At 37.4% G+C, this 132,900-nt stretch overlaps 2 protein-coding genes across 2 annotated transcripts in view; one reads left to right on the top strand and one right to left on the bottom strand.

Annotated features, from left to right (window-relative positions):
• The window catches only part of Sps1 (inactive selenide, water dikinase), a 90,773-nt gene extending 89,880 nt beyond the window's left edge, over positions 1–893 (top strand). Inside the window, exon 7 of the mRNA XM_090389852.1 lies at positions 288–893. Coding sequence (XP_090245978.1) covers positions 288–472 — 185 coding nt within the window. The 3' untranslated portion in view covers positions 473–893. The remainder of the gene's footprint in view (positions 1–287) is intronic.
• Positions 894–12,497: 11,604 nt separating this feature from the next.
• LOC150090393 (5-aminolevulinate synthase, erythroid-specific, mitochondrial-like) lies at positions 12,498–104,393 on the bottom strand. The gene is made up of 11 exons (XM_090369099.1): positions 104,223–104,393; positions 82,727–82,882; positions 66,038–66,163; positions 56,590–56,803; positions 44,102–44,286; positions 37,773–37,952; positions 32,408–32,572; positions 26,796–26,935; positions 22,021–22,149; positions 21,686–21,910; positions 12,498–12,696 (listed from the first exon to the last, which is right to left on the bottom strand). Exons 2-11 carry the CDS (start codon positions 82,860–82,862, stop codon positions 12,589–12,591), a joined length of 1,608 nt encoding a protein of 535 aa, XP_090225225.1. The 5' UTR covers positions 82,863–82,882; positions 104,223–104,393; the 3' UTR covers positions 12,498–12,588.
• Between the last annotated feature and the right edge of the window lie 28,507 nt (positions 104,394–132,900).

Below are 132,900 nucleotides of genomic sequence, written 5' to 3'. Positions count from 1 at the left end.
GAGAGAGAGAGAGAGAGAGAGAGAGAGAGAGAGAGAGAGAGAGAGAGAAATATATATATATATATGTACCTAGAACATTTGCAGTGAAAAGAAAATAATAAATTTTTATTTTTGTTGTATTGAAGAAGTAAAAATTTTCTGTTATTTACAACTTTTCTTAGGTTTAGTACCTGGGCTTGCTACCAGATGTAAATTCTATTAAAATTTCAATCATAGAATTCAAGTTTTATGGGGGGGTGTAGATTTCTGTTAGTGAAAAGATTATCAGCCTCCTTTTTTCCTTTCAGGTGGTTTGTTGATTTGTTTACCTCGAGAGCAAGCAGCTGCATACTGTAAAGACATTGAAAAGCAAGAAGGTTATCAGGCTTGGATAATCGGAATTGTTGAAAAGGGCAACCGCACAGCACGAATTATTGACAAGCCAAGAGTTATTGAAGTTCCATCAAAAGACAAAGATGGTGAGCTGTGGTAGTCATTTGCAAAGCATCTCATTCCAAATAGAGGGATTCCATTCCAAAATAAAGCTGATGCAATCCACTCCAAGCATTATCACCCACCTCTTCTGATATGTGCATATTCATTTTGTTATTTGGTTTTACACTTGGCAGTGTCTTGGAGCATCTGCTTTTCATAGCCTTTAGGTTTTGAATGATATTTCATTTTCCAGAATTACACGACAAAACCAATTTGAGCAATGGGTTTGTCATAAGTTTTTTTGGAAATTGAGATAGAGAAAGAAGGCAAGTTAGAAGACAGTAGGTAAACCTTTGATTCATGACTCTTTCTCGAAGCATCCTTCGAGGATTCGAGAAAGATGATGCCTTTCAAGTGTATATTACTTTCTTCTCTTGTCATTTGGTGTTGGATAAAAATAAAAAGTAATGTTCTCTGAATGTTTTATTGAAGCTTGTAACCCATGCATTCTACAGTTACATCTAATATATATCTTCATCATACAATAGAAATAGATACTAAACCAAATGCAATAATCTATATATATTAAGCATCTTAGCAAGTAGAGGTCAATGTTGAAAAAAAGTTGCGAGTTAGGGTTAAATTTGAGTGTATGCAATTCTGCCCAGGCATGATAGGAGGGAGTATATGATGAGAACCTTGTCAATCAGTTTGGCCCTGGAGAGATTGTGCAAGGCTTGTGGGGTAGGTAGAATTTTTCTCAGCATGGTCTGGGCTTGTTAACAGGAGAGATTGTTTCTACAGGGTGGGATACACTTAAATAGAAAGGGTGCAAGAATATTTGCTGATGCTATCGAGGCAATGTTAGGTGGGTCAGAAAACTATTAGCTTGGGGGAGGATTCACAGACTAATAGATTAATGGTAGGCAGAGGTGCAAGTGATTCTTGCACTGCTTCTATTGGAATGAGCAGCAGCCTGGAAAGCAAGGTACTGGGGATTTCAAAGGCTGCTGGGAGTCAATCATGGAACAAGTAAATACATGGGTTGTGTTAGGGTAACTAAGAGTAAGAATATGTGCATGTATGCCAATGCTAGGAGTGCTGGTCAAGACGTCAGCAGTGCAGAATTGAATAAGCAGTGCAGAATTGAATTTGGGGAGTACAATGTGTACAGAAAGGATAGACAGGACAGGAAGGGAGAATGGGTTATGCTGTTAGCTAAAAAACAAAATCTAAGGAATTGCATTCAATTGACATTGGTGGACAATGCAATGTTGAGTCAATGTGGTGTGACATAAGCAAAAATGAGAGTAGGTGTGTGTTATAGGCCTAATGAATCTGACGAGTATAATGAGAAATTGTGCAGAGAAATAGTGGGCCAGTAAATCAGAATGTCTTATAATGAAGTATTTTAACTTTCCAGATATTGACTGGAACTTGTGGAGGTTGGTCACTCGCACACTAGCAAGACTTTTGTGGATTTATTGGATGACTCTTTTCTACAGCAACATATTCGAGAGGCAACTAGGAGTAATACTCTTGATCTGATAATCAGCAGTGATTATTCATGCATTAAGAATCTGCAGATAAAGGAACCACTGGTGATAGTGATCGCAATGTACCGATGTGGGATTTACTTAAAGATTTACTTAACTACCATTGGGGTAAGGGGAAGGGTTTTTGCTTTCGTAAAGGTGACTACAGTGGTCTCAGAGAGTTTAAATTCTATACAGTGAGATCATCTGATGAATTTACCAATGGTGAATTCAAAATGGGAAGCCTTCAGGGACTTAACCTTGGAGAACACTAGGCTTTTCATACCAACTAAGAAATACTGTTCAAGGTTTAGGCCTAAGTGGATATCAGATGAATTATTGTGGCTCGTGGCAGAGAAGCAAAATGCATGGGATGCAAGCACAGATGCCTGTGGCAGATATAAGCTAATCTGTAATCAAGTCGCAAAGGAGGTTTGGCAGATTATGAGAAATCTTTGGCAAAGGATGCAAAGAAAAAAATCAAAGAATTCTTTACTTATGTAAACTAGAAGGAACGGGATGAATCAGATTGGTCTACTTAACATAGATGGTTTGACTATTGACCCTGGTCAGGTAGCTGATAAACTGATTGAGTATTTTGCATCTACATTCACACATGAGTTATTCAAGGAGGGGATGCCAGAAGTTTATCAAACTCTAACAGGGAGCTGAGTGATTTTGTAATAACTGAGAGCAAAGTGGAGGAGAAATTGTTGAAGTTGAACATAAGGAAGACACCTGAGTTGAGTGGGACCTACAAGTTATATTGAGTTGAGTTTGCTGGAGGCAAACTCAACTCAATATATATTGAGTTGAGTTTGCCAAACTCAATATATATTGAGTTTGGCAAACTCAACATATTCAATATATATTGAGCAAACTCAATATATATTGAGTTTGCTGGAGGCAGCAAAGGAAGTAAGCAAACCATTAGCCATAATTATGAGAGCTTCCTTGGAATTGGAGATGTCATTAAGGGCAAGTTGCTACAATGGATAAAAGGATGGCTGAGTGTGAGAAACAGAGTGGTTATCAATGGACGCTGGACTAATGTCATTAGTGGATTTCCCCAGGGTTTGGTGTTGGGCCCTTTTTTGTTTTTGGTAATCATCAATGATATTGGTGGTGTATCAGGGTTAATGTCTGAGCTTACAGACAATACGAAGGTTGGCAGGTTTGTTAATGACAGTAATGATAGTATGCTACTGCAACAGGATCTGGAAAAGTTGAGCAGATGGGCTGAGAGGTGGCAACTGAAGTTTAACATTGACAAATATAAAGTAGTCAGTCCTCGTATAACCTGTGTTTACACTACACGAATTCAATCATACATGATTTATAAATAGGGGAATGATATCGTGTATAACACAAACCGAATTTGCTTATGCACGATTCGCCTGTGTTTACAAGAAATGGCAGTCGAATGCAGAATCACCCCTACTGAACGCAACACGATAGGAATGAAGAGAAGATTCTGAAAATGTATTTTTTTATATCAGGAAAAGGAAGGGGAATTATTTATATCTGAAGGGGAATCGCATTTCACCATAATAACGTAAAAACCCACACAATTCCAGCTATGAGTATTATCGAAAATGCAATTAGATCGAGTTTACTACCCATTTATAACAGATTCCACTAGCAGGAATGCAACTGGAAATTGTTATTGTTTTATGGTAGTAACCCCCAGAAATGTGCTTTAGTAAAATGTGAGCTAGTGAGGTGTCAATAGTGTATCTCTGCCTTTACGGTGTTTATTCAGTTGCTTCAGGTGCGCAGCTTTATGTGCATCAAACGTGCCTCTTCATTTTGTAATTGTGCTTTATTCCCTAAAAATGAGTAAAATACTTAAAAGGTGTGAAAAGGAATTTTCTGGTGAAGACACTACAGATTCAGAGAGAAAAAGAAAAATCAATATGGATAGATAGAGGCGGACTGGATCAAAAATTCTTACCCGGGAAATTTGTAGTGGCCTCATACTAGCGTTTATGGCCAAAATCACACTGGCCTCCGGCCCAGGGTTTCCCCGGTGAGGCTTTTGGCCAGTCCGCCTTTGTTGATAGAGAAAAAATATGAAATTGTGAAACACTTTGAGCAAAGTGAAAGACCATGTGATATTGCACATGCTACAGGCCTAAATGAGGCAACGCCGAGAATTAGAAAGAATGCAGAGAAAATAAAAACTTTCATAGCAGGAACAACTCAAAGTAATAAAATCTATTAGATCAAGACACACGAAAAATTGGAAGAGATGGAACCACTGTCATCTGTTTGGATAGAAAACCAAACAAAGAACAAGCTTGCTTATGATAGAAGCAAAAGCACTACCAATATTTTATTACGTAATATTTGTAATAAAATACATAAGTATTTTATTACAACTATTAATGTAATAAAATACATATTTTATTACGTGCTATACGGGGATTGGCTGTACTGCATATGGGTAGCAGTAACCCCAGAATAACACATCAACTGGGTGGTACTACTCTTATGGTTATGGAGAATGAAAAGGATCTGAGGGAAATTATGCAGTCAGATATGAAGTTTTCTGAGCAGTGCAAAAAGGTTGTAAGAGTAGCTGGTTGTTTTGTCAATGATATACAGAAATTTTGCTAGCAGGGATAAAGAGGTGATTGTCCCCTTGTATAAGGCAATGGTCAGGCCACACCTTGAGTACTGTATACAGGTCTGCAGGAATCATTTTAGGAAAGATATAGAGCTGCTGGAATGAGTACAGAGAAGGGCAACAAGATTGGTGAGGGGAACAAATTGTTGGTGTTACCAAGAAAGACTGAAGTTCTGCAAATTGCAGCTTCTGGAGACTAGGCACCTGCAAGGTGATCTAATTGAGGTGTATAAGGTCTTGAATGGATTGAGAAAACTCAGTGCTAATGCTATTCTTCCTCTTGCTCAGATTACTCACCTGAGGGGGCATAAATTCAAATTGAGGAAAGACAATTGTAGAATAGGTGTGCAAAATTTTGCCTTTAGCCAGCAGGTGGTTGATAGTTGGAACAGCCTTCCATCTTTTGTAGATGAGGTCAGCAACTTATTTAAGTTCAAGGCAAAACTAGACAAAAACATTTGGAGTGAATGGATGGGTGAAATGGAAAAGGTTTTTTTTTTTTTTTTTTGCTGATGCTATATAAGCTTGCTTTTTTGCATCATATTCCCTACTAAGACTAACCACTACAAATGGTTGAGGATATACTTATTGGTCGTTATTCAAGGTTATTTTTTGAATGTTGCTATTAACAAAAGCTACTTAATGGTGGCTAATTGAATCCTTTATTAAGAGTGACATCTTTTTGTTTCCAAAAAATAATTTGTATTTAAATATAGCTGTGCTTACTTTTGCACATTAGAATAAGCAGAAACCATGAAAAGATCTATCTCTACAAAAAATCTATTTAAAGATTGGGGGAAATTTTTGTTGTCCAAACTTTATTTGTTAAACAACTTTTAAATAATATACTATTTTTGGATGTTGTTATTGGGTGGTCAATATACTTGAGAATAATACTTCTCGAATGTCCAGGAAAAAAGAAAAAGTAATTGACAGCTCCAGGTCAGCAGTTGAATGCTTGTATATATCGCACAATTCAGTAATGCTTAGAAAAACTGTCTCCTTACAATGTGCACTCCTCTAATTATACTGTAGGATTCAACAAAGATGAGTCTTGTGGGTACTAACTATGGTCCTGCAGAAAAGACCTGAGTTTGAATGCTGTTGAAGACAAGAATTTTTACTGGTCTTTTTCACAATGTGGTTGAGTTAGTTGGTCTCGGGCAAGAGTAGCATGGGTTCCTGTCCCAGAAACTCGGGGGTTTTTCATCCAGCAAGCAGAAAATTAACCACAGGAACACAGTCAATTTTCAGACAATATACACTGAGCACCATGGCCTTAGTTGCCAATGCTCCTAAAACTCAACAATGTCAAGAAAGGTTATTTAATTCAGTATCATTTCATATTGGTGATCTTCGCTTTTAACACTTCAGTAGTCATGTGACCTTTCATGACAACATTAATCGCATGGATGCCTATTGGCATCCAGTTAAAAAAAAAAAAATGATTTTTGTGCTTGTGTGTGAATTTCTTTTCCAAAAATACCTATTGTGAGATTATAAAATGTGATGTGCAGTTTATAAGTTTCTGGGAGAAACAGTACTGCCTTAAATGATTTTTTTTGTCATCTGATACTCAACATTGATAGGAATTATGTTAGTTTTCCACTAAAGCTGAACAAGGAATAAAGATGGCTTCTGGCACAGCCTATGCCAGAAACTAACATCTTTATTGCATCACATGGGTGACTGCCAATCAAATGGTAATTGAAGGATTAAGGCTGAAGTCTATACTATTTACAATTCTTTGGATAACATGCCTAACAAAATACCTATGTTGGTTGTGCATTTAGTTTGAAATCATAAGTTGATAGATTTTGGAGATGAACTCTGAAATTAGAGATACCAAATAACAAGTATCATGTTTCCACAGACTGATAATTTCATAAATATGAAATTTCCATTCTACATCTGATAGCTAATTTAGCTCATAATTCAAGATTGCAATTAATGTGAACATTGTGATGTAAACTGAATGCAACTCTGAAGATTGAGAAAATAATTAAACAGAATAAATTTAAATGTCTTATCAGTGGATAGTTAAGGCATCCAAAGATGTAAGGGCAGCTAACATGGTTGTGAATTATTTCTGTTACAAACTGCAGTTGGTTTTGAATTTAGTTACACATAGACATCATGCCGCAGTTTGCTTGTTAAACATTTCTAAAATTTTTTTTTTTTCCTCAAAATTATAAAAAAGGTCACTTCTGATTATATGTTAGACACTATTTGTAATTAATGGGTGTCGAAATGTTGAAACTAAATGGAAATGTATAATTTGCATTGACAGAATACTGACTATATGTTTAATCTTATTTTTGTTGTCAGATGCATTGTGGTTGTTAATGTTTTTCACTTCAAGCGCTATCTGTGCTGTTATCAAAAATGTACACTGAAATGAACTACCTGCATTGCGTCATTAGTGCTATAGACACAGAAGCAGTTTAGAAATTGCTCCCGTCCAAGAACTTCTGTTATTCGTGGATAAAGTAAAGTACTGCAGTCTAGTCATAGAAATATTTTTCTCAGCTTTTAAAAGGTGCCTCTGCATCCTTTAAGAAGGAAGAATGCTCCTTTTAACTGTAAAAGGGGAAAGGCATAAAACAACATTTCAAGAATTAACTATGTTGGTCATTTTGGTAACATGCATCATTGATTAGAATGGAAAGACATTGGTCACATTCTGTCGTTATCCAGATGATACAGAAAAAAAAAAAAAAAAAAAACTGTTGCACGTGCTTCTAAAATATTAATGTGCATCAAAGAAAAATGAAATTGAAAAATGGAATTAGCCACGTCAAAAAATTCCATCAGTATCTGTGGCAGAATTCAACAAATCAAACCATTAATTTCTATTTTTCATTCTGATGAGCAAATGGCAGTTATGGTTGCATATAGACTGTAATGCTGGACAATAACCATGAGTTAAAAATTCAAGATGTTCAGGCCAGCTGAAAAATATTGCAATGTTGATGCTTTACAAAGTCTTCCCATTTGAGAAATGAGAATTTCCACACAGATGAAAATAACTGTGTGCATCTGACAATGTAAGTAAAACTTGTTTATATGTTTTATCTGCTATAAGCTCTTCTACCCTTGGCTATAATGGGTACTGGTTAATAGTTTATGTAATTCTGGCACAATTCTACCATGCTTCAGTGGACCACAAAATTCAATAAGCAGTGTAGTGCTTAAAGACATCAGCCTAGATAAAGGTCAAGGTCTGTTTGTTTCAATTGCGGTCTCCAGGGTTTCCCCTATATGCCACTGTAGCATCTGAAAAAGTCAAGGCTGGCAGGTGTGTAAGTATGTCTTGCTATGTTGAGTGCCAGCATCTTGTGACTTTGCAGCCATGGGATACGTGGTCCCCTGACTCCCAACCTTGGCCATGAGGAGGTGCACCAGGGTACACTTTATAGCTGAGGCTCTTACTGGGGCTATAAGGCAAGCTCGGGAGCCCCAAGGTGTTTAGGGAAAGGAAATGGGGATTGGAAGATTGGATAGAAGATAAGGGAAAGAGAGACCTCCCCTGAAATTGAAATGTTTACAATAGTTTATAGAGAGAAATAAAAATAAATAAACCAATTTAAAAATATATATAAATATAAATGCCTAGCTAAAGGGCATATCCTGCAAGGGGAGCTGACAGATTAGTAGTAGAGGCACATGATGCAAGAAGCAAGCTTATAAGCCAAAAAAAAATCCTTCCCATTTCACTGATCCACTCATTCCAAATGTTTGTCTAGTTCTGCCTTGAATTTATTTAAGCTATCAACTTCCACAGCAACAGATGGAAGTTTTTGTTCCAGCAATCAACTACCTGCTGGCTAAAGGCAAACTTCCACACATCTATTCTACAATTGTCATTCCTCAGTTTGAATCTATGCCTCCCTCAGGTTTGTAATCTGAGCAAGAGGAAGAATCCCATCAGCATTGAGCCTGCTCAATCCATTCAAGGCCTTATACACCTCAGTCAGATTGCCTAGTCTCCAGAAGCTGCAATTTGTAGTACTTAAACCTTTCTTCATAAGAGCACCTCTTTGTTCCCTTCACCAGTCTTGTTGCCCTTCTCTGTACTCTTTCTAGCAACTCTACATCCTTCCTAAAATGAGGCTTCCAGACCTGTATGCAGTACTCAAGGTGTGGCCTGACCTTATATAAGGGGATAATCACCTCCTTATCCCTGCTCGCAAAATTCCTGTATGTTATTGACAAGACCACAACTTCATATCTGACTGCACAATTACCCCCAGATCTCTTTCATTCTCCACTACCCTGAGTGTAACACTGCATAGTTGGTACATTTCTCTGGGGTCACTACTACCCATATGCAATACTTTGAATTTGTCAATGTTAAACTTCACTTCTCAGCCCATCTACCCAACCTTTGCAGATCCTGTTGCAGCAGCATACTGTCATTAGTGTTATGAACAACCCTACCAACCTTTTTATAATCTCTGCAAACTTTGACGTTAAGCTTGATATACCTTCATCAATATCATTGATAATATACAAAACAGCAATGGGCCTGACACCGAACTTTGAGGGACACCACTAATGACGTTAGTCCACGAAGAGCAGTGTCCATTGTTACCACTCTGTCTTCTCTCGCTCAACCATTCTTTTATTCATTGTAGCAGCTTAATGCTATACTGCTCCAATTTGTACAGTAGTCTTCCATGTGCAACACTGAAAAGCTTTCCTGAAATCCAAGTATATGATATAAAATTTTTTTTGCATCCAGTTCCTTTGTGACCATATCACAGTATCCAATTAAAGTGGTCAGACAAGACTTCCCCTTGACAAACCCATGGCTCTGTCTGAATTATTACTGCTGTCTTGTCTAGATGATTCTGCAATGCTTCTTTAACCAGTGACTCCATTATTTTCCCTGGAACAGAAGTCAAACTAACGGGTCTGTAATTACTGGTCACCCTTTGTGAATTGGGGATACATTTGCACATCTCCAGTCCGTGGGAACTTTCCTCGAGTCCAAGGATGCTCTCATAATTATGGATAATGGTTTGCTTATTTCCTTTAATATAACGGGATAGATCCCACTACCCCAGGTGCCTTTCTTATGTTTAACTTCAACAATTTCTCCTTCACTTTGTTCTGTTATTACAAAATCATTTAACTCCCTGTTAGAGTTTGATAAACATCTGGCACTCTCCTACTTGGATAACTCGTGTGAATGTAGATGCAAAATATTTAGTTTGGCAGCTATCTGAGAATGATCATATACAGTCAAACTATTGATATCAAGTGGACCAATCTGATTCGTCCCCTTCCTTTTAGAGTTTATATAAGTAGTCTTTGCTGTTTTTCTTTGTATTCTCTGCCAAAGATTTCTCGTAATCTGCCTTTGCTTGCCTAACCTCCTTTGTGACTTGATTACAGAGTAACGGGTATCTACCATAGGCTTCTGTGTCGCCTGACAATTTATGTGCATCACATGCATTTGTCTTCTCTGCCCGGAGTCTCAATAGTTCATCTGACATCAGGCACACTATAGCCCCAGTAGCATGCACGCTCACCCCCCCTACCCACCTGACATCCATTTGGGCCTAAGCTTAGAACGGTATTTCTTAGTTGGAATAAAAAGCCTAGTAGCTTCCAAAATTACTTCCTTCAATGCTTCCCATTTAGAATTTGCTGTTGGTAACATCATCAGTTGGTCCCACTGTACAGAATCTAAAAAATCTTTACCCCTGATGGTAGTTACATCTTTAAGTAAATCCTACATCAGTACACTGATCACTGCCACCTAGTGGTTCCTTTATCTGTAAATTCTTAATGCATGAATAATCACTGCTGATATTCAGATCGAGTTACTCCCTCTTATTGCCTCTCTAACATGCTGCTGTAGGAAACAATCATCCAATAAATCCACAAAAGTCTTGGTAGTGTGCGAGTGACCAACCCACAAGTTCCAGTGTATATCTGAGAAGTTAAAATCTCCCATTATAAGACACACTGATTTACTGGCCCACTCTATTTCTCTGTATAATTGTTCACTGTACTCATCAGAGGCATTAGGCCTATGAAAAACTCCTACCTTCATTTTTGCTTTCTAGTGCTTGTTTCACACCAAAATGACTCAACATTGTACTGTCCATCTATGTCAACTGGATGCACTTCCTTAGATTTTGTGTTTCTTAACTAACAGCATAACGCCTCCTCCCTTCCTATCCTTTCTGTACACATTGTACTCCCCAAATTCCAATTCTGCATCCCTTATATCTGAATGGCACCATGTCTCTCTGATATCCCAACATCTGCCTTAGATGTCTTAACCAGCACTTCAAATATACCAAGATTACCCAAGGATGAAAAAGTTCTGAGACTATTCATTTGAATGTAAATGAGCTCCCAGCACTTCGGCATAATGCAAATAGAATTCACACTGGTGGTAATCCCAGAATCATCCTTAGATGGCTACACCTTGATATTTCTATACAAAAGAATGGTAAATAACCAGATTGAAAAAAGTCACAAGATATTTCTATCAGCTAAATATCACTCGCTGCGAACCATTAAGATGGAGCATGTAGTTCTAAGGAACAGTTCCATTTCTGCCCACAGACAAGAAATGGGGAATGAGTACACTGCACTGTTATGTGGGATTGAATAACTGCACCAAAAACTTTAGTTCAGATGAGAATCCTATTGCTGTGGTACACTTACCAACACCCAATTTCCAGGTCTCCTACAGATGTGATAAGTTTTATATTTCTTTCAAGCCAGATAAGTATATCCATCAGAAATTTTTGCTTCCTGTTATCCAATCTTTGTGGTGGATCTCTTAATGATATGGCTTGCTCTGATGCACTGTACACTGCAAATAAGCAATACTTTCTGGCAGATCTGTAGTGAATTTCAAATTCTTAGTTTATTGTGGATTGTGTTTATTTTTCTATTACTATGTACACCATTTGAGAATTTCTCATATTGTGCAATTATACTTCCCAACTGGGTTAACACAATTGCAAAGACCAGGGTACCTACCCATCCACCCGGCCAACAAGCCCTGAAACTGAACTGCACTGCACTGTATGGGTGGTGGTATCCTCCAAGAATAAGTAACAATAGTCTTCTCCATTGGTGAAGCATTACTTATTCAAGGTAGTGCAATATCATGGTAACTCATGAAGGTAGTCACAATATGAGATACAATTAAATCAGTCTTTTTCACTACTGTTGGTGTTCATTACTAAGAACAAAATATTGTGTATATACACTGGTTGTTCTGTAATGAAGCTTTTAACATAGTTTCTGCAGGTTATATTTCTTCATGCAGAATTTTCCGTATCTTTCAACCAGTTCTAGCAGTGTCACGAGGGCTCATGGTAGTCCTGTACTTCCTCTACCGATCTCCAAGGTACTGCATGTCCCAGTACCCTGGAGATCAGAATAGGATGGTTTAAGTACTGCAATAACTAATTCTATTTCACCTTTTGGTCATCACCTTTAAATCATTACTATGCCTAATCCTCTCCTTCACCACAAACTAGCAGAATCAGCAAATATTTTAGCACCTGTTTTAAGGTACTATACAAAGCTCATAGGATGCAGCATTTTATCTGCTGCTAAAATATATATATTTTTGTGTTTTATGTAAATGATTTGTTTGTTTCCATTCACAATCATTGCCATCATATTCTGCTTCCAGGATATTCTGGAAGCAGCACAACCATAACCAATGGTAAAAATCCTAAAACTATTGTAATGATCAACTTAAAAACTTTGTAAATACAAGTGTTTTTTTTTTTGTTGTGTCACTGTTTTAGATGGTATATGTGTATTTCAGAGTAAAGGATTAGAGAGTAGTGCTTAAAAGAAAATGATTTATTTCAAAATTAATAATCTGGCTAATATAGATTAGTCAGTTATTAATAACTAAATAGATATATCCCCTGCACATAGAGTTCTGATGAAAAAAATATATAACGGTTACTCAGTAAATAGCATTCTCAGTTAATCAACTATTACAACCAAAAGCATTTAGATTTAGTGAACAGCAACTAGTTGTGGACAACCTTCTTGAAATCCACATGGAGGCCGAACTCTTGATTCTAGGTGGGTAAAATGAAGAGGGCGTTTACAAAATTCACATTCCTGTAAAAAAAAAAAAAAAAAAAAATTCACTCTTCATTTCTATTATCACTTAATACAAAGATATAAACCTATACACCTTCTAGGAAATTAATATGCAAACAGGTCACAATGATTTTTCATTTTTCAAAAATATGAAAATCACAAGAATTGACCATAAATTTTTGCTACTTGGCTGGAAATGTGCATGAATTAGTTCTGCAGCTGATGTTTTCACTTCATTCATGTATTAGAATAAATACACATTTTTAAGAAATGTTTATAAAGCATAAATTCTGTGGTATGATTCACTGTGTATAGTGTGTGTTTCTCTAATTTTGTTAGTGAATGGAAAGGCAGCAACAAGACATGGAAGTAGTGGTAAAGAATCACCATAATGCATGTTTTGTATATATTTTTTTTAGGAAATATAAAATACAAATTTGTTTTAACACAGAAAGGAATATTCTTCACTTTAAGACCATTGATATTATGGCTGCACAAAAGGTGCTCTTTGTTTGACCCTTCATTTCAAACCTAAACGAAACAAAACTCAATGTGTAACATCTTGTAGATTTTTTTTTTTTTTAATAAAAATTAGATTTTTAGCCATTCAAATTTACATAATATTGCACTTTTATCCTTTTCATTGCTGGAAATTTTTATGCTTGTTTTCTATTAGTATTAGTAGAGGCAAACAATGCAAGGTAATTTGTCTAATCCTCTAAATTTATTCCTACTATCCACTTCACAATACCAGATGGAAGTTTCTTCCAACAATCAATTAATTACACTAATGGCTGAAAGCAAATTTTTGCACATCTATCCTGCAATCATCTGTTTTCAACATAAATTTATGTACCCTTATGTATGTTGTCCAAAAGTTGGAGCTAGGTTACCATCATGTAGTTTACTCAATTCATTTAAAGCATTACACCATCCCTCAATTTCCAGCTCTTACCTCACTGTTAGGAAAGTTGCAAAGAGAGGAAGTCAAAGAGCTCCAACTGATTAGTGGAGACAACAGATGAATTTGACACAATGAGGTAGAGAGATTTTAAGCCAGAGAAGATCAAAGAGGATATTCCAAATTGCCAAGTCTCTGACAGGGAATATCAGAACAGACATATGCACAAGTACCACCTTTGAGGCGAAAGGAATCATACAGCGAATAATTTGGGCATCTGAGATGAGCAGTAGTTGAATCAACTGATAACTGAGATTCTGTCAGAAAAAGTACATGGGGTTTGGCAGACGGCAAGTGGAAATGGACATCGTTGAAATTAGAATTGAGACCACGTATATTTGTGAAATTAATTCAGAAGTGCTTGGGAGGTTTAGATCTTTTTGCAGATAAGCTTGCTCTATTAGTTGGAAAATTCATGGTGTATTCAATAGTAAGAAAAAGTGGGTGGAACATGCTGTTTGAAGTAATGAAATTTTTGGATATGGCATACACGTGATAAGAATATACCCAGGTTTTTGACATAACGTGGCCTCGACAATGCTCCCGGCATACACACTACTCGGACTCCCTCCAGTCGCTATCAGGCAGAGTAGGGGTAGCAAGATTATACATTAGCTGATCTGGAAGCCTCCTAGAGAGTTACAATAGGTTCAGTCCAGTGTACTAACTAGCAGCTGGCCTGCGAACACCGTTTTAGAGCTGTACCCTCGAAATGTAAGGAATATTGGATCTCGCCACGACATTCATCATAACCTCAAAAGTCATCAATTATACTGCATGATGGAAGAGATAGGGAAGGTTGACCGGAACTTAGCTCTAGAGACTAAACATGGGTTCCACCACTTCAAGCCTCCAATAAGCAAAGTGGTGGTATTGCACTGGTTGATGAGTCATCTGCCACCTAATATTGCCTGGTAACGGGTACCATTCTTCCGTGTGGTGGGCACCACATCTCAACCCCTGCTTACATTGGTTCACACCTTGGTGGTTATCCACAGTGTGCTTGCGCATGGGGGTTATATCCAGGATTACAAGCAGAGGATTTGGCTGTCACAGACCGTTCGGACATCACTGAAATTGGGTCCACCTGAATATCAGTTCCATTAGTGTTTTAGACTCCTAGATAGCAAGCACAGTCAACTCCAATGATTAGACTAATTGGAAACAAACTTCCTACTGTTAATTAAAATATAATTCATGAGTTAATATTAATATTAATTCGTGAACGTGGTATTGCTTGTGAAGAGTATACTTGAGGAGAGTAATAAATATACAATTGTAATTAAACTGAACACATAACCTAAGACTTAACTGTTCTATAGTTATAATCTTAGTTGATAAGGAGATAACTACAGTTAGTCCCCAACTTATGTAAATTTTTTTGGCAAAATCATAAAGATACTTTCTGTATCATTTTTAAAAGAGTAAAGTTGAATGAAGGAACATGTGTTTTTATTTTTGTTCCCATACAAACTATGTTTGATAATAACCTGCAGTGTAACTAGAATTTAGGTAAATAACTAGAGTTAACATTTCATTTTCTGCTTTAAAAATTTGGAAATATTCAACATGTTTGAGACAGGTGAACAATGTTGAAGCACCAGAAAAACCCCCACAACATTCAGTCAAAGTCAATGTTGAAGTCTAAGTGCTTCAGAGAAACCCCCACAATGTTCAAACCATGTGGACTGTATCCCATTGGCTATTTCTTTGGAGAATTACGCTCTAGCCCTTCATCTCATCTCTACACTCCTTTCTTTCTGGACTGTAGAGAGTCAGTTCAGTTTTGTTTGAGAGTGAAGTGGGAGCAAAGTTATGTATGTTATTGTGGTGAAGTTGAAATTCACGTTGTCCTACCATTTTCAATGACTTCGCTTCAAACTATCATCATATAGTGCATGCTTCATTGGCACGTCGTAAGGTGTGACAGCATCTCTTGCAACTTAACCCTGTGAAGTTGTTTAGAGAAAATTTCATTTTGACCGTTATGGTGCCGCCTAATAGAATAAGTGACAGTAGTACTAGTAAATCTCCCCCTCCCTCTCTCTCTCTGTCTGTTGGTAACTCAGAAATTTTTTTTGGCCAGTGAAGCTTAAGCCTCAGGCTTCCTTGAAACATACGGCTAATAATAATAATAATAATAATAAGTATCTCATGATATTTAGATTTATTAGTGTTAACAGTGAACACAATAATAAAGGACAAAGACAATATGTGATGGGATCGGCACCAATGAAGTCAACTATAATAACCAAGGCTAGAACAGGCCTAATAAGTGAGATGGAAAAATTACTCATTGTGTGGATGGCAGACCAGATCAAAAAATATCTTCTTGAGCCTCCACCTCATCAAAGCAAAGGCTCATTCTATTTTTGAGGATCTTAAGAAAAACAATGATATTGAAACCACCTTTGTTGTAAGTCGTATGCAATGATTGCAAGAATTTAATAGCACTGTGCTGTTATATGTGTTTTATTTGTAAATAATTAAATTCAAATAATCTTTGTAATGTTCTGCTGACTGATTCTACAGTGGGACCAGAGTAGTGTATCAGTTTACTTATGTTTGTTTGTTTGTTATTTGTTATTAAAATTTGTTATTAAACTATTATTAAGTTGTTATTTGTTATTATGTTTGTTTGTTATTAAAAAAAAAAACCCACTTCCACAGAGGGGTGAAGTGGGTTTTTTTTTTTGGCTGATGCTGCATAAGCTTGCTTTCTTGCATCAAATGCCTCTACTAATGCTAATGCTAATTTGGTTTTTAGGAGCATTAGCAACAAAGGCCATATTGCTCGAGGATATGCGGTGGTCATTCCCTGACCTTTCCGCATCCTCCATATTTGGTCCCTTAGCTTGTACCCCAATTCAGTTTACTGTAGCAAGTAGTAACCCCTGTTTAAGAATCTGCTGGATAATATCTGTATTTCTGAGTCTAAAGCAGATTCTATCATTGAATATTTATAAGTATTGAGAAACTGATTAAAGATCAGTTCCTCAATGATTAAAAGATTTGTTGGTTTTTGATAGAGGTTAAATTAGATTTTATTCGTGTCCTGAGTAAGTGTGAAATTTAGAAAATTTAATGACTTAGCATCCATATTTTCTCTTTCCAATGGAAAATTGAGTCTAGGATGAATATTATTAAACGAATGTAAAATGTTCTACTATCAGTAATAACCAGAACATCATCTAAATACCTCCCGCAGTACGTGATACAGGGTAGAAAAGGAGTCAAATATATATGCGCAATTGTTGAAAGATAGACCTCTGATACTGTCACTTAGACTCAATCACATTGGCAAACCAAAAATTTGTTTATATTCTTTGTCTTGAAAGGTGATATAGTTGGCATCAACTAAAAGTTTAAGCGAAAAATTTCTTTAATAGGAAGGTTCTTATAATTAATTGGTATAGATTTATTATTTAACATATCCCAAAGAATATCTAATGTGTATTCAACATTTACATTCGTATATAAAGAAGTAACATCCAGTGAGAATAAATTATCATTATTGCTGAGCCTCCAGTCCTTAAAGTTATTCAATAATGTATCGTAGTTTTTTATCCCAAATTGTATCGCCTGTCTAAAGGACTTTATAATGTTATAAAAGTGTGGCTAAGGATGAAAATGCTGAGTTTCTGTAAGAAACAATGGGCCAAAATAGGAAATCTGGTTTTGTGCAGTTTTACCTGACCGAAAAGTGCAGGAATGTTGTTTGTTCTGGCCTTCAATTCCTTTAACTGAGACATGGTAATGTAGTAATTTTTTTCAATACACGGTTAACGTTTTATTGTACTGAATGACCAAATTGGTAAACAGTACCGTGTCTACCTCATGATAAGTAGAGGAATGAATCTGAAATAATTCAATCTAACTTTACTTATATAATCAGTTTTATCGAGTATTACAATGACAACTGTATCTATATATGATAGTGTATACAAGGAAAGATTTGTAACCTGTTGATATGCAGGTACATTTACATGTTGGGCGGGGGGTGTTCGAGCACTAGCTAAAGCATTCTGATTATGGGGTAGTGTGTTGTTCACCTGTGTGTGGGGGTCAGCAATGCACTTGGCCAAAACATCGCGAGCATGTGTTTGAACTCTTATGAACCTGTCTTGATACCCACGATAATGTATTCAATTTGTTAGTGTGTCGGATAGTGTGTTATTGATATCAATGTAGAACATATTGAGCACCATAGCTCTGCTACATACTATCAATTTCTTATGTGCCACTCTGACTACTTCACCACTGTCCCCAGATAAAAAGTTTTTAATTGTTAGGGTATATAACTTTTTTTTTTTCATTCTTCTGAGGATATGTGGTTTTTGTAATTTTGGCATATCAGGATATAGTAGCAATATTTTATTAGTCATTCCTGAGTTATGTAAAAATCGGCTTACGTAAGAAGTCCTGGAATGTATGTCTTACGTATGTTGGGAATAGATTGTATATTTATTTTTCACTTCTATTAATCGCATGTAAAGAAAAATCATTTAATTAAAAAAAAAAAAAAAATATATATATATATATATATATATATATAATGCTTGCATCATTAATTAACTTGGTAACAATTTAACAGGGAACTATATGGAGGAAGGCCTTTCTATTAAATCCAATTGTTCATCACACTAAAGAAATGCATATAGTTTCCAGGTTGCTAGAATGTTATGATGGCATTATGAAAAAGAAAAATGGAGACAAAGTTTTGAACTGCAGAATCTAACGGAAACTAATAAATGGTACTATAATGGAGAAATGTTACACCATATTTCTTCTTGGTGATACTGAATGAATTACAGCACTGTTAGCCAAATTCACATGGAAGCAAAAATTTCTCATGCACACATTTTTCTCTAAATGGAACCACGACCAGCATTTTTGTTCTTTTATGACCACTGAAGTAGTCATAAAAGAACAAAAATGCTTCTTACAGTTATTAAGTCACTTAGACTCATCCCATTGGCAAATCAAAAATTTGTTTATATACTTTGTCTCAAAAGGTGATATAGTTGGCTTCAACTAAAAGGTTAATTAAGTGAAAAATTACTTTTATAGGAAGCTTCTTATAATTAATTGGTATAGAATTATTATTTAACATATCCTAAAGAATATCTAATGTGTATTCAACATTTACATTCATATAAAAGGGAGTAACTTCCAGTTAGAATAACAATTATTGAATACAGCTAGGCCTCGCATAACGCGATATTCAGTTAATGCTATTTGAAAAATGATACCACTTTACACAATGCAAATTTCCAGTTAACGCGATCTTTTTTTTTATGCGATAGTTGAAAAAGATTTGAATTGCACGTTAAGCTTACCGCGAGGCGTACGGTCAATAAACAAAAGTTTGCCTGCTGCCCACCTCGGTGTGTTCCATCAACCATCAGAAGAAGACGTGTTTGTCTCCTGCTAATAAAGTCAATGCAGACTTGCATTTAAAAATTCAAATTTTTAAGTGAGCCAGATGAAAATGTTACTGCGAAGGAGATAACGGTAAAAGAATTAGATGAAATCTTTCGTATCGCATAGAACCTCAAACAAAAGGTTTGATGTTCTCTGCAATATTTATTTTGCCAGGGCCCAGAGAAGATTATTGTTGGCTATTGGAAATTGACTGATGAAAAGAGAAAGTCAACACTGTTCAAATATTTCCGCAACAGTAATTTCTTCATTGTGTATTTTATGTCAGAGGTTCCCAAAGTTTCTCGGTTCACGGTGCTTTTAATGTTTCAGTAATTTTTTCAAGGCGCACCCAGACCAAAAGAAATTCCTAACAGTTTCATTTAGTAGTTAGGTCCAAACAACTTAATAAGAAATGCTGAAACTGTGAACTACCTAGAGCTAGTAGTTCACGCAGTGTCCGACAGATGTCGAGTATCGCTGTGTTTCCCTCGAAAATTTAAAATATTCCGCGGCGCACAGTTTAAGAACCGCTGTTTTATGCAATAAACATTTTAATTCCATAATTATTTTCATTATCTTTTATATTTTAAATAACTCTAAAAAGTTATTTAAAAGGCATTTTTAAAATTCTTTATGGACATTCCAGAAGGTCAAGGACCAATTATAATTTTTCCTATTGGTTATGATATTCGATTAACGTGTTTCCTTTTTACGCGATGTGCTTGCGGGACGAATTAATTGAGGCCCGCCTCTATATGTATGGTGACAGAGTGGTCAAGAACAGGAGTGCAACATGCTCTTTAAGTAGATCAGGGTTTCAGCCCCTGACTGGTAGATATGATCAATCTGCCAAACCACACTGGACCAGCATGGCATATTATTAGCAGCCAAAAAAAAACTTCCCACTCCAAATGTTTGTCTGGTTCAGCCTTAAATTTATTTAAGCTATCAACTTCCACAACAGATGGAAGTGTGTTCCAGCAATCAACTACCTGCTGACTAAAAACAAACTTCTGCACATCTGTTCTGCAACTGTCCTTCCTCGATTTGAATCTATGCCCCCTAAGGTTCTTAATCTGAGCAAGCAGAAGTATCCCATCAGCATTGAGCCTGCTCAAACCATTCAAGGCCTTGTACACTTCAATCAGATCACCTCACAGGTGCCTAGTCTCCAGATGCTGCAACTTGCAGAATTTAAGCCTCTCTTGGTAAGAGCACCCCATTATTCCACTCACCAAACTTGTTCCCCTTCTCTGTACTCATTCTAGCAACTCTACATCCTTCCTAAAATGAGGCCTGCAGACCTGTATGCAGTACTCAAGGTGTGGCCCGACCATTGCCTTATACAAAGGGATAATCACCTCCTTGTCTCTGCTAGCAAAATTCCTATATATCATTGATGACAAAACTCCATGACCAGCTCTGGCAGCCCGTCCGCACTGCTCAGAGAACTTCATATCTGACTGAACAATTACCCCCAGGTCTTTTTCATTCTCCACCTCCCTGAGTGTAGTACCACACAGTTGGTACATTTCTCTTGAGTTACTACTACCCATATGCAGTACCTTGCATTTGTCAATGTTAAACTTCAGTTGCCACTTCTCAGCCCATCTGCATAACTTTTTTTAGATTTTGTTGCAGTAGCATACTGTCTTTACTGTCCTTAACAACCCTGTCAACCTTTGTATCATCTGCAAACTTGGACATTAAGCCTGATATACCTTCACTGATAAATACACAAAACCACAATGGGCCCAGCACCGAACCCTGGGGAACACCACTAGTAACATTAGTCCACACAGAGTAGTGTCCATCTATTACCACTCTCTGCCATCTCCCACTCAACCATCCCTTTATCCATTGTAGAAACTTGCCCTTAATGCCATACCACTCCAATTTGTACAGCAGTCTTCCATGTGCAACAGTATCAAAAGCTTTCCTGAAATCCAAGTATCCATAGTATATTAAATGAAAACAGAAAATGCTGTATGACCAATTAGAGAATATGGGAGGTCAAAGATAACAGGGGAGGATTTCATTGCATTTATCAAGTTCCCTCAGCATGATTTGTTGAGGAGGCTCTTTTCTACATCCTGCAGTGGGCAATGGCTCTAGATTCATTATTATTGGATACTGTATTGATAAATGAAAGCAAGGTCTGCCATCTCATTAGTTGCAAGTTATATTTACTTTACTGTGATAATATTTTAAGTCATAAAATATTCACTGAGGTAGTTTACTTCACTGAGTTCCACACAGACAAAAAGCCTAGTCCAGTGGTTGCTGTCTATTATTCCTGGAGTCAGTTAAATCAGCATTTAACGCATTAAAATATTTGCTAGAATTATGCCAGTTTGAATTTTAACATCTGTCTAATATTTTCTTCAATTTTATCTGCATAAATAAATGAAACAAAGAAAAACGTATTTGGAAAGTCAGTTGTATAGTGGATAATTTCACTCTAAGAATAGGCATTGATATTCATCAAACTGATGTTGCTGATTGCAGTGTATATCAAAAATATTCCAGAAAATATAGATTGTTTTAATTTATCAAAAACAATGTTAAAAAGCTGATATTTTATATCATGGAATCACAAGAGAGAAAGAAGATGACACAAACCTGTGAACATACTTCTTCCTTAAGAGTTAATCCCAAGAAGTGCCAAACATCTAGCAAATCTGCAACCAATTTATCAATCATATCTTTGGAATGAAACGGGGTTGGTGCAATTCTTAATTTCTCCTCTCCTCGTGGCACAGTGGGATAATTAATAGACTGGACATAATGGCTGTGCTTTTCAATCAGTTGGTCCGATACTTGTGAACAAAACCATGGATCACCTATCTGTAATCATACACAAATGATTATGAAACAAATAACAAAAGCACTAGAAAACTTCAAATATATCATTTAATTTTCTTAAAGAGAAAAAAAAAACAAAACAAAATACTTGCATGTACAGGAATGATGTGACTAGGGCAATGTACTACCGGCATCCCAACAGCCATTAGGGAATTCCTTAGATACCGAACTGCTTCCTGATGTTTTTCTCTTAACTGGAAACCTTCTTCTCCTTTTAGAATCTAAACCAAAAGAAGATGTTACCTGTAAGTAAATGGTTATTAGCAAAAAGCAAATTTTTTTTATAAATAATTATAAAGTGTTCTTTTAGTGTTCTGGTTTTTCAAATAAATTCTGCCCCACCCTCGAGTCCATACAAAAATATTACATGCTTACTAGAACATGTGGGTTGGTCACTTACAGACTAGAAGACTGTGGATTTATTGGATGACTCTTTTTCTACAGCAGCATGTTAGAGAGACAACCAGAGGAAGTAATACTATTGATTTGATCATAAGAAGTGATTATTCATGCATTAAGAATCTGCAGAAAAAGGAACCACTAGGTGGCAGTGATCACAATGTATCTTGATTGTAGTTACATCTTTACCTAAAGATGTAACTACTATTGAGGGTAAACGGAAGGGTTTTCACTTTCGTAAAGATGAATACAGTGGTCTCAGACAGGTTTAAATTCTATACAGTGGGACCAACTGATGATGTTACAATCAGAAATTCTAAATGGGAAGCATTCAAGGAATTAATATTAGAAGCTACTAGACTTTTCATACTCACTAAGAAATACTCTTCAGGGCTGCCACTTTTCTGGATGGCCAGAAAAGTGGCAGCTATGTTTTAATTTCAAGGCAGCAAACTTGGTGAATAGCAACACCAAAATAATTTATACACTCAGTGGGCTTGAATTAAAAACAGTAGAAAAAGATTTGGGAGTTGTAGTACAGGTGGATATGAAGCTTTCTGGGCAGTGTACCGAGAATAAAGGATAGAGGGTTCACCTAAAAAAAAGATGTTGAGCTTTCTGAAAGGGTCTAATGATGGGTAATCAGCTTGAAATCTGCATTTTCTTTTAGTTTATTTTAAAGATTTTATCTTTTATTAAGTTTTATCTACAACATATACTAGGTGGCTTCGCCCCTACTCGCCAACCCCCATGCATTTCTATGTAAAATGTAGAGGTATGATGGAGTAATGTAAATATAAATCTTTTATGCATAAAAGACATACCTGTCAAAACTCACTGATCGATATCTAATCAGGAAATGACCTATGTAATTATTTACTTGTGCATTTGTAGTGAAGTAATTGCCCCGCCCACTTGTACCACGTGATCTGCATCCCTCTTCTCCCATTGGCTACTCCACCACACCGCATTCTCAAGGTTGAATTTACCTGCGTTTACATAGGTCACTTAGGAAAAGGCCTTTTGCTTCAGGTTCCATAATGCATGAGGGATATTGTTCCATCTGAAAGAGCAGGACTAAAATATTTTCAAAATATACAAATAACCAAACTATATCGGGACGATGGGTCCCTTCATCAGCTGACATTAATATACAAAAAAGTTACAAAAAAAAAAAAAAAAAAAAAGCAAACTGTAGCCATTATCAACCCACTGCAACAGAGGTGTTGCAGGATGGAAGCCTCCTCAACAATTCATGTTGAGGGAAATGGACCATAATCTGCCACGCTGGTACAGTGCGGGTTGGCAGATCGACCGTATTTAGCAGTCAGGGGCTAGAACCCCGGTCTACTCAAGGAGCGTGTGCTACTGCACTCCCGCTCGGCTACGAAGGCCTACAAAAAAGTTACAACGGAACACGAAATGATGTCGGGCGTGGTTATGTATTAGACAGTGAAGCACATGCACGAGGTTGGTGAACATTATGGAGGCAGTTGCCTTGCAATGCGTGAACATTGGCATGCATTCCACATACGTCCTCTACATTGTCAACATCAAGTGTCTGATTCTGCCCAGTAACCCATTTGTGTTCCTTCCATTTAACGTTCACCAACCTTGTGCATGTGCCACTGTCAAATATATGCCCACACCCGGCGTCATTTGATGTTCCACTATAATGTTTTTTGTATATTAATATCAGCTGATGAAGGGACCCATCGTCCCCACATAGTAGAGCTACAATTGTAAATAGTTTAGTATTTTGTAAATATTTGTATGGTTTTGTTATTATTTGTATAGTAATAATATTATACTAACATTATAACACACTGATCAAAATCTAATTAGGAAATGACTGACGTAATTATTTACTTGCGCATTTTTAGTGATGTAATTTCCCCATCCTCTTCTTCTATTGGTTCGAATAAATATTGCTAGGAGGAAAACCTTTTTAATATATATATATATATATATATATATATATATATATATATATATTCAATGAGTAGTGATGGTAGGAAATCATAAGTTTTGTAACTTATCCTATTGTATATTATATTCATCTATGTGTTGTTCATAGATCTATCTCCGTATGTTTCTTAATATAATTCTCTTGCTATAAACTGCCCCATAAAAGTGCGTGTGTGTGTGTTGGAATTACATCTAATGACAATTAGATTTAAATATTAAATTTTTAAATAGCATAAATGAGGGTATTAGCTTTGACTCTCTTATTACAGTTCGCTGTCATATATGTAAACCACCATTTATTTAAAATTAAGTACATATATCCCCAGGGGCTCACATCTGGTGAGTATGGGTTTGGCACACCCAGGGTCCTGAGCTGGATATCATCATTCTTCTCTTTCTTGGTGATTTCCTTCTACTTCTCTCTCTCTCTCTCTCTCTCTCTCTCTCTCTCTCAGGGTAACTCAGGAATTTTTTTGTGGCTGGTGCAGCATAAGCCTCAGGCTTCATTGCACCATATAGCTAATAATTATATTCAAAATAAATTCCTGAGTTAACCAAGCAAAACTGGTAAAGAGATTACAGCGAGATTCCGAACACTATTTTTTTGCCGATCATATGCATTAATGAGTTCGACTTTATCTTTTAAAGTTAAATGCTTACGAGAAGACACTGTGCACTTCACACGACACTGAACCAAACTGAAACTGAAAAGACGAAAGGCTGACCAAATCCCCCCCCCCTGCACACACCGAATTCATCAGAAGTTTAACACGTGCCTTAAAATTCTTGAAAAAAGGGTTTAGAACCGCGATGTAAACCTTGATAAAATTCAGAGAATCGGAAAAAGAAAATAAACACACGATTGAGGCAATGCGTGGAAGAAAAGTTCCTAGGAAAAGGGCCGTGAGCTCGCCCGCTGTCCGTTATGGGGAGATCAAATTAAGTGCTAATCTAAACGAAACAGTGCAGATTGCCTGTCCGCGTCCGTTACAGAGAATGTCCGCTAGACAGAAGCTGAAAAACAGAAGTTAAAACCAATAGAGGTGAGTTGGGGAATTTGAAAATGTCCGTTATAGAGAGGTGTCCGTTAGGAGAAGTTTCACTTTATACACTGAAATTGTGAAAACACTGCAATGTAACCTTTCTGGTCGCCTTTTCATTTCTTACCTGTTCCTTTTTCGTCTCTTACCTGGTTATCACTACACGCCTTATCCATTTCATAGAATTCACTTCTGGTGTATACCGTACATTCAATATGATTAAACAAAACCTTCTTTACACTTTCTTCATAATATATATATAAAATACAATTAATCCAAATATAAAATAGAGGGATAAAAATTAATAAAAATATATATTAAAAATAAATAAGAAAAAAACAGTAGAAAAGCTAACATCAGTGGCAGCAGAACAGCACAATCCACTACATGTTGCTTATAATAAGCTAAAAGCTTTCGCTCTACTGGTTTGCCATGCTACTGGCAATTATTCTGGCAATATATATATATATATAGAGAGAGAGAGAGAATTATAGGTATACAAAAAATTATGCAAATTAGAAATAAAAATAGGAAACAGGTTAGTTAATACTGGAAGAAAAAAAAATATATGCCTTATGCTATTAACAAAAAAAGGCCCAAAAAAAAATTATAGTAATAAAATAACTAATAATTATAGCTAATCCATTTAATGGCACATTATGAAGGGCTAGCATCATTCAATACATCCAAATAATAATCAACAAAACCTATCTATCTGTTTCTGATTGCTACCTGCCAGTAACAGTAGGCCCTAATAATATGACAATAGGACAGAGTTAGAAAGGTGTAATAAAAAAATAACTTATCGAAATTTAGGCACATACATAGTGGCAGAATAATAGCTAGCCCAACAGATAGCAGATTGAACAAATGTGTACACAAATTATATATATGAGATGCGAGGAGGTGGGGGAGATAACAGAAGGTAAGAAATAAGCTGAGGCTAAAAAAGGCAACATGAAGGAAGAAATAGGATAGAAATAGTACCCCAATCCTCCTCTAATAATTCATAAGGCATAAAAATTTAGAATATGATAGCATATAGACATAAAAAGACAATCACAGCATATAGCAATGGTACTTCAACATACTGGGAGTGTAACTGCCTGATCGATGAGGTGCGGCCTGTATTTCAATAAGGCATAGAGAAATCACCGAATATGCAATGAATCGATAAAAACAAACTTATGGTAAAATATAGAAAACCTTCAAGCAAAAAGAAAACTAGAAATGAAAACATTAAATACCGGAAAACAAAAATAGACATAAATTTTTTATATATTATTTACCAATATCAATTAAGTCCAGTAATAAAATTATAGAGATGAAATCATATGAGAATAAGAAGAAAATATACCCAAAGATATGACAGAATTATATTGAGAGAGAAACCAAGCCTAGCATTTCTAAATATACTGTACTTTAAATTTCATTGAAAATATTGAAAACTGAATACACACTCTTATTGATGCTAATGCTGCTTTTAAAGTAGCAGGTCCTATGGCAGTTGTAAAAATAAATCCTGCTGCATAACTACGTATCATGTCCACAAGTGTTGCTGAACTTGCAATATAGCCACCTATGTTCCCAAAGGCTTTACCTATAAAATGAGGAAGACACAACTTACTCACATGTTCACTAGCATTTATGAAAAATTTCCAATATTTAAAGAAATCTTGCAATATAGCAAGAAAAATTATTTGGAAAAAAAAAAAAAAGTTTTTTCATAATCAAAAAAAAATAATAATAATAAAATTTGTAATATGTGGGAAAAAAATTATACCCATAAATGTGGGCAAAAAAGAAAGAGCAAGATTACAGGCTAAAGACTGATATATACTGTGTGACTAAGTATTTCATGTATTGGTTATAGGCTCAGCAATTGTAATTATAAATACAGCTGGCGAGCAACAATTGTAAAATATAGTCATTATGACCAGGGCTCAACAAACACAGTTGTCATAGTTGCTGTGGCAACTAGTTTTTTTACAGTTCAGTCAGCGATTGTTCAACTGAACTGCCACTTCTTTATGGTATGATCACTATGGTCTGCATTTTGCAAGGATTGATGTGACTTTCAAAGGTAAGACAGATTCTTAGTATGCTAAACTATCAACAGATTGAACCTCATTGGTCAAAGGAATGTGATGACAAATAACAGCCCAACCAATCCTATCTGGTTTTTGTTAGGACTGAAAAAATTAAAGGTTTTTTTTTTTTTTTTTTTTATGTAACCCCAAACACGAGAGGTATTAGAACCTATAGTACTTGGTACCGTGCTAGGGTTGGAGGTTGAGAAGACGAAAGAAGATATTTATTGACATTGGACTTAAACTCCTGTAGACTGTAATTTTCAGGAAATACGTATGAAGGAAGGTTGTTCCAGAAAATAGCAGTTGAATGAATAAACAAGGAAGATGAAAAGTTCGTTCTGAGTTTGAAGTTGGACAGTAAATGGATGTTGTTTGATGGCGGCACTTGTGTTCGGACTGTTTTGAAAGAGAGAGCGGGCATTATAGAACCCAATTCAAAAGAACAGCGCCCATGGAAATATCTGTAGAAGAGGCATGCAGCAGAAACAGTACGTCTATGAGACAGCGAGTGGAGAGACTCTGTTAGAGATGAATCATTAATTAACCTAACATCCCTCTTCTGAACAGAATCAAGAAGCCTGAGAGAGGTTTTGGGGGCACCACCCCAGATGGGGGAACAATATTCCATAGTAGGGCAAATTTGCGATTTGTACAGAGTGAACAGCTGTTTGGAAGAAAAGTAATGCCGAGAGCGAAAAAGAAAACCAAGTTTTTTAGATGCAGAGGAAGCAATTTTTTGTAATGTGCTTGTGCCAAGAGAGATTAGAGAGAGCGGGCATTATAGAACCCAATTCAAAAGAACAGCGCCCATGGAAATATCTGTAGAAGAGGCATGCAGCAGAAACAGTACGTCTATGAGACAGCGAGTGGAGAGACTCTGTTAGAGATGAATCATTAATTAACCTAACATCCCTCTTCTGAACAGAATCAAGAAGCCTGAGAGAGGTTTTGGGGGCACCACCCCAGATGGGGGAACAATATTCCATAGTAGGGCAAATTTGCGATTTGTACAGAGTGAACAGCTGTTTGGAAGAAAAGTAATGCCGAGAGCGAAAAAGAAAACCAAGTTTTTTAGATGCAGAGGAAGCAATTTTTTGTAATGTGCTTGTGCCAAGAGAGATTAGAAGTCAGGGTAATCCCCAAAAGAGATATATCATTTTGCCTAGAAATCGGAGTGTCACTAAAGATAAGCATAGGAGCAGAAGAATCCTTTTTTGCGAGATAAGACAAGACTGAGTTTTAGAAGGATTGAAATCAACTAAGTTGTCTTTGCCCCACTGGAGATCGGCATTTAAGGAATTGGTAGCAGATATTCGAGAAGTTGAAGCTGATTGAGCAGGGCAAGGTTTCTCAAAATGGAAAGTGGAATGCAATGTGCTATCATCGGCAAAACTATGGATAGGATTTCCAGTCAATGGAAGAAGGTCATTAATATACAAGAGGAAAAGAGTGGGGGAAAGGCACCTCCATATCCAGGTGGGAAGGAGCAGCAGTGTGTAGCACACCCTTCTTGATTAGACCGCGGTTCGAGCCCACAAGAGGAAAAGAGTGGGGGAAAGGCACCTCCATATCCAGGTGGGAAGGAGCAGCAGTGTGTAGCACACCCTTCTTGATTAGACCGCGGTTCGAGCCCACAAGAGGAAAAGAGTGGGGGAAAGGCACCTCCATATCCAGGTGGGAAGGAGCAGTAGTGTGTAGCACACCCTTCTTGATTAGACCGGGGTTCGAGCCCGTCACCACCAAATACGGAGGATGCGGAAAGGTCAGGGAATAACAGCCGCATATTCCCGGAGCAATATGGCCTTAGTTGCTAATGCTCCTAAAAAAAACCAAATAACAAATAACAGTGAGGGAAAGAACTGAACTTTGAGTGACACGAGCTTTAGTGAAGAAGTTAGAAGACAGAGAGACATCTACCATCACCCTCAGTGAGAGAAAACTGGATATCCAATTACAAAAGACAATTGGCAAACCATAAGATGGAAGCTAGTTTAGAAGACCTTTATGCCAAACACGCTCAAAAGCCTTTGAGATGTCAAGAGCAACTGCATATGTTTCACCGAACTTTTCCATTGAATTAATATATAAATGGGTAACATAAGCCAGAATATCACCAGTGGATCGACACTGATGAATCCATACTGGTGATCATTGATCAGACAGAAGGTTTCTAGGTAGTTTTAAGACTTGGTGGTTAATTGATTTCTCCATTACTTTAGAAAGAGTAGAAGTAATTGCAATGGGACGATAATTGGATGGGAGGGATTTGTCACCCTTTTTAGGAACTGGCTCGATTTGAGCAAATTTCCAAGCAGAAGGAAAAACACCTTTGGAATAAGAAAGTGAAAAAAAGGTGGCAAAGAACAGGAGTAATTTCAGGAGCACAGGTTTTGAGAACAAGTGGAGAAATAACATCGGGACCTGGAGCTTTCTTAGCATCAAGATTTGTCAAAATCCTTCTGACATTCTTTTGACGGAAAACCACAGGAGGCATTGAATGGAGTGTGTTGGGAATGGTGGGAGGTGTTTTACCAAGATCATTAATACATGAGTTGGAAGAAAAATGGGATGCTAGCAGGTCAGCTTTATCCTTGGCTGAAGTGACAATAGAACCATCTGGTTTGGACAGAGGTGGGAGCACAGATGGGCAAAAGTTGCGGCCAATAGCTTTGGCAAGAGACCAAAATGCTCGGCTACCATTAGGGGAAGAAGCAAGTTTTCTACTCTTAGCCTGTTCAAACTCTAGTTTGGACTGATTAGTAACTGCCTTACAATTGTTGCAAGATTTGGTGTAGGCAGAAAATGAAACCGAAGAATTAGAAATAAGCCAATTACAATATGCAACATTCTTCCCTTGAACAGCCTTAGCACATTTATTGGAAAACCAAGGTTTAGATAAAGAAGAGACTTTAAAGTGGAGTGTGGGATAAAGGATTCCATTCCTGCAAGAATAATTTCACTGACACGATCTGAGCAAACGTTGACATCAGAAGTTTTCAAACAGTAATCCGACCAAGGAAAAGAAATCTCACATGTGATACCATTTTGCATTCTTGTAATGCCAAACAATACGAGGTTGGGAATAGCCATGAGATAAAGGCTCCATTGGAGAAGAGACAATCACCAAGTTGTGATCTGAGGTACCTAAAGGACCTCTCACTTCAACCAGGTACTTAGAAGGGTCGTTTGTGAGAAAAAGATAAAGTGTGGTGGCTGTATGGTTAGGATTGTCCGGTATCCTTGTAGGTATTGTAGGTAAATGAACAATCTGTCCAAAGTCATTAGAAATTGCAAAAGCCTCAGCATCTCGACCAGCTGGGTCGGGGTGACTAGAAAACGAAAGTCAGCTGGAGTTGTGAACATTAAAATCACCAAGGAAAATTACCTCACTGTTAGGAAAGTTGGACTGGAGAAAGTCAAGTTGCAAAAGAGAGGATGTCAAAGAGCTCCAAGTAAGCAGTGGAGTTGGGAGAACGGTAGAGACAACAGATGAATTTGACACAATGAGGTAGAGAGATTTTGAGCCAGAGAAGATTGAAAAGAGGAGATTCCAAATTAACAAGTCTCTGACAGGGAATATCGGAACGGCCATATGCACAAGTATCACCTTTGAGGCGAAAGGAATCATACAGCGAATAATTTGGGCATCTGAGATGAGCAGTAGTTGAATCAACCGATAACTGAGATTCTGTCAGAAAAAGTACATGGGGTTTGGCAGACTGCAAGTGGAAATGGACATCACTGAGATTAGAATTGAGACCACGTATATTTGTGAAATTAATTAGGAAGTGTTTGGGAGGTTTGGATCTTTTCGCAGATAAGCTTACTCTATTAGTTTGACAATTCATGGTGTATTCAGTAGTAAGAAAAAGTGGGAGGGACATGCTGTATGAAGTAATAAAAGTTTTGGATATGGCGTACACATGGTAAGAATATACCCAGATCCTTGACATAACGTGGCTTCGAGAATGCTCCCCGCCTACACACTACTCGGACCCTCTCCAGTCACTATCTGGCAGAGTAGAGGTAGCACGATTATACACTAGCTGATCCGGAAGCCTCCTAGAGAGTTACCAATAGGTTCGGTTCAGTGTACTAACTAGCAGCCGGCCTGCAAACACTGTTTTAGAGCTGTACCCTCAAAATGTAAGGAAGATTGGATCTCGCCACGATGTTCGTCATAACCTCAAATGTCATCAATCATACTGCACGATGGAAGAGATGGGGTTGAACGGAACTTAGCTCTGGAGACAAAACATGGGTTCCACCACTTCAAGCCTCCAATAAGCAAAGTAGTGGTATTACACCGGTTGATGAGAGTCATCTACCACCTAGTACTGCCTGGTAACACAGAGGGGCAATATTCCTCCATGTGGTGTGGGTGCCACACCTCAACCCCTGCTTACGTTGGTTCACACCTGGGTGGTCACCCACCGTGTGCTTGTGCATGGAGGTTATACCCAGGATTACTAACAGTCCCACCATCGTGAAGGTGCAAGCAGAGGATTTGGCTGTCAGAGACCGTCCAGACTTTGCCGAAACTGGGTCCACTTGACTTGAGTGTCGTCTGAATATCAGTTCCATCAGTGTTTTAGACTCCCAGGTAGCAAAGTACAGCTTGTCTGGCATATCTGAGAGAATGTATGTGACAACCTCAAAGATCAACTTACACGGAGAATTACATATAGAGTCAGAAAGTTACATATAATTCACAATAAACATTTTTTTTTATTTAAGATGTATTAGCATAATGGAAAATAACCACATTTTAAAAGTTTTTGTTCTTTATAACTGAAGCATTATAACCTGTAGATCATATTAAACCTTAATAGTCTCCACAAGCTTACCTTAAAAATTATCATTTTGTTGCTTTTATTTTTCTTTATATAAAATTAGTTAAAAATCTAAAAGCAAGAAAACTTATGAAAATATAAAAGTAGGAATTACAGAGAACGATGCAACAAGTCCAAAATATTTACCTAATGTTCCAGATATAATATCCATCTTGTGCAGCACACCTTCTCTTTCTCCTATTCCTGCTCCATGTTTTCCATAAAGGCCTACAGCATGTACTTCATCAACAAATGTTATGGCACCATGTTCATGAGCAATATCGCACAGTTCTTCCAATGGACAAACTGCTCCTATAAGTGGAGAAAAAAATTAAAATCGAATTGAATAAAGCTGTATTCCCAATGCATGTAACTCATATAACATATGAGTGGTAAAAGTTGTGGGCTATAAATATTTCACCCAGCACTGAAATAAGAATTGCATGCATTTCTGCATTCAGTTAAACAGAGTATAGATTTCTTAAATTTTACAAGTATCCAGCAAATATCAATTTTTTTTTTTTATGAGAACCCCAAACATGAGAGGTATTATAACCTATAGTACTTAGTACCGTGCTTGGGTTGGAGGTTGAGAAGACGAAAGAAGATATTTGTTGATATTGGACTTGAACTTCTGTAGATTGTAATTTTCAGGAAATACGTATGAAGGAAGGTTGTTCCAGAAAACGGCAGTTGAATGAATAAATGAGGAAGATGAAAAGTTGGTTCTGTAGGTTTGAAGTTGGACAGTAAATGGATGTTGGCTGGTGGCGGCACGTGTTCGGACTGTTTTGAAAGAGAGAGCGGGAATTATAGAAGCCAATTCAGAAGAACAGTGCCCATGGAAGTATCTGTAGAAGAGGCATGCAGCAGAAACAGTGCGTCTATGAGAAAGCGAGTGGAGAGACTCTGTTAGAGATGAATCATTAATTAACCTAACTGCCCTCTTCTGAATGGAATCAAGAAGCCTGAGAGAGGTTTTGGGGGCACCACCCCAGATGTGGGAACAATATTCCATGGCAGGGCGGATTTGCGATTTATACAGAGTGAGCAGCTGTTTGGGAGAAAAGTAAAGGCGAGAGCGAAAGAGAAAACCAAGTTTTTTAGATGCAGAGGAAGCAATATTTGTAATGTGCTTGTGCCAAGAGAGATTAGAAGTCAGGGTAATCCCCAAAAGAGATATATCATTTTGCCTAGAAATCGGAGTGTCACTAAAGATAAGCATAGGAGCAGAAGAATCCTTTTTGCGAGATATAAGACAAGATTGAGTTTTAGAAGGGTTGAAATCAACTAAGTTGTCTTTGCCCCACTGGAGAATTACCTGAAGATTGGCATTTAAGGAATTGGCAGCAGATTTTCGAGAACTTGAAGCTGATTGAGCATGGCAAGGTTTCTCAAAATGGAAAGTGGAATGCAATGTGCTGTCATCGGCAAAACTATGGATAGGATTTCCAGTCAATGGAAGAAGGTCATTGATATACAAGAGGAAAAGAATGGGGGAAAGAACTGAACCTTGGGGGACACCGGCATTAGTGGAGAAGTTAGAAGACAGAGAGCCATATACCATCACCCTCAGTGAGCGATCAGAGAGAAAACTGGATAACCAATTACTAAAAACAGTTGGCAAACCATAAGATGGAAGCTTGTTTAGAAGACCTTTATGCCAAACACGATCAAAAGCCTTTGAGATGTCAACAGCAACTACTTGTGTTTCACCGAACCTTTCCATTGAATTAGTCCATAAATGGGTAACATAAGCCAGAATATCACCAGGGGATCAACACTGACGGAATCCATACTGGCGATCGTTGATCAGACAGAAGGTTTCTAGGTAGTTTTAAGACTTGGTGGTTAATTGATTTCTCCATTACTTTAGAAAGAGTAGAAGTAATTGCAATGGGACGATAATTGGATGGGAGGGATTTGTCACCCTTTTTAGGAACTGGCTGGATATGAGCAAATTTCCAAGCATAAGGAAAAACACCTTTGGAATAAGAAAGTGAAAAAAGGCGGCAAAGAATAGGAGTAAGTTCAGGAGCACAGGTTTTGAGAACAAGTGGAGAAATACCTTCAGGACCTGGAGCTTTCTTAGCATCAAGATTCATCAAAATCCTTCTGATATCCTTTTGACGTAAGACCACAGGAGGCATTGAATGGAGCGTGTTAGGAATGGTGGGAGGTGTTTTACCAAGATCATTAATACATGAGCTCGAAGAAAAATGGGATGCTAGCAGGTCAGCTTTATCCTTGGCTGAAGTGACAACAGAACCATCTGGTTTGGACAGAGGTGGGAGCAGAGATGGGCAAAAGTTGCGGCCAATAGCTTTGGAAAGAGACCAGAATGCTCGACTACCATTAGGGCAAGAAGCAAGTTTTCTACTCTTAGCCTGTTCAAACTCTAGTTTGGACTGATTAATAACTGCTTTACAATTGTTGCGAGCTTTGGTGTAGGCAGAAAATGAAACTGAAGAATTAGAAATAAGCCAATTACAATATGCAACATTCTTCCCTTGAACAGCCTTAGCACATTTATTGGAAAACCAAGGTTTAGATAAAGGACGAGACTTTAAAGTGGAGTGTGGGATAAAGGATTCCATTCCTGCAAGAATAATTTCACTAACACGATCTGAGCAAACGTTGACATCAGAAGTTTTCAAACAGTAATCCGACCAAGGAAAAGAAATCTCACATGTGATACCATTTTGCATTCTTGTAATGCCAAACAATACGAGGTTGGGAATAGCCATGAGATAAAGGCTCCATTGGAGAAGAGACAATCACCAAGTTGTGATCTGAGGTACCTAAAGGACCTCTCACTTCAACCAGGTACTTAGAAGGGTCGTTTGTGAGAAAAAGATAAAGTGTGGTGGCTGTATGATTAGGATTGTCTGGTATTCTTGTAGGTAAATGAACAATCTGTGCTAGGTCATTAGTAATTGCAAAAGCCTCAGCATCTCGACCTGCTGGGTCGGTGTGACTAGAAAACGGAAGCCAGCTGGAGTTGTGAACGTTAAAATCACCAAGGAAAATTACCTCACTGCTAGGAAAGTTGGACTGGAGAAAGTCAAGTTGCAAAGAGAGGAAGTCAAAGAGCTCCAAGTGATTAGTGGATTTGGGAGAACGGTAGACAACAGATGAATTTTACACAATGAGGTAGAGAGATTTTAAGCCAGAGAAGATCAAAGAGAGGAGATTCCAAATTGCCAAGTCTCTGACAGGGAATATCAGAACGGACATATGCATAATATGTCCGTTCTGATGTTTGAGTCGAAAGGAATCATACAGCAAATAATTTGGACATCTGAGATGAGCAGTAGTTGAATCTACTGATAACTGAGATTCAGTCAGAAAAAGTACATGGGGTTTGGAAGACTGCAAGTGGAAATGGACATCATTGAGATTAGAATTGAGACCACGTATATTTCTGAAATGAATTAGGAAGTCCTTGGGAGGTTTAGATCTTTTTGCAGATAAGCTTGCTCTATTATTTTGACAATTCATGGTGTATTCAATAGTAAGAAAAAGTGGGTGGGACATGCTGTATGAAGTAATGAAATTTTTGGATATGGCGTACATGTGGTAAGAATATACCCAGATCCTTGACATAACGTGGCTTCGAGAATGCTCCCTGCATACACACTACTCGGACTCCCTCCAGTCACTATCTGGCAGAGTAGAGGTAGCAAGATTATACACTAGCTGATCCGGAAGCTTCCTAGAGAGTTACCAATAGGTTCAGTCCGATGTACTAACTAGCGGCCGGCCTGCGAACACCGTTTTAGAGCTGTACCCTCGAAATGTAAGGAATATTGGATCTCGCCACGACATTCATCATAACTTCAAAAATCATCAATCATACTGCATGATGGAAGAGATAGGGAAGGGTTGGCCGGAACTTAGCTCTAGAGACTAAACATGGGTTCCACCACTTCAAGCCTCCAATAAGCAAAGTGGTGGTATTTCACCGGTTGATGAGAGTCATCTACCACCTAGTACTGCCTGGTAACATAGAGGGGCAGCGTTCCTCCATGTGGTGTGGGTGCCACACCTCGACCCCTGCTTACGTTGGTTCACACCTGGGTGATCACCCACCATGTACTTGTGCATGAAGGTTATACCCAGGATTACTAACAGTCCCACCATCGTGAAGGTGCAAGCAGAGGATTTGGCTGTCATAGACCGTCCGGACTTCGCCGAAATTGGGTCCACTTTGACTTGAGTGTCACCCGAATATCAGTTCCATCAGCGTTTTAGACTCCCAGGTAGCAAGAACAGCTTGTCTGGCATATCTGAGAGAATGTCTGTGATAACCTCAAGGACCAAATGGTACCCATAAAAATCCTTGTTAGTTTGTCCCTAGTGACAGAAAAGAAATGGAGATTAGAAACATGTCTACTTAAGAGGGATAAGGCAGTGCAAGGCTTTTGCTGAACCAGCCAACCAATAAAAAACAGAAAAAAGACACTCATGAAACAGCTGCCTGGGTGCCTAGCTATATTATGTGCCTTTCCAATGACTATAGGTCATTGAAGAGCCACTTTCAATGCACAAATCTGTTGGAAGAGCTTTTAAATAAAACCAAAAATAACCCAGTAAGAATTGCAGGGAACCTAACAAGTGATCCAGCATTAATTGTTAATCAATAATTAAAAATCTGAAATTTTTACTACCTTCTTAAATACAGACAAATTTTTACTCAGTATGGTTTTTGAAGTAATTTTTAGTTTCCTCATAGTAACCGAGTACAAGAAACTGTCAGGTTCCCTGCTAACAGAAAAGTCAGAGTGGCAGGGCACTGCTGATACTGCAATGTTTGGAGTTTCACAATGTAGTGCTTGTCTGTAGTACAAGGTTACTTACTTTTCCTCTCCCACTAGTTCTATAAATATGTGCAGTCTTACAAGAGTTGTTCTTGAAAGATTTGTTATTGTTTTCATGTAACCAAGAACATGAAACATAATATTCATTCGAGGTCTACTATCTTATGGGTAGCAACATGAGTAATTTTCAAATTTTGCACACTTCATATGCACCCGATTTGAAATAAATTTCAAAATAAATCCGAAAATAGAATCAACTAATAGTACAAACTATATATACTCATTGAGAATAGGCTTAACTTTATCCGGCAATTTTCCTGTTTGTATGATAGATAATTAAGAGATTTCTGGAATTTTTATTTAGAAATCAAAGAAAACATTTTTGCTGAAAGGTATTGGGAGTTTCAGCTGTGTGGACTGAGTAGATGAAGAGCATGAAATTGCTGAAATCATGTGGCATCTCAAAGACCACATTGTGGCTGGTTACAGATTAATTGAAAAAAAAAAAAAAAAAAAAAAAAAAAAAGATGGTAATATATTTTTACTTTAAATTTCACTCAACCATAACATTTTGAAAAAAAAAGTGACCTTGGTGAATGCAGATTTTTGCTTAACATGGAATTTCCAGAACAGCATCCCCTACATTAAGGAGAGATTACCTATGTTTAATTTAATGGTTTCTTTCTTATTACCTGTCATTGAATGAACTGTTTCAAATGCAACTATCTTTGGCAAACTAGGATCAACTGACTGTAACAATTTCTTCAAATGTTCAGGATCATTGTGACGGAAAACATGTTTGGTGGCTCCACTAGTACATATACCTTTAATCATAGAGGCATGGTTTCCTGAGTCTGAGAAGATCTGGCAATCTAGAGAAAAAAATAAAACTTAATATATTTTTAAACATTTAAAATACTAGCATGATAACAAAAAAGAATAAGGAAGGCATTTAAAATATCAAGTTATGAAATAAAATACAATACCCCGCATAGCACTGATAATTGGTACCAAAACTATTCCATGTGATGCTGATTGAGGTATAATTATAATGGGTTTTAATTGAATGCATACCAGAGAAACAGTCTATAAACAATTTGCACTTGATTTGAAATTAGCCAATTAAAAGGATTTGAAATTTAAAAAAAATATTGTAAACATTTTATTAATGAAAAGGTAACATCATGAGAGATGAGAAAAACCTTTAAAAAAGCAGTGTTTATTTAGGTATTTCAATAATGAAGTCTGGTGAAGTTGTCTTCTTTTTCTCGGCATACAAGTCTTTGTAGCATCGAATCCCATCTTGAAAATTTGCCATATCTTGATGCTACGTTCAATATTCCGATCTCCATTCCTAATTGCCTCACGGGCCATGTCAATCCCGCCGAAAAACTTTCTCCAGTTCTTCTGTTGAAAATTCTTTTGGTGGAACTTCAGTGTTATCCACTTCAGAATTGTTTTCCTCTTCTGCATATGCAGTTTGCTCATCAATTTCAAGGAGAGTTGCATCACTGCATCATCTAAGTCATTTGCATGTGAGTCAGTGCAGTCGTACATCGGCAGTGTCCAAAGTTTCAAATCCCAAGTCTTTTCCGACCTTCACAATATTATCATTATTATTATTAGCCATATGGTGCAAGGAAGCCTGAAGCTTATGCTGCACCAGCAAAAAAAAACTCCCGAGTTACCCTGAGAGAGGGAGAGAGGGAGAGAGAGAGAGAGAGAGAGAGAGAGAGAGAGAGTGTCAAAAGTAGAAAGGAATCATCAAGAAAGAGAAGAATGATTATATCCAGCTCAGGATCCTGGGTGTGCCAAGCCCATACTCACCAGATGAGAGCCCCCGGATTTATCTGAACTTGCAATTCAAAACCAGTGAAATCATTTACCAAATGGGGCAAAACATGCTACCAAACAGAACACATGTTGTTGGCAGCGATTTCTAGCCAAGATGCAGATATATTTTCGATTGTATTTAAAGGGTAAAAAATAAATTATGAAATGAAAAGTTTGAAACACTATTTTCAAATAGTTGCAGATAAGAAGTGCAGGCAGATATGAAGTTCTCTGAGCAGTGCAGACGGGCTGCAAGAGTAGCTCATGGTGTATTGTCAATGATATATAGGAATTTTTCTAGCAGGGATAAGGAGGTGATTATTCCCTTGTATAAGGCAATGGTCAGGCCACACCTAGAGTACTGTATACAGGGTCTGGAGGCCTCATTTCAAGAAGGATGTAGAGCTGCTGGAACGAGTACAGAGAAGGGCAACAAGATTAGTGAATGGAACAAAGGGGTGCTCTTACGAAGAAAGGCTTAAGTTTTGCAAATTACAGTGTCTGGAGACTAGGCACTGGCAAGGTGATCTGATAGAGGTGTATAAAGCCTTGAATGGTTTGAGCATGCTCAATGCTGATGGGATTCTTCCTCTCACTCAGAATAATCACCTGAGAGGGCATAAATTCAAATTGAGGAAAGACAGATGTAGGATAGACGTGCGGAAATTTGCCCTTAGCCAGCGGGTGGTTGGTTGGTGGAACAGACTTCCGCCCCTTGTCGTGGAAGTTGATAGCCTAAATAAGTTTAAGGCTCAGCTGGACAGGTATTTTGAACGAACAGAGGGGTGAAGTGGAAGTGGTTTTTTTTTTTTTTTTTTGGCTGATGCTGAATAAGCTTGCTTTCTTGCATCAAATGCCTCTACTAATGCTATCACATCACCTCGTCAGGATGGAATTAAGAATACTGAACACTGTTGCACATTGCTGCTGACTGCCCAAGGGGAGCTATTGGCACATGTGCATGTGAGACAACAGAGTTGGCATCGCAGCATATATGTACAGTACGTAGGCTATGACAATGGAGCATATATGTATAGTACCTGTCGAGGCTATTGAATGAGTATTAATATGTACAGTAAATTTTCTGACTTAAACTTGATTGAAAATCCTGTTATAGTGAAACCCATGCTGTTTGAAGCTGTGCTAAGCGAGGTATTGCTGTAATGTCTTGTAGAAAGACATTTTCACTTGTAGCAGGATAATTTTCTGGAATGTTTCACTATTTTTTTTTTTTTTTTTCTGAGGCAAATCACAAATATTCTTGGCAATTCAATAGACTGGGGCGACTGTATACCCAGCTTCTTGTTCATACAGTGATTCAACAGAACTTTCCTACTGCATACGATTCCCACAGATACACGTATTCTTGCTGTCTCCTAATCTCTTTCCTTCAGAAATGTGGACATTTGTTAGGAATAATGTTTCAATAATGAACCCAGAACCATTTTTGATTTCAGAGATGCTATAGCAAAGAATATTTTTAAGTTTCTTGTGAAACTTAACAAACATTTCAAATATCTTTCAGTAAAACTTTTGACTATATTTAGAGAGTGTTCTGTAAAATGAGAGACTGCCTTCAGAGGTTATTATTAGGTTATTTTGAGTTGAAAATGCTAAATGAATATCTCTCTCATTCAAGCATTACAGAGTCATAAGCATTGAAATTAATGACAGTATGAAAACTATGAGCATTTACAATCATGCAAGTGTGTAAATGAAAATATCAGGCATTCAGCAAAATATATAGAGAAGGGAGTAACTTTTGCATCATATCACAGCTGCTACTACTTATAGGAAAGTGCTAGAATTGTTCAAAAGTAACAAAATCTATTTGAAAATGTTCAAAACTAAGCAAGAATAATGAACAGTAGCTAACATAAATTGTTTCAAAAGGTGGTATTTAATTAAAAAATTAGTCTTATGCTATAACAAAAATTACTGTCAACTATTATTTAGCTACTGCAAACTATCAAACAAAACAATGGTAGAAATATAGGGATTAAGGTGGAATACTGCAAATCACGTGATGTGGATTATGGGGTAGAAAACTGAAACTGAGGCCAAAAGAGGGAATGTGTCTAGTAAATCTACAGGAAGTAATAAACAGATGCATCTAACTATTAGTATTAATTATGGGATCATCACAACTGAACCCTCGGTATCACAGGGTTGAGTTCTGGGACCACTCATATTCCTAAATGATAATGAAGTATTCAATATATGCTTGTCAAAATTTGCAGATGATATAAAGGTGGGGTAAGGGGAGAATGGCAGTGGAGTACAAGTGAGTGGAGAAGGAAAGCATCCATACAAATGGTTAGTGAAATGACAATTATGATTTAGTGCTACAAAATGTAGGATCTTGCACATGGTTTGTTTGTTTGTTATTTGGTTTTTAGGAGCATTAGCAACTAAGGCCATATTGCTCCGGGATATGCGGTGGTAATTCCCTGACCTATCCACATCCTCCATATTTGGTGGTGATGGGCTCAAACCCCGGTCTAATCAAGAAGCGTATGCTACGCACTGCTGCTCCTTCCCACCTGGCTATGGAGGCACCTATCACTGGAGCAATATGGCCTTAGTTGCTAATGCTCCTAAAAACCAAATAACAACAACAGCTAGTAAAAGCGAAACATTCAGCCATTGCATTAGATCTAGTAGCAAACAATGATTTTTTTTTTTTTTTTGGAATATAAATGATGGAAAGTAAAAATATTTGCTTTGAAATCCAGTGTGTTTTCTTATCTTCTTTTCTTATTTGATGTATTATATTGCTGGCTTTTGAATTTAAACATTTACCTTCATTTGGAAAATGTACTATTTAAAGTAGATGTATTTCCTTCTGTAATTGTAGATTGTAATGTAAATCAACATTTTGAAAGTAAAAAAAAAAAAAAAAAAGTTATTAAAACAATTTTGTTTTTGTTATTAAAATCATAGTTTGTTAATAAAAAATCATAACTGTGCTGAATTAATGTATTTAAATAATTTTAAATTGCTTAACAATCTTGTTAATAACCTATAACCTTAATTCCTTTTTTAACTTATTAAAACTATCAGCGTTTAATTTAACATGTAGTAAATTTGATAGTTTTATTTAAGAAATGAGAAAAATTGAAGTAAAGAGGAAAATGTTTAAAACACGTGTTATGTGAAAATATAAAAACCTAATTTATAAATTGTATTTTCTCAATTAATAAATACGTTTTTCTGTTTTTAGTAGAATAGCTCAGTTTTGCTTACCTAATTATTTATGTGAATTTTCAAAACAAACTTATGTACTCATTAATTAATACACTGGTACATCATAAGATGTGTCTGACCGGACGTGACCTTATAAAGGTTGGGAACCTCTGCTCTACTGTATTTAATTCAATATCTCCAAGTGTAAAAGTTAGTTTTGGATTGTTTTTCTGAAGTATAAAACCTTGCATTTTGCAGTACTAAAACTAATAATACTGAACTACTAAGTCAGTCATAATAGTTTATCAGGTTAGTTAAACAAAATTTTCCTATAAAAATTATTTCTATCTACATAATTCTGTGTTGCATCATTAATCACTGTCTCCACGATCTTCCCTACCACTGAAGTCAGACTGACTTGTCTAGAGTGTTTTCTGAACACCTTTTACTGCTTAGCAATACAAAGGGAATCACCCCTGAGTCCAATTAAGCCCTCAAAATTAACCTTAATATTTAAATGCATTTCCTCATTGTTTCCTTTAAAATAATCAGGTATATGCCATCTACTCAGAGGCCCTTACTTGCCTTCAAGGATAAAAATGTTCTCTTAGTAAAGGTCCTCTGTAATTTCCATATTACTGATTTTACAATGATCAGGTTCATTAGCACCTCTTTGTCCTCTTTTTTTTTTTACTATTTTAGCCAGTGATTTCTCATAGTTTCTGCCATTCTAACCACTTCTGCATTACCATTTCAGGATTAGTAATAACTATTATACAATTCAGTGCTCTTCATTTAGACTTTATTTGACTCTCTTCAATGTAATCACTAACAAATTCCTTATTCATCCATCTTGGCATCCACTGTCTTAATGGCATATATTTCATATGATATATGAATGGTATACATGAATGTGCTATTATAAAAATCGGTATACATGAATGCGCTGGTATATAAAATTCTGCTTCTTAACTCTGTGGATATAAATAAAAATAAATACTCCAGGATAGTCACAGAGTTATAGGTGTTCAAATTATAGAAATCATAAGATATTACTGTATTTTGTGATACCATGCAGATTCAAACATCTGCATTCTGATTTTCACTGTTAATTTGCATTAAACAAAAGCGTTTGGTTTGTTGATCTTATGCAATGCCAAAACTGTTGTGTTCAAACTTATCATTGTTCTAGTCCTTCATCCAGTGGTTTTAATTAACATAAAAAACGTATATCTTTAATATCCTCAGATTTATACTTACTGTAATTTTATTTCATTAATTGTACAATTAAACCTTCATCTAACCATCTTTATTTACAGTAAAAATGAACAGACAGTATCCATAAACAGATGTTTCACAATACTTATTTTCTTACTCATCCAACTGTATAAATTTTCACCTCTCTCTCTCTGTTTTTTTAACTACTTTTTTAACCTATATCACAACTAACAGCAAACAACGATACATGTACACGTAAGCTATGATTTGATTTCCATTATAAATGTACTTTTGTTTCACTGGCTCAATAAAAAAAATTATAACCTAGTTTAGCACAAAATTTAAGCTCATATTTTATCAATACTACTAAAATCACATATTTCCTACTTTTTAATTATACTTAAAATCCAGTTACAATATCAACAAATATCTTGAGATTACAAGGGTTTCTTCAATAAATATGAGTATAATAAAAATATAAAACGAATAATCTGTGCTGGTTAGACTACCTACTTTATTTACTGTATTTTATCCTAATCACTTATGTTAGTGAAATAACTGTAACAAACCTTTTCTAAAAATCTAAGATAATTGTATTACCTCAAATAGCAGAGATCCTATATTTTATCATAATAAATATATAACAAAAAAGTACCCAAATTAGATCTCCTATATGATAATCATGCAATTTTCCCAAACATTCAGAACAGTTAAGTCTAAAATTCAAGTTAAAGTTTTTTAATACTTTTTTTTTAACCCATAATGCTAACATTGTTATACTTACTTGGTAAAGTTTTTCCAAGTGTATAAAGTGTAGAATCATTTGCCACAAAGCAGGAAGAAAACAGAAGGGCAGAATCTTTTTGGTGAAGTGATGCTAGCTCTCTTTCTAATTCTTCATGATGGGTAGAAGTGCCAGAAATATTTCTGGTGCCCCCTGCACCTACTCCATAGCAATCCACAGCATCCCTATTAAATTGTAAAAATAAAAAATATAAAAAAGAAAATAAGTTATTGCAAGAAATATCTTATTTTTCTCCTTCTATTTTAAAAATATATATTTATAATAACCATTTTCTAACTAATTATAACATGAATTTAAATTTGCTCACAAGTCATCTGAAAGGTATAATCACAGTTTAAATTAAAAAAATAAGTTTTAATTTATATTTCATCCTATATATATATATATATATATATATATATATATATATATATATATATGCATGCATGCATGTACGAGGTGCTACCCAAAAATTCCCGAAATGTATTTATAAAATAAATTAGACTCGCCCTGGGTCTTATTCGCCACCATCACCTTCAAAGTAGTCCCAGTGCTTCTCCCATGATTTGAATATGTCCTTCGTCATAGTGGTCAGCACTGACTGTAATTCGGTTTGGATATCCTCTATGCTGTCAAATCTTCGACCCTTCGGTTCAATTTTAATTCTTGAAAAGAGGAAGACGTCGCAGTCTAATAAGGGGGGGGAACGATTGTCATGTTGTTGGATGCCAAAAACTGTGCCACAGTGAGAGATGTGTTGGCCGGCACGTTGTCATGATGAAGGATCCAGCTCTTTGTGCACCACTTCTCTGGATGTTTCCTCCTGATGGCTTTCCTTAACCACCTCAGGACGTCAGAGTAGAACTTTGCATTGACGGTCTGGCCAGGAGGGACGAATTCCTTATGGATAATCCTGTCGGTGTCCAAAAAACAGATCAGCATGGACTTCACATTGCTCTTCACTTGTCGGGCTTTCTTTGGTCGGGGCAAAGACAAGCTCTTCCACTGGGATGATTGTTCCTTGGTTTCTGGGTCATACCCATATACCCAACTCTCGTCACCAGTGAAGACCGTAGAAAGGAAGTTTTGATCACTCCTGGCCCGTACTTGACGGTTTCTGCTAACTTCCATGCAATGCTGCTTTTGGTCTTCACTCAGTAACCGTGGCACGAGCTTGGGCACAATCCTTCTCATGTTCAACTAGTCTGACAAAATCTGCTAACATGTGCCGTACGATAATCCTACAATGCCACAAATGTCATGGATGGTCCATCTGTGGTCTTCATGGATCGCCACCTAAACTTTTGTGACATTTTCTGGGGTGGTGCTCGATGATGGCTGCCCAGAGCGATCATTGTCATCAACCGACATTAGATTGTTTTTAAAACAGTTAAACCAGTAGTAGGTCTGCATGTGGCCTAAAGCATCGTCACCAAAAGTTTGCTTCAACTTTTTATGGGTTTCTGCTGCTGTATCATTAAAAAAGGAAACAAAACTTGATGCAAGCACATTGCTCTCTCACATCAGCCATTGCAAACTATGCGAAACACACTGCCAAAGAGCTGCACATAAATATTCAATGACTATCCAGCCCAATGCCACACTGATTCACAAAGGGGTTACCTAGCACCACAAGTCCATACTAGATGTAGTTCCTGTGCAACATTCAAATTTCGGGAACATTTGGATAGCACCTCATATGCATTGGCAAGAAAAACAGCCATAATCATAATCCTACAAATGCAGCATTATAGTTAAAAATTTGGGTTTAAAGTCATATGTTTCTTTGTACAACTTTTTCTGAAAAGAATACGGGTCCTAGTTTGATTTTATTTCAGAAAACAAAGACGATAAGAAACCAAAGGAAATATAATTAGATATGGAAGAGAAAAGAAAGGAAGAAATCTGATAAGATACATATTCTTTCCAGCAAAAGTTGTACAAAGAAAATCGATAATCTGAACTAATTGGGGCTGGGGGGTAGTTCAGACTTCTGATTTGTTCGAATTTTCGAACTTATCAAAAAATACTGTTCTTGAGACAAAAAAAAAAAAAAAAAAAAAAAAAGATTTAGTAAGTTTAGAAATCAAAACACTAAGTTGTACTTATTTTCATTCTTAGGTACAAATGGAACTTTTCAACCACCACAATAACACGTATGTAGAGGCCTCTAACGAAAATAATTGCTTATTTTTTACTACACCATTTTTGAACTTCGTTTCTGTGCTGCCAGATCTCTCACTCTTTTCAGCAAGAGTAGTTGGGTTGGATAGCATTCAGTTTATTGATCGTTTGTTGATTCAGCATTCAGTTTATTGATCGTTTGTTGATTCAGCATTCAGTTTGTTTGTCGATTTTCCCATATCATTTAATTTTGTTAACTGGTAAGGTAATAAAAGTCTAAATTTGTGCTTTATATATCTTTATTTTTATAATGAATAAAATGCTATATCGTACATATAATATTCCTCCGATTTTCGCTTATTAGAAATGCCATTTAATAGAATCAAAATTCAATTAGTGCAAACGTTTTTTTTTTTTTTTTTTTTGATTTGGTAGTTGTTGGCGCATCGGCTTCTGTGGCCATATTGCACCTCCCAAGGTTTTTGCAGTACTTTGATCCAAGCCCGAGGCGGGAATCGAACCCGCGACCTTTGGGTTGCCAGGCAGGTACTTTACCCACTTGGCTAGCCCGGTCGGCAGTGCAAACGTGATCACAAGACTTATTCCAAAGGTGTTTTTCCTTCTGCTTGGAAATTTGCTCATATCCAGCCAGTTCCTAAAAAGGGTGACAAATCCCTCCCATCCAATTATAATTCCATTGCAATTACTTCTACTTTTTCTAAAGTAACGGAGAAATCAATTAAACACCAACTCTTAAACTACCTTGAAACCTTCTGTCTGATCAACGATCACCGGTATGGATTTGGTCAGTGTCGATCCACTGGTGATATTCTGGCTTATGTTACCCATTTATGGACAAATTCAATGGAAAAGTTCAGTGAAACACAAGCAGTTGCTCTTGACATCTCAAAGGCTTTCAATTGTGTTTGACGTAAAGGTCTTCTAAACAAGCTTCCATCTTATGGTTTGCCAACTGTTTTTTGTAATTGGTTATCCAGTTTTCTCTCCAATTGCTCACTGAGGATGATGGTAGATGGCTCTCGGTTTTCTAACTTCTCCACTGATGCTTGTGTCCCCCAAGGTTCAGTTCTTTCCCCCACGCTTTTCCTCTTGTATATTAATGACCTTCTTCCATTGACTGGAAATCCTATCCACAGTTTTGCCGATGATAGCACATTGCATTCCGCTTTCCATTTTGAGAAACCTTGTCCGGCTCAATCAGTTTCAACTTCTCGAATATCCGCTACCAACTCCTTAAATGCCAATCTCCAGTGGGGCAAAGACAACTTAGTTGATTTCAATCCTTCTAAAACTCAGTCTCATCTTTTTTCTCGCAAAAAGGATTCTTCTGCTCCTATACTTATCTTTAGTGATACTCCGATTTATAGGCAAGATAATATATCTCTTTTGGGGATTACCCTGACTTCTAATCTCTCTTGGCACAAGCACATTACAAATATTGCTTCCTCTGCATCTAAAAAAAAAAAAAAAAAAAAAAACCTTTGTTTTCTCTTTTGCTCTCAGCGTTACTTTTCTTCCAAACAGCTGTTCACTCTGTACAAATCGCAAATCTGCCCTACCAATATTGTTCCCACATCTGGGGCAGTGTCCCCAAAACCTCTCTCAAGCTTCTAGATTCCATTCAGAAGACGGCAGTTAAGTTAATTAATGACTCATCTCTAACAGAGTCTCTCCACTCACTGTCCCATAAACGTACTGTTTCTGCTGCATTTAGAGATACTTCCATGGGCACTGTTCTTCTGAACTGGCTTCTATAATTACCGCACTCTTTCAAAACAGTTCAAACACGTGCCACCGCTAGCCAACGTCCATTTACTACCCAACTTCAAACTCGCAGAACCAACTTTTCATCTTCCTCGTTTATTCATTCAATTGCTGTTTTCTGGAACAACCTTCCTTCATACATATTTCCTGAAAATTACAGTCTACAGAAGTTCGAGTCTAATGTCAACAAATATCTTCTTTTGTCTTCTCAACTTCCAACCCAAGCACGGTACTAAGTACTATAGGTTCTCATTCCTCTGGTGTTTGGGGTTTACATAAAAAAAAAAAAAAAAAAAAAAAAAAAAACCACAATAACCAGTGTTTACTATAATTATTTTATGGCACCAAGCATGAAAAAATAAATAAATGCTGGCTCGTTCTGATTATTGATGTTCAAATTATTGACATTCGGATTTTCGGTGCTCTATTGTATTTTCTTTCTGACCCTATGAAGTGCTATTAATTTTTTAACATCAATAATGCTCTCAGTTAAAACATTTAAGGTCTCAAGAAGAAATAAACTTGAATATAAATATGACTTTAATTTTGAGTGATGGACAATAGAGTAATTCTAGGAATCATTTAGGGTGCATTTTTTTTTTTTTTTTTTTTTTTAATTTTTACTTCATAAGAATTTTTTCCTAGCTTTAAAAGGTAGAAATAGCATCCTTTACAACTCTGTGTTTAACCACTTATCATTGCATTCACACTCTCTTCAACTTTTTTTTTTTAAATTCAAAATGTCCCTGCTGAAACAGTAACCAGCATCTTTTATTTTTATGTGTGTGTTCAATATGATATCAATAAAAAATATTGAGAAATAAATTTTCAGTGGTAGAAAAATTACTAATTAATTTCAAGACTGACAGTATTATTATAATGTTAGCATTAGCATTAGTAGAGGCATTTGATGCAAGAAAGCAAGCTTATGCAGCATCAGCCAAAAAAAAAAAAAAAAAAAAAAAAACCACTTCCACTTCACCCCTCTGCTCGTTCAAAATACCTGTCCAGCTGAGCCTTAAACTTATTTAGGCTATCAACCTCCACCACAAGGGATGGAAGTCTGTTCCACCAACCAACCACGCGCTGGCTAAAGGCAAATTTCCGCACGTCTATCCTACATCTGTCTTTCCTCAATTTAAATTTATGCCCTCTCAGGTGATTTTTCTGAGCTAGAGGAAGAATCCCATCAGCATTGAGCATGCTTAAACCATTCAAGGCTTTATACACCTCTATCAGATCACCTCGCTGGTGCCTAGTCTCCAGACACTGTAATTTGCAAAACTTAAGCCTTTCTTCGTAAGAGCACCCCTTTGTTCCATTCACTAATCTTGTTGCCCTTCTCTGTACTCGTTCCAGCAGCTCTACATCCTTCTTGAAATGAGGCCTCCAGACCTGTATACAGTACTCTAGGTGTGGCCTGACCATCGCCTTATACAATGGAATAATCACCTCCTTATCCCTGCTGGAAAAATTCCTGTATATCATTGACAATACTCCATGAGCTACTCTTGCAGCCCGTCTGCACTGCTCAGAGAACTTCATATCTGCCTGCACAACCACCCCCAAGTCCCTTTCATTCTCTACCACTGTCAGTGTTGTACCACAGAGTCGATACGTTGCTCTGGGGTTGCTGTTTCCCATGTGTAGTACTTTACATTTGTCAATGTTAAACTTCATTTGCCACCTCTCAGCCCATCTGCTCAACCTTTCCAGATCCTGTTGCAGCAGCATAGTGTCAGTAGTGTCCTTGACAACCCTGCCAACCTATGTTAATACTACATTCATCATGTTTATAATACTCAAGATATATTTAATTTAATAAGACCTTTTTAAAAATTATATTAAGTGTATCTAAAGTGTGCAGGTTTTTAATTTGCATATAAATCAGTTTAAAAAAAAAAAAATCAATGCTATCCAAAAATATTGATGAAATATGAAAGATAGCACCAAAAAAAGGAGAGCTCATTTATAATGAGCTTTCTCACTTACATTGCTCTTTAGGGCTAGTCCCCCATAAAGCACTATAATCAAGGTTTATTATATTATAATGCTCTCTCAAGTATACAGTTGTTCTAAAGTAAGAACAACTATGTTAGTTAGCAACGTACTTTTCAGTTACAGCATTTCTTATTCATGTGGTGTTGGGTAGAGCCTCTTCTGTCAGTTGTGATTTTTTTAAAATCAGTTTCATATCCTGCTGTTATTAAAAAAAAAAAAAAAAAACAAGTTAGTTAAGGTACACAGTGCATTACATTGCAGGTGAATTCAATTTTTTTTTCTTTTTCTGTGACTAATAGAAGTGAAAAGTAAATATAGTTATTTCCTTATCAATTAATTATTAAGACTATATCTACAGAATACTTATTAAAAAAAAAAAAAAAAAAAACACTATAGTTTTATGTTCTGTAAACTCAGCTATGCAATTTAATTACAACTGTATAATATTTATTACTCCTCTCCTGTATACTCTTTTTTTAAGTCTCTTTTCTCTATATACAAATCTAATAAACACAAAGTATGCACAGAAATTAATAGATTAAATGTTTGATGCAATACTGCATCATACATTTAATCTATGAATTTCTTTTTTCTATACAAAATGTAAGGAAAAAAGAAACAATAATTGCCAGATTTCTATGTTTTATTTTAGAGAGAGAGAGAGAGAGAGAGAGAGAGAGAGAGAGAGAGAGAGAGACTAGTTTATTCATAAAAAAACTACATACATCACTGGGTGATTGTAGTATGGGTATCTTATGTTTTACAAAAACTATCATGAATCAATTTTATGAAAAGCTATTAGAAGTCAATAGGAATTAAAAATTAACTTTCTATCATATCTTTTTCTCATTTGTGCAGTGCACTTATGAGAAAAAGATAATGAGTACAGACCTCTTCTTAAGGTCTGTACCCATAGTTTCTGACTAATCATAATAATTTTAATAGCAACTGGTTGTGGTCCTGGTAGTGTATGAGGAATGATAAATAAGTATTTTACCCCACCTAGAAATATTTCATTTCGGGATTTTAAACTCGACTGGCAATTTCATCCTTCCCTAAGTAGCTTAAATAAAACCAAGCTTCCACTTCATTAATTATCTCCTCATTTGAAATCTGCAGCCCCATAATGGTTTCTTCATTTTAGGGAGGAGGAAGAAGTCTGAAGGTGAGAGATTGGGAGAATAAGCTGGGTGCTACAGATTTTCAAAGCCACATCTGAGTGCAAAGTTTGCTGTAAGCAGCTTTGTGAGCAGGAGCATTGTCGACTATGTGGCAGACTCCTCTGAAGAGTTCTGAATACCTTTAAGTGATAGCCTATCACTTTCCCCCAGAGATTTCTGTAGTATTCCCAGTGATGCTGTAGCCTTTTTGAAGCTAATCTGTAAGGATGATACCTTTAGAATCCCAGAAGACTGACAACATGACCTGGCTCAATGAATCTCTCGCCCTCAGACAACTGAACCTTGGCTTTTTTGGTGGTTGATAACATTTCCATTGTTTGCTGTGTACTCAGAATTTCATTCATCGTCACAATTCAGTCAAAAAAAATCATCAACATTGTCTTTACATAGCTCCAACAATTGTACGAACATTCTTTTTTATGGAACTATCGAGGAGGTGTTAACAATCTGAGAACCCATGGGGCTGACACCCCTTGGAAACCTGTTCATTATGGTACAGACCCATGGCTAATGTTAACTTCATTTGCTATAAAACTTATAGTCCCACATCTGTCTTCAGAGACTACCTGTTTCATTTTAGTCACAATGGCAGAATCTGTGGCTGAGACGGGACTTCTTTTTCTTGGGTAATTGCACACACTCTTTGCCCACACCTGAATTGTCTTTTCCAGTCTCATATGATGGGCAATCCTCCCCATATACAGCTTTGATCTCCTCATGGATTTATTTTTCTTCTTTGCCTTCCAAATGAGGAAATTTTATAACAGTTCAAACCTCAACCTTTTCCAGCATACCACCACCTCCTGCTATATTCATGGCTCTTGTTTAGTAACCAATAATCTAGAAAAACAAATAAATATATATTAACTTATGAAACTTAGTGGTGTGTGTATATGCACAACACCAAAAGCCTAACTGAAATATTTTTAAGTGATGGTATATACTTATTGACTGCCCCTCATATGTTGTTAGTGGTATGCATATTGCATGATGAAACCTGGAGGCCACCATAAAAACAATTTAAACCTTTGTTAACTGGATATTAGAATAACATAGAGAATACATCTGAACCAGTGAAAGAAATAGCTAAAATAAATTTTAATATGGTAAATAGGAGCTTTCAGGATAGCGTATCCCTTCATCAGCTAAGTACATACACACATGGAAATACAAACATAACGTGGTGCCTCCATAGCCAGGTGGGCAGGAGCAGCAGTGCATAGTGCACTGCTTCTTGATTAGACTGGGGTTCGAGCCCGTGACCACCAAATACGGAGGATGCGGAAAGGTCAGGGAATGACCACCCCATATCCCCAGAGCAATATGGCCTTAGTTGCTAATGCTCCTAAAAACCAAATAACAACAACAAACATAACATAATATAAAGCATTAGGAATGGAATAAATTAAAATAAACAGTGCATGTTCTGATAACTGAAAGGTGTGTGCACGTGAGAGTGTTTAATCACTTACTATATCGAATCAGGTGATTGTTGTTGGTACCCGGAGTGTATATGGGACTGCCAGCATTTGTCATGCTTTAAAACTACAGACTCCAAAATTGGGTGTAGTCTTGTACCTCTATTGTGGTTTAAAACGTTGTGACAGCTAGATATGTTTAGGGACTCTAACCACAGGCGTGATGAGATTGGTCAATCACCTCACAGTCGCAACTGGGATTGAAGTCATGTTGAGTTAACCAGAAATGCTCTACAATTGCAGAGTCACCTAGGCAGATGGACCTATCATGTTCTGCAAGGCAGTCCGGAGCTCTCCTCCACATAGCAGCTGCCAAAATTGTGGCAAGTGATCTGGTAAACAATACCGCTGCGTAAAAGAGGGGTGATGGATGTTTTTACCCTTGAGACCAGAGATCGCAAACCTCTACCAGGAAGTTGCAAGCACTTTATGCAGTACTCGAAAACCCTAGAAATGTGGTCTGAGGTGCCAAGGTAATATGGGATACAAGCAGTAGATACTTTCTGCTGTCGTGAGGAGGTGAGAACCTTGGGTGAGCTGCAAGTTCACAAGTGTGCGCTTGCAGTGCACACTTGTCCACAACATGGGCAGGATAGCCACAGTTGGTGAGGTCAGCTTTTACCTTAGAAACCTCAGTGCATCTGGCTTCCTCTGAGCTGGAATGACTCCAAGCTCGAGAGAGTAGCGCGCACATAGTGATGTTCAGGTGGCAAGGGGCATGCGTTGACCTGGAGTTCGTGAATTGACTGCAGCACATGGGTTTCTGGTATACTGAGGTTTCTAGATGTGACCCCACGTGCCTCACTAAGACATCCAGAAAAGAGAGGGTCTTGTTCAATTCCAATTCTAAAGTGAACTGGATGAAAAGGGATAGGGAGTTGAGGTATTGTAATAGCTGTGCATCCGGACCTCAGCGGATCAAAGGACGCCATGATCCTGTCTTCCAGAACTGTATATTTGATAAGGCAAAGGAACTCCTCACTGTTGGAGATGGTGTGGATTGTCTTTCCCACCATTGGTGTTAGGAGACAGGCGACGTGTTTTGACAGTTCGTAAGTTGGTCTTACAGTTCTGGAAGACAAGATCATGGAATCCTTTGACGTCTCCCTATTCACCTCCATACCAATCTAGCAGGCCATCATATGTGCCAGGCAGCTTTTGGAGAATGATCCCAATCTACCAGGCAGAACACATCTATCTACAGAAGATATCTGTGCCACCCTTAACCTGTGCTTATCGGGCAGTGTCGTCACATTTGGTGACTCTCTCTACAAACAAATACACAGAACAGCTGTGGGCACCCCCTTTCAGCTCCGTCATTTCCAAAATCGTGATGGAGGAGCGCATATTCCTGAACCCACCAGTCCCAATCACCATCTGGTGCAGGTATGTAGATGATATCTTCACCATCATCCCCCGAGGTTCGGATGCACAGCTATCACAATACTGCAACTCCCTATCCCTCTTCATCCAGTTTAAATTAGAATTGGAATCTAACAAGACCCTCTCTTTTCTGGATGTCTTAGTGAGGCATGTGGGCTCATGTCTAGAAACTTCAGTATACCGGAAACCCATGTGCTGCAGTCAATTCATGAACTCTAGGTCAGCGCATGCCCCTTGCCACCTGAACATCACTATGTGCAGGCTACTCTCTCGAGCTTGGAGTCATTTCAGCTCAGAGGAAGCCAGACGCACTGAGGTTTCTAAAGTAAAAGCTAACCTCACCAACTGTGACTATCCTGCCCATGTCTTGGACAAGTGCGCACTGTAAGTGCAAGAACTTGCAGCTCGACCAAGGCTCTCACCCCTCATGACAGCGAAACAGTATCTACTGTTTGTATCCTGCTGCCTCAGACCACATTTCTAGGATGTTACATGAATACCGCGTAAAGTGCTTGAAATTTCCAGGTAGAGGTTTGCAATCTATGGTCTCGAGAGTAAAAACACCCATTGACCCGCTTTTATACAGCGGTATTGTATACGGAATCACTTGCCACGATTGTGGCAAGTGCTATGTGTGGAGAGCTCCAGACATCTCCAGCACCGTCTCGCAAAACATAAGTCCATCCGTGTAGGTGACTCTGTGCACTCTGCAATCGCAGAGCATTTCTGGCAAACTCAACACGACCTTAATCCCAGCCATGACAGCGAGGTGATTGACCAATCTCGTCACTACTATCACTGCCTGCAGTTAGAGCCTGTAAACATATCTAGCTATCACAACGTTTTAAACCACAATAGAGGAACAAGACTACACCCAATTTTGGAGTCTAGCGTTAAAGAACGACAAACGCTGACAGTCAGCCCCTATATGTGCCGGGTACCAACAATAATCACCTGATTCGACATAGTAAGTGATTAAACACTCACGTGCACTCTCTTTCAGTTATCTGAACACGCACTGTGCACTGTTTATTTTAGTTTATTCCATTCCAAGTTTTATGTTATGTTTGCATTTCCATGTGTGTATGTACTTAGCTGATGAAGGGATACGCTATCCCGAAAGCTCCTATTTACCATATTAAAATTTATTTTAGCTACTGCTTTCACTGGTTCAGCCGTCTATGTTAAGTTATGGAATTCAGTGCCACAGGCCCATTCTCATTCATGAATATTCAGGGTGGCCCATTCTCATTCATGAATATTCTCTAGGCAGTGTAGACAGGCTGCTAGAACAGTTCATGGGGTTCTATCAATAATATATATGAACTCTTCCAGCAAGGACAAGGAGGTGATCTCACTGTATAAGATTAAGCCACACCTTGACTACGCTACACAGGTTTGGAAGCCTCATTTTAAGAAATATGTGGATCTCTTGGAACAGGTACTGAGAAGAGTAACCACTTTAGGCTAAAAACATAAAGAAATACTATTATTGCAAAAGATTTCTGTTCTGAAAATTGCAGCATTCGAAACTAGGCACTTGAAAAGAGACCTTATTGAGAGACTAAAGACTATAAATAGATTGAATAATAAACTTAATGATGTTGGTAACCTAACTTTTTCTCAAACCACACACAAAGGAGCATAAACTGGCTGGAAGACAGATGTGCAAAAATTGCTTTCAGTCAGAGTTAATTATTGGAACAAACTACCATCTGGTATTGTGGATATAGGTAATTTGAATAAATTTATGAATTTATTCTACCTCTTTTTATGAATTTGTCACATTTATGTAATATTATTGAAATGTATGCTGCTACATTATGAGCTGATAATAAAGCTTGTGTCTTTTTTTCTTGACACCACCCAAGCATGGTACTAAGTACTATAGGTACTAATACCTCTCGTGTTTGAGCTTCACATAAAAAAAAAAAAAAAAAAACCACCATTAAACTGATCAACAATCTCTGGGCTCCTGGGAATTTTTCAGTTAAAATTATCTACATTGCCAAGATACAAAAAGAAAATAAAAAATTAACATGCATCAAAATTGATTTTATTAAATGTAGCCTTTTGTGGACTTCTAATGCTTATAGTTTAATAAAACTATTAAAATGTAAGTTGGTAAATAATAAAACAATAAGTTGATAAAAGTCTAGCTTACACGAAAGTAATATTTATTATTATTAATATTGACAAATGATGTGAGGAAACAAATTTATACAGCATCAGGCAAAAAAAAAAAAAAAAAAAAAGCTACCCAGCTCACCTGTCCATCTCCCCTAAATAATATGCATAATTCTTCCTTAAATGGAAGAATTAAGCATATTGACTTACAATGCAGCATATGTTTCAATAATATTACATAAATGTGACAAATTCATAAAAAGAGGCAGCTCAAGCAAAACCAAAAAAGACAGCAGTTTTGTGCAATTTTACACATAAATCAAAAAGATTAGTAAATATATAATATTTCATGCTTCAGAACATTTCTTTAAAATACAGAAGTTTAAAAATTGCAATTCTAGGTACTCACTTTGCAGCCTGTGCCACAACTGGATGACGACTCATTCCTAAATAATCATTACTGCACCAAACCAGTACGTCGTGTAACTTTCCATTTCTATACTCCTGAGCATAAGGAAAATTTTGTGCCATTCGATTGACTCTCTTAAAAATGCGGTATGAATGATCTTTTTTTTTCTTTGCTATCTGATTCTCAAAAAATTCTTCGTAAGCAAAAGAATTTCCTGTTAAGTGTAAAAAATTTTATTCAGCATGATATTTTGGATAAATAATATGCAAATAAAAAATAATAAAACACATGGAAATAACAAAAATTAATTTAGCAGTATGAATTCAAATGAAAAAGAAAAATCAAGCAGAATAAAAAGAACACACTAAAACATTACTTCATTTTAGACCCCTTCAGGCCAGCTAAAAAGTTTGGCTTTTGCTTAGTAAATCTAGTTTGTTAACAAACTGAATAGGTATTTTCCATCTACATTCATGCATGAGGAGTTCTTTAGAGAAGGAATACCAAAAGTTTATCAAAGTCTAACAGGAAGCTAGATGACTTTGTGATAACTAAGAGGAAAGTGAAAGAGAAATTGTTCAACCTTAATGTGTTTGATTTGATTTTGGGTTTACTGGTTCAACAGCAACCTAGGCTATAATGCGCCAACCATGAACCTTAACGTAAAAAAACATTACTGGGGTGGATGGTACGTATCCAATTATATTAAAAGAGGCAGAAAAGGAAGTAAGCAAACCCTTAGCCATAATTATGAGAGCTTCCTTGAATGCAGGGGAGGTCCCCACAGACTGGAGATATGCAAATATATCCCGAATTCACAAAGGGGGGATCAAAAGGCGACATGAGTAATTACAGCCCTGTTAGCTTAACCTCTGTTTCAAAGAAAATAAGACAGTCTCTGGTTAAAGAAGTAATGCAGGACCATCTAGACAGGAATGCCGTTATACTGCAGTCACAGAATGGTTTTCTTAAGGGGCCATTAGTGTGACTAATATCAGTGGATACTATGATGCAGGAGCTGGATGCAAAAAATAATCCTGATATAATATACAGTAAACCCCTGCAATTCGCGGTTGCTGATTTAATATCAAATGAAACCTAAAAAAAATGTGAATTTTAAAGCGCCGTGAATATTTTCCGCCATAAAAAAAACATGGGCGTGACTAAAATCATCTTTCCCGGTCAAAACAGCAGTCAGTGGGTGGGGGGAGAGGGAATGACAAAATTGTGAGTGTGGATGTTTCTCGCTAATCCTTGTTCAGTATGCACTTGTCATGGAAGGTTTTGTCGTTTGCTTTTAATTTATATGCTTATAAATTGATATGCTTACAAAAGTGAAAAATCTACCGTTTTGCAGCGTGTTAGTGTAAACAGACTGAGTGTTAACAGAAGAAAGTGACTTTATTGTGGACAAGTTCTTTTCTAACCCCTACAAAAATATGGCTACGAATAACAAGGGAATTGTGAAAAGGTCAAAAAAGGTGATGACATTAGCAAGTAAAATTCAGTTATTAGACAAAATTACTAATGGTGAAAGTGTCTCATCAGTCACAAAACATTATAAAATCAATAAGTCAACGGTACGATCAATCAAGAAATTGGAAGAAAAAACCCGCCGTAGTGTCTGTGAAAATGCACTAATTGCTTCAAAAATTTGCTCTGTAACTCATGATGTTAAATTAGAAAAAATGGAAAATGCTTTAAATCTGTGGATAGAAGACTGAACTCAAAATAAAATTCCGTTAAGTTCACTCATCATTCATGAAAAGGCAAAACACCTTTATCAACACTTTAGCGAAACTGGTGATAGCACTGGCGGGATAAGTTTTTTATCTATAGCAAAGGTGCTGGATTGAAAGATTTGTTTGAAATTTCTAATAAATATTACATTTAATATTAAATTGTTTCTTATTTTCATTTTGATGCCTTATGCTTGTATTTCACTATGCTGTCTATGTACATAGTCATATTATGAAGGTACATATAATACATACATAGACAGAATTTTAGACTAGTTTTTCTTATATATTTCATACTTCGAAACGGAACCCCTTTATTACTATGGGAGCCATAACTCAGTATTCGTGTTTTCGGTCGCGGCATTTCTCAGGAATGTAACCCCTGCGAATAGCGGGGGTTTACTGTACTTGGATTTCAAGAAACCTTTTGACACTGTTGCACATAAAAGACTGCTGTACAAACTGGGTAGTGTGGTGTTAAGGGCAAGTTACTCTTTGAATAAAGGGATACTTGAGTGGGAGAAAATAAAGTGATTATTAATGGATACTGCTTTTCATGGACTAATGTTAATGGTGGAGTTTTCCAGGGTTCAGTGCTGGGCCCATTGCTATTTTCTATATTTATTAATGATATTGATGAAGGTATATCAGGCTTAATGTTTAAGTCTGCAGATGACACAATGGTTGGTAGAGTGGTTAATGAGAATTATCAGGGTAAGTGACTACAACAAGATCTTAAAAAAAATTAGGCAGACAGCTGAGAAATAGCAGTTGAAGTTTAATATCAACAAATGCAAGGTACTGCATATGAGCAGCAGTAATCCCAGGTTAATGGTACAAACTGTGTGATACTACACTCAGTGTAGGAAAATGAAAAAGATCTGGAAGTAATTGCACTAAGCAATGTAGACAGTCTGCTAGGACAGTTCATGGGGTTTTGTCAATGATATACAGGAACTTTGCTAGCAAGGATAAGGAGGTGATTATCCTACTGTACAAGGCAATCGTTAGGCCAAATCTTGAGTACTGCATACAGGTGTGGAGGCCTCATTATGGAAAGAATGTAGATTTGCAGGAACAGATGCAGAAGAGGGCAAGGAGATTGGTGAGTGGGAACAAAAGGGTGGTCTTACCAAGAAAGGCTGAAGTACTGCAAATTTTAGTGACTAGTCTAGGCACCTGTGAGGTCACCTGATCGAGGTGCTTAAGGCTTTGAATGATTGAGCAAGCTCAATCATTCAAGCTCAATGCTAGTCTTCCTCTTGCTCATACTACACACATAAATTCAAATTGAGGAAGGATGGCTGCAGGCTAGATGTGCAGAGGTTCACATCAGCTAGTTGATTGTTGGAACAAATTTTTATCTGTTGTTGTGGAAGTGGATAGTTTGAATAAATTCAAGGAAGAATTAGACAAATTATTAGAGAGAATAGAGAGACAATGTGGCTTTTTTTTTTTTTTTTTTTTTTTTTTGGCAGATGCTTTATAAGCTTGCTTTCTTGCACACATGCCACAACTACTACTAACAATAATAATAATCATCTCCTTCAGGATCATAGATTGGACTAACACCGAGCTGGATGATATCATGAGAAAGACAAGGACAATGATGACCAAGGGCTGCCGACACCCCCTGGAGAGACTGACAATAGCTTGGAAAGAGGGAAGAAGGGGCCCAATAGCTAGGATTACTTCCAGAAAAACACAGCAGGACTCTATCAGGCCATAAGGACGACAGACAAGCGGCACACTCCACTCAGACTAAGCAAGCAGTCCCCACCCTCCCAGACGGCACAAACAAAGCTAGAAAGATGGGCAAAGAAGACACTCCATGGTAGACACTACAATGACCTCCATCAATATCATACAGATAAAATGGCTTCCAATGCATGGCTTACAAGTGGGATGCTCTTCCCCAAGACTGAGGATTCATGCTCGCCATTCAAGACCAAGTAATCAACACCAGAAACTACAGAATATACATCGCCAGGGACCCTGTAGTGTTAGATGACACATGTCGACGACACCACCTGGCCTCAGAAACAATCCAACACATCACCACAGGATGCAAAGTGATTACCCAGACAGAGTACAAGTGTAGACAGTCCTGTAGACAGATAATACATCAGAAGCTAGTGAGGAAATATTAGTTGGTCAAAGAAAGTGTATTGTATTAAAAGTGTGAACTCCGGGCAGTACTAGTGACCATAACCCACAAGCTGTATTGGGACCGTGCCATAATAATGGACAAGACCTTGTCAACAAGAAGGAAAAGGCTACCTATCTGATTGATATAGCAGTTCCCAGCACTGGCAACCTCCAGAAAACCCATGAGGAAAAGATCAGGAAGAACACAAACCTAAGACAGAAGATCAAAGAGATGTGGTATATGCAACAAGTAACGATCATCCCAATCATCACATATCATCGGTATGGTGCCAAAGACCGTACATATAGTCTAGCAACGATCTCCCAGAGAATACCTACGAGGAACTCCAGAAAGTCACAATCCTGAACACCTGTAGGACAGTCAGAGAGTTCCTCAACCAACAGTAACACCAGACATAACAACCACTCTGTGTACTTGGTAGTAGTACCCGTCACAGGGTGGAAGCCTCCAATCAAGGAGAAATAATATAAGAGCAACAACAATAATAATATTATATTTCTTCACAATACATGTGTTAGTTTCAGGAACCAGTCCTTAAACTAAATTACAAAGTAATATTGCAATATTTGTATTTTATATATTTGGTACATGTAATATTACATATTTAGTATATGCTGATTATATTTGTTTTATAAATACAAATAAATTATTATAAAGGCACAATTTCAGTTTTTTCTCATTTGGACATTTTAGGCAGCAAGGAGTTTCTTTCAGTTTAACTCTACTTTCCTTGATCATTTCAGATAAAATATAAAAATAGTATAAATATATTATTTATTTCTTGCTATTTTGTGGAACAAAAAACTCATTTCCTGGAGGGAGAAAAAAAAAAAAAATTCTATGCAAACCCCTGCCAGTGACCAACTAAACTCAACCAAGTTCAAAAAATGCCCATAAAAGTGGTAGCTTTATACACATTTTTCAGTGTAACACATATTGCACCATTCTCCTCTACGTATATTAACCAGGTTATTTTAACATTTCTTTTGCAGTTTTAAAGCTTTACTTATGTAAACTCTAGAAGGAAGGGGATGAATCAGATTGGTCCACTTGATATCGATGGTTCAACTGTTGATGATCCTGCTCAGGTAGCTAACAAAGAATAAATATTTTGCATCTACATTCACACATGAGAAGTTATTCAGGGAGGTAAATGCCAGAGGTGTATTAAACTCTGGCAGTAAGCTAGATAATCTTGTAATAACTGAGAGTAAAGTGGAGGAGAAATTGTTGAAGATAAATAAGAAAGGCACCTGGAGTGGATGGAATCTATCCAATTATATTAAAGGAGCCAGCAAAAGAAGTAAGCAAACCCTTAGCCATAATTATGAGATCTTCCTGTGGCATTAGAGACAAACTGCTGCTATGGATAAAGGGATGGTTGAGTGGGAGAAGACAGAGAGTGATAATCAATGGACTAATGTTATTAGTGGAGTCCCCCAGGGTTCAGTGTTGAGTCCATTGTTGTTTTCTGTATTTATTAATGATATTGATGATGGTATATCAGACTTAACGTCCAAGTTTGCAGATGATACGGAGGTCGGCAGGATGTTAATGACACTAATGACAGTACGCTGCTGCAACAGGTTCTAGAAAAGTTGAGCAGATGGGCTGAGAAGTGGCAAATGAAGTTTAACATTGACAAATGTAAAGTACTACATATGGGAAGCAGTAACCCCAGAGTAACGTATCAACGCTGTAGTACTACACTGACAGTGGTAAAGAATGAAAAGGACCTGGGGGGTAACTGTGCAGGCAGATATGAAGTTTACTGAGCAGTGCAGATGGTCTGCAAGAGTAGCTCATTGTGTCTTGTCAATGATATACAGGATTTTTTCTAGCAGGGATAAGGAGGTGATTATCGCCTTGTATAAGGCAATGGTCAAGCCACACCTTGTGTACTGTGTGCAGGTCTGGAGGCCTCATTTTAAGAAGGATGTAGAGCTGTTTAAACGAGTACAGAGAAGGGCAACAAGATTAGTGAATGGAACAAAGGGTTTTTCTTACGAAGAAAGGCTTAAGTTTTGCAAATTACAGTGTCTGGAGACTAGGCACCTGTGAGGTGATCTGACTGAGGTGTAAAAAGCCTTGAATGGTTTGAGCATGCTCAATGCTGATGGGATTCTTCCTCTTGCTCAGAATAATCACCTGAGAGATCATAAATTCAAATTGAGGAAAGACAGTTGTAGGATAGATGTGCAGAAGTTTGCCTTTAGCCAGTGGGTGGCTGATTGCTCCATCTGTAGTTGTAGAAGTTGATAGCTTAAACAGATTCAAGGCAGAACTAGACAAACATTTGGAGTGAGTGGATGGGTGAAATGAGAAGGGGTGTGTTTTTTTTTTTTTTTTTTTTTGGCTGATGCTATATAAGGTTGCTTTCTTGCATCATCTGCCCTCGCTAATGCTAAATCATTTCATCAGTTTTCCCTTCAGAGTACTATTTTCTGAAATATAAATAGTTCGTAAATTTACTATTCACCTCATTTTACTTAATGATTAATTAATGTTATTAAATAATTTAGCATTAGTATTAGCAAATGACACAAAGCAACATTATACAGCATCAGCCAAAAAAAATATATATATTTATTGTTGTTTATTGTTTTTGTTCCAAATATGTACACTATATGACGAGAAGTATTCAGCCACCACTCTACAAATATTATGTACTGTGTCAGAAGTTATTGGTGTATGTGTATCAGCTCAGTCATACCAAGGTAAATCTCGCGCGCACGTGTGTGTGTGTGTGTGTGTGTGTGCGCGCGCAGCAACAGTATATTAAAAGCCAGCACGAGTCGTAGATCAAAGCTCACAGACTTTCAATGTGGGATGGTCATTGGACACGACATCAATAATTTTTCATATTTCTCAAATCACTTGGGGTGCACCTTTTGTAAAATTGACCTACTTTTGTTATATTTCTTGATGATTTCTATGATATTCATACAAAAGGTAATGCTTACAACCTTGTTTATCATTATAAACAAGATTAAATATTTAAGATTCCCTGACAAAAGCCCACATGAAAATTTCGCACAGAAAAAAACCCCACTGTCATAAATGCTCACAAGAAAAATACCCACACAGAAAATTGCTCACATTATTTTTAGTTTACAAAAAACGAATTATTTTTTATTTCAAAATGCAACAAAATGTTGAATTTATATATTTTATTACTACTTCTATAGGATTTATTTTAATATAACTTTTGATTTTAATATAAAATATCCATAAAATATTTGGATGTAAATGTTTCTAAAGGAAATTACAGGAAATAAAATGCTCTGGTTTTATTGCAAATAAATTATTTTTTTCTCTGTCTTACAAAGTGAACAGTCGACACTTTTTCGTTTTTTTATCAACAAACAACTAATTCGGACATATTTCAGTGATTTATTTATTTGTCAAGGATTTGAATAGAATTTTCATTACTATAAGTTAGCCAATCCCTGCAAGTATTTCAGTTTGTCTTCTACCTGTTCATATTCCTGCACAAAAGTGGCAACCAAGTCATGCAGTGCATCATATCTTCTCTTTTTCACCTCTAGACAGACCTGCCTGTGCATTAGCCAGTGTCAATCAGGGGCAAGCCAAGTCCCTCTTCAGTCCATCAAACAAAAACCACATGCTGGGATGACTATAGTGGAATAGGGAATTTGAAATCCTTTACAGCAGTTTGTAGTTTTAGGTGACTGTTCAAGAGCTGCATCATGATGATTCCATATTCTTATTGGAAAATGGGGATCTCTACCTTCTGCACCCTCAATTGTCATTGTTATGAAGACAAAAAAGATGGCCATATAGTACAACAACCAACCGAACATTGTCGTGATTCCTGTCCTCAAAAAGCAGAAGCCAATGTTGCCAGAAGCAAAATGAGGCAATACATAAGAGTAGTTAGTCTGCTCCTCACAATGTGATGGGGAATGTATTGTCAGAATTGAGTAACGATGTACTGGCCCATATGCCCAAACAATCATCGCTTGCAAGAAATCTCAATCATAGAAAAGACGATCATTTGCCTAATCCAACAACAATAAATTTTGACAGTCCTGAGAAGTACCGTCAACTGATACTTCATGATTCAGGTGTGGATGATCCAGACAGAATTCTGGTTTTATGTGATAAAACTCTTGGTTGAACTGAACAAAGATGCAATCTATGGAGATGGCACCTTTGATAAAGTTCCAAACATGTTTTACCAACTGTATACGCGGCATGCCAAGATGGGTAACTCATATCCGCCATGTATTTACATTTTGTTACAGAAAAATAACTTGGATACTTATAATAGAATGTTTGAAATCATGAAGTTGTTGGTTCCAAATCTAGTGTCTCAAAAAGGTTTTAGTGGATTTTGAGAAGGCTTGCATGAATGCAGTGAGGATTGTCTTTCCACATGCTGAGGTCAAAGGGTCCTATTTCCATCTGTGTCAGAGTCTCATCAGGAAACTCAGCAATGTTGGCTTGAAGACTAAATTTGAAACTGATATAAATATAAAACTCAAGCTGAAGTCTCTTGCTGCCTTAAACTTTGTCCCAGTCCATGATTTGAGAAGTGTCTTTGATGAACTTGCCACCACATTTCCAGATGAAGATAGCTATAATGAGGTGCTCACATACTTCTTTTCCATATGCATTGAGGGTTCAGCAGGTAGATATCCCCGGTTTCCAATAAGAATATGGAATCATCATGATGCAGCTCTTGAACAGTCGCCTAAAACTACAAACTTCTGTGAGGGATTTCACAATGCACTTAATTTCCTGCTCCACTGCAGTCATCCCAGCATGTAGTTTTTGTTTGATGGACTAAAGAGAGACCTGGCTTTCCACAGATTGACAGTGGCTAATGCACAGGCAGTTCGTCTAGAGGTAAAAAAGACAAAATATGATGCACTGCATGACTTTGATTGCCACTTTTTGCACAGGAATATGAGCAGGTAGAAAACAAACTGAAATACTTGCAGGGATTGGCTAACTTACAGTAATGCAAATTCTATTCAAATCCTTGACAAATAAATAAATCACTAAAATATGTCTGAATTAGTTGTTTGTTGATAAAAAACAAAAAAAAGTGTTGACTGTTCACTTTGTAAGACAGAGAAAAAATAATTTATTTTTATAAATAAAATAAAAGGCTTTAGTTGCAATAAAACCAGAGCACTTTATTTCCTGTAATTTCCCTTACAAACATTTATATCCAAATATTCTATTTTATATTAAAATCAAAATTTATATTAAAATACATCGTATAGAAGTAGAAATAAAATATATAAATTCAACATTTTATTGCATTTTGAAATATGAAATAATTAGTTTTTTGTAAACTAAAAATAAATTTACTAAAAAAAAAAAAGAAATAATGTGAACTAAAAATAAATTCCATGTGATCATTTTTCATGTGAGCATTTTTCCGTGTGAGCATTTATGATAGTGGGGGTTTTCTGTGGGGAATTTTCATGTGGGCTTTTTTCACGTGTGCATTTATCTCATCACCATTTAATAAATTGTTGTACTAATGAAATTGTGCTTGATTTACCTTCCTTAGTATCAGAAGAGATGCTGATAATATCTTGCTGCATTTCTGGGCTTGCAGCTTTCACTGCAGGTGCTACAGATGAAAGAAAAGGACACTGCTTGTTGTCCACAGTATCTTCCACTTTTGCTAAAAAAAAATTAAAAGCAATATTTAAAAAAACCTTACACTTGGAATTCTTATATAATATCCAAACTTCTCTCTTATAATACATGTCATATGAATTCTCAAATTAACTATCAATTTAATGCTTAAAGTTAATAAATATGTTAATTTTTAAAAAATTATGCATGAGCACTTTTAGTGACAAGTTACTCAAGTGCTCATGATATAAGTATTAACATTTAGAATACTATAATTATATTAACTTTTTCCAGAGTATGTATGTACATATATTTTTCATGTGTGAGCCTTGAGACATATGTTTCAGGGTCATTCCAAGTACATTTCATATAATGCCTTAAAAGTATGCTAAAAATCTTCCAGTAAGTGCTGCTATTTCTTGTCTGTGTTTCTAAGTAACTTTAGACACAGTTTATAATAGATGGCAGCAAAAAGTAGATTTTAAAATCAGAGGAGGAGGAGACTGCTGTTGTTGTTATTTGGTTTTTAGGTAGCATTAGCAACTAAGGCCATATTGCTCCGGGGATATGCGGTGGTCATTCCCTGACCTTTCCGCATCCTCCGTATTTGGTGGTCACGAGCTCGAACACCAGTCTAATCAAGAAGTGTGTGCTACGCACTGCTGCTCCTGCCCACCTGGTTACGGAGGCGCCAAGGAAACTGCACCTGTCAGCTACTGTTGTCTGATTGTAGCTTATAAAACCCAAAATTCTCTGTAATTTGGATCCAGATGTTAAAATTGAATCAAGTGACACATAAATAGATTTATAAGATAGGACTATATAAAAAAAAAAAAAATAGTTTATGAATTTTTATGATTCCTCTATTACTGTCATGTCTTGGGGTCTACTGTGTGTGTTTTTACATTATGTATTCTGTCCTAATTTTGAACAATAAAGAATATATATTCTCTTATTTATTCTGATTTGATCTTTGAAATAATTTCACACTGAATTTGTTAACCAAGTTAAAATAAGAAATAAATTAATATTTAAATGAGTTTACATATGAAATTTTCATTTTGAAGGATTTTAAAAATTTCACAAAGAAACTCACTCCATGGAGCTCACTACCAGTGAAAACACTCACTGCTCAGCCTTGTTCAAGAAACTCAATAAAGTAAGGGTTAAATACAGAACATACGTTGTTACAATATATATATAGGCAATGGTTTTGCCTATGGTTTTAAAAAAAAAGAAACAAAAAAAAAATGATGTAATGCATAAATAATGATATCAAATTGCAACAGTGCTATAAATTTTTTTAATACATACAAATAAATAGCACATTCATTTAATTCCATAAAAATTTTCAACAGTTCAACTAGAACAACAGCACTAATCTTTCATAAACTACATTTATGAGTGCTAACCACACATATGTTTAATTATACTATTCAGAACTGTATATTTATCAGAACAATATACTGTATATCCCATTTAACTGCTACAATGCAATATTTTAAGTAATTATTTCAGGCAAATTACTCTGCCTGAAATAATCATTACTCATGTTTTTAATATGATGATACTATTTTAGGACATTTAAATTATCAAAACTTCCAATTGCCCCCCCCCCCCTTTCCTGACACAAATCAGCTATTAATAAGTTTACATGAAATCTCTGGCTGTAGATGTATAAGGTGTGGCAATAAAGTTCCTGGATTTGTGCAATAAAAAGAATAACAAAGTGAAGGGGGCTCAAAAATGGCTTTATTTTTATTCAAAGTAATTACCATCTGACTGAATGCACTTAATACACTATTCTAAAAGTTTCTTCTTAAAAGAGTCAGTAAAGGCATCCAAAGAAATAACATTCAGTTTGGCAGTTATATTATTCTTTATGTTTTCAACATCCTGAAATCTTTCCTTTGAGGGCAGTTTCACTTTGGGAAAGAGGAAGAGGTCTGTTCGTGCTAAATCAGGAGAGTAGGGTGGATTGTTGATTTGTATAATGCCATGTTTACATTAGAAATGTCTCCACAACAAGTCCAGAATGGGCGAGGTACTATTGTAAAACAAGAAACAGCTGCCTTTCTCTTGAAATTGTGACTTCACCTGGGAAATGTGCTTCAATAGTCTGAAGCACGTGTACGTAGGATGCAACATTGACTCTCTCCCCTTAAGGTACACTTGTTAATCACACAGTTTGTTAAAAAACATGATTGGCATTTTGATCCTGGACTTTTGAAACTTTTTAGATCTTGGTGAGAATTTTGAAGTCCACTGCATGCTCTGACACTTCGTGTCTGGGTTGTGCTGAAACACCCAATGCACTAATCTCCAGTGACAATACAGTCAAAGACATTAAGACTGTCTTAACAAGTCTGGATGAATTCTTTTCATGACAACACTCATCATTGCTTCTACTCATCCATGAGGCTGTGTGGCACAAATTCTGCAGAGAACGTCCTTTCCCCTAAATCTTCATGTAAATTTTTTTTCAAATCATCCCCTTAATCATATCCAACTCATCAGCCATCATTCTGAGGATCAAGTGACAATCTCAATTTCCCAAACTTTTTCAACTCTGTCCTCATTTCGAGAGGTTGACGAATGCCCACTTCTTGGGTCATTGCAAACATCTTCTCATCTGTCTTTGAATCACTTGTAACAATCAAACACATTGATATGACTTAACATTTCATCACCATAAACAGTTTTTAAACATTTCTTATGTTTCTCTTTCAGATTTTCCCATTTTAAAACAAAATTTGATACCCATTTGTTCCTTCCTCCATTGCAAAATCATGACATGGATTGTTAATGATACTAACAAATACTTGCAACCTGTCAGTCTACTGGACAATCTCTGTACCACCAATGTGTTGGAGGAAGTTGGAACTACAACATACCAGTTTTGTTTATTTTCAAACTCATTGAACATGACTGCAACAGCACCAGTCCAGGAACTTTATTGTCACACCTCACATTATAAAGGAAAATGGTTTACCTTGTTGCTGTTTCTGCAATATCCTATTGGTTAATGGGTGTGGGTGAAGTAACATTCATATTAACAAGATAAGCATGAAAATGGACTTTTCAATTGAAGTATGGATATGGAAAACCTGTCTGTGAAAAAAGCAAAGTGATAAATATTGTGAAAAAAAAAAAAAAAACCCTCATATCATAGTAAAGAGAGATCTCATGAACAGAGATTAGTCTATAGAACAGTTCTTTGCTTTTGTCATCTTCTTTTGCAGCCTGATGAAAAATGTGATAACAGTATCACAAATTGGTTAGACAAGATTTCCCCTTAACAAACCAATAAGGAAAGCTATGTGGGCTACATAGGCTGCAAGTAGACACATTAGATGGAAAATAATTGAGGCTTATAAAGTTCTGAGTGGATATAATAAAAATAAAAAAAAAGGTGGAATATGTGGTTATAAATGATATCAGAACTATTGGCATATATTAATATTACAGTATTACAGGGAGGGGAGACATGACAGAAAGAGATTTATGATCAGGGCCTTATAAAATCAATTTTACCCTAACCTTGTGGTGTTAGAATTTTTCTTAGCATATCCAGTGCTTATTATCAGAAGGGATTGTTTTAATAGAGATGGGATAGACTTGAACAGAAGAGGTACAAGGATGATGTTATTGTGGCAGTGTTAAGGTGGAGGGAAGGAGGCAAAAAACTGTCAGTTTGGTGGGATACTCAGACTAATACTTTAATGGCAGCAATATGCAAAGGTTATATTGATTCTTGCACTGCTTCTCAAACAAATGGATATCCCCATCCATTTGTTTAGGGAAGCTACAAGGCTTGCTGGAGGTCCACATGGGAATAACAATTACCTGGGCTATATATGAATTTAAAAACACAAACAGGCACATATTTACTGGCTTATACACTAATGCCAGGAACATAGTAAATAAATTCGATGAGCTTAAAGTATTGGTTAAGTCATCAAATACTGACACTATAGGTACAACAGAAAAGTGTTGTCACAGTGATACTGGGGGATGCAGAATATATACACTGTGCTGCCACTTTATTAGGTACACCGCTGCTGTGCACACAAATGGTTTGTCCCACAACATTGCAATATGACAGAATATAATGCTTAAATCTCACATAATGCACATATCTCACTTTTAATAAAGCCTGTTACCTTCTACCATTGTTTGCCACATAATGGCCTATAGCTGCCATTGCGCCATAAAACATACAACAACAACATTGCAAGTCACATGACCAATGTTGTGGATATAAATGCAGCAGAACAATCTTTCTAGTATCAATTAAGAGTACAAACCATAGCAATAATGGAGTAAAGGAGTGATCTAACGGACTTCGAACGTGGCATGGTAGTAGGTGCAAGACGTATTGGACAAAGCATCTCTGAAACAGCAGTTCTTCTGAACTTTTCACACACCACAGTTTCAAGGGTGTATCGAGAATAGTGCAATGAATAGAAAACATCCTCTCAACGGCACTCCTGTGGAAGAAAATCACCTGTTGATGAGAGAGGTCAGAGGAGGAGGATGGCTAGAATTGTGCAAGCAAACAGACAGGCCACAATGTCGCACATCATGTCAGAATACAACCTTGGTGCGCAGAACAAAACATTGCAACGGACCCCTAGTCGCACTTTGTTGCGAATGGGCTACAACAGCCAACGGCCATATTGCGTACCTTTGTTATCAATGAAGAACAAGAGAGCACACCTCCTGTGGGCACAGCAACACCAGCACTGGACTATCAAGGATTGGAAAACAGTTGCTTGGTCTGATGAGTCGAAGTTCCTGGTGCATTATGTTGATGGAAGGCTCAGAATTTGGCAAAAACAACATGAATCCATGAACCCATCATGTCTGACAATTACTGTTCAAGGTGGTGTGGGGAATGTTTTCTTGGCACACGTTGGGTCCATTGATACCCATAGATTCATGTCTGAATGCCACATCGTACCTAAACATTGTTGCTGACCAAGTGCATCCGTTCATGTTGACAGTTTATCCTCAGTCAGATGGTTACTTCCAGCAGGATAATGTGCCGATGCACAAAGCCCGAATCACTATGGAATGGTTCCAGGAACATGACAATGACTTTTCTTTGCTGCAGTGGCCTGCTCAGTCTCCGGATTTCAATCCTATTGAACATCTTTGAGATGAGCTGGAAAGGGCTGTTCACTGCAGACCTACACCTCTGTCAAATCTCAAAGAACTGCGTGACACATTCATGTCTGCATGGTACTCCATTCCTGCACAACATTTCAGCATCTTGTTCAATCCATGCCTAGATGAATTAAGGCTGTTTTGAAGACTAAAGGAGGCTCAACATGCTACTAGGTAGGTGTACCTAATAAAGTGGCAGCACAGTGTATATGGCAATTATACTGTTTGTGCTTGTTGGTGTCTTTCGGCATGACAGTGTAGGGTGCGTTTGGTTAAGCAGCACATTACAACTGACAGACTCCAGTTAAGCTGAGTCACTTTGGTGTTTTCAACACTGGAAAAACAGAGATGGGGAGTAGGAGTTTGTTATAAGCCAAATGACTATGAAGAGTACAATCAATAGGTATATATACAAATAGAGTGGGCCAGCAAATCAGAATGTCTTATTATGGAGAATTTTAACTGTCTAGATATCAACTGGAATTCATGGGTTATAGCTCTCTCAGTAGCAGAACATTTCTTGATTTGTTCAGTGACTATTTTCTACACTAACATGCTGAAGAAGCAACAAGGGAAAGCAATATTTTATAGATAGAATCTTCAAGTAAAGGAACCTTTAGGTGGAGGTGATCATAAGGTACTGATATGGGATTTATTCAAAGAAATACCTATGACCAAGGGTAAAGGAAAGGGCTTTGTTTTTGCAAAGTGAAATCTTGTTCCAGATTCAGACCAAAATGGGTGTCAGATGAATTGACGAGTTTAGTAACAAAAAAAAAAAAAAAAAAAATGAATGAATGAATGTGAGGATTATAAGTTGTCAGGGGATACAGAATCCTACAAGAAGTAAAAACTAGTCTGTAGTCAAGATACTTGAGGGGGGGGGGGGGAGGCAGGCTAAAGCAGATTATGAGAAGTCTTTTTGTCACTTCTTTTAATATACAGCAACACTTCAAAAATCTGGAACTTTCTGATTATTTCTCTGAGGATAGTTGACTATACAAGGGCAGAGGGGAAAATAGGCTGATTAGACATCAAAAAAAAAAGTGCTACAGGTGCCAAATTTATGCATTCTGCATTCTGTTGCATTAATAATTTCCAAACACCAATTTATTCTGTTTTGTATATTTCCTGGATTGTATATCATTTGCTGACCAGGCGTCTTCAAGACGCCTGGTCAGCGTGAAGAGGAAAAGACCAAACCCTCCAGCAATGAGAGCACAACAATACAAACGGCCCTCAGTCTCCAGCAGCTTTCACTCTCCCTCTTACGGCAGCGAGAGGATCAGAGTGGAAGCAGAGGGTGCTAAGAATCTCTGGGTACGACCAGGCTGCCATGCACGGAAATTGAACTTGGCCTGTTATAACGTACGATCACTCATCGGTGAAGACAGGATATTAGAGCTGGAAAAGGAATTAGAAAATGTGAGTTGGAATATCATCGGTTTGGCTGAAACAAGAAGAAGAAATGAATCACTTATAAGTTTATCAAGTGGAAATCTGCTGTACACTAATGGAAACAATGAAAGGAGTGAAGGTGGAGTTGGGTTTCTGGTCCATAAAGATTTTAAAAACAACATTTTGGAATTCAAAAGTACATCACCAAGGGTGTCAAGACTAATATTCAAGATTTCTAAGAGGTACAAGCTAAAGGTTATAATGATTTATGCACCAACATCGAGCCATGATGATGAAGAGGTTGAAGAAATATACACCGAAATTGAGTCTTCTAGATGAGCAGAAAACCCACTACACTATTATTATGGGGGACTTCAATGCTAAAGTTGGAAAAAGGCAAAACAGCGCAGAAAGAGGAACTATAGGAAATTTTGGAATTGGTGAAAGAAATAAAAGAGGTGAAAGACTTGTGGAATTTGCAGAATCTCAAGGACTGTCAGTAATGAACACTTTTTTCAAGAAAAGGGTGAACAGAAAGTGGACATGGAAGAGTCCAAATGGATTAACAACTAATGAAATCGACTTCATCCTCACTAACAGAAGATATATTGTGAATGATGTTACCGTCCTGAATAAGGTAAATGTTGGAAGTGATCACAGAATGGTAAGATGTACACTTGATATAGATGTAGGAAAGGAAAGGAAAAAACTGACTCGAGTAAATAATACAAAGGTCTTTGAAATAACAGAGGAGGAGAAAAAGCAGTATGTACTGGAACTTAAGAACAAGTTTGAGCTTCTGCAGACTGCTCAGGACCAAGATATCGACGAGGAATATTACAACTTTCTGAAAGTGATAAAGCCCAAGAAACCTATAGGGAAACAGAAATCCAAAGAAGAAAAATTAGTCAAGAAACACTTGTCATGATGAACCAAAGACGACAAATGAAGAGCAAGAAAAACACTGACAGGGAGAAAATTGAGTATACTGAGTTATGCAAAGCCATTAGAAAGAGACTGAGAGAGGACATAAGAAGATTTAACACAAGAAAAGTAGAACAAGCATTAAGGGAAAACAAAGGATTTAAATCAGCAGCCATGAGCAGTAATACAGAAAGACAAATGATACTGAAACTGAAGAATAACGATGGTGTACTTATAAACAGCAGAGAAGGCATAATTCAAACAGCAGAAGACTACTATAGAGAATTATACAAGGAGCGAGGGAATGATACCAGCAGTGGGGAACATGGATTGCAAAGTAGCAACACATACGACATACCCGATATTCTTCCTGATGAGGTAGAACATGCATTGAAGAAAATGAAGAATCGGAAAGCCCCGGGGGAAGATGAAGTTACTGTAGAGTTGTTAAAATTGGGAGGAAGAGACATAACACAAAAACTGGCAAGGCTCTTCACAAAGTGCATTAGAAAAGGTGTGATGCCTAAGCAGTGGAATAATGCAATCATAGTTTTGCTGCATAAGAAAGGAGATAAATCAGAAATTGGAAATTATAGACCAATTAGCTTGTTATCCCATATCTACAAGTTGTTCACAAGGGTCATTACTAACAGATTAGAAAGAATACTTGATGAGAATCAACCGAAAGAGCAAGCTGGCTTTAGGACAGGATTCTCAACTATGGATCACCTTCACGTAATATCACAGCTAATGGAGAAAGCAAATGAATATAAAACACCATTATGCCTGGCATTTGTGGATTATGAAAAGGCATTTGACTCCATACAGCATAAGGCAATGTTTCGGGCACTGGAAAGACAAGGCATAGATACTCCATATATTATGATTTTGAAGAAAATATATGAGAGTGCTACATCCTTTATTAGACTAGACAAAAACAGTAGCAAATTTAAAATCGAGAAAGGAGTTCAACAAGGAGACACAATATCTCCGAAGCTGTTTACGGCTGCCCTTGAGGAAGCTTTCAGAAGATTAGACTGGTCGCAGAAAGGAGTCAATGTGAACGGAGAGTACCTAAACCATTTACGATTTGCAGATGACATTGTGGTCATAAGCCACGATCCCAAAGAATTAGCGGAAAATCTTAATCAGTTATGCACAGTTAGTAAGGATTTTGGACTAAAGATGAATATGGCTAAAACAAAAGTAATGATGAACAAGTATGCCACGGAAAGGGAAATAATGATTGAAGGAGCAGTAATTGAAAAGGTGGAGTCATATACTTATCTGGGACAAGTTATTAGCTGTAATAATGATAAATGGCTGGAAGTCAAGAGAAGAATAAATTTTGGATGGTTAGCATTCAGGAAATATAGTCACATACTGAAGAGCAATATCCCAGTTTGTCTGAAACGTAAAATAATGAACCAATGTATACTCCCCACCATGACTTATGGAAGTGAAACTTGGGCACTCACCAAAAGAATGGAAGAGAAGCTGAGAACTACACAGCGAAGAATGGAACGAATTATACTGGGAATCAGACTGTTAGATAAGAAGAGAAACACATGGATTAGGCAGCAAACTCAAGTAAAGGACATTCTTATCAAAACTAAAGAACTAAAATGGTCTTGGGCAGGACACATAGCTCGAAGACATGATGACAGATGGACTAAGAAAATAACAGAATGGTACCCAAGAGGAGCTAGAAGAAAACCTGGAAGACAAAGGCGGAGATGGATAGATGAAATTCATGAGTTTTTGAGTAGTAAATGGATGGCCAGTGCTCAAAACAGAAGGAACTGGAAAGTTGCTGGAGAGGCCTTCATCCTGCAGTGGATTGAAAATGGATGATGATGATGATGATGATATCATTTGCAACAATGCATTTGCAATATATAAAATCATTCATTTTGAAAGACATTCAATACTAGTTCACAGCATAGTAGTTACCAGTACAATAGTGTATATTTAGTTTTTTAGGCAAATCAATTGCTGAAATCATATTGCACTATTTATACCTCATATTAAAAAAAATTGGATGTTTGCAACATCCATACCAAAGGCAGCATTCAAACTTGTGACATTTATTTCTTAGGCAAATATATTATCCACTGGATCAATCTAGTACTACAGGTTAAGTGAAGTACAAGAGTGGTCCATTTTGGCTTAATGCTGGCAAGTATCATTCTGTAGAAATAATATGATCAAAGCTACTATATTATCTAATAAAAATAATGAATTACCCCTGAATTACTTTCATATAGCCTGAATACTTAGGCTATATAACCTTTGAAAAACCAGAATTTTCAAAAATCCAGAATGCACACATCCCTGAGAATAGCAGTTTCACTTTCCTTTCTATTATTATAAAATAATTTAAACTTCCAATCAGTATTCAAGAGACTTCTGCTAACTCCATCTCCAATTCACAAGGGTGGTTCAAAGGGTAAGAATGCATAACTACACACACCTAAGTTTGACCTCTATGCCAGAGAAAATAAGTCAATAGTTAAGGATACAAGATCATCTTAATAGGAGTGGAACCATAAATCAGCATGGAGCTGTTAAAGGGTGTGTCTGGACAATCTGACTGGCTACTCTAAAGTCATCACAAAGAAAAAAAAAAAGAAAAAAAAACAACCTTTCTTTGTAAATGACCTAATAAATGTAAAGACTAATTTTCACATCATGTACTACATTTTGGTAAATTTTTTCAATACCGTCTCACAAGTGTGACTGTTGTATAAATTGGAAGAGTGTGGCATTAGGGGCAAGTTACTAATATAGAGAGGCACCTCCGTAACCAGGTGGGAAGGAGCAGCAGTGCGTAGCACACGCTTCTTGATTAGACCGGGGTTCGAGCCCATCACCACCAAATACGGAGGATGCGGAAAAGGTCAGGGAATGACCACCGCATTCCCGGAGCAATATGGCCTTAGTTGTTAATGCTCCTAAAAACTAAATAGCTAACTAACTAACTACTAATATAGATAAAGGATGGTTAAGTCAATATCAATTTATTGTGAATAGTGAGTATAATGACACACCCAGCTGCATAAGTAAGTGCAGGTGTGAGTTGGGTTGAAGTACATAACAAACTAAGTGTTCCTAGAACAAGTCACAAGATGACATGCCCTGAAACAACCAAGAGAACAGGGGACTTAGATCATCAAAATTACAGCCATTAACATTATAAAGAATTAATATTATAATGATTATATTAACACTTATAATGTTATATACAAAACTAATACTAATATTACTAATAGCACTATAATGCCAACACAATCATATCAAAGATAAACAAAAGATGAGTACTGTCACAAACAATTTATAGGGAAAGTCAATGTCAAATAGAGAAAAACAACGTAGAAGAATAAAGTTGATATAGTAGATGTTTGATGTTTAAAATTATCATTTTAAACATCAACAAAGAGACTGTTTTTGGGAAACAGTGCAATGATTTTGTATGTTAAGACTAGATTACATAGTGCATTTCAACAATTCTTCTACATGTCAGTTTAAAATAATCCTGATCAGAAGCAAGGATAAATCGCTGTTTAAGGAATTAAGTTTTGAAATCAGATAGAGCAGAAAGTGTAACTTTAAAATAATAATCACAGAAGCCACATATATATGCATATATACTATTAAGAAAATATAGCACAAGGAGGATGCTGAGATGGATGAATATGGAGCTAGCCAGTACTGTAATGTACTGCATAACTGGTACCATTAACCCCAGAGTAACATACCAACTGGGTGGTATTATACTCAGGGTAGTGGAGAATGAAAAGGACCTGGGGGGTAATTGTGCAGTCAGATATGAAGTTTTCTGAGCATTGCAGATAATGCTCAGAAACTTCATAGTAGTTCATGGTGTCTTGTCAATGATATACAGGAATTTTGCTAGCAGGGATAAGGACGTGATTATCCCTTTGTATAAAGCAATGGTCAGGCCACACCTTGAGTACTGAATCTGGAGGCCTCATTTTAGGAAAATCTCGTTGCCCTTCTCTGTACTCAAAGGGCAACGAGATTGGTGAGCGGAACAAAGGGTTGCTTTTACCAAGAAAGGCTTAAGTTCTGCAAATGGCAGCATCTGGAGACTAGGCACCTGTGAGGTAAATTGATTGAGGCGTTTAAGGCATTGAATGGATTGAGCAAGCTCAATGTGGTTAGCATTCTTTCTCTTGCCCAGACTACACATAATGTTAGGGTGGGTTTTCAAAAAAGGCTGAAAAATGGAAGAGAACAAAAGCGCAGAGAGAGAGAGAGAGAGAGAGAGAGAGAGAGAGAGAGAGAACCACCTTGTGGAATGACATGATATAATCAATTTCCTCTTAAAGCCATTAACATCAACTATTCAAGTTTGAGGGTTGAGTAAATTAAAAAAAGAAACTGAGGATAACCACACAGAAATTGAGAAGAAATTGTTTAGAAGAGTAAGCAGAAAAGATGGGTAAACTGCATCAAAAGCAGAGCTAATATCGGTATAAATAATGTCTGTTTGACATTTGTCATTAAGCACTTTTAGGATGTAAGAGTTTGCGTAAAGAATGTTAGTTGAATGACTGAAGATACCGTGTGTGTGTGCGTGTGTGTGTGTGTGTTGGGAAGAGTTGATTAGATAAGAAAAATAATAAGCACTGTTCAAGGACTTTTAAAATGGTAGGGAAAATTGAGATGGGTGGATAAGAGTTTTGAGATTTTTACAACTTAGAAGGGAGAAAGAGTTTATAGTTGACCAATCAGAAGAAAAGAAATTGGCTGCCAATGAAGAATTTAACCCAAGGGGCTCACATCTGGTGAGTATGGGCTTGGCATACCCTGGGTTCTGAGCTGGATATCATCATTCTTCTCTTTCTTAGTGATTCCCTTCTACTTCTGACTCTTGTTCTTTTTCTTTCCCCCCCCTCTCTCAGGGTAATTCAGAAATTTTTTTTTTTTGGCTGGTGCAGCATAAGCCTCAGGCTTCCTTGCACCATATGGCTAATAATAATAATGAAAGGAGGTCTAGGATATACACACTTGTAATTTTGAGGATGAAAAACAGGATTCCATTAGTTCCATCTGTCCCTTTAATGCGGAGAGGGATTTTTCAAATTAAAAAAGTAATTTTAAAATTAAAATTACTTTTTTAATTTGATCCTTTGAAAATATGGATGAAGAAAATGGGATAGGTGTTTTCAAAGGAGAATTTGGCAGTGTGGGGAGGTAATATATTAAATCTGACAATATGATTAATCCAATAAACAAGTTGGAAATTTGATGGAAGAGTAAATTTTGTTTTTGGGTATATCAAGGTAAGAGCTTTTAACTTGTTTTTAATAGTCATTAATTAAGGATTTTTTTTCTTTGTTAAAGAAAAATACTTTGTCACAAGGCATCATGTAGTTTATTGAGTGTGAGGACCAGCAATAATATCCAAATTAAAAATGTATTAGTCCCAGAAAATTGTTGCCTTCAGTTTGCATGTAGAGATTCATGTATTTTTTGGTAAGAGAGGAGTCTACATGCTTTCATTGCAGTCATTTCCTTTGGGATGGTGAGGGGAAGGCTAATGTGATGAATTATTGTCTGTTACAGCCCAAAGAAGGATTTTCTTTTATTGCAACAATGTGCCAACAGTGATATCCACCTTCATTGCTTCAAAAAGTGTTACAATAGTGGGGCTTGATAGTGTACGTTGTCGAATCAATATATTTCATGAACAAAAAAATACAGCAACTTGAAATAAAAAAAGATTGTTCTTTATTTTAACAAATTTTTTAATTAAAAATTTAACAAAGTCACAAAAAAAGTTATATAATTAGGTGTGTTGGTGTACTCTAAACACCAACAGCGAGAGAACAGTTTTGAAACCCACAGTTCACATGCATCAAAAGCAGAGCTAATAATGCAAATTTTAACACAGTTAATAATGCAAATTGAAAGTGAAAATTATAATGAAGAAAAATTCACATGGTCATTACAACTGAACATTTCACCCTTTTGAAGTTGCAACATGCCATATTGCATCTTGGAAATGGTTTTTCATAATTTGAATTTCTTTCCTTGTTGTTCTTTAAATTTGATTAAGGCATTGTATAATTTTTAAGAACAGAACAGTACCAGCAATATTTTGTCAATCGTATGTGTATGTTGCTGTTATAATAAAGAAATCACATCTCATGCTAGAATGAGAGTGCTTGATTTTTCCTTATGACCACTGTTAAATTAATCTTTTAATATAAATATAAATACTGGTTGGGGTTGCCATGAGTTATTCTGACTATAGCAAACAGACTGATTGGAGTATTGCTCAATATCCTTAGGAACCTGGCTACTGCACTATCATTATAGATATTAGGGTAGTCCTTACAGGAAAGGTAAAAAAAAAAAAAAAAAAAAAAAAAAAGGGAAGAAAAAAACAAAACAAAACAGCAAATACATGCCTGCATGTAACAAATAAAAACATTTGAAGAATACACTTATCTACAATTCTGCTTTCAAAATTTCAGCTCAAATTACATTTGAATAATTTTTTTTTCTAATTTGAACTGTAACATTTTCTAATTCTAATTGTTCTGATCCTTTAGGAAAAGCACCAACAAAATTAGTATTTTACTCTACTTTTCTTTTGTTTTTTTACAAGGCCTGTAATAGGCTTAGAGAATGACTGACTCATAAATACACTATATAAAATTATATGAAATAAAGAACATTAGAACTGCAAGAAGAAGATACTGAAATAAAAATGCAAAATAACAAATAAAGTAATAATGAAGAAACAGACTGAGTAGAGACAGAGAAAGAAGCATGAGAAGGCTATATTTTGACCTCTGTACCCTGCAATCTATACTCAAAGCAGACAGTACATCAAACACTGAGAAACATATCTGGAAAGGAATAAACACGAAGTGAATAAACAATAACAAAGCATGGAGCCAGTAACTATAAATGAAAATTAAATAAAAACTGTGTATAAGCTTAAATAATCATAAGGCATGGAGCCAGTAACTATAAATGAAAATTAAATAAAAACTGTGTATAAGCTTAAATAATCATAAGGCATGGAGCCAGTAACTATAAATGAAAATTAAAGAAAAACTATGTATAAGCTTAAATAATCATACAATCAAGACCCATTTAAAAAAAAAAAAAAATACAGTTTAAAGAAAATAGTTTTTGATATCTTGGAAAAACAATGTGACACAAATATTGACCAATTAACATAAAAAAAAAAAAAAAAAAGAGCATGCTAAGCTTAAAATGAACTTTTGATTTCAAATCCTCATATGTAGACGTTATATATGGACAATTTTTTTATTTAGAAGTGAGATCTAGATAACTGGAGAAAGGAAGTAATGAATAGACTGTCTAAGGTATGCATGTTAAGAAGGAAGACAGGGAATCAGGAGTAATACTCTTGATTTGATTATCGGCAGTGATAAGTCATGCATCGAGAATTACAGATAAGAGAACCAATAGGTAGCAGCGATCATAGTGTATTGATGCAGGCTTTACTTAAAAGATGTAACTACTATCAAGGCTAAACAGAAGGGTTTGTTGCTTTTGTAAAGGTGACTACAGTAGTCTCAGACAGTTTTTTAAGACAGTGGGACCAAATGATGATGTTACCATCAGCAAATTCTAAATGGGAAGCATTCACGGAAATAATCATAGAATGCTACTAGGCTTTTCATCACACCAACTAAGAAATACTGTTCAAGGTTTAGACCTAAATGGATATCAGATGAACATAATGAGACTCATGATAGAGAATAAAAAGCATGAGACAAATAAATTATCAGATGACACAGAAGCCTATGTTAGATAAAAACTAGGTCTATAATAGAGTCACAAAGGAGGTTAGGCAAGCTAAGACAGATTATGAGAAATCCTTGGCAAAGGATGTAAAGAAAAATAGCAAACACTTCTTTATCAGATTAACTTCTTAGTCGCTCCTGGAACAGATACAGAGAAGGGCAATGAGATTGACAAGGGGAACGAATGAGTGCTGTTACAAAAAAAGGCTTCAGTTCTGCAAAATTGCAGCATATGGAGACTAGGCACCTATGAGGTAAATTGATTGATTGATGTGTTTAAGGCTTTGAATGCTGATAGCATTCTTCCTCTTGCTCAGACTACACATAAGCAATCATAAATTCAAATTGAGAAAGAATGGTTGCAGAATAGATGTGCAGAAGTTTGCCTTTAGCCAGCAGGTGGTAAATTGCTAGAACAAACTTCCATCTGTTGTTGTGGAACAGGATAGCTTGAATAAATTCAATGAAGAAATAGACAAACTACTGGAGGAGACGGATAGCTGAGATAGAAATATATATATATATATATATATATATATTTTTTTTTTTTTTTTTGGCTGATGTTGTATAAGCTTGCTTTCTTGCATCATTTGCCACTGCTAGTAATACTAAAATAGGCAGAAAAGATCTAGTGAAGTAAGTCTACAAGAAAAAGTGATAAAACAAGAAAAGCTAATAAAAAAAAGAATAAAAATAAATTATTGAGAAAACATTGTGAGAGGTGAAAAATATGAAACCAGCATACTCTTGAGCAGCAATTCCCCAAATGGTGTGCCATGAGTTGCTTCAAGTGGTGCTAAAAAGATTAAGAGAAAAGCCATTTGTTTCCATGGCAATCACTCTTTAGATTTTTTATAAATACAAAATTTATAGCATCTGTCAACTCCATGTGTTACTTGAGTGGCAAAATGTTGAAAGCCATTGAAACTCAATAGCAAAAGTAAGTAAAGTTTTTTTATTTATACCCTGAGATGGCCATATAGGATCAGAGTAGATTACAACTACAATTACTGTTAACAATATATATGTCTTTTAGTGGTAACAGAGTATCAAAGAGACTAGGGGAAAGACTGTGCTGCAACCATGCTGACCACTCTGCTACAGATGGGCTTGATGGTTGATGTTTACCAATGATGTTCACTTTGGGTAGTGAAGAAAGCACATAAAGAAAAAAAGAAAATAAAGAGAGATACAGTTTATATTTAATTCTTTACAAATTGCATAAATAATAAAAACTGTACTGGTTTATAAAATTTACAAATAATTCACATGACCAGCTAATTCAGAGTTAAAATCCTACTTACCAGGTACATCAACATCTGACATAGTGGACATGACACGAGACATAAAAGGACATTTATCAGCATACATTTTAATTAAGGATGCTCCATAATGGCGCACATAGGATGCTGGGAGGCGAGTCAAAAATGGGCAAGGCATTGTAGTAAATATCTTCAATGCTTAAAGAAAAGAAAAAGGGAAAAATAAGTATTTTTTCTTTGTATGAATGTACAAGCATGTACATACACGTAGCAGTGAACAAAATAAAAGCACAAGTACTGGATATATACATATACAGGATGATTGAGAATTGCATGTCATAAATTGTATGGTGGCTCCTAACAACAAAAGGAAAAAAAAAAAACTTAAGTTTTTTTTTTTTTTTTTTTTGAAAACAGCAGTTTTTAAGAAAAACAACATTACAAGTTTCATTTGTTATTTCCATTAGCAGAGAAATGGATGCAAACTGACATGATTAAAATGAAATACAGTAAATAACAAAGTATACTAATGACACAGTGAAATCATAAAATAAAATTCATTAAAAAAAACATGCAGTGCCCATTGATTTACATGGTGCTGTTTCACACATTTGGTCTATAAGATAATGGTGCAGACCTTAGCAAAAACTTACACTGTGTAATAATGCAATTACTATTCTCAACTGAATGCAGCATGGAAGGCATTTGCAAAGAGTTATGCAAATTAGAAAGAAATTGCACTATTTGAGGTGTTTCCTTAACCCTGTGTAAAGTGCAAGGGGCCGAAATGAACCTGAAATTAGCATTAGCATAGGCATATGATGCAAGAAAGCAAGCTTATGCAGCATCAGCCAAAAAAAAACCCCACGCCCATTTCACCCCACCATTCATTCCAAATACCTGTCCAGCTCAGCCTTAAATTTATTTAGGCTATCAACTTCCACAACAAAGGTTGGAAGCCTGTTCCACCAACCAACTACCTGCTGGTTACAGGCAAACTTCCACACATCTATCCTACAACTGTCTTTCTTCAATTTGAATTTATGCCATCTCAGTTTATTATTCTGAGCAAGAATCCCATCAGCATTGAGCAGGCTCAAACCATTCAAGGCTTTATACACCTCAATCAGATCACCTCACTGCTGCCTAGTCTCCAGACACTGTAATTTGCAAAATTTAAGCCTTTCTTTGTAAGAGTAACCCCTCTGTTCCATTCACTAATCTTGTTGCCCTTCCCTGTACTCGTTCCAACAGCTCTACATCCTTCTTAAAATGAGGCCTCCAGACCTGTATACAGTACTCAAGGTGTGGCCTGACCATTACCTTATACAAGGAGATAATCACCTCCTTATCCCTGCTAGAAAGATTCCCGTATATTACTGACAAGACGCTATGAGCTACTCTTGCAGACCGTCTGCACTGTCAGAAAACTTCATATCTGCCTGCACAATTACCCCCAGGTCCTTTTCGTTCTCTACCACTGTCAGTGTAGTACCACAGAGTTTATACGTCATTCTGGGGTTACTGGTTCCCATATGTAGTACTTTACATTTATCAATGTTAAACTTCATTTGTCACCTCTCAGCCCATCTACTCAACTTTTCTAGGTCCTGTTGCAGCAGCAGCGTACTGCCATTAGTGTCCTTAACAACCCTCCCAACCTTCGTATCATCTGCAAACTTGGACATTAAGCTTGATATACCATCATCAATATCATTTATAAATACAGACAACAACAATGGACCCAACACTGAACCCCGAGGGACTCCACTAATAACATTAGTCCATGATGAGCAGTGTCCATTGATTACCACTCTCTGTCTTCTCCCACTCCACCATCCCTTTATCCATAGCAGCAATTTGCCTCCAATGCCACACTGCTCCAATTTGTTCAGCAGTCTTCCATGTGCAACAGTATCAAAAGCCTTTCTAAGATCCAAATATATGATACCAAAGTTATTCCCTGCATCCAGTTCCTTTGTGACCAGTCATAGTATCCAATCAAATTGGTCAGGCAAGACTTTCCCTTAACAAAACCATGCTGTGTCCGAGCTATAACTGAAGTCTTGTGTAGATGATCCTGCAGTGCTTCTTTAACCAGTGCCTCCATTAATTTCCCTGGAACAGAAGTTAAACTAACAGGTCTATAATTACTTGTGTCGCCCTTTGATCCTCCTTTGTGAATTGGGATCACATTTGCACATCTCCAGTCCATGGGTACCTCCAATGAGTCCAAAGAAGCTCTCATAATTATGGCTAAGGGTTTGCTTACTTCCTTTGCTGCCTCCTTTAATATAACTGGATAGATCCCATCCAACCTGGGTGCCTTTTTTATGTTTATCTTCAACAATTTCTATGGTAATAACATTATTCTATGAAGAGCAGTGTCCATTGATTACCACTGTCTTCTCCCACTCAACCATTCCTTTATCCATAGAAGAAACTTGCCCTTAATGTCATACTGCTCCAATTTGTACAGCAGTCTTCCATGTGCAACAGTATCAAAAGCTTTCCTGAAATCCAAGTGTATGATATCAAAATTATTTTCTACATTCAGTTCCTTCATCTTAGCATCCAATCAAATTAGTCAAACAAAATTTCCTCTTAACAAACCCATGCTGTATCTAAACTATAACTGCAGTCTTGTCTAGATAGTCTTGTCACTGGAAAAAGAAGCATTGCATCCTGCAATGCTTCTTTTTCCAGTGACTCCATTATTCTCCTAAGAACAGAAGTTAAACTTACAGGTCTGTAATTACTCACATCACACTTTGATCCCCTTTGTGAATTGAGGATACATTTGCACATCTCCAGTCTGTGGGGACTGTCCCTGAATCTAAGGATGCTCTCATAATTATGGCTAAGGGTTTGTTTACTTTCTTTGCTGCCTCCTTTAATATAACTGGATATACCACATCCCCCCCCCAGGTGCCTTTCCTATGTTGAACTTCAACAGTTTCTCCTCCACTTTGCTCTCAGTTATTATTTAGCTCATAGCTAAAATCATTTAGCTCCCTGTTAATTTGATAAACTTTTGGCCTCCACTTCCCTACAGAATTCCTCATGTGTGAACGTAGATGCAAAATAGTCATTCAGTTTGTCAGCTACTTGAGCAGGATCGTCAGCAGTCGAACCATCAATATGAAGTGGACCAATCCGATTCATCCCCTTCCTTCTAGAGTTTACAGAAGTAAAGAAGTCTTTGCTGCTTTTCTTTGTTTCCTTTGCCAAAGATTTTTCATAATATGCCTTCACTTGCCTAACCTCCTTTGTGACTTGATTACAGACTAGCTTCTGTTTGCCCAATAATTTATATGTATCCCATGCATTTTTCTTCCCTGCCATTAGTCTCATTAGTTCATCTGACAACCATTTAGGCCTAAACTTTGAACAGTATTTCTTAGTTGGTATGAAAAGCCTAGTATCTTCCAAGGTTAATTCCTTGAATGCATGCTATTTAGAATTTGCTGTTGGTAACATCATCAGTTGGTCCCTGTATAGAATTTAAAAACTGTCTGAGACCACTGTAGTCACCTTTATGAAAGCAAAAACCCCTCCCTTTACCCCTGATGGTAGTTATATCTTTGAGTAAATCCCACATCAGTACACTGTGATCACTGTCACCTAGTGGTTCCTTTATCTGAAGATTCTCAATGCATGAATAATCACTGCTAATAATCAGATCAAGCATATTAGTCCCTCTGGTTGCCTTCAAACATGGATGGGAGGGTGGACAAACAAGCATACTGAAAGCAATAGACACTATACACATATGCAAATGAGGCTGAAAATCAAATAATATACCAAATCCTAAATATAAAACACCTGCCACAAAGTGAAACACCCTCACATCAAATCATTGCTACTAATGTTGTCTTGGTAAAAAATTTAAAGGTTAACTATGTTCCCACTGGTTGCCAAGTCAATTAACACTACTTCTGCTTATTTCAATACACTTTTTAGTGATCAAATCTTTTCCCAAAAGGATAGCTTTCATTCCAGTGAAACACAATCATGGCAAATGGCTCTAACAGCCATATAATTTTAAGAAAAAATCCATAAAATAATAATCCTAATTTGGGGCAGAAGTTATTTCCTACTGTTTCTGACTTTCCACAATGCATTAAACTAGGAAAGCAAGGTATCAAGGATTGCAAGCCTTGCTCCAGGTCATCATGGAACAAGTAAATACTCATGTTGTGCTCTCACAGAGGGGAAGGGGTTCAAAGAATGACACAAATAATGTAAAACCTGTTAGTTTAACTTCTGTTCCGGAGAAGATAATAGAGTCACTGGTTAAAGAAGTGAAGCAGGATACAAACCTGTTATAGAGAATACAAATTATGTAAATACAAAACAAGTAAAAACTAAAAGTAAAAACAAGTAAAAACTAAAAGTAAAAACAAGTAAAAACTAAAACTAATATGCTGTATTATTAGCCATATGGTGCAAGGAAGCCCAAGGCTTTTGCTGCACCAGCCAAAAAAAATTAGTCTCACAGAGAGATAGAGAGAGAGGGATAAAAGGGAATCACCAAGAAAGAGAAGAATAATCATATCCATCCATCAAGACCCTGGGTATGCCAAGCCCACACTCACCAGATGTGAGCCCCTGCGGTTAAATTTGTAGGGATATTGAAGACATGGTGTGACTCAGACATAAGTGATGCTGAATTTGAATATGGCGAGTACAATATACAGTTTACAATTTGAATACGATAAGTACAACGGAGACACAGTTCATGCACTTGTTTTGATCACACACCCGCCATACTACAAGTACACAAGACATTTAAGAAATTTTTTTTCACATATATTCAGGGTGCACAAATTAAGACTATTGAATGCTTACATTTAACCTGCTTTCACCTTCATTCATACACCGTCAAATGTAAAGTATTTTTTTTTACAAAGCCACATTCGGTCACTTGATCAAAGCATAGTTTATACATACGATCAATTCATTCATACAATAATTACACATTTTAGCCTGTTATAGATGGTTTTGGGAAGACAGATTTTTTTTTTTTTTTTTTTTTTTTTTCAGCTATACATGTATTCAGGAGTGCACACAGATAAACAGTTAACATTGAGGATAACAGTCTCAATCACTCCTGCATTCGCTCAGTTTCATTCATCACAGCACTCCGAATAAGAACACAAACTTTTTTTTTTTTTTTTTTTTTTTTCAGCAGGCTAAGTAACACAGATTCATAAACCATGCACTCATGCCTGCATAGGGTAGGACAGATGTTCCAACCCAAGCAGACCAACAATCACACACACAAAGCTCTCATGTTGTGCTCTCACAGAGGGGAAGGGGTTCAAAGAATGACACAAATAATGTAAAACCTGTTAGTTTAACTTCTGTTCCGGAGAAGATAATAGAGTCACTGGTTAAAGAAGTGAAGCAGGATCACCTAGACAAGGCTGCAGTAATAATTCAGACACAGCATGGGTTTGTTAAGGGGAAGTCTTGTTCTGACCAATTTAATTGGATACTATGATGTAGTCACAAAGGAACTGGATGCAAAAAATAATTTTGATATCATATACACGGATTTCAGGAAAGCTTTTGATACTGTTGCACATGGAAGACTGCTGTACAAATTGGAGCAGTATGGCATTAAGGGAAAGTTGCTGCATTAGCATTAGTAGAGGCATATGATGCAAGAAAGCAAGCTTATGCAGCATCAGCCAAAAAAAAAAAAAAAAAAAACCACCCCCATTTCACCTCTCCATTCATTCGAAATACCTGTCCAACCTGTCCAGCTGAGCCTTAAATTTATTTAGGCTATCAACTTCCACAACAAGGGATGGAAGTCTGTTCCACCAACCAACCAACTACCCGCTGGCTAAAGGCAAATTTCCGCACATCTATCCTACATCTGTCTTTCCTCAATTTGAATTTATGCCCTCTCAGGTGATTATTCTGAGCAAGAGGAAGAATCCCATCAGCATTGAGCATGCTCAAACCATTCAAGACTTTATACACCTCTATCAGATCACCTCGCTGGTGCCTAGTTTCCAGACGCTGTAATTTGCAAAGCTTAAGCCTTTCTTCGTAAGAGCACCCCTTTGTTCCATTTACTACTCTTGTTGCCCTTCTCTGTACTCATTCCAGTAGCTCTACATCCTTCTTGAAATGAGGCCTCCAGGCCTGTATACAGTACTCTAGGTGTGGTCTGACCATTGCCTTATACAAGGGAATAATCACCTCCTTATCCCTGCTAGAAAAATTCCTATATATCATATAGGAATTTTTCTAGCACACCATGAGCTACTCTTGCAGCTCGTCTGCACTGCTCAGAGAACTTCATATCTGCCTGCACAATTACCCCCAGGTCCTTTTCATTCTCTACCACTGTCAGTGTAGTACCGCAGAGTTCATACGTTGCTCTGGGGTTACTGTTTCCCATATGTAGTACTTTACATTTGTCAATGTTAAACTTCATTTCAAGCTGCAATGGATAAAGGGAATGGTTGAGTGGGAGATGGCAGAGAGTGGTAATAAATGGACACTACTCTACGTGGACTAATGTTATTAGTGGAGTCCCCAAGAGTTTCGTGCTGGGCCCATTGTTGTTTTGTGTATTTATCAATGATCAGGCTTAATGTCCAAATTTGCAGATGATACAAAGGTTGACAGGGTTAATAATGACAGTAAAGACAGTATGCTAATGTATAAGGATCTAGAAAAGTTAGGCAGATTGGCTGAGAAGTGGCAACTAAAATTTAACTTTGACAAATGCAAGGTACTGCAAATGGGTAGCAGTAACTCAAGAGAAATGTACCAACTGTGTGGTATTATACTCAGAGAGGTGGAGAATGAAAAAGACCTGGGGGTAATTGTGCAGTCAGATATGAAGTTCTCCGAGCAGTGCAGTGCAGTGCAGATGGGCTGCCAGAGCAGGTCATAGAATTTTGTCAATGATATATACGAATTTTGCTAGCAGAGACAAGGAGGTGATTATCCCTTTGTATAAGGCAATGCTAGCACTGCCTTATACAAAGGGCCATACCTTGAGTGCTGCATACAGGTCTGGAGGCCTCGTTTTAGGAACGATGTAGAATGAGTACAGAGAAGGGCAAAAAGATTAGTGAGAGGAACAAAGGGGTCCTCTTGTCAAGAGAGGCTTAAGTCTGCAAGTTGCAGCATCTGGAGAATAGGAACCTGCGAGGTGATCTGATTTAGGCGTATAAAGCCTTGAATGGTTTGAGCATGCTCAAACCATTGATGGGATTCTTCAAACCAATGATGGGATTCTTCCTCTTACTCAGATTAAGAACCTGAGGGGATAAAGATTCAAATTGAGGAAAGACAGTTGTAGAATAGATGTGTAGAAGTTTGCCTTTAACCAGTGGGTGGCTGATTGCAGGAACAGACTCCTATCTGTTGTTGTGGAAGTTGATAAAATTTAAGACTGAACTACACAAACATTTTGAGTGGTGGGATGGGTGTAATGGGAATGTTTTTTTTTTTTTTTTTTGGCTGATGCTGTATAAGCTTACTTTCTTGCATCATATGCCTCAGCTAATGCTAATGTTGGTGCACTTTCCCCACAATAAGTCACATTAGGACTGCCACTGGTGTCCAGGGACACCAGTGGCACCCCTGGCAGGGAGAACATTCACTTCCCTGCCCTGCAAGTAGGGAAAATTCTCATGCACAAACTATTCTGTCTAACTGTAACATTATAAACATATGGTTTACAGTTTGGAACAATCTTAAGATCAGCCACTCACACATTCTCAATCAACACAGCAGACACTCACTCATTCACACATTCTCAATCAACACAGCAGACACTCACTCATTCACTCACTATCCCACACAGGCAGTCTGCTGTATTCAGCCACACAAACATGCACACCCATGTGCATGCACGCACATATGTATAATTGGGGCAAGCAGACATCGCTCACACACAGACAATGCCCCAAATGTCCATCAGGGAGAAGCCATAATAGGAGGGTCAGAAAGGATCATCTTGGTGTAACAGGTTGGGGTGTTGTGCGAGTGTCTGCAGCCTAGTTTCCACGACAGTTTGGGCAAATTTAGTAAAAGCTTTGTAGTAGTCCTGTTCTGTTATCAATCTTAATTTCAGGGTATGGGTTGATCATTGATATTCATAGGTTTTAGGGATTGTTGTAGCCTGGGCACTCATATAATAAGTGCTGCCAATCCTCAGGAACACTGCAGGTGCAGAGTGAATCATTAGTTAGGCCATGCCAATGCAGCTTGGCCTTAAAGCACCCATGCCCAGTCAAGAATAAGGTCATGAACAGTCCTGGGGAAAATCAGGGAGATAATTTCAGAGAAACAAAGGCCACACTAGATAGGAACCTCTCATCACCTCACCCTTGGTGGACTGTTCCCAATTTATCTGCCACTGCTAAGTAAGCTCAGTGGCAATCCTCCTTTTTTTCTCTGTTAATATCACTGGTAAGGTCTATTGTTATACCTAGATGTGTGTGTGTGTGTGTACTGCCTTTCTGAGTTTATAATACAAAACTTGTCTTACTATTTCCAGGTCCAGGGAAAAATTACCTGAAAGGACGCATAAGGTGTGTGTGGGGGGGTACTCATTGTAGAGCAAACTCTGTTTATGGCCATGAGAATAACAGTTGGATTGTTTCTAATGTCTTTTTGTTTCTGTCTATTGCAGTCTTATTGTAGAACTAGATGGCAGCCCCATAGGTTATGATGGGAATAAAGATAGCTTTGTATAAGAGCCATAAGATTTTCTTTTTTAAGACCCCACTCAGCAAAGCTGATCCTGCTGATCATGGCTGCATAATTTATAACTTTATTAGCTATATGGTTCATGTGGGGTGCAAATGACAGCTTTTTATTGAAAATAACACCAAGATATTTTAATTCTTGAACTATTCTGATAGAAGTGTCATTTATTTTTTTTATAAGTGGTGCTTTTCTAAGAGTGCCTTTTAGGAGGATAGTTTTGGTTTTATCTTGTGAGGTTTTTAGTTTATGGACTTGTGCCCGATCATGTAGTTTTAGCCAGGTTTTTCTATTCTCTATGGTTGTTTGCCCTCACTATGATAACCAGGTCATCAGCAAAGGCATCTGTGGGACTTATATCCATGTTTAATAATTTGTGGAAAACTATTGTCCTGAAAAATGGACCAAGGACTAAACCTGTAAGCAGCATTTTTTTTTCAGGTCTCGATATTTCTTGGAATCTTGTTTTCACTATTACTTGCCTATTGTTGAGATAGTTTCAGATGATGTTATACAGGTTTCTTGGCACATGGGCTTGACATAGCCTTCTGAGAATGTTGGGCCACCATGGAGTGTCAAAGGCAGCAGCAAGATCAACAGAGATTATTTATTATTATTAGCTACATGGTGCAAGGAAGCCTAAGGCTTATGCTGCACCAGCCAAAAAAAAAGAATTCCTTAGAGAGAGAGAGAGAGAGAGAGAGAGAGAGAGAGAGAGAAGGGAATCCCCAAGAAAGAGAAGAATGATGATATCCAGCTCAGGACCCTGGGGGTGCCAAGCCCATACTCACCAGATGTGAGCCCCTGGGGTAAAATGGCTAGCAAGTATTTTTCCTCAGTATGTTTGCTGCATTTAGTAAGTGCTGCATTGCATCTTCGGTGGAGTGGTCAAGTTTAAAGCCATATTGTTTGTCTGAACGCAGAGCTGCTTGGTATTAGTGGTCAAGTAGATGGCACAGTATGTCTCCAAGATCTTACCTGGCACAGGATACAGGAAGAACAGATGGGACAAGAGGGCAGGAAAGATTATGCTCTTAGTTAAGAAGCATATTAAATCTACAACAGTGCATCCAGTCAACATGGGTGGCCAGTGCAATGCAGGTAGAAGTAATCCCAGATTAATGTACCAACTGTGCAGTTACTCAGGTTAGCGAAAAATTAAAAAGACCTGGAGTAAAAAAATAAATAGCAAATGCTTAGAAAAGCGGTACTCACCTTGTATAAATCTGCAATAAAATTTTTGGTAGATGGTGGTTTGATTTAGGTGGAAAGAGGCATTAAATAGAACTAAGGCGGGGAATGGAGTGAAAATATTTTAAACAGATTTTAAAATGAGCGCAAGGAAGTAGAAATGCAGATCTCCAATCCTTGGTTGTCACAAAGAGGTTAAAAGACGTAAATGAAAAAAAGAGAGAAGACAGGTGGTGCCAATAGTCGTTACGATGGACTTTTGTGGGTGAACCGTCATCAGTTGGCAAAATTTTTGCCAACTGATGAACCGTCATCAGTTGGCAAAATTTTTGCCAACTGATGACGGTTCACCCACGAAAGTCCATCGTAACGACTATTGGCACCACCTGTCTTCTCTCTTTTTTTCATTTACGTCTTTTAACCTCTTTGTGACAACCAAGGATTGGAGATCTGCATTTCTACTTCCTTGCGCTCATTTTAAAATCTGTTTAAAATATTTTCACTCCATTCCCCGCCTTAGTTCTATTTAATGCCTCTTTCCACCTAAATCAAACCACCATCTACCAAAAATTTTATTGCAGATTTATACAAGGTGAGTACCGCTTTTCTAAGCATTTGCTATTTATTTTTTTAGTCAGAATTATCACGGTATTATAAGGATACTATAATTTCACTAAAGACCTGGAGGTAATTGTGCAGTCAAATATGAAGTTTTCTGAGCAATGTAGACAGGCGGTCAGGAGAGCTCATGGAGTTTTGTCTATGATATACAGGAACTTTGCTAGAAGGAACAAGAAGGTAGTGATTATCCAGTTGTGTAAGGCAATGGTTAGGCCATATCTTGAGTACTGCATACAGGTCTAGTAGCCTCATAATAGGAAGGATGTAGGTCTGCTAGATCAGGTACAGAGAAGGGCAAGGAGATTGAAGGGAATGAAAGGGTGATCTTACCAAGACAGGCTTAAGTTTTACAAATTGCAGGACCTTCTATTGAGACTAGAGGAAAGTGGAGGAGAAATTGTTGAAGATAAACATAAAAAAGGCACCCGGGTGGATTAGACTAGGCATCTGCAAGGTGATTTTAGTGGGGGTGTTTAAGGCTTTCAATGGATTAAGCAAGCTCAATGCTGATAGCATTCTCCCCCTTGATCAGATTACACACAAGGGGACATAAATTCGAATTGAAAAATAATGATTGCAGAATAGAATGACTGCCTTCAGCTAGAGGGTGGTTGATTGTTGGAACAAACTTCCATCTGTTGTTGTGGAAGTGGGCAGTTTGAATAAATTCAAGGAAGAACTAGAAAAACTATTGGAGGGTTGGGCAAGTGACGTGGGAGGCTTTTTTTTGGCTGATGCTTTATAAGCTTGACCCCTTACATCATATTGCAGTAAGAATCTACAGATAGAGGAACCACTAGGTGGCAGTGAACACAGTGTGCTGAAGTGGGATTTACTCAAAGAGGTAACTACCATCAGGGGTAAAGGGAAAGGTTATTGCTTTCATAAAGGTGACTACGATGGTCTGAGAAAGTATTTAAATTCTATACAGTGGGACCAACTGATGATGTTACCAACAGCAAATTCAAAATGGGAAGCATTCAAAGAACTTATCTTGGAAGCTACTAGGCTTTACATACCAACTAAGAAATATTGTTCAAGGTTTAGGCCTAAATGGATGTCAGATGAACTAATGAGATATATCATAGAGAAGAAAAATGCTTGTGATACATATAAATTAACACGTGACACAGAAGCCTATGATAGATATAAGTTGATCTGTAACCAAGTTACAAAGGAGGTTAGGCAGGCGAAGGCAGATTATGAGAAATCTTTGGCAAAGGATGCAAAGAAAAACAGTAAAGAGTTCTTTTCTTATATAAACTCTAGAAGGAAGGGGATGAATCAGATTGGTCCACTTGATATCGATGGTTCAATTGTTTATGATCTTGCTCAGGTAGCTAACAAACTAAATGAATATTTTGCATCGACATTGACATATGAGGAGTTATTCGGCGAGGGGAATGCCAGAGGTGTATTCAACTCTGGCAGTATGCTAGATAATCTTGTAATAACTGAGAGTAAAGTGGAGGAGAAATTGTTGAAGATAAACACAAGAAAGGCACCTGGGGTGGATGGGATCTATCCAGTTATATTAAAGGAGGCAGCAAAGGAAGTAAGCAAACCCTTAGCCATAATTATGAGAGCTTCCTTGGACTCAGGGGAGGTATCCATAGACTGGAGATGTGCAAATGTAACCCCAATTCACAAAGGAGGATCAAAGGCTGACACAAGTAATTATAGACCTGTGAGTTTAACTTCTGTTCCAGGAAAATTAATGGAGGAACTGGTTAAGGAAGCACTGCAGGATCATCTGGACAAGACTTCAGTTATAGCTCGGACACAGCATGGTTTTGTTAAGGGGAAGTCTTGCCTGACAAATTTGATTGGATACTATGATGAAGTCACATAAGAACTGGATGCAAGGAATAACTTTGATATTATATACTTGGATCTTAGAAAGGCTTTTGATACTGTTGCACATGGAAGACTGCACAAATTGGAGCAGTGTGGCATTGGAGGCAAATTGCTGCTATGGATAAAAGGGTGGTTGAGGGGGAGAAGACAGAGAGTGGTAATCAACGGACACTGCTCATCGTGGACTAATGTTATTAGTGGAGTCCCTCAGGGTTCAGTGTTGAGTCCATTATTGTTTTCTGTATTTATAAATAATATTGATGATGGCATATCAAGCTTAATGTCCAAGTTTGCAGATGATACAAAGGTTGGCAGGGTTGTTAAGGACACTACTGACGCTACGCTGCTGCAACAGGATCTGGAAAGGTTGAGCAGATGGGCTGAGAGGTGACAAATGAAGTTTAACATTGACAAATGTAAAGTACTGCATATTGGAAACAGCAGCCCCAGAGCAACGTATCAACTCTGTGGTACTATACTGACAGTGGTAGAGAATGCAAAGAACCTGGGGGTAATTGTGCAGGCAGATATGAAGTTCTCTGAGCAGTGCAGATGGGCTGCAAGAGTGGCTCATGGTGTCTTATCAATGATATACAGGAATTTTTCTAGCAGGGATAAGGAGGTGATTATTCCCTTGTATAAGGCAATGGTCAGGCCACACCTTGAGTACTGTATACAGGTCTGGAGGCCTCATTTCAAGAAGGATGTAGAGCTGCTGGAACGAGTACAGAGAAGGGCAACAAGGTTAGTGAATGGAACAAAGGATTGCTCTTACGAAGAAAGGCTTAAGTTTTGTAAATTACGGTGTCTGGAGACTAGGCACCGATGAGGTGATCTGATAGAGGTGTATAAAGCCTTGAATGGTTTGAGCATGCTCAATGCTGATGGAATTCTGCCTCTTGCTCAGAATAATTACCTGAGAGGGCATAAATTCAAATTGAGGAAAGACAGATGTAGGATAGATGTCCGGAAATTTGTCTTTAGCCAGCGGGTAGTTTTTTTTTTTTTTTTTATGAGCCCAAACACGAAAGGTATCAAAACCAATGGTACTTAGTACCGTGCATGGGTTGATGGAGAAGTATGGGGAGAGGGGGATGCAGGAAACTTTGCTCTAGAGACTAAACATGGGTTTCACCACTTCAAGTCTCAGTTGGTTGGTGAAACAGACTTCCATCCTTTGTTGTGGAAGTTGATAGCCTAAATAAATTTAAGGCTCAGCTGGACAGGTATTTCGAATGAACGGAGGAGGGGTGAAGTGGAAGTTTTTTTTTTTTTTTTTTCTGACTGATGCTGCATAAGCTTGCTTTCTTGCATCATATGCCTCTACTAATGCTAATATGCCACTAACAATATAATAATATTATGCATTCTGGGGGAGGTGGGTATGAAGTGAATGATATGAAAGTCATGTTGAAAATAACATGAAAGGGTATAAATACAAAATATTATTAAAAAAAAAAAGGGGGGGGGGTTACATTTGGTCACTGCATGACTAACTTCTGGAATAAACCACCTCTTTGGCACCTCCGTAGCCAGGAGAAGCAGTGCGTAGCACACGCTTCTTGATTAGACTGGGGTTATAGCCAGTGAGCACCAAATATGGAGGATGCAGAAAGATCAGGGAATGACCACTGCATATCCCCGGAGCAATATGGCCTTAGTTGGTAATGCTCCTAAAAACCAAATAACAAACAAACCACCTCTGCTGAATGGGTAGAACTGATAATCTGATGAAGTTTAAAGAGCAGCTGGATCGTAGCTTCTGGTGGAAGGAAGATTATTATCGGCCCTGTAATGCAAGGAAGCCACATGTGCAGCAGCCTAAGTATTTATAATTGGCTGCTGCTCCAGCCAAAGTAAAAATAAATAAACAAGTAAACAAATAATAACAAATAAACAATAAAAGCTAATAATAAAAAAAGAAAAGATAGTATTTGTGTGTGTTTCCTTCTTCATATAGGTAACTATCCAGCCTCAAGCTGTTGGTCTCAACTATTCATGGAGAAGACATTCTTGTAATTAACAACTTACTGCCTAAAAGAAAACTTCCCTTAATCTAGTCTAAACTTTTTTTGCCCATAATCTGAATTTATGGCCCTAGTTCTGGAACAATATGATAAAATGAATGAAGGTGAAAATTTCACCTTTATTCATTTTACTATCTCCTCTCAAAGCCTTACAAACCATAATCAGATCTCCCTCTAAGCTGCCTAGTTCTGTAGCCAATATATTTGAAGTCTCCTCATATGTGCCTTTGTCCAGATCTCATAAACTGGCCTGCCTCTGGAACAATGAGATTATGATTTCCCTATCTCTACAAACAAATGTTCAGTAACTGACCACTATAACATCACAGAGCTTCCTTGCTGTCTGTCTACTGCTTGGAAAGCTTCACGTCGCCTGTTACTTTTCTTCTAAACATCTACTAGCTATATATGAATCTGAAAGTTACCCTACCATTGAATATTGCTCCCACATCTGCAGTGGTGCTCCTAAAACCTTTATACAGCTTTGTTCAAAAGAGGGCAGTCACGTTAATTAATGACCCATTTCTTACAAAGTTTTTCTACTGTCTGTTTCACAGATATTGTTTCTGCTGTATGACTTTTCTATAGATTCTTCCAAGACACTAAATTGGCATCTGTAATTCCCTCAATCTCTTCCACATCAGTCCAAACATGTGCCACAAAAAAGTCAGCATCCATTCACAGTTCAACTCCAAAATCATGGAACAATTCTTCCTCTTCTTCATTTATCTTCTACTTCTTTTTTTTGGAACAACTTTCCATCACATATATTTCCTGAAAATTACAATAAACAGAAATTTAAAGTCTAATTCTAACACACATCTTCTGTCATCAACCTTCAGCTTTCCACCCATATATGATAGTAAGTATTATAGGTTCTAATACCTTGCACATTTGGTATTAGCATTAGTTGAGAAATAGGATGCAAGAAAGCAAGCTTATACAACAGCCAAAAAAAAAAAAAAATAAATAAATATTCACATTTCACACCTCCGTTCTTTGCAAATACCTGTCCAGCTCAGCCTTAAATTTATTTAGGCTATCAACTTCCACAAAAAGATGGAAGTCTGTTCCACCAACCAACTACCCACTGGCTAAAGGCAAACTTCCGCACATCTATCCTACAACTGTGCTTCCTCAATTTGAATTTATGCCCTCTCAGGTGATTATTCTGACCAAGAGGAAGAATCCCATCAGCACTGAGCATGCTCAAACCATTCAAGGCTTTATACACCTCAGTTAGATCACCTCACAGGTGCCTAGTCTCCAGAATTTGCAAAACTTTAGCCTTTCTTCGTAAGAGCAACCCTTCGTTCCATTCACTAATCTTGTTGCCCTTCTCTGTACAAATCCAACAGCTCTACATCCTTCTTAAAATGAGGCATCCAGACCTATATACAGTACTCAAGGTGTGGCCTGACCATTGCCTTATACAAGGGGATAATCACCTCCTTATCCCTGCTAGAAAAATTCCTGTATATCATTGACAAGACACCATGAGCTACTCTTGCAGACTGTCTGCACAGCTCAGAAAACTTCATATCTGCCTGCATAATTACCTCCAGGTCCTTTTCTTTCTCTACCACTGTCAGTGTAGTACCACAGAGTTGATACGTTACTCTGGGGTTACTGCTTCCCATATGTAGTACTTTACATTTGTCAATGTTAAACTTCATTTGCCACCTCTCAGCCCATCTGCTCAACTTTTCTAGATCCTGTTGCAGCAGCATACTGTCATTAGTGTCCTTAACAACCCTGCCAACCTTTGTATCGTCTGCAAACTTGGACATTAAGTCTGATATACCATCATCAATATCATTTATAAATACAGAAAACAACAATGGACCCAATAGTGAACCCTGAGGGACTCCATTAATAACATTAGTCCACGATGAGCAGTGTCCATTGATTACCACTCTCTGTCTTCTCCCACTCAACCATCCCTTTATCCATAGCAGCAATTTGCCTCCAATGCCACACTGCTCCAATCTGTTCAGCAGTCTTCCAGGTGCAACAGTATCAAAAGCCTTTCTAAGATCCAAATATATGATATCAAAGTTATTCCCTGCATCCAGTTCCTTAGTGACCACATCATCGTATCCAATCAAATTGGTCAGACAAGACTTCCCCTTAACAAAACCATGCTGTGTCCAAGCTATAACTGAAGTCTTTTTTAGATAATCCTGTAGTGCCTCCATTAATTTCCCTGGAACAGAAGTTAAACTAACAGGTCTATTATTACTTGTGTCACCCTTTGATCCTCCTTTATGAATTGGGGTCACATTTGCACATCTCCAGTCCATGGGTACCTCCCCTAAGGCCAAAGAAGCTCTCATAATTATGGCTAAGGATTTACTTCCTTTGCTGCCTCCTTTAATATAACTGGATAGATCCCACCCACCCAGGTGCCTTTTTTATGTTTATCTTCAACAATTCCTCCTCCACTTTCCTCTCAGTTATTACAAAATCATCTAGCTCACTGCCAGAGTTTAACTCACCTCTGGAATTCCCCTCCCTGAATAACTCCTCATCGGTGAATGTAGATGCAAAATACTCATTTAGTTTGTTAGCCACCTGAGCATGGTCATCAACAGTTGTACCATCAATATCAAGTGGACCAATTTGATTCATCCCTTTCCTTCTAGAGTTTACATAGGTAAAGAACTCTTTGTTGTTTTTCTTTGCCAAAGATTTCTCATAATCTGCCTTTCTGACTTGGTTACAGACCAGCATGTCTCCCATTAATTTATATGTATCCCATGCATTTTCTTCTCTGCCACATATCTCATTAGTTCATCTGACATCCATTTAGGCTTAAACCTTGAACAATATTTCTTAGTTGGTATGTAAAGCCTAGTACCTTCCAAGATTAATTCTTTGAATGGCTCCCATTTTGAATTTGCTGATGGTAACATCATCAATTGGTCCCACCGTATAGAATTTAAATACTGTCTCAAACCACCGTAGTCACCTTTAAAAGGTAACTACCTGATGGTAGTTTTTTTTTTTTTTTTTTATGAAAACCCCAAACACGAAAGGTATCAAAACCTATAGTACTTAGTACCGTGCATGGGTTGAAAGAGAAGTATGGGGGGGGGATGCCGGAAACTTTGCTCTAGAGACTAAACATGGGTTTCACCACTTCAAGCCTCCAATAAGCAAAGTGGTGGTATTGCACCAGTTGATGAGAGTCATCTACCACCTACTAAATTACCTCTTTCCCACTTCAGCATACTGTGATCACTGCCACCTAATGGTTCCTTTATCTGCAGATTCTTAATGCATGAAGAATCACTACTGATAATCAGATCAAGAGTATTACTCCCTCTAGTTGCCTCCCAAACATGCTGATGTAGAAAACAATCATCCAGTAATTCCACAAAAGCCTTGCTACTGTGTGAGTGACCAACCCACAAATTCCAGTCAATATCTGGGAAATTAAAATCCTCCATTAAAAGACTCTCTGATTTACTGGCCCACTCATAAAAAATGAAAAAAATATATACATATTTCAGTGGTGGCTTTCTCGATATAAAACATAAACAGCATTATACTATTATCACATTTTTATTGTTTACTATTTGAATATTTTCTACTATTTAACATATGATTAAATATTTAAATGAGCCTGTGGGAATCAGGGCAATGCAAGGCATCAATTTTATAAAAATGGCTTACAACACCCATGTAGATGTTTGCTTAACCTTGCTTCCTTTTATTTTGCAAGTGAATCAGGTCTCTAGTTCCATGAGTGACCACAGGGAGTAACACATCATCATCATACTCAATGATAATTAGAAACTATTCAGAAGGAGTGGAATAAGTTAATGCCAGGTTATAATTATATCCAGGGCCAGATTAAGGATGAAATAGGCCCCCTGCCATATTTAAATTTGAGGGCCCTTTCCCAGCCATATTTAAATCTGAGGCCCCTTTATATATATATATATATATATATATATATATATATATATATATCTGATAATTAAAATAAATATGATATTTAAAATAAAAACATCAGCCAGTATTATACCTACATAGCCAGTATTATACCATATACCTACATAACCATATTTATTTATTTTTATTACTTTTGCCTAACTGTTATCTCACATAATATATATATATATATATATATATATATATATATAACTGCAAATAATTCCTTGATGAAAATGTAAAATAATAGGTCAAAACTGTTTTATGTTTTTTGACTTGAAAAATAAAGTAATAATAAAAACAATTTTATTGGAAACTTTTAATTTATTTATTGTACATAAAAAGATTTAAGAATAAAATTTAAACACTTAACAATTTAAATTTAAGTATGCTTTTATATTACACATTTTTTTGGTTTATTATTATTATTAGAAATTTTTATCACTACTTTAGAAAATATTTACACTGAAAATAAGGCCTCTCTTCGGGTCACACCCCTGCCATGGCTGGTTTGGCTGTAGCGTTAACATGGCCATGCTTATATCATGAAAATGGTAGTTTTGATTATCTGAGGAAATTACACTTATCCATTATTGTAATTATTTTCCACAGGCAACTTTTAAACTTTTTAAAGTTCAGTAAACCAATTTATATCATAACTAAATTACTACTAAGAAATATTTTTGGATAATCTTGTGGTTAGTAATACTCATATTATTTAAAGTGCAGTTTTACAATTGTGGGCATCTATAAACAAAAAAGTATTAAAATGGAGAACATGGAATTAGCCAGTTACAATTAAAAGTTTTTAATCTGTAGAATGTAGTCTGAAGAGATTTTCTACAATACCCTCTGAAAAGATTATCATTAAGCAAAAAAATTGCCAGCCAATTGGTATATATGCAATGAAATCTATATGAAAAAAAGTCATCCTTTTGAAATTTTATTCAAGGAAGCCTTCAAGATTTTATGGATTTTCAAATTTTGAATTTAAAAGCAAAATTTTTGGCTATCTTTTCAGTTTGAAAGCTAACTAAAATTAATTTGAATTCTCAAAATCAAGAAATTATACCAGACAAAATTACCAGTCACAAATTTGTAAAAAAAAGAATACAATGGAACTCTTTCCATTTATTTCCCTACATCTTCTGCTGGAGTTGGTGTGGCACACCAACTCCAGCAGAAGACTTCAATAAAGAAGAGGTTTAAAAGCAATCAGAGAATTTAGTTATGTTGTATTTTCCCTTCTATGTGATACAAGGAAGTCTGAAGCTTATGCTGCACCAGCCAAAAAAAAATTGAATGAGTACCCTGACAGAGAGAGAGAGAGAGAGAGAGAGAGAGAGAGAGAGAGAGAGGTAGCAGTGAATAACCAAAAGAGAGAAGAATGACGATATAAGCCAGGGTCCTGAGCTGGATATCGTCATTCTTCTCTCTTTTGGTGATTCCCTGCTACTTCTCTCTCTCTCTCTCTCTCTCTGTCTGTCAGGGTACTCAAATTTTTTTTTTTTGGGTGGTGTAGCATAAGCCTCAGGCTTCCTTCCATCATATGGCTAATAATAATAATTTATTATCATTAGCTATAGGGTGCAAAGAAGCCTGAGGCTTTTGCTGCACCAGCCAAAAAAATAAAAAATTCCTGAGTTACCCAGAGAGAGAGAGAGAGAGAGAGAGAGAGAGAGAGAGAATAATGATGATATCTAGCTCAGGACCCTGGTTGTACCAAGCCCATACTCACCAGAGTGAGCCCCTGAGGTTAAATTTTATCTGAAAATACTTTTCACTATTAAATTTTCAGCATTTTCTAATTTGTTTGCTTATCTTCTTATTTTGTGTGAATATTAAAGTGTTATATTTTCTTCATTCACTTTTTATTAATCTTAAGTATGATAGGGGCATGAGTCATTTTTGCCTTCAGAAAACATCCTGAATCTAACCTTTATTATCCTATGGAAAGGCTAGTACCCCTATCCAATTTCATCACAAAATAAAATGAAATCTGTTAGTAACTATCACCATTATAGTAAAGGAGTTAAATATTATATAATAAATTATTAAAATTGAAAACATTGAAAAAAAAAGGTGTTTTCAGAGAATTGTCATTCGGAGAACAGCAAAAAATGGCTAACGCCACTATTATATTTAAAGTTAACAAAAAAAAAAAAAAAAAAACATATAGTAGGGGTGTACTTCATTTTTGCCATCAGAAAACATTATTTTCCCAATGTTTTTTAATTTTAGCAATCATCTATATTTCACCTCTTTTACTGTAACAATGACAGTTACAAACATGCTTCATGATTTTTCTGATGAGAATACTAAAATACAAAACAGTAAGAGTTTGACTTGCATCACTCTGATTCTCACTGGCTCAAATGACCTTTATCATTGTATTATTACAGTTTTTTTGTGATCTTCTACTAAGTTGATTCAAAAATAATTTTATCCAGCTGTTTGCTAATCATTTTTGCTTGGTATACTTTTAGAACTAAGCAAAATATAACGTTTTCTTTTTATTTATGTATTTTTTAAAATTTATTTGTTGTTTTCATAATTCTGAATAATGTAAAGTACTGTATTAGTACCAATGGAGGAAGAGATTTCTGCAATGAGCTCCCTTCCCTAAACCAAATTAATATTGTTGCACACTTCGATACCGGTGTTTCTGACTTTTTCAAGTGGAAGTCATTGGAGGAAGTGATTGTTGGCTGAAACCAGACAACCCGAGAGAGAGAGATCCAATTTACCACAATTGTGGAGCTTATATAATACGGAGCAAAATACATGCGCAACAAATAAAACCAACATATCATATTGCTAAGGATTATGGAGCAGATGATCACTGAATCTGGAAGAGGATGGGGTCATTCACTAGTAACCACGGCCACAAATTTCATGTAAGTTTTGAAATATCTATAAGCTTAAAACCACTTTTAAGTATTTTATTTTTTTTTAAATCGTATTTTGTAAAAGGGACCACGTCTTCATCTCTCGAAAAAAACCAACGGTGGGCTGTATACTATCTACATCTGTTTCATCTTCAAAAAACCCAAAACAGTACTATATCTTTATGGCAACCCGGATTCAAATACAATATTGTGAATGTATATTACGATTTAATATAATATTAGGATTTAAAATCATAAGAATATTTTACTTACTTTCTTCTAATAGCCAATTCAAAGAGAAATACTGTAGTTAAATACGTGAACTCAATTACAAGGATTACAGTGCAGCCAGAAAATCCCTGATCTTTCTTGATTCCTGGAAGATTGTGTTAGGAACACTCGATGCATCCAACTGTATACACCTGCACGTTGCACACTTGGAAACACTGACGTCCAGTTTTTCGCTTCTACGTCTACACCATCGACCAATCACATTTCAAAGTCGAAATCTCCGCTTGTTTGATTTGACCTCAAAACGTTTATGCTAAAGGTTGCTGTTGCATAGTTGCATTGACGTCTAAAATATTTCAAAACTTTTCATTCAGGGAGCTTTGTCATGGTTTCTGGCATTCATAAGTAATTAAAGACAATGTATTTTATAACGTTTAGCAACTCCAAATCAGAGTGAAATTCCCAAAGAACGTTACAAACGAATCACTTGACATTTCCAGACATCACTTTACAGTATTTACACTAAAATAAGAAGAAAAATTATGTTCCATGTATCCATTGGCGAAACTACCATACTGCCAGGCCATATCGTTCTCAAAGTCTAAGAAAGGAACAGAATAGAATAGAAGGAATGGACAAAACAGTGGATAATACATTTATTTAATTCAACCATTCCTTTTTGCCTGTTACTTGTAATAATTTGTCTGCTTCTTCTTTAATTAATTAACCCTTCATTGGTCGCAAGGAACCCCTTAAGCAGACACGTGCCGGTTCACTATCTGGCGAGAATAGCTTGTCGTTTTTATCTGAGTGCACCAATCTTTTTCTTTCTTTTTTTTTTTTTTCTTATTACATGAAAGGTTATTACTATGTGAATGAAAGGCTATTTATAGCAAAATACATTAAGCATGTGATTATAATAAGAAACAATGAGGAAAAAATGAGTAAAAATATGTTGATTAAGTTAGTGTTCTTATTTGTTTATTTTATTGACTCACAGAAGTCCGTGTAACATTTCAATTTTTATTAAAAATTCAGGAGCAAAATAAAGCATACAAAACGTTGAAGGAACCTTGTAAAGATATGAACTGGCAGTGTAATGAAGTGGAAAATTACTTTATATATTATTAGTCAAATTATTAGTTAATTAGTAATTATTTGGTAACAAGCAGAGCCGGCGGAATACAGCAGGGCATAGGGGCGTCAACATCTGGGTACGCCAAAATTCAAAATTTTTATTATAATAATATTTAATAAAATTATCTCAATGGTGCAAATGCATTTCTGTTTAGGGGCGCCAAAAACCCTAGGGCCGCGTCTAGTAACAAGATATTTACTTTTCACTTCTATTAATCACAGAAAAAGGGAAAAAAATCTATTAATTTAAGAAGCAAAAATCGAATGCTCCTGAAATGTAACGCACAGCTAAGATTTGTTTTTTCTACATATCACATAGCATATCAATATTATGATATGCTATGTGATATATCATATATTATGACAGGAATCAGGGTATTCTACTGCAACAAGACTTACGACAACAAATTGGAAAGGTGGGCTGAGAGTGGCAATTGAGATTTAACATTGATAAATACAAAATACTGCATATGGGTAGCAGTAATGGCATGCCATTTGTTTGGCACTACACTCCAGGTAGTGGAGAACAAAAAAGACCCACGTGCAATTTACAGACTAATGGACTCGTGGAGCTCTGTCAATGATATACATACCTCGCGATAGCATAGTGTATAAGCACCACTTTCCCCACATCAGGTGGAAAAGATGCAAGTTCGAACCCTGTCAATGACGTGAGGAATTTTTATGGGCCTTTTACACAACGTAGATGAGTAAGTCGGTTTCCAAGCTCAATGCTGATGGGATTCTTCCTCTTGCTCAGACTACACGCATGAGGGGACACAATTTCAAAACTGAGGAAGGATGGTTGCACAATATATGTGCGGAAGTTTGCCTTTAGCCTGCGGGTGGTTGATTGCTGGAACAAACTTATATCTGTTTTGGAAGTTGATGGCTTAAATAAATTCACGGAGGAACTACACAAGCTATTTGATAGAATGAATAGGTGAAATGGGAAGTGTCGGGATTTTTCCTTTTTGGCTATATAAGCTTGCTTTCTTGCATCAATTTACCACTGCTGATACAAATGCTAATGCTATACTGCACAATGTATTTTACATCGATGATGAGCCTAAAACCCCACTACAACAATGATATGCATTTCAAGAATTTTACACGCAGACAGGGAGGTGAATATAACTATATAAATTTTTTGTTTATACTCAAGGACAGCACATATTGTCATCTGTCATATTAGGATAACCTGAGAATAAACCCATCTGCCCATACGTAATATGTTCAAAAATTTCGTGTATTCTGTAGTCGATTTGCTTGCTTTGATGGATGAAACATTCAAGTTTTTTTTTGGGGGGGGGGGATAGTTTTGCTGTTCTTTCCTGAGACCGACCGAACTTAGCCACGGAGTGAGAAGCCTATAAAAGTTCCTCGCGTCATTGACGGGACTCGAACCCTGGCTTTTTCCACCCGGAGGGGTAGAGTTCGGTGATTATAATGCTAATGCTACAATCGCAGAGCCAAGTAGAGTCAGGAAAGTTCACAAAGTAGAGAAAATACACGAACATCAATGTATTTAGCAGTCATGCGAGCTTGAACCATAGTCAACTCAAATTGCCATACAAATGTACCATCGCATTTAACCAATCAGCTACAGCGTTGTATAAGGAAATAAACTGCTCGACAAAATTAACAGAACACGTAGTAAACTTGATGTTACTCGTGCAGCCTGCGAAGAAGCAGGACAAAATTTGATACAGTGGGGTACCATAGAATAACGATACATTGAGGAGACAGCGAGAAACTTCGTACAGGTATCGGGGACATTTATAGGGATTGTATAAGAATTACGAAAAAAGTCACATTACAGCAGTAGTTTTCAACCGGGGTGGCGCAACAGCATTTCAGGGGTGCCACGTAATTTGGGTTTAAGTTACTTAAACATTTTTTTTTTAAATTTATATGTTTATTTAATTATAAAAAGGTACACAATATGTTTTTTTTAATTTTGTGGTAATCTATAATTGATGTTTACTTAGTACTTCTATATAAAGAATAAAATTATTACATATATATAATTTGTATTATGAATTGTAATTTTGTTTATAGTTATATTATTATAATAACTATCATATAACATATATTTTTAATATTATATATATATATATATATATAGTCTAAGTGATTTATCTATTTATAGGAGGCTAATATGTAAGATACTGAATCTATCGGATAGGATATTATGATGTGGTTACAAAGGAACTGGACGCAAAAAAATAATTTTGATATCATATATTTGTATTTCAGGAAAGCTTTTGACACTGTTCAGCATGAAAGACTATTGTACAAATTGGAGCAGAATGGTATTAAGGGTAAGTTGCTACAATGGATAAAAGGATGGTTAAGTGGGAGAAGACAGAGGGTGGTAATCAATGGGTGCTGCTCTTCGTGGACTAATGTTATTAGTAGAGTCCCACAGGGTTCGGTGTGGGGTCCACTGTTGTTTTGTATATTTATCAATGATATTGATGAAGGTATATCAGGCTTAATGTTGAAGTTTGCACAAGATACAAAGGTTGGCAGGGTTGTTAATGACAGTAATGGCAGTGTGCTACTGCAACAGGATCTAGATAATTTGGTCAGATGGGCTAAGAAGTGGCAACTGAAGTTTAACCTTGACAAATGCAAAGTACTGCATATGGGTAGAAGTAACCCCAGAGAAACGTACCAACTGTGTGGTACTACACTTAAGGTGGTAGAAAATGAAAAAGACCTGGGAGTAATTGTGCAGGCAGATATGAAGTTTTCTGAGCAATGCAGACAGGCTGCCAGGGCAGGTCATGGGGTTTTGTCAATGATATATAGGAATTTTGCTAGCAGGGAAAAGGAGGTGATTGTCCCTCTGTATACGGCAATGGTCTGGCCACGCCTTGAGTACTGCGTACAGGTCTGGAGGCCTCATTTTAGGAAGGATGTAGATTTGCTTGAGCATGTACAGAGAAAGGCAACAAGATTGGTGAGGGGAATGAAGGGATCCTCTTACCAAGAGAGGCTTAAGTTCTGCAAATTTCAGTGGTTGGAGACTAGGCACCTGGGCTGTGAATCTGATTGAGGTGTATAAGGCCTTGAATGGGTTGAGCACGCTGAATTCTGATGGGATCCTTCCACTTGTTCAGATTACGAACCTAAGGGGGCATAAATTCAAATTAAGAAAAGACAGATGTAGAATAGATGTGCGGAAATTTGCCTTTAGCCAACGGGTGGTTAATTGCTGGAACAAACTTCCACCTGTCGTTGTGGAAGTTGATAGGTTGAATAAATTTAAGGAGGAACTGGACAGGCATTTGGAGGGAATGGTGTGATTTTTTTTTTTTTTTTTGGCTGATTCTGCATAAGCTCATACACATGCTTTCTTGCATCACATGCCACTACTACTACTATATTGAGGTACGGTTACAAATAATGCAGGTTAACGTGCAGACGACGAACGACGTAACAACCCAAGTAACATATAATAGCCTATGCTGGCACCAATGGTCATTCCTGAAAACATATATGGGATACAAAGCAAAGTAAATAACAATTAAATTAAAAGATTAAAAGATCTCAATTATGGGAAAAGATACATTGAAAGGGACTTTTTCTAGGGCTAACCCTCTCAATGTACCAACCATAATTGACGTAGCTATCTGTTTCTGTTATCATCCGTCAGCTTAACGACGTCCAGATGAAAGCAAAATATTATATGTTAAGCGAAAAAATAAAATTATTAATAAGATATAAGGTAATAGTTATGCTAAAAATTAGCACCATGTTATATCACAATTTAGTTGTTAACTGGCCGGATGACTATTAGCCCGACAGATAACTAAATCATGAATATATAGAAAGATACCTAGAATTACAAAAGCGAAAGACAATATAGAAAGAGATCCATCCACGTATAAGTATGTGGTATAATGAGCTATATTGGTATCAATAGTAGCATAAGCTAACTGAAGGAGAACGGAAGTAGAGTAAGGTATAGCAATAATACTTCAATCCCCCTCGAATTGCTCTAATAGTTCATGAGGTATGAAACGTAGGTTTATACAGCAAATAGTACAAAGTATAGAAAAAGATTAGGCATAATGGTTCTAGCTAATTTATTTATTTATACTATTATAATTATCTTATAATTTATTCTTAAATTCATATATACTTTTTTACATATCACGGATATATATATATATATATATATAAATATATATATATATATACAGGGTGTCTCAAAAATATTCGTACAAACGTTTAGGGGAGGTAGGTAACATCTAAAGGAATGTGAATCGCATAGGAACCCATAACGGAAACGTCACCGTAAGTCGGTACACGGCGCTGTTCATCAGTTCGCTAGAGGGAACATTTCTGGTTTACTCATTCAGCAGTAGCCGCCACACGAAGAGCATGCATCGATATACGAACTGTGAGCTGGCAGACATGCACCTAGTGTATGGGTTAGCAGAGGGCAATGGACGAGCCGCTCAACGAATTTATGGAGAACGCTTCCCAGACAGTCATGTACCGGACCACCGTTTGTTTGCGCGTGTGCATCAAAATTTGTGCGATTATGGGTCATTTAGAGGTAACAGGAATATTGCGGGCAGACCATGTTCGACGTGAACTCCCGCCATGGAAGAAAGTGTGTTGAATGCCGTCCAGAATAATCCTACTACCAGCACACGTGCCGTTGCCTCTGCCTTAGGAGTGTCTCGTTGCAGTGTACAGCGCGTCTGGCACGACAATTACACCCCTTTCATCTTCAAAGGGTTCAATTACTGCTCCCCCAAGATCATCCTGTACGTGTGGCTTTTGCACAGTGGTTTCTCCAAGAAAGTGTTCAAGACTTAAATTTTCCAGCCTATGTTTTGGTCACGAATGAGGCTTATTTCACTCGGGAAGGCTTATTCAATTAGCACAATGCTCATGTGTGGGCTCACGACAACCCACACGGTGTGCGCCCCCATGCGGCACAACATCGCTTCGCAATAAATGTGTGGGCAGGTACGGTCGGTGACTGCTTAGTCGGCCCATACCTGTTACCATCCCTCATGAACTCCGCTAAATATCGGATCTTTCTTGAACAAGTTCTACCAGGGTTACTTGACGATGTTCCAGCAAATGTGAGACACAACATTTGGTTTCAACATGACGGGGAGCATGCCCATTATGGAAGGTGTGTTCGTGACCATTTGAACAGGCGTTTTGGGCGTCGATGGATTGGCCGTGGTGTACCTTTTGCCTGGCCCCCATGCTCACCTGATTTATCGAGCCTTGATTTCTTTCTGTTGGGGGGACCCTCAAATCTATCGTGTATGAATCGCCTGTTGAGACGGAAATTGATCTCGTGGCGAGACTCGTCTGCGCTGCTGCTACTGTCAAAGAAACTCCAGGTGTGTTCAACCGTGTCCACCAATCCATGCTGCTTCAGTGTCACGCATGCATCACGTCTCATGGTGGAACCTTGGAGCAGCTGTTGTAACATCATGAAATGCATCCATCTCGTACTCCATTGTTAATATTATGTCAAATAAATGTTTGCCACTAATTACTGTCTCGTGTCATTTCTCCTACTGCTTTCCCGTGACGTTTCCGGTTATGGGTTTCTATGCGATTCACATTCCTTTAGATGTTACCTACCTCCCCTAAACATTTGTACAAATATTTTTGAGACACCCTGTATATATACACCCACATGCACACACAGAGAATCGGATCTAACAGGCAGAAAATTGAGTAGGGGTGCCACAGAATAAAATAAATTACTTAGGGGTGCGTTATTAAAAAAAGGTTGAAAACCACTACATTACAGAGTCGATACAATATGCTCTAAAATACGGTCGCATGACGTCAGTATGGCATATGATCCCCTCCAACGGCTAAACAGGCCTGACAGCGGTGAACCATGCCCGATATAAGGGTGCCAATATGGGAAAAAATCCGATTCTTCCACCAGCGCGTTCACCAAGTGATCGAAAAGTTGGCTGTCGGCACGCAAAGTAAGTGTTCATTTCCTTGAGGGTTATCTTGTATACGAGTAAACAGGATACTGTGGAGGTATTCATAGTGTTGACAGGTATATACTAGATGGTTCCAGTCTTCTGTTTCACCACATGCACAGTATGGGTTGTCAATGATTCCCATATATGTTAGTTTGTGGGTTATTGATCCGTATCCGGTAATGAGGTAGGTGGTATAAAGACCAGGAGAGAACTAATTTGGAGACTTCGGAAATACGGCATTCACATAAGGTATAAATTTCTTGGTGATTGGGCCCTTGTCGGTAGCAATCCATCTGTCTTGCCAAGTCTGAAGTAGTAGGATGGCAATTTGTTTCTTTTCCTACCTGATTTCATTCAGGTCATTGGTGGAGTGTCCAAGAATAGTTGTTGGTATGCCCCTGGATAGACAGTAGTGGAGGCCCCTTCGAATAACTTCCAGATCAAGTGGAAGGACGCCTTCAAGAACCTGAAGGGCTGGGTTGCTAACTGTGCAGCATGCTCTTGTAATAGTAAGAAGGATGGTTCCCAGTTTAAGTTTGTTGCTGTAAAGAGTTGCTCTGCGAATCCAGACTCCAGATCCATACGTTAAGAAGGGAAGGAAGATTGATTTGTACAGAACTTAAGGGTGCGTCGATTCAATCCCCAATCACGACGACTCACTCGTGCAATGAGTGCAGTGCAGTTTCTCACTTTCGTATGGTGTGCAAGATGCGGAGAGAAAGTGAGCTTAGGGTCAAGCCATTCCCAGTAGTTTTCCTCTGGCTTCCAGAGAAGCTCTGGCTGTCAGCCTCAATGGAGATGGTGACATAATCAGCAAAGGCTTGTATAGCTACAGGACCTAGGTCCAGTCCAAGGAACTCATTCAGGACAATGTTCCACAGAAAAGGACCAAGGACTGAACCCTGGGGGAAACCTCTGTAGATAGACCTGGTGAATCTTTGGTACGTTGAGGAGATTGTAATTTTCCTATTTGATAAGTAGTTTTGAATGCATTTGTATAAATTTAATGGAATATTTTCTTGCCTAAGTCTGCGAAGAACACTTGCCCACCAGAGCCTGTCAAAGGCTCCAGCGAAATCTATTGCTATTAGTAGGTAGTATTTGAAGGTAGAAGTTGAGACTGCAGAGATGATCCTTTGCAGTGCGTCATCTGTGCAACGCCCCGGTCGAAATCCAAACTGGAAATCGGACTGGAGCCCGGCTTTGGTGTAATGGTCTTGGAGCCATACTAGGAGTAGACGTTCAAACAGTTTACTGACCATGAATAAAAGAGCAATGGGTCGATATGACTCTGGTTGTTGGAGCGGTTTAAACGGATTTTTTATGATCAGCTTTACATTGGCATTTTTCCATTCTTCTAGGAAAGATCCATGGGACAAGCACTTATTGAAGAGGTCGAGTAGAAACTGGATGTGAATTTGGGCGGTCTTTTTAAGGACTTTAGGTTCAATGAGGTCTGGTCCTGGGCATTTCCTCTCCTTCATTTTAGAAAGAGCCTGCTGCAGTTCATCGGTGGTAAATTGGTCTTCTACAGCATTGTTGAAGTAGGTGTTGTTTGCCTGGCATATTTCTTGCTGTTGTACTGTCAGAGGGTCAGTATCTGTGCCAAAATGTGTGTCCAGAATATTAGCCATAGATTGCTCCCACGATGTAGTCATAGTGCCCTGTGGTGTGAGAGTGGATTGGATAACTTCACCCCTTGGGAGCTTGTTGGTGGCGATGCAGTACATCCCCCCCGGGTTCAATATTACCAGTCATTTTCACGAGTCGATCCCAAGATGATCTTTTACGCTGCCTTATAAGGGAGGTGTAGTCATTTTTGACTCTTCGATATTCTTCACGGAGGGTGTTGACCTCATTTGGGGGCCAAGAGGTATGAGCTCTGTGAAAGGCTTTTCTTTTGGAGTGTACAATTCGGCGAAGGTGCTCCAGCTCTGGGGACCACCATGGGACGGCATTAGGCATTGGTCTTTTCTTTCTAATTGATTGATTGCAGGGCTGGATGATAATTTCTGTTGTGAGCTTTTGATGTTGGTCGGGGTCCAGTGATGGAAGATCAGAAGAGTTGTGGTCCTGGATCATGGTCTGCAGCGTGGAGAAAAATATTTCCCAATTGGCCTTGTTAATGGCATAGCGACTAATATTGTAGTGAGGTGGTGGAGTTGGATCAATGGATCTTGTGGGTTGAAATGTAATAGCTCTGTGAACTGAGGTAGTCCAGGCCTCATTGACCTGCCACCCAGAAATTTTGCTGGAAATGGATCGTGTGGCTATGGAGATATCTATTGTAGATTCCCACAGAGTGCTGGAATAGGTAGGCAGGTTATTGGGCTTGTTCAGAACCAGGAAGAGAGAAGTGGCCAGGAAATCTTCAAAAAACTGCCCTTAAAACGATCAGTGTAATATCTTGGTTTGAGGTCCAGCAATTCTCCTGATGTATCCAGAGTTCAGACGTTAATCAGATTGAACGCCTTTGGAATGAGCTGGAACGCCAGTTCATGGTGTGACCAATACTTCTCTTTTGCAGCTGAAAATGGCTTTTGCAGTGAAGGAGGAGGAACAGACACGATTTTCTCTCTTGTTGCCTGCTACTAGTCGAAAGTGTTTCGTGCTGGGTTGGTTATAGACACACAATATACGCGGTACAGTCTGCGTGGGTAGCACAGTGGTATCGTCACCGTTTTCCCACACCGGGTGGAAAAGGCCCGGGTTCGAATCCCGTCGATGACGAGAGGAACTTTAATGGGCTTTTTTGGCTCCCTGGCTGAGTTAGTCGGTCTCAGGCGTAGATAGCAAGGTTTTTCCCCCAGAAACTGGGTTTTTTTTCTTCCAGTAAAACAGGCAAATCGACCAGAGAACACACGCAAATTACAGACACAAATACGGTTTAATTATGGGGAACCTTAATATAATAATTTGAATTTAATACACATGGATAGTTGAAAGTTACTTTCTAGGTGACCTTAATGTAATAGTTTAGTTTAGTTTAACAAGGTAAAAGGTGAGTATACATCTTATTAATTTGCTCAATAAAATCGTGTTTTTCCAAACATGATTATATTCGAAAATTTCGATAGGGTAGTGTAGGTGATATATGTATTCTCCTCTCTCCTCCCAGCACAATGTGAAGGGTATTTTGTTGTTCTAACGTTCTGGTTTCCTAATGAATCCTCTAGCCAGGACCAAAATTGCAACTAAATACTTTCAACTACCTAAACTAATGCATAATTCATAGCTCTAACCAATTTCTCCTTTTAACCAGTCCAATCCAAAATCCCCCAAACAAAACTCACGATTAAAATTGATCTCAAGAATACGTTACATTTTTACTTGTATGACTTATTTATTAGGAAATTTAGAAAACTTAGATTTATTGTTAATACAATTAAATATAACATTAAACATTTAAAAACCACACTCTAACTTCTTCTTCGGTAATAAAAAATTTTAAATTAAATATAATGCTATCTTATATCTTACTGTAGTGTCATTTTGTTTCAAACAAAGGAACAAAATAAGAGAAACTGCAGTACTCTATATAAGTATTCCAGCAAGTTAGTAAGTGTTGAACATGCTCAATTGCGACAACATAATATCTCATGGACCATGTATACTTTTTTATTTTGTGGTACCCGTCACCAAAGGATCCCTCTCATCCGCTAAAGGCAGATTCTATTTATTACTGAAACATTAAAATACTTGATTGCTTTTTTGCATCATTTGCCTCTTCTAATGCTAATTAGATAGAGAAGCAAATGTTGATTCATTTGCCTCTCATGGCGTCTGTTCATCAACAGTTTTACAAGAAGCCTGAAAACTATTTGAACTGGTATAAATTGCCACTTTGGCTTTTTCCATAATGTAGCTGAGTTAGTGGGTCTCATGCGAGGGTTGCTTGTTTTACCTCCCTGAAACTCAGGTTTTTCGTCAAACAATCAGGAAACCAACCGAAGAATATACACCCAGTTACAGACACAGTATACTGACTTCTCATATCCTTAGTTGCTTTGGTGTATGTGAACTAACTTAAAGCATATTTCAGCAATATATCAGTATCATAACGTCACCCATGATACAAGTGTAATAGCGAAATGCAGTTTCGCTCTCGCTGATTAGTTATCATCATTCTCCTTCCACACTGTATGGAAAAGGAGTACAGTTAATTATTTTATGAGTTTTTGTAAAGAATATTTTGTTAACCATTGCTCTTTTGTCATTTATACCTTAACTTTTTTTCATTAGTGTATAATATACTAGAAATCACTAAAGTGCCCACCCAAGCGTAGTCCCACTATGCTTATCAAGCTGTTTGTGCAGCTGTAAGAGACACTATGTAGAGCCTTTCTCATAACTGAAATGCGGTAGTTTTGATACAGGTATACGAGTGTATATGTATAGCCAACAAATTACTGTTAAGTGCGATATACTATTTCTCTAGATTATTTTCATGAAACTTCGCCACGTTTTTTGGGTGTAGCAATGCACTCTTGCATAGATGAATTTATGTCATTCCTTGGCTCTTAAATGAATTGACCGAAATTAGTTTAATACTCTGTTCCAGTTAACAATTTTTTTTTTTTTTAATTAAGCTGAATGCATTCCAATTTGTTTAACTTCCAAAAAGAGTTTTCCAAAATGTTAAGATGAATCTTGCTAATTACAAGTCCGGCCACATTCTTAATTACTCATAGCCTCCTAGTGCCCTTGTGTGTAGCATAGTTAGTAAAATCACCAGGTGGAAAATACCTGAATTCCAGTCGCGTCGATGATGTGAGGAATTTTTATGGGCTTTTTACACAACGTGACTGAGTTAGTTGGTCTCATTCGAGGGTAGCATAGTTTTTTCTCCCGAAAACTCGGGTTTTTCGTCCAGCAAACAGAAAATCGACATAAGTGTGGTACTATACGTAGGGAAGGGGAAAATGAAAAATATCTGGGAGTAATTGTGCAGTCAGATATGGAATTTTCTGAGCAGTGCAGACAGGCTGCCAGAGCAGGTCATGGAGTATTGTCAATAATATACAGGAATTTTGCTAGTAGGGAAAAGGAGGTGATTATCCCTTCGTATAAAGCAATGGTCAGGCCACGCCTTGAGTACTGCGTACAGTTCTGGAGACCTCATTTTAGGAAGGATGTCGAGTTGCTTGAGCGAATACAGAGGGCAACAAGATTAGTGAGGGGAATGAAGGGGTAGTCTTATCAAGAAAGGCTTAAGATCTGGAAATTGCAGCATCTGGAGATTAGGCACCTGCGAGGTGATCTCATTGAGGTGTATAAGGCCTTGAATGGGTTGAGCAGGCTCAATTCTAATGGGATTCTTCCTCTTGTTCAGATTATGAACTTGAGGGTAGCATAAATTAAAATTGAGGAAAGACAGTTATAGAATAGATGTGCGGAAATTTGCCTTTAGCCAGAGGGTGGTTAATTGCTGGAACAAACTTCCCTCTGTCGTTGTGAAAGTTGATAGCTTAAATAGATTCAAGGAGGAGCTAGACAAACGTTTAGAGGGAATTGATGTGTGAACTGGGAAAGTTTTTTTTTTTTTTTTGGCTGTTGCTACATAAGCTTGCTTTCTCGCATCACATGCCTCTACTACTACTACTACTACTACTACTACAACGCATCATATGCATGCAATTTTCAGTCAGTATATTCGGAGTAATATAGCCTGAGTTGCTTATGCTCCTAAAACCTTATTACAACAATATAGCCTCCGAGTGTTAAAACTAATGCGAATTGATGTATAAGGTTTGCATGGTTGTGTAAACTTTTGGTGTACAGTATAATCTTGTTTTTACCCGAATATTGGCGTTTTGGTTGTTAGCATTTTTAATTTTTATTATTTTATTTATTTTATGGAACCTACGAAATTTTAATCTTATCATACTTGTCTTCGCTGCAAACTTCTATTTATTAAGTGCAAGAACGAGGTAACTCGCAATTTTCTGACAATATATGAAAAACGTGTGATATCTTTGCTATACTCTTACAGCTACTTCAAAATGTTATGCATTTAACTACCTGTATATTTATATACCTTTTAATTGAAGCTTTTCAGTTCTTGACTTATAATAATTTAATAGATTTTGATTTAATTTAGCATTAAGTAGTGTATCAAATCAAGTATTTTAATTTAAATAAGATAATTTAATTTTAAAAGGCGCTACTTATTCCCACGTTTTACTACAGATATATTGACTGTCCTGGTTAATATCTAGTGACCCTGGTTTAAGGCCATTTTGACGAATACCAGTCTTTCCACTTTTTGAAAGCGCCTTGAGTAGGCGGGATGACCTTCTGGACAACTGGGTTTGCACTGGTCTAGCAACTGATACTCGGTATTTATTGATATAGAAGTGTTTCTATTTTTTTAAAATTAATTTCCTCAGGCAGATATTACTGTTTCATGTATGTTCACTCTTATTTAAACTTTTTTTTGTTGGGTAGTAAGTAACTAACGAAAGCCCATTTCAAACTCATGTACAGGAAAATGTTATATTCGCTATTAGAATCAGGAAATATCGAAATCATGGCCATGATTAAAGTAGTCAGGACTGACAAAGTGGTGCGATCTGCCTCCTGACCTCACTCTCAACTTATATTTATGATTTTGTTTTATTTTTGTGACGATGTCATTCTTATTTTATAGATTTTATTTGATGATCTTTTTCTTAATGAAATTTATATACGAATATTTATGCATTTTATTTATGCGTGGGGCTGGGCCCTGGACTTTTATTTTTTAATAACATTTGTAAATATGAGAATCAGCAGACATTATGTCTATACCGATACATTTTTGCCAGTGGCTAAGGCACTGACGCCAGTAGCATAAAATGAAGTATACTGGTTGCGCAACCAATTCAGAGCACATCGTCTGTCTTTAATTTCTACCCCTCCCCACCCCAGATGTTTCTTAATTGGTTCAAACAAGTGCCAATCACTGGGAGATAAATTCTGATTTTACAGTCAGAATTAGTACTGGAATGTGGTTCGTGATTGTCCAACTGACGCCGTTGTCATATTGGCCATATATGGACATGCATTGTCGTGTACATCAGAATGATTTCCTTGGACAATTTCTCTGTACAAACTGCTGCGTGCACATTATTGAGAAGCAAATCGATGTAATACCGAGCAAAAACTTTTAACGAGATGGTAGGAAATCAAGAAGAATCAACCCTTCTGAATCCCAAAAGACACTTTGCCGGCTGAAGGCTGTCTTAAACTTTTTTGGGAATGATGATTCTTTGTGATGCTATTCCACCGTCTAGCCATTTGATTCCAGACTGGAGTAGTGCACCCTTATCACGTCATAAGTGCGTTTCTCTCCCTCCCGTTGAAACCGATTCAGATGTTTGGCGGAAACAGCAAGCTGACATTACACCAGCTGCGCCTTCTGGTGAAACATCAGTATCTTTAATTTACCTAAATATTGATATCAACGTAGAACGTATTGAGCATCATAGCTCTGTTAAAGGTAAAGGTAAAGTGCAGCCATTATCAACCCACTGCAGGATGGAAGCCTCCTCAACAATTCATGCTGAGGGAAATGGACCATAATCTGCCACGCTGGTCCGGTGCGGGTTGGCAGATCGACCGTATTCAGCAGTCAGGGGCTTGAATCCCGGTCAATTTCAATACACTTTCAATGCAGTATCACGTACTGTAATTCGTTTTTTTTTTTTTTTTTTTTGTGCTGAAAAATCAGCATCTCAACACGACGAATATTCACATTTGTGACGGCTGTCGACGTCACTTGAACAAGCAGTAGGTGAATAACTACTTCATGACGTTCGGAAAACTTGTTGCACTAATCATATACACTTACACGTACGTTCTGTTTTTTTTTTTTTTTTTGTTTGTTTGTTGTAGAGTTTTAAGCACATTAGCAACTTGGCCACATTGCGCGTATTATGTCTGTAAATTGCATGTGTTCTGTGGTCGATTTTACTATCTACTGGACGATCAACGAGTGTTTCCCGAAGAAAAACCGTGCTACCCTCGCCTGAGACCAACTAATTCAGCCACATTGTGAAAAAAAGCCCATAAAATTCCTCACGTCATCGACGGGATTCGAACTCAGGTCTTTTCCACTGGGTGTGGGAAGGACAGCGATTCTACCTACTGTGCTACTCCGAGGGTCACTTAAGCGTGATTGAGTCTTCTGCACACAATATATTCTTAATCTGTGGAGAGAATTTCAGCTGGCTTCACGTTCTCTTAGGCGCATTATAGCCTTAGTTGCTTATGTGCCAATAAAACCCAACCAACCAACGTTCTCTTAAGAGAAAGCACATGATACAGCGTTGTTCTACACTCGGAGTAACAAGAGTCTGATGCTATTCTTATATTACTTCTAGTATATACACACACACCTGCAAGGATAAAAAAAATAATGGATAGACAAATCCTCCCATTTGTAACGCTATAATCACAGCAGTATTTCAACTGATTGCACCATAAACAGATATGTTTATTGAACATAGCAGTTGGGCCATACTAGCCTCACAGAAATTCAGCAGCTAATGAATTTCTGTGAGCTTAATGGAGATTTCGAATAACTTTCTACACTTCATCTGGCCATGTTTCAGGCATTTTGAACAGTCAACCCATATCAGCAAAAGGTATACAGAAAAGACAGGACGAAGGTGTGGTAACCAAAGCAGCTGCCGCTAGAGCAAGGCTGGAAGGGATGCACAAGAGTTAAAGGATTTAAGAATAGTTGACCTCAGGTACAAAAATATCGAGTCGGGCTGTAGTGTGCAACGTCCTGAACACGAAGAATTAGGGAAGTGATAGTTTCTCTCCCCCAGCCAAACTTCTGATTCCTTACTTTTCAAACAATTCTCATACGCGTATAAGAACTGTCTGAAGCGAATCATATTCATACGTTGCTTCAATGGAAAATATGTCTAAACGCGGCTCTGTGTGCAGGTGTCGGTATCGAGAGAGAGAGAGAGAGAGAGAGAGAGAGAGGGGGGGGGGAGGAACAGGCGGGCCCAGGAATTATGTATGTAGTCCACTTCACTGCCATATGTACCGAGTTGACTTTGCATTAGCAACACCTACCTAATACCTTGCGGGGCACATTTTGCCCATAATACAAGTCCATATGGCATGGACTTCGCAAGGCGTTGCAGGATGTCCTATGGTAGTGCGACTCATGAACATTGTGCGACTGCATAATATTCAGTAATGCCCGAACATTAGTATTAGTATTATCTAAATAGTACAAGGAAGCCATGATGTACAGGCCAAAAATTTAAAAAAAAAATTAAAAAAAAATAATACAGTAATAATAAAGAACAAATTATGCACTTCCCTTCTCATGAAGGTAAATTATCCAGTAGCCCTTTGAATTTCCTCAACTGCCTGTACAGGCAACTTGTTCCAGTAATCGACGACTCGCTGTCTTAAAGAAAACTTCCTACAATCTATTCTAAACTTTTTCCCTGTAATTTAAATTTGTGGCCCCTACTTCTGAAATTCTTTATAGCAGTGAAAATTCAGCCTTCATTCATTTTACCAACGCCTCTCAGAGCCTTGTAAACCTCAATGTTGCCAAGCTCTGTAGCCCACACAATCGGGAGGCTTTCACATCGTACTGTTGCTCATTTACCACTCCCACCATGCGAGTTTCCTGTCTTTGTACCCTTTGAAGAAGCTCGTGTCTTTTTTTCAGATGAGGTCTCCATACTTGAACAAAGCATTCCAAATGCTCTTGTACAATTTCCGTACACAATGGGATTATAATCAAGAGGATAGTGTTCGATAAATCCTCGAATAGTTTACACCTTTTAAAAAAAAGGTGTCTGGGATCCCTACGGGGTGTCAGATGGACCGTCGATTTTTCTACTATAAGTGAATGTTTTAAGGTTCTCACATGTTACAGTGTAACGGCCAAATGGTTCTACTTCTCCCAAGGTGAGTATCTCCCGGATCCGTTTATTCTAACTCTTTCAAATTGTGTGCAAGTTAAATCGAACCAGGCACGTTCTGCAGTGGAAGATCGTCATTTTTAGCAGTTCAGATTTCTGCCTACTGGATTGCAGCCTCAGTCAAGGTCAGAGAGGAGTGATAATTCCCCCCCCCCCCGCACAGGTGAAGTCTCTTAAAGTAATCATAAAAGAGTCCCGCCGTAGGGTGAAGCGACATACAGCGTTAGTCACAAAGCCCTTGCACAGTGCCTAATGGAAAAGGCGGCTTCGTGTTCCTGGAAAGCTTTGACGATTCTCCCCCATACATATTTCTGTCATCCAAAATGTCGGATTATAGTGCTTCAATAGCCAAGTTGTATGGAGAATTGACATTCTCTGAAGTTCCAGACACCAGTTTCAAGGAACCTCCACCTATGATGGAAAAACCACTGGAAGACAAATTTCCCCATATTCAAGGACCTTTAAATTCTACTCATACGTTTAATGATTCTCAGGATTGTGAACAAACTGGTAGCGCAGCTATTCTTGACTATCGTTTTGGATTAAAAGCAAATATGCTTGATGTTTTTATAGAGGGCTCTACTGTGACACTTCTTATGTTTGTTGAGATGTCCAAAAATTGGAACAATATGGAACGGTTACTGATAGATATAACTATAGAGAACGAAAAGCAGTGCAAGAATCACTTTCACTTCTGCCAGTGGCTAATGTTAATCTATTAGTCCTTGTATCCCCCAAACTAGCAGTTTTCCGACCCACCTAACACTGCCTCGATAGTATCAGCAAATATTCTTGCACCCTTTCTATTTAAGTGTATCCCATCCCTGTAGAAGCAGTCTCTCCTGTTAACAAGTACAGACCAGGCTGAAAAATATTCTACCCCTTGAGCCTTGCACAATCTTTCCAGGGCCGAATTGATCGACAAGGCTCTCATCATATAGTCCCTCCTATCGTGTCTGGGCAGAATTGCAGACACTTTCAAATTCAACCCTAATTCATGGCTTTTTTTCAACAGTGACCTGTACTTGTTAAGTAATTCCGCCGGTCTCCTCCTCTTAATATCATTAGTGCCAACGTGTACAACTATATCACCTTTTGTGCCCTTAAAAGATGATATCCGCTCTACAACATCATCAACCTTTGCCCCTGGCAGACATAACCTAGTCCTGTTCCACCTATCCTTTTTACAAAGCATGTTACCAGTTTCGCTGACAATAGAGTCACAACAACTACTAGTTCCTTTGGGACCAGCGCATTCTGCCTTGGGGGTTGCCGCTGTGTTGCGTGATGATCAAATGTAAGCTCTGGTGTTGATGTGGGCAGTTGCGAGCTTGATGGGCCCCTCAATTTATATCCTTCGAGGGCATTCACTCTGTCCTTCAAGCTCTCATATAGGCCCATAAGAACACTGAGTTGTCGCCTGATTTCCTTACACTCCTTAGATCGCGCACACACAAAGACATCCCCCGTGGCAGTATCATGTCCCGTACCCGATTGTCACAAACATCAAGCAAGCAGTGCATTTTAAAAGGCTGTGATTCAGAGGGCAACTGCCCCCCCCCCTCAGTTCTCCCCTGAGCCACAGCACTCCCATTAGCGTGAGCCTTTTGCTTTGCTGCTCTGGTCTGAGTCATGATTTCGATTTAATTTCAATAGAATTTCAATTTCAGTACAAAATTAAAACCCTAAACTTGTATCCCAACACAGTTATAACGCTATATTTATTTTTCAGTATCGAGTATTATCTACGAGTTCCGTTTATATAACTTCCGTATCAGTTATGTATTAATTATTTATGTTACGTTTGTAATCTAAGTCGTTATATGTATATAGTTAAAAGTACAATTTAATTGACAATGAAGTTTAACAAGATTAATAGATTTACTGATTAATTGACAATATTATATTATACACTATACTATACTAATCTTACGCTATCTAGTTCGGGATAGAACGTTGTATCGTATAACAATGGCGGTAAGTTACGAACGGTAAATCTACGGACACTTAAGTATTAACTTCAAAATCTTGCTGTCTCAATTCAGAATAAACTAAGGATCCTGAGTAGATCTATAAGCTACTTATTGAAAATAATTTGATATAACAATTGGTCAATAAAGCGGCTAAATATGGTTAAAAATCTTCTTGTTCAGCGGAGCTGGAACTTGTAACACGTGGATTTGATACCCTTATCGATACTAAATTATGTATTACTTTTTAGCGGCAGATAGGGGAACCCTGGAGCCCGCAAAATTTTAATAAAATACTTTGAATTCAAAGCTGTCGAACATCCCACAAACCATAGTGCAACCATAGCTTTTAGCAATATGCTGTGCTGTGATAATTCACGTAAACGACTTATCGGACACTTGACTGCTGAACTGGATATCTAACTCGACCACTGGATACAGACTCACTGTCTCCTCTTTTGGACCTTGACTATTGAACCTGATTTCATCTCTGGACATTGGAAATAAATCTCCCTACCATTGTAAAGTTGACTTTTGAAGGTGTATTGCAAATTACTCTCTGGAACGTGACTTTCGAACTCGACATCAAATTTACCTCATGGCACTGAACTTGGGCAATAAATCGGAACAATAAATCGGAACAACCTAGAAAGGGACTCCGTCCCAAGAGGACTTCAATGTGGAGGACATCGAACCGTGTAGCCCTGCTGCCCATTAACAGAGCCCTATCCATTCTCGCTCCAGAACTTTTCTCAAGGCTTTCTCTTAAATGTAGTACATCAGGAGTGAAAAACGACCACCCAGATAATAATCCAAAACATCGGATACCACACCCGGAATGAAAAATGCAAGAAAGACTACCTGTCTTGCCTAGGAATAGTGATTGGTTACTTCCTACAGTGACGTGGCTCATCACTGGGTCCAAGAAACTCATTTCCACCAACAAACACGAGATCTAAATGAAAGTGACAGGTGTACTAACCGAAGATAGGGAACCAAAGACAGAGAACAACCTAGGCTGGACTGTCCCATGAGAGACCCTACTACCGGATTTGACCTATGAACTGTACCAAGACTACTTGTGGTCTTGCTGAGAGGATTCCAATTGGCGATCAGTACTGGCTCTCTTGTCTAGTACCTTTATTCCTCTCCCCGGCAGGGGGGGGAGAGGTGACAGTTTTTCTGTTTTCTCCCTCCCTTGCCGCTCCCTTTACTTTGTCTGGTGAGGCATGATGCCTCACTGACCATCTGGGGTCGCCTTCGCTATTGAACCCCATACCCTCCCCCCACTCTACTTATACAGCAGCGTATGATCACAAGTTAAAAATTAAATCGTGCCTAAATTAAATCACATTCACAATTTTTTTTTTTTTTTTGGCTGGTGTGCCTTAAACCTCATAAAGTCTTCTTTGCATCTTATGACTAATAATAATAATAATAATACAACACAACACAGCACTTGATCTTTTTGTTTAAGCATGTGGCAATGGTTGCAGTGATTTGCAACTAACTGCGGTTCATGAAGTAATCTTGCTAAAGTCTTATTTGAATGATTATGGAAGTAGCAGGCGTTGTTTACGCAGATTTACCATTTCCTGAAACGTCTGGCAGATGGGGGACCAGCACTATATTCAAATTATGTTTGTTTGCAGCTTTGTGAGAAGTATGGTTGTTTGTTGTTTACATTGCATCATCTGACGGTTGCATTTATTATTGTTTTACACGTTTGAAAATGGAAGAGACTGATAATAATGGGTTTTTTTTAGCAATTTTAAAAGTTTAATAGCATTAAAAAACTTTTTTAAACGTTTTTTTGGGTCGAAAATAAACAATAAAAAACATACATTTTTCACAAAAATATAAAATTACATAAATAAGTTTAACGAAATTTCACTATAACGAATATCTGTAAAATAATAAGAGGAGTTTACTCAATATAGTACGTAGAACACTTCCGTATGATACTCTCCAGAAATTAAAACGAAAAAATCGAAATCGTTTTAATTTCTGGAGAGTATCATATGGAAGTGTTCTATGTACTACATTGAGGTAAACTCCTCTTATGATTTTACAAATATTAATATCAACGTAGAACGTATTGAGTATTGCAGCTCTGATTCATACTATAACGAATATATTTTGGTTGCCAGAATTTATATCTGGAATATTAATTCATATTTATATTCCCAGTCACTCCTAGGCATGTGGAATTCTCATCCGTTCCACAACTTTCATAGATCAATAAATGCGTATTCGAAAATTCGGGCATTCTCATTTGGACAGGGCAGATCCAAATCATGGATCTGCCGTGCCCAAATGTAGATCGATGATTTGGGACTACGAGTTTGAGTTAGTCTCTCTTCCCAATATTAATAAAAATCACGTTTTTGTATGTTTTGCTTCAGCATTATCTGTATTTTTCTATGTTGCTGTCCTCCGAAATGAAAGCTGTATCCTTCCCTTGACTCTGCCTTTTGGTAATTGCTCACAACTCTTACACTACCCCGCTAAAAGTATTAGGATAATGAACAGTGTCGTGCCGCGTCCTGTAGTAGAGCACACTTTGAATAATTTAGGATGTTGGTGAAGGGTTTGGGGGGCATCAGCAACTTAGACTATTGCGCAGTATATAATACGTCTGTAAATTGCGTGTTTTGTGGTCGATTTTCTGTTTGCTGTATGAAAACCGCGAGTTTTCGGAAGAAAAAGCCATGTTGCCCTGCTCGCCTGAAAACAGAATAACACAGGCACTTTGTGAAAATGATCTCTAAAAATTCTTCGCGTCATTGACGGGATTTGAACCCAGGTCTCTTCACCCGCTCTGGGGTGGACGGTGATTATATCAACTGTGCTACACAACTGTTCAGTTTAGGATGAGATTATATCCTGCTAGGATTACAGAAAGAAGACTGAGTGGCCGATGTCACATGTCATCTAGAGCAGCGGAAGTGGTAATGTTACTAACGTCACCTCTTCCGCTGCAATACATAGCGAAGTGGTGACGTTCACAACATCGCTGCTCCCGACAGGAAGGTGACGAGTAAATGATATAAAGTAGCTTTGTGATAAGTATGTTTTATGATAGGGCGGCTCCTACTTCTACACAACTCTTAGAGGTGAAAAACATTAGTTAGTTAGCTTTATGATAAGTGCTCACTCTACCCCTCCCCAGAAAATATCTATTTTACTCTTCACGATGTCTACGCGGTAGCAGAGTGGCATCCTCACCATCCTCCCGCACTGGGTGGGAAAGGCCTGGGTTCGAATCCCATCCATGATGCGAGGAACTTTTTTTTTTTTTTTACTCTTCATGATTACAAACTGTTTAACTTGAAACGGAAGGGAAGCCACTGGACAGGGAGACGACTCCTCATGAGTTTCCAACTAACCATTTTGATAACATTACAATCTAATGTGTTGCAATGACTGCCCCAGTATTTAATTTCGTTGCACCACACGTTGCATGATATTCTCCACCTACTTCTCTCCTCTTCTCCGATGACATTTAAATTAATGTCATTGAATGTCAATCGCGATTTTTTTTTACCGCTGTTTAATTTTCAACACGTTTGCGTATGACCTTAAGATTCCTAGAATGTTTCAAGGTCTTACTAAGGGTACAGCATCTTATCTTCGCTCAGGCAATGTAATGCACGGGCAAGAGCCATCGAGGACTGTGCTTCGAGCGCACGGTTAAAGAGACTGCATTGAGCTGATCCAGACCAACTGCTACAACGTTTAATTATGATTACTGTTATTATTATTATTATTATTATCACAAATATTGTGAAATTAAATTCTTCACTTTGAGAGCCATCATTTTTAATTAAATTTTGTATTGTGTAACTTCTGTCGTTTGATGGAAGCATTAAATAATGTTTTGTAGTTCTTTTTTTTATGATTCTAATGATTGTATTAGGCAATGAACTTATTGACAAGAAATAGTAGCAGTCTCTTATTACTGTCATTAACGACAGTGCCCACGTTTGCGTTGTCGGAAAGCCTTGAACTTAAAAATTCCTTCATCAGTATCATGGATATTACAACAGTAAGGAGCCAGCAATTTTGTTCAACCTTAACAAATTGTTATTATTGTATTTTTCTTTGTGAATTAATACAATTTATTATTACAAACTTTTTCTCCTTTATGGGATTTTTTTAAGTCCCGTGACTGGTACTAAATGGTTGGGGTGGTTGGTTGTGTCCGGTTACTATTATTACAATATTGTTACTGTTGGTCGAGGAACTCTCTTACTACCTTACAGTGTTCAGGTTCGTGGCTTTCTGGAGTTCCATGTAAGTGTTTCTGGGAGGTTTGCTGCTGCTAGATTCTTATGGATGTTGTTGCTAGGTTCTTATGGAGGATCTTTGGCACCGGATCGGTAATTGACACGGTGATCGGAATGTCATTACTTGTTCCTATATGCCATATTTCTTTAACTTCTCATCTTAGGTCTGTGTACTTCCTGATCTTTTCCCCGTAGGTTTTCTGGAAGCTGCTGGTGTTGTGCACCGATCAGGTAGGTAGCCATTTCCTTCTCGTTGATCAGAGTTATGTTAGTCTGTTGTGCGGGATCGTTTTCTCTTTCTTGGTGATTCTTTCAGGGTAACTCAGGAATTTTTTTTTTGGCTGGTGCAGCATAAGCCTCAAGCTTCCTTGCACCATATGGCTAATAATCATCATAACAATTATATTCCGTTCTGGGTGATTTCCCTGCATTCCGGGGTGATGTGCTGGATTTTTTCTGGGGGGATGGGGCCAGGTGGTGTCATTGATATGTGTTATCCGCCAGTCCTTGGCTTATTTCCTATTCTGTAGTTCCTGGTGTTAATTACCACAAGATTTTGTTGGGTCTCTGCTTCGATATAGTGTGAGTCTTTGTGGGATCCGTTCCCTCGAATTCTGCTAGGGCTTTTTTCCACTCTTCTTCAATTCTGAATATCGTGACCTCGTCTGTTTCCACCCCGGTTGCTCCGAGTTGTGCTACTTGTACGTGCTGAAACAGCAAATACAAGAAGTTCCTCCTCTAGTTGTGATTCTGTTGTGTCCATATTATTTGTTCTTTGTAGTTTATCGCTCACATTCTGCTTGATTTTTTCCAAGATCGCAGGAGCTATCAGGTTCTTCACGATGATGGTCCGTCTCTGGTCTGCTATTCGTTGTTCGGTGACGTGAACAGTCGGTAACCGTTCCAACCACTTACCAAGAAAGACTGGGGTTCTGTAAATTGTCTTCTCCAGAAACTAGGAAACTGTGTGTGATTGGTGTAATTGAAATGTGTAAGGCTGTTAGTAAACCGTTAACATTTTTACAGATGAAACACACAGGGACATAAATTTAAATTGTAAAAGGCTGGCTGCCTAATAGATCTGAGGAAACTTCTTTCAGTCCAAGAGTAATCAATTGTTTTAATAAACTTTCGCCTAATGTTGTAGAGGTATGTTGCTAATGCCAGCACTAATTCTAGTTTTTATTTTTGTTAATGTTTTTATGAGCAAATAGAGTTTGCATTTATTATTACTTAACAAAAACGGCTTATCTAATGTTATTCTAGTACTGGACAGCATTACGCCAATATTCTTGGAGGACAGCTTAAGTAGAAAATTCAAGAAAAAAGCGGATTACATCGAATGGAGACAAACTCAGCATCCTGATTGCCGATTGCGCAGGTTATTTTATTTTATTTTATTTTATTTTTTTTATTTTATTAATAACAAGATACACAACAGGTAACCATTAACAGTGTATCTGAGATCAGATCAATAAACATAATAACAATAATGTGAAATCCTACAGGACGATAAACATTGATATAGATTCAAACAATAAAAGCATATGTACAAAAGAGGATTGTATTAAGTTAAGTTACCGGTAAAACAAGTAATAATTAATCCGTTAGAGAACAGAAAAATAATATAACAAATAATAATAAACTACAATAATTAGATGTGAGCTAGTCACTTTGCAGTTTAAGTGAAGAGGCAAACTTGTGGATGGAGTTCATCAGTGATTGGGAGTTGTCAAAGAAGTCAATGCGAGAGTCGTTTGCTGATTTGCTGATTCTGTTCAGTGGACTGAACTTCATAAAGTCCGTGTTGGCAGAGTCAAGGCGAAACGGTGTAAGGTTCCTGACTTGTCTACAAGGAGCATTGAAGTTTATTTTACTCAGGATATCAGATGCTTCGTAAATTCCAGTGATTACTTTGGCTAGAAGGGCGATGTCAGCAGTAACTCTTCAAGTGCACAGAGGCCTCAGATGAAAGTTATGACCGAAGAAATATGCACTCAGTTCTTGGAACATCCACCTGATTCTTCAGAGCCTTTAGATATACACCAAGTATCTTTTTATAACGGATAGTTTCAGAAATTCAATCATTATTGCATACTGAAATATTCCTTAATTGGCCTAACATCAGATAGCCAGGTCTCTCTTTCTCGGTTACACACGTACATTTACAAGTGCATCAAGATAAGGGTCAGTTATAATTCAAGGTTGTCATAACCAGTTAATATTATCTAATACTCACAGAAAACTGGATGCCAACATTTTTTTTTTTTTTACAAATTTATCTTATCGTGAGATGAAGAACTTTCATTGCTGTAGCAACTTGAATAAACCATTTTATAAATGAGAAGAGAAGATGCAAAACGGCATATTCAGGAGACCCTAGTGTCAAAACGGTTACAGTTAGCGCTGTGAAAATTGATGGGTATGTCATTTAGGGTGTGGGAAAGCGATTTTTAGAACAAAAAAAAAAAAAAAAAAAAGTTCAAATTCTCGCCACCAAGGGAAAAACGGCGCTGCACATATGTAAAAGTTGTCATTTATTTCAAGACACGCTGCTTACTCAAATGACATCCTGTTAGATAAAAGCAGAAAGGCCAACGCCACCGTCAATAATCCTTAAGGCTCTTACAAAAAGGAACGTGCTCTTTTAGCAAAATCGTTCTACCAGAATAATAGTAACACTGATGCAGCACTACGTGAATATCGGAAACTTAAAGGTTTGCGAAAAGGACCTTTGACATTGTCAGTGGGGCTTCGAAAACTAATAAAGAAATTTGAAGCGACCGACCAGTCAAAAGTCTTCTAGCACTACCAGTCAGTAGTGGTAGAAGTGTGTCAAGAGAACTTGGTCTACTGTACGTAAAATGCTTCGAATAATTTTACCCTGGTTCCCGTACAAGATTCACATAGTGCAAGAACTAAAGTCTTGTGATCAGCAACAACGAATAGACTTTGCTCTACAATCTTACAAATTGATGATACATGGGCTGGAATGATCTTGTGGTCTACTGGCTCATGCCTTAATCCGGCACTGCCGTTAGCACAGTGGATATAATTATCTTTTCCCCTCCATACTGAGTTGAAAAGGTGTGGGTTCGAATTCTGTCAGTGATACAAGGAATGTTTAATATGGTTTTTTTTTTTTTTTTTTTTCACAACGTAGATGACTTCGTTGGTCTCAGGCAAAGGGTGCATGAAACCAATGAACTCAGGATGTTTTATCTCCAGAGAGTCAGATTTTTCTTCCAGCAACGAGAAAAACCGACCACAGAATACATGCAATTTACCGATACAATATACTTACATTGGCAGTTAACAAACATAATGATAGTTGCAATAGCTTTTAGTTTTCAGATCACTTGTGAGATAAATGTGCTACAGAGGAGATTGTTGTTTCCAACAATAATGACATGTCTTCCATGTTAATTTTGATATCTTATTTTTGGATTTCAGGAAAGCTTTTCATACTGTTGCACAGGGAAGACTACTGTACAAATTGGAGCAGTATGGCATTAAGGGCAAGTTGCTACAATGGATAAAAGGATGGTTGAGTGGGAGAATACAGTGATAATCAATGGACACTGCTCTACGTGGACTAATGTTATTAGTGGAGTCCCCAAGAGTTTGGTGTTGGGCCCATTGTTGTTTTGTATATTTATCAATGATATTGATGAAGGTATATCAAGCTTAATGTCAAAGTTTGCAGATGATACAAAGGTTGGCAGGGTTGTTAATAACAGTAATGACAACATGCTGCTGCAACAAGGTCTAGAAAAGTTGGGTAGATGGGCTGAGAAGTGGCAACTGAAGTTTAACATTGACAAATGCAAAGTACTGCATATGGGTAACAGTAACCTCAGAGAAATGTAGCAACTATGCGGTGTTACACTCAGGGTAGTGGAGAATGAAAGAGACCTTGGGGTAATTGTGGAGTCAGATATGAAGTTTTCTGATCAGTGCAGACAGGCTGCCAGAGTAGATTATGGGGTCTTGTCAATGATATACAGGAATTTTGCAAGCAAATTGCAGCTTCTGGAGACTACGCACCTGCAAGCGATCTGATTGAGGTGTACAAGGCCTTGAATGGATTGAGCAGGCTTAATGGTGATGGGATTTTTCCTCTTGTGCAGATTACAAACCTAACGGGGCACATATTCAAACTGAGGAAAGACAGTTGTAGAATAGATGTGCGGAAGTTTGCCTTTAGCCAGCGAGTAGTTGAATGCTGGAACAAACTTCCATTTGTTGTTATGGAAGTTGATAGCTTAAATAAATTCAAGGCAGAACTAGACAAACATTTGGAATTAATGGATCACCGAAATGGGAAGGATTTTTTTTTTTGACTGATGCTGTATAAACCTGCTTTCTTGCATCATGTGCCTCTACATGCTAAAATGTTGTCAGTTTCCTGGCACGTCCTTATGTATTATAATGCAGTTCCGTATAAAAATTATTATTTTACGGTTGCTCGTAATTGAATACATTAACCCGTATTTGTGTCTGTAAATTGTGTGGTTCTATGGTCGATTTGCCTGTTTTGCTGTACGAAAAAAACGCAGTTTCTGGGGATAAAAACCTTGCCATCTACGCCTGAGAACGACTAACTCAACCATGGAGTGAAAAACCCCATTAAAGTTACTCGCGTCATCGACGTGATCCGAAACCGGGCCTTTTCCACCCGGTATAGGGAGTACGGTGACGATACCACTGTGCTACCTCGCAGACGTGTAGTTCCGTATAGTGCAAAGTGTGTTAAGTGTCTAACGGCACCGGGGGTTTCCTTCATCTCCGCGTTGCTTTCATTGTGAGTGTACCAGTTCACTGGGAAGGCCAGAGATTTAAAAGTGTGTGGATCATGTGAGTGTGTTATGTTACCGTTGTCCCTCTGGCTATTTAATCGCTGGACCCCAGCTGAGGCCCAACGTTGCTCGCACTTCCCCCCGTGGAGGCAGACCAGGTAACCGCTAGTTTAAATTTTCACTCTGGCAGATCCTGCCACCTAGTTTCCTGAGTTTTCAGTGGCTAGGACCTTAAAAAAAAAAAGAAAAAGTTGCATGGGGATATTGCGCTAGAATTGGAAAAGCCAAAATGGTGGGCGAACAGCGTAATTTAGATACGGTTATTTTTGGCGTGTGGGGCATTCGCTTGCATATAGACAGAGTTGGGTAGGGAGAATGAAGATTGGGGGGATAAAGACAGAAGAATGAGGTCAATAGGGAAGACGACCCCTGGTGGAATTATTATTATTATTATTTTAGGGTTACCCGTAATTAAATACATTAACCCGTATTTGTGTCTGTAAATTGCTTATGTTCTATGGTTGATTTGCCTGTTTTGCTGGACGAAAAAACCCCAGTTACTGGGGAGAAAAACCTTGCTATCTATGCCTGAGA

The sequence above is a fragment of the Mastigoproctus giganteus genome, chromosome 2, assembly GCF_048544385.1.
Source record: "Mastigoproctus giganteus isolate SK-2022 chromosome 2, ASM4854438v1, whole genome shotgun sequence".
In the NCBI taxonomy this organism is placed as follows: domain Eukaryota; kingdom Metazoa; phylum Arthropoda; class Arachnida; order Uropygi; family Thelyphonidae; genus Mastigoproctus; species Mastigoproctus giganteus.
Note: the sequence above shows the minus strand (reverse complement) of the source record. Positions and strands in the feature narration are given on the sequence as shown.

Coding starts and splice junctions, on each gene's coding strand:
- LOC150090393 (XM_090369099.1), bottom strand. CDS start 82,862: ATGCCTTGCCCATTTTTGACTCGCCTCCCAGCATCCTATGTGCGCCAT. Junction 26,936..32,407: donor TATTATATCTGGAACATTAG/GTAAATATTTTG, acceptor CTCATTTTATAG/GTAAAGCCTTTGGGAACATA. Junction 22,150..26,795: donor CAGCATTAGCATCAATAAGA/GTGTGTATTCAG, acceptor CTTTTGGTTTAG/ATTCTAAAAGGAGAAGAAGG.